The sequence below is a fragment of the Esox lucius genome, chromosome 2 (genome assembly GCF_011004845.1).
Source record: "Esox lucius isolate fEsoLuc1 chromosome 2, fEsoLuc1.pri, whole genome shotgun sequence".
Taxonomy (NCBI): Eukaryota; Metazoa; Chordata; class Actinopteri; order Esociformes; family Esocidae; genus Esox; species Esox lucius.
In genome coordinates this window covers 14,903,803-15,047,981 of record NC_047570.1, presented here as the reverse complement: position 1 = coordinate 15,047,981, position 144,179 = coordinate 14,903,803, and the positions used below count along the sequence as shown (strand labels likewise).

The following is a 144,179-nucleotide window of genomic DNA, read 5'->3' as shown; positions in this document are numbered from 1 at the left end:
TGCACATCCTTGGTTCAATCGAATTTGAACTCAAGCTGTTTCAAAGGTGCCGTCTTCAATGCTCATTATACTGTTTGGACTCAAAGAAATAATTTGCATTCAAATATCCCCCTGACTCTCTGCCGTGATGACTGTATTAGTCGACTCTCCACAAAACGTCTTCGCTTAAGACAGCTGCTTTCAAGGAGAATGGAGCACAGACATGTCCTTTTTGCATTTTATACCAGCTGTTGTGGAGCTCTGGCTTGTGGCCCATGTCCTGCTTTTATCTCTACCAACTCCAACCCATCCAGCTGTGAGCCTCCTCCCTACCCCATTTCACCATCTGCCCCACCTGTACAGACAAGCCTCATCATTCCATACATGCAAGTCAGTGGTCTGTTGATATTTGAGGAAGAACCTCCTATTTGACTAGTACTGAGCACTTTTAGTGGTCAGAGGAATAACACAAACAGAGAACTGTACTGTTGGGGTTTGGAGAAGGATCTGGACTTGGAAATGGTTGTATTTAATTTCCTGATGCTGTTATATGTATTAACTTGGGATATACCGTACATGTAATTCAGTGTCTCCCAAACTTACAGTATTTTTGAATATTGTCACTGGCCATTGAATGTGATACATTACTTGCTTTACATGGTGCAGTCATGAAAACATTTTAAGATTAAAATGTGTGGCCTTGGGTGGTCGGGCAGTCTAAGACTCTTCTTCTGGCACACATACTGCTGCAGTCAATCTTTTCACATTGTCTCAATCAATAAATCATGAAATGCCTGAAAAATATATCTTAAATAAAATAACAATGGAGTCAGGAGCCCAAATATTTGTGATTCATGTTACCTCGTCCACAGGCTATTGCACACAGCATATATGAGCCTGGCACAACAACCATTAGAAATTGGCTTTAGTGGAAGTGACCATATCATTCTATGTGAGTATCCTTACTGAGTAAAATATTTGTCATCTTCTGATTTTAACTAATCAAAATACTGATGCGACACGTCAAGTGGAGGGTGAGATAATGTAAACTTTCTTATGATTAATAGTAAAAAAGACACTAATCAGCAAATAGCCTACAAAACGAAGTGCAATGTTCCTTCAGTAACACCATTTTATCACACTGGATAAGATTTAGTCGAGCGGTAATTGTCTTGTTCTGCTCCAAATCAGCACAGTACTGAGACAGCTCAGCTGCACTGTACACTCTGTCCCACAACAATGTTACAGTTTGGCTGATTGGTGTTTTGCAGCAGAAGGCTTCAAGGAGGTGTTTTGGCTGTAGACTAAGCTGATTAAACCCATATGCCTGTCTTTCTTATTGGCTAATGAAGACCAAGTTTAACGTATTCTTCAACTAGATTTTCTGGGAATTGGGCCAGGGAGTGTATGCGAACAAGATTAACTGAACATGTAACAAATATGACTTAGAACGTATTTGTTACATGTTCATAGAACTCCAGAGAATATCAACGGTGACTACTCCTCACAAAAACATGCAAGACCTCAGCCATGACAGCAGTAAACACCACAGTTTACCCACAAACTCCATGAACACACCGCAGTAAATCAACCTCTGACCTACACTGTAAAGCAATGGCATATGGAAGTCATATGGAAGAGTGACATATTTCAGCTGAAAAGGCTAACAAAAATTCAGCTGAAAAGGCAATCTACTTTTCTAAATGAGTATGCATTTTTTAAACTGAAATTCACACTCAAAGCAATACATTTATTGCATTTTTCATTTCAATGATTGGGTATGTATTATATTGGCCAATTTGAAAAAGAAAGGGGCTGATATATTCTAACACTCTGAATAAAATGTACCCAGATTGTTGGACAGAGATTCAAAGAAACTACTGTTTGGACAAGTGGAAGCCAGTCTGTAGTGACCAAAACTTGAGAAAGTATAAATTAATAGACAAATTACAAAATATAAATATAAACAAACACATAAGTTCTACTAGTAGTATATTGTTGTTTTATCCTCCTATGCCTATAAATCAATACATACAGGCACCTGTTCCTGATTAGCAAATGTCATATTTAACTGATGCGTTGTGCCTAAGAACAGTTCTTATCTGTGGTTTATTGGTCAAATACTACAGCCCCTCATGCCATATTGCATAAGTATGTTGTGTTAATTGCAATCGACATTTCATTTCTGACGTCTATGTCATTATTTCATTAATTTAGGCAATAATTGATTATTTGATGGGAGCAATATACATGACTGTTTATACAAAAAACTAGGACATCATTTGGCACCGCCTCTCGTACATAGCCAATCAGGAGCTGCAACTGATTTAAACTGAAGAATAATTTTTCACAGGCCAAGGGTACGGTAAAGTGTATTCTTAATAAAATAAGTGATGGTTAAATGTGTATGTCTTAGATTTTTCAGTCCATGTGAAAAAATGTATATATGTAGTTATAGCTATGGCTTGCACAATCAACTCAGTGTCCTTCTGTTTATTGTCCCCCCAGAGATTAAGGTTAGACAGTTCAGTCACTGACAGATTTACTCAAAAAAAAGGCCCGGCAATAGACATGCTTCAAGTCCAGATGGTATACTTATTCATGAAGCAGACTCAAACTACAGAAACCCTGCTCCTATTCGGCACTCTGCATCGCTAAGGTTTGTAAAAAGCTAAATTAATCACACACTGACAGTGTAGAAACTTTAACAAATCCCTTTAGTCTGCATTTGATAAAAGTGTACTAAAACCCTAGTTAAAAGTTATTTTCTATCATTATTTGGAGCCATCCTAAAGATAAGTCTACTAAACTTCTTAGGGGATTAATTTCTATAAAAATTCAATAAGAAAAGCCTAAAAGAATCCTATCACATTGAATACTATATAAATGTTTTAGGGGGAAAAAACACATTGAAAACCAATAAGGATCCGATAGGATGGTTCCATTTCATGATAGAAAATCCCACCACTCTCAAAAAACATCTACCAGTCAAAGGAAAGCCAAAGATAGCAGTGAAATAGAACAATATCATAAGCTAAATATGGATTTTCTTTCTTCAGTTACTGTTTGAATACCACAACTGGGAAAAACACGGGGAATGGACACACAAGTGTTCAGGACCCCAGAGCTCTTTTTTGAACAGAAAAAGTAGTGAAGGTGAGGTGACAATTAAAACTGAAAGATAAACCTGTCTCCAGGGATTGCTGCTGTGTCTATGGATTGTCCTCTTCATGGTGGTTTTCAGGATTGTGCACAGACCTTTCGATGGGCATATGCCAAAAGGGCGAAAATGGTCGTCGCTGCAAGAGGAATGGACTTGGGGCAATGCGTGCCCGTCAGAGCAGGTGCAAGTGGTCTACATCTGGAAAGACTGCACACTTTGTCTCCAGGTTGTCATTCACTGTTTCCCACGTATCCTGCATCACTGGGGCACAGCGCCATGAAGGGCGGCAGGTAGCAGTGTCGTGGACATGTTCATTTTAGCTGGTGCATCAGCTGCATCTTCCGCATTATCTTCTTTTTCTGCCTTCCACCGAATTGCTCGCATGGAGCAATTAAGCACCTGCCCTTCTGGGAATCTGATGGGGGGCAGCTGGTCAGGGGATGTGCTGGCCCTGCTACCTGTCTCTGGAATGTTCAAGAACCAGCAAGCATTTTGTCTTGGAGGTGTTGGTGTGATGCTAGTTACAAATCGGCATCTTCATCTATGGTGTTGCTATTGCTGCCCTGAAACCATTGTATGGCTCCAATGGCAGGTTCAAACGCTTTTCAGATTTTTACATTAATTTCTTTCAAATATGGATTCTGTCATTGTTTATTGTATTAGAAAAACACAATAAGACCTCCAGGGTATAGAATATCCAACTAAAGGATTACTACAAATGCTCACTGAGTGTAACCTTAGGAATTCATTGTTTACTGTATGTTTCATCCATAATATAGATATACCGATGATATGTTACATTTGTTTTGGTATGACAAATAAGATTTCTGAGTGGATTCAGTCTGAGAGGGGAAAATGAAATTGAACTGGAATATACCTCTGGTGCCTTGCAGGCCACCTACAGTAGTCTGTGTCAAAGTTAATAACGTAAGAGCATCCAGAGCTCATTATACAATTAACCTATGGACCTCTGTATACCTCTCTATTAGCAAAGCTCTGAGACAGCATTGTTAGCTCAACACTTCTTCTCCAGCAATTTACACGTAAATACAGTACTGTGTAAAAGTCATAGGCAACCTGAAATAATTGTTAAGCAATTTATCTGGGCTGTAATGTATATTTGTTAGTAAAATCGCTATGTAATATTATAATCGATACAAATAAACAAGAAAAGGTTATAATAATTTGTTGTTTGCAAATACAAACCCGATTCCAAAAAAGTTGGGACACTGTACAAATTGTGAGTAAAAAAGTAATGGAATGATTAACAAATCTCATAAACCTATATTTAATTCACAATAGAATATAGATAACATATCGAATGTTGAAAGTGAGACATTTTGTAATGTCATGCCAAATATTAGCTCATTTTGGATTTCATGAGAGCTACACATTCCAAAAAAGTTGGGACAGGTAGCAATAAGAGGCCAGAAAAGTTAAATGTACAGATAAGGAACAGCTGGAGGACCAATTTGCTACTTATTATGTCAATTGGCAACATGATTGGGTAAAAAAAGATCCTCTCAGAGTGGCAGTGTCTCTCAGAAGTCAAGATGGGCAGAGGATCACCAATTCCCCCAATGCTGCGGCGAAAAATAGTGGAGCAATATCAGAAAGGAGTCTCTCAGAGAAAAATTGCAAAGAGTTTGAAGTTATCATCATCTACAGTGCATAATATCATCCAAAGATTCAGAGAATCTGGAACAACCTCTGTGCATAAGGGTCAAGGCCGGAAAACCATACTGGATGCCCGTGATCTTCGGGCCCTCAGTTGGCACTGCATCACATACAGGAATGATACTGTACTGGAAATCCCAACATGGGCTCAGGAATACTTCCAGAAAACATTGTCGGTGAACACAATCCACGTTATAGAGTTGCCGGCTAAAACTCTATAGGTCAAAAAAGAAGTCGTATCTGCACAGGATCCAGAAGCGCAGGCGTTTTCTTTGGGCCAAGGATAATTTAAAATGGACTGTGTCAAAGTGGAAAAGTGTTCTGTGGTCAGACAAATCAAAATTTGAAGTTAATTTTGGAAAACTGGGACGCCATGTCATCCGGACTAAAGAGGACAAGGACAACCCAAGTTGTTATCAGCGCTCAGTTCAGAAGCCTGCATCTTTGATGGTATGGGGTTGCATGAGTGCTTGTGGCATGGGCAGCCTACACATCTGGAAAGGCACCATCAATGCTGACAGTTATATCCAAGTTCTAGAACAATATATGCTCCCATCCAGACATCGTCTCTTTCAGGGAAGACCTTGCATTTTCCAACATGACAATGCCAGACCACATACTGCATCAATTACAATGTCATGGCTGCATAGAAGAAGGATCCGGGTACTGAAATGGCCAGCCTGCAGTCCAGATCTTTTACCCATAGAAAACATTTGGCGCATCATAAAGAGGAAGGTGCGACAAAGAAGACCTAAGACAGTTGAGCAACTAGAAGCCTGTATTAGACAAGAATGGGACAACATTCCTATTAATAAACTTGAGCAACTTGTCTCCTCAGTCCCCAGACTTTGCAATCTGTTATAAAAAGAAGAAGGGATGCCACACAGTGGTAAACATGGCCTTGTCCCAACTTTTTTGAGATGTGTTGATGCCATGACATTTTAAATCAACTTCGTTTTCCCTTAAAGTGATACATTTTCTCAGTTTAAACATTTGATATGTCATCTATGTTGTATTCTGAATAAAATATTGACATTTGAAACTTCCACATCATTGCATTCTTTTTTTATTCACAATTGTACAGTGTCCCAACTTTCTTGGAATTGGGTTTGTAATTATTTATTTTGACATGACTCAAAGAATTTCATGAAGCAATAAAGAAAATGGGAAGTTGAAAAACCAAAAACCTGTCTGTATCTGATGAACAGTACATTAAGATCACTTCCTTGAGTGACAAAAGTAAATCCAATGAAGTGCTTCCTTAGTGATCTGGCACCAACATAGTTGGGGAGTAATGGATTACAGAAAAACAGTAACTGTAATCCGTCACATTACCAACTAATATATTGTCATCAGATTACAGATACCTTTGTAAAAATAATATGATTACTTTTGGATTACGTAAATTACACCTTGCATGTTAGATTTTTTCATTTAATGTTTTAAAAAAGTACCATCCTGCGCCTCAGTTGTGTGCGATATCATCATGCGCGCAAAGGTGGGCGCGCAGAAACAGATTAGTGACGGATGAAGCGCTAGTTCAATAATATTAGCCGACCCATATAAAATGTGATCCAGTTATCTACTCGACGCATCTTTCTCAGAACAATGATAGGCCTGGTGTTAAGTTTCAAGGTTTATTTGTCAAATGCACCGAACAACACAGCCAGGAAGAGTTGCACTGAACAACTCAGACAGGAATTGTTTAGAAGATTAGGCAACTATTAGATAGCTGTAACATTGCGCTGCCTTCAAGATAAAAAATTCTAACGAATTTATCACGATATTTGCGGAGAAAAGGTGTGTTGGGAAGCACTCTGCCAAAGGGTGATGATTTGCATTTCACGCTGCCACCTCAACTCCGTCCATACAGGTAGGCCATGTGATTCTGCTTGCTTTGCATCTCAATTATTTTTTTTATTAGTTACCATTGGCTGCTGACAACATTGAATTTAAGATAAGAGTGCAGGTTTCTAATCACAGTTTATTTCTTTCATTAGCTTTTTGAAAATCCATCGCTGGTTGCCCTATTAATCGTAGGTTATCTTCGCGCGGTTAAATCTTATTTGTGTGCAAAACATCAGACCACTGTAGATTGAGTGTACGCGCGAAAAGCTACGGATATCCAGATTTTATATACAATAATGACAATACCCTTTATGTGAAATTGCCATTTATTTACAACAATGTTTTGAAGCAATAGAAAACATGAATACAACACAAACACGAAACCAGGTAAGCTTCAGCCGGCCCGCAATAAAATTGGGCATTTGTTGAATCGAAACCAAACCAACCAATATCCCACCAACCTGCATAGATGCCACCCATTAGTAAAGCCATTTCACAGTAATTATTTTCACTAATTAACATCACGCCAAGTTTGAATATTTTGTTAGACACAATTGACCAGCGTTAAACTGAGTAACGTTTCTTATTAAGATGGCCTTTATTTTGAAAAATAAAATCAGAGTTAGCACTGCTAGCATAATATCCTGCCGCTAGAAGAACAGTAATAAAGCCCAGACGGCCGTCACTAACGAAAATACGAGAGAATCGTGAAGCCTGCGAAGTGTTTGTCTATCCTAAACAAATCCTAATATCAACCAGAAACATTTAATTTTAGGCTTCCTATTACGTAGATGGGTGATTCTTTAACTATGGTACTTTTCTTGTCCCTGGATGAAATAATAAAACAAAAAAACATTTCTTCTTTTTTGTTTTTGTCATACTTACTTCACCCTAAGGGGAACTTGTAAAAAATGGATCATGGCTCAATCATTATTTTTATTATATAATATGAGGCGTTTTATGCATGCTTTTTTTTTACTGTTTTACCTCTGTCCCTAAGCCAGACTTTGTATCTTCAACCTCGCTTAATTCTAAATGTGATATTTAAATAATGTAGATTTCAAGTACAAATGATAAAATACAGTTTATTTCAATTCTACATATTATATATTGCGATATTTATTAACATTTTCCTATATTTTTCACAAGTAGAACCCTTGTCCCTTGGGTTTTCTGTCATTTCCACCATGCTGTACAAAATAGAATCCTGGGATCATTGTTTTAGGTTTGTATACTTAGTAACCATAGCAACATAAACTCCACAGTGGAACACATGGCTGGATGAAATGGTGTCCTCTACAGGGGGTAATGAAAAGAAGAAAAATCAAGGTAAATATGAATAAACTGAGAGTATGTTTATTGGTCGTCATTTCCAAACAGCTCATATTTCACATGGATGTAAAAATAACAGAATAAATGTTATTTAATAATGTGTAATTTGTGTATATTTAATGCTAAATCTAAAACTAATATTAGCAGGCTAACATAACATGAGATTTTAGAGGGAAAGGGAGGAAATGTCTTTTCCACCACAGTCATTTCCATCACGGTGTTCATTGTGGTGGTAAAGACGGGTTGTGGTGGAAAAGACATTGTTCGTGCTCAACAGCAAATTGTTTGGGCTGTAATACTAAAACTTTAATGTAAAAAAACCCATTTAAAATCAAAAACAGTTTTAACAATATTACAGTATCACAATATTCAGATCCACTTAAATATGCAGAGTCCCTCAAGAAGGACAGAGCAAGATACCTGAAGAAAAAACAACAAGGTGTTGTTAAATCTGTTACAGAAATGCCAAAAAGAGAACAACGAAAAATGAGAAGACAGTGGCGAATTTCTCAACGAAACAGACATAGGAAATTGAAAATGGTCTCAGCAGTGAATAGTTTCATGGCACATACAACACCACCACAATCATCAGACAGCATGAGTGTTAATGCAGAAGACATTCCTGAAACACCTCAGCTGTGTGAGCCTACACCAGAGAGAACTCCACAGAGGAAAAGAGGGAGAAAAAAGGTTGTGAAGGCAAGAGCAAAGGTGTACAGAGATCTTAATGACATTAAACAAAAGCTTGAAGATGCCCTCAGAAAAGCAGAATAATACAAAAAAAGAAGTAATCGACTTAAGAAGAACCTTGGGACCCTAGAATCACCTAAATTGAAAACAAAGCAACAGATGCAGCAAGGAAGCAAGCAATTAAAGAAGACACTCCTATTCCATAACACCATTATGTCAGAAATAAGAAAAAAGTATCAGAATGTTGACAGTCGTAAAGCTCTGCAACTGATCTCCAAACTTGTTGATGGCAAGATCTTAAAAAAATACCGCCTGGTCACCATGGCCAAGAACGAGTTTGGATTCTCTACAAAACTAATCAGGACGAACATGAAAAGGGACGACAAACTCAAATACACCCGCAAAACACAACAAAACAGAGTCAGCCAAGAAGTGAAGGAAAAGATAACGTTTTTAGAATGCGACGATAACAGTAGGGCCACTACTGGAAAGAAAGGGACAATTACAAAGATGAAAAATTAAATGCAAAAGCGCTTCCTGGTGGATTCTATGCAGACACTGCACCTGAAGTTTAGACACGAGAATCTCGACGTCAGACTCTCCTATGCAGAGTTTTGCAGAAACCAACCCTTTTGGATTGTAACACCAACGATCAATGACAGAGACACATGTCTGTGTAAGCTACACTCAAACATACAGTTCATGGCAAACAAACTGTTCTTTCACAAAGTCATTAAAACTTCCAAAATCACCGATCTCATGTATTCAATTGCGTGCAAAAATGTGACAAAAGAATGCATGTACAGGGAGTGTCTGGATTGTAAAGACCATGAGCTCCAAATCTCTGCCTTCGATGCTGGGGAGCAAACCTGGTGGTTTGAATGGAGAAGCTCTGTGGAACACAGAGAAAAAAAGAAAAAAGACGTCTCCAAAGAAATGATTAAAGTTCACCACACAACGAAAAAGAAAAAGTAAATGGGACTTTGAAGACACTTTTGGATGACTTTTCGGACCAACTGAAAAAAAAGATGGGAAAGCCCATTCACAACATAAAACACCAATATCTGTCTTTGAGAGCACTTACAGAAAGATTGGCGAAGACAATATTGTTCTACAAATTGACTTCGCAGAAAATTACAAATTTTACAATGAAATCCAAGCAGTCCATTTTGGCGATTCCCACCTGCAGGTAAGCCTCCATAAGGGTGTTGCTCACACTAAGAATGGTGTTGTGTCTGTTTGCACCATTAGTTCCTCAATGCGCCATGACCGATCTGCAATCTGGGCTCACCTCAAAAAAGTGCTTCCCTACCTCAAACAACTAAACACAGCTGCAACCACCCTGCATGTCATAAGTGATGGCCCAACCACTCAGTATAGGTAAAAAAATAACTTTTTTGACCTATACCATATGAGCTGGGATTCCAAAAGGTGACCTGGAATTTTCTAGATATGGGAAGGGCCCAGCTGATGGAATTGGTGCGGCTGTTAAGCGCCAAGCAGACTCGCCTGTGGCCAAGGGCATTGACCTTCCTACAGGAAAAGTGTTGTATGAACAACTGCTTAACCAGCCATCGACTGTCAAGGAGAGGGAAATTGTCATTTCCGCCACACACACTGTCTCTTCCACCACGCCATGTCATTTCCACCACAACACATATTTTTAAGTAAAACATATAAAAAACATACAATCAAACCAACTATATTCAGTGGTGTTGATAATTGTGCAGTTAGGGCTAAGATATGTGTATACACATTTTGAGCTATGATAAGAAAATGAAATGTTCCAGTGACCTAGTTTTAGGTGTTTTTTTGTGTAAACATTCTAAAATCTTTACAGTTACATTTCTGAAAAAATAACAAATTACAAATTTGAACAGAGATGTGTGTGCTATTTAATCAAATATATTTATAACAGAAGATATTTAATAATTTTCTCTTAAAAACACATGTTTTGTTATGTGATGGAAATGACAATTTTCTTGGCTGTCAGATAAAAATGGCAAAAAATATATATTATTCAATACAAATCATCACAGCCAACTTCAGGGAAGGTTTCTAGACAGATTGAGAAACCAACTGATACTAAAAAACTTTTTGTAGAATTGTTTTTATTTTCTGAAACTGTCTAGCTCAAAGAGTACCATAGTTGAAGAATTACACAGATATGTTAAGATGTAGCCAGTGATGTTTTTTCTTTCCTGAAACTCAAGCATAACACGTTTAGAAGGTTACGGGAAGCGAACGCAGGACCTGTTGTTCCAGCACCCATGTCTCTAACCACGCTATTTAACAAGGGGTGGTCAGTCAGGGACAGACTCAATAAGAGACATTCACTATTCTAGGCCGGCTCCGCTTACGTGGTCCGGCAATAACAGAATAGGTTAACACATCATTACATTTTGGGTTATGTTCAGATTAAAAAATATCTGGAAGAACAAGGGTTATTGGATTAATTGGAATGATTGAATATCTGACAGACCTTATGTGTGTAATGTATGGATGTAGCCCAATCATATTGAAGTAGAATGCAATGGTTTAGAAACCCTTTCCAAAGACACTGTACATAACCCATAAGGTAAAATGCAAATTCCATTTTTGGCCAGCTATGTAAACTCTAACATTGATTGATCCTGCAAAGGGTGTTCAATTGGTTATAGGCTATTCCTATTTGTTTTATAATGCCTCTTAATATGAAAGTAATCTAAAAGTAATTCAGAGTAATCAGATTAAGTTACTGAGTTTGAGTAATCAAAAAGTTACGTTACTGATTACAAATGTAGACAGGTAACTTGTAACTGTAACAGATTACATTTAAAAAGTCACCTACCCAACCCTGGGCATTAAACATATACATGCTTGGACCGTAAGATGTTTTACAAGAAATGACGTGTTGTAGCTAAGGAAACAGTCTGGCGGAAAAGTATGAAGCAGAAGAGTTTTCTGACAGTGAAAGGCTGAAAAAATGGAGCGACAAGCAGTGCATAATGTCTTATGACTCCTAATGTTAGATTTCTTATTTCTCCAAACATGTTATTTGCATCAGAATTGCTAACAGGCTAGTTATTGTTATAAACATTTACATAATTATATTTTCTGTCAATTTGCCATATCATTGTTTTGTCTTAAACTTATTATTCAGCAGTAATTGCAATCGACATTCCATTGTTGACATCTATGTTAAATGTAAACAGATTTGGGTTTTTCATTTTACTTCAGGAAAATTATTGGTATTTGTATTTTTTTCAGCCCGATAATGACGCCAAAAACTGCAAACGTGACTAACACCTACTGTACTTAAAGCAGAGGTCTGCTAACAGAACACTCACAATATTAGATTGCCGTCCTCCGAGCCCCAGCAACAAGACTTGGAGCAGCAAAAGTGAAGAGAAATGCCAAATTCTACAAGAAGCTTGGAGGAATGTACAGTACCAATAGGCAAGTAGTAAATAGTTTAGGGCAGTCTTCTAACGCAGACCACACAAAATACTGACTGCTTTAAAAAATGAAAATATATCAGTGGAAATGGCGGGGTCCTTTCATTCCAGGACCACCATGGCACCCATTTATTCTCATTTCATTGTCATTCATTCCCCACTGACCTCCATTCATTACCCATTGACATCTATGCGTTCCCCATACACTCCCATTGAATCACCATTGACTTCCATTCATTCCTCGTTGACATCCATTCATTCCCCATTGACCTCCATTCCTTCCCCATTGACTTCTATGCGTTCCGCATAGACTCCCATTGAAGTACCACTGACTCCCATTTATTCCCCATTGACCTCCATTCATTCCACATTTATTTCCATGCATGTACCATAGACTCCCATTGACTCACCATTGACTCCCATTCATTCTCCATTGCACCCCATTCATTCTCCGTAGACTTGCATTTATTCCCCATTGACATCCATTAATTTCCTATGGAGCCCCATGCATTTATTGATTATAGCACCACCATCAGGCAGATCAGCTTGAAACGTTGTGGCCAGGACCCCTAATAATCCTAACAAAAAGAATAGGGGCTTCTGAGTCCCTTTGGGACCCCTAATAATAATAATAATAACCCTCACAAAAAAAATAGGGCTCCTGAGCCCCTTTGGGCCCCCTAATAATAATAATAATCCAAACAAAAATAATAGGGCTCCTGAGCCCCTTAGGCACCAGGACCCCTAATAAGTTTTTGTTGCTTATTATTGTATTAATATTTCTTTGGTGTTTACTCCATTGTTGTTTGTTACTTTTTAACAAATAAACTCTCACTTACTCCTCAGATAAATTACTTTAAATTGAATTTTTCAGTGGGCTGTGATGTTGGCACAGTACTGTACTTCTGTGTGGTGTTAGCATGACATTATGCATTATGGCAAATAAACATCAGAACTTGCTCATGTGGAAGCATTACCTCACATATAGTGAGGTGGTTTTGAGGGGGGCCGTTATTTTACAAATTGCGCTGCTCTGCTACGTCAAATGTTTTATGTTGTGTCGAATTTGTTAGCAAATTTGTGTTATTCTTGGGGTTATGAGTAATGCATCCACATATTAAAATAGAACAGCTGATAAAGGATGAGGACATGCTAGTGGGATGTTTTTGTGCATTACTGTCTGTTTAGATTATAAAGGATGTTTTGTAAAAACAAGAATGAAATGTGTGTGTGTGTGTGTGAGAGAGAGAGAGAGAGAGGCAACTGCACTGGACCCTGGGCTTCATCTTCATCTGGTGATTACGTTTTCAGAATGAGCTGGGGGAAAGAAACTATGCATCAGCAAGAAAAGTCATTATTTTTCCATTTAATTTTAGGAGATAAGGAAATTATCCTCTCTGTTTCTGTATCATGACTGAGTAGAGTGAAAAATCCTCTCTTAGTCACATTGCTCACACATAATTCACACTCTTATGTATCTAGGTAACACAATTAAACATTGCAATCTTAACATGATCATTAGTCACAAAGGGAAACTGTACTAAATTAAGTGAATTCTAAATGTTCCTTTGTTGCACTCACAAGGAGGGGAGTGCAGAGTAATCCCCCTGTTAGATATCTCATTAAGGTAAACTGTAATGCTCAGAAATCATTCAACACATTCATAATAGGCTAGAGGGCAGTACATAAGAGAATGCATGACTGCTAGCTGTCATGACCACTATTCCGGTCTTACCTGCAATGAATATGCTTTATATAGTTATGCTGCTGTGGAACCAGACTCTGCAGGGCAGTCCTCTATGCAGGGCAGAACATGGTTTTCTAGGATTACAAAAGGTGTGTGTAATTTTAACATAACCTGCTCTATTAAATAAAACCTGTGCTATTGTCACGTCCTGGCGCAGTGGGTTTTCTGGGCCAGTGGAATTCAACGCCCTCCCACTCTCTTGTTTCTCATCATCATTGCCCTCATTAGTGTTCTTGATCACCGTTCCTGTTTAAATTCCTTCTTCCCTCATGTGTTTGCTAGTCATTGTTTGTATCATGTTCATTCCTGTGTTGTTTTGTTCCTTATGAGTTTCATTAGCAAAGTCCTCCGTTTACCCTGCCCCTGTGTCCTGTCTCTTTTCCCTACACGTTACAGCTTTATAATGTGTGCCATAATCATCGCTTCAACATGCATTCTGGGATCTTAAGCGTATCAAATTCATAAGGTAGGATACAAATTGGATTTGAATGTAACACACAAAATAGAGGATGTTGTATACAATTGTGTACTACACAATCAACTCACCCCCATTTTGGCCCAATTGCCCCTATTTAATAATTACAACTGCAAATGTTCAAAAACTCTGGAGTGCATTTTTAATAATAGCTTTTCTAAAACATGCAATTGTGGTTTCACAAAAGCATTGCATTAAAATGCCAGTAAAGCGGTTTAGAATCTTGGGACCACCCATGTGTTACTGTGGGGGTTATGCCATCTGCTAAATGGCATTTCAGTATATTAAAATAACTTTTAAATTAGTCTAAAACATTTCTAGGATGACTAAACCTAGTTCCCTTTTTGGTATATACCACAAATTGGCCTTGAGCTCAACAATTCCCCAAAATGCTGTCTGATAACATATGCGCTAAAGGGCAATGAATACAAAAAGGTGGAAATAAAGATTAGCCACTGTGATTAAAAAGGGGGATGAATAATCAGGAAAATGTAGAATAGTGCTGTTTGATAGGTAGGTGTACATTCAAGAGTTTTGAAAACTTTGTCACACTTGTCTGGCTCATATATAAATATGAGGTCACGCACATGTAAAATCCCTTACAGTCATCCAATACCATGGGTAAAACCAAAGCCAAACCAAACAGAACCTTACAGTCATCCAGTACAATGGGTAAAACCAAAGCCAAACCAAACAGAACAGAACCTTACAGTCATCCAATACCATGGGTAAAACCAAAGCCAAACCAAACAGAACAGAACCTTACAGTCATCCAATACCATGGGTAAAACCAAAGCCAAACCGAACAGAACAGAACCTTACAGTCATCCAACACCATGGGTAAAACCAAAGCCAAACCAAACAGAACAGAACCTTACAGTCATCCAATACCATGGGTAAAACCAAAGCCAAACCGAACAGAACCTTACAGTCATCCAATACCATGGGTAAAACCAAAGGACAAAGGACTCAGCTGGAAGAAGACAGATCAGGTAAAGGATATAAAAAGAATACATATACCATTGATAATACGCATAAGCACAGTCAGGACAATACTCAAAAGGTTTCAGTTGAGACTTGGTGTGGACAATAACCCCCAAACAAATAAATTGTTGCTGGACCACAAAATCTATAAAATGGCCATCTCAGCCTACAGACCTGAATCCAATTGAAAACCTGTGGTCTGAATTGAATAGGACAGTCAAACAAGCACAAACCTAAGATTATCAAGGATCTTGAAATATGCTTCATGGAGGAATGGTCCAAGATCCTTCCAAAAGTATGTACAACCCGATTCCAAAAAAGTTGGGACACTGGACAAATTGTGAGTAAAAAAGGAATGGAATAATTTACATATCTCAAACTTATATTTAATTCACAATAGAATATAGATAACATATCGAATGTTGAAAGTGAGCCATTTTGTAATGTCATGCCAAATATTGGCTCATTTTGGATTTCATGAGAGCTACACATTCCAAAAGAGTTGGGACAGGTAGCAATAAGAGGCCAGAAAAAAGTTAAATGTACAGATAAGGAACAGCTGGAGGACCAATTTGCAACTTATTATGTCAATTAGCAACATGATTGGGTATAAAAAGAGCCTCTCAGAGTGGCAGGGTCTCTCAGAAGTCAAGATGGATCACCAATTCCCCCAATGCTGCTGCAAAAAATTGTGGAGCTCTCATGAAAATTGCAAAGAATTTGAAGTTATCATCATCTACAGTGCATAATATCATCCAAAGATTCAGAGAATCTGGAACAATCTCTGTGCGTAAGGGTCAAGGCCGGAAAACCATACTGGAGGCCCGTGATCTTCGGGCCCTCAGACGGCACTGCATCACAAACAGGAATGATACTGTAATGGAAATCACAACATGGGCTCAGGAGTACTTCCAGAAAACTTGTAGGTGAACACAATCCACCGTGTCATTTGCCGTTGCTGGCTAAAACTCTATAGGTCAAAAAAGAAGCCGTATCTGAACTTGATCCAGAAGCGCAGGCGTTTTCTCTGGGCCAAGGATCATTTAAAATGGACTGTGGCAAAGTGAAAGTGTTCTGTGGTCAGGCAAATCAAAGTTTGAAGTTGGGGTACCAACAGCTATGAAACCAGATTTTTTTAATTAAATGTTTTGTTTAAGAAATTACACAGATCCCCATTATGTTTGAACTCAAACTATGATGCATGTTTGTGTTGTTCATTTTATTATTGAGTTCACAGTACCTTAATGAACATTTTCAAACTATCTGTGTTTGTGTTATTTCTTGCATAAACTGACACTGCAACCATGAAAGGAAATCAGAGAAAGTCTTCATATACAATAAGTGTTCACCCTTGTGGAATAGGAAACACTTGATGTTTGGTATTGTAACTAACTCATCATTCACAAAATACCAAAGACACAGAAAATGCTTGCTTAAATTGCATTTATTTATTTTTTAATCTATTTAGAAATAAAAATGCATTTGTTATTTATAGATTTTATAAGTTGGTGTTCATGGGTGGGTGCTAGTTTGGTATAAAACATTTAGATCTTGTGTTTAATATGTAGATGAAATCAATCATGAATAATAATGCGTCTCGGGGAAAAAGTAATGGTTAAAGTTAACAGGAGATTAGACAAGGGAGCTGTTAAACATTATCACTGGGACAGTACCTTCAGTTATGAAATTATATTCATATTTACAGTACCCTCCAGCAAAATATGCATATCATAAACAACAAAGGTAATTAGTTATTGTTTCAATGGAATCCTTCAAACTTATATTTTATATCCTTCAAACTTATAAAATATATATGTAGTCTGCAAAACATTTAGTCAAAATTATAGGCACCCTTATTTCCAGTAATCTATGCATACTCCCCTTGCATGGATAATGACACTGAGCCTTTTCCTATGTTTCTTTTAGACTGGAGAACACATTGAAAATAATCTCATACCATTCCTTCAGCGGTCTGCACTTATGGACCACCCTCTTTAATCAATTCAAATTACCGGATTTCCATCAGATTCAAGTCCGCAGACATAGATGGCCATTCCAAAATGTGGATTCTGTGGTCAATTAATAATTTAATTGTGGATTTCAGTGTGTGCTTGGGGTCATTGTCTTCTTAGAAGAACCAACCAAGATCCAGCTGCAGCAGGTATACAGTAGGTATCTGGTTCTTTTTTACAGAAACGTCCTTCTTTTGACTGAACTCAATGCGGGTTTCAATGCCCATAGAGCTCTATTTCAGTTTCATCTGAACATACCATATTTTAGACAAGCCAAGTAAGATAGAAATAATTAAATCATAACTCTTAAAAAAGCTTCACTGGAGCATTCCATGCAACTCTTCTGTGGTAGATACAGTATATTACATGCATGGCAAGGACAAGTTACTTTATTACTGGCTCAGGTATTACATTAGGCTTCTTTTCAGTGGGTGGTCCTTAAAAAATGTGTGGTGGAGAGCTGCCACTTTAAATAGAAATGTGCTGTTTGTCAGTAGAATGCACATAGGTCACAATTAAATTATTAACACATTTAGTACATTTAATTCATCTTTACTAGAACATAATATAACTTTTACATTCAGAAATAAATAATCAGTTCCGCCAAAGGCCCTAGCCTTTGGGAACACACCATTACATTACTCAAAGGGAACACACCATTACATTACTCAAAAGATTTCCCTCTTGCTAGACTTATAAATTCAATAGATAGATATAAACATAGTTGATCCAAATTGAAACAATGAATTACATATAAAACCCAATAGCCCTATTAGCTGGTCAGCCAACAACAGGAGGACCTATTGGGTAATCAAATAATGAGCAAGCTGATGGATGATGTACATGAAATGCAAATCAAATCAATGTCCATTCTCAGTTGAAGCCAGCTTGACCAATAAAAACGATATAACATTTGCAGAAAGGGAATTGTCCACACCAGTGCACCGGAAAGGAAGATATAAAATAGCAGTTGTTGTCTAAGTAGCCAGCCCTTGGTCCTCTTTTTTCGGCAAAGTTGTACCTGTCGGTGGCTGAGCAAGAAACAAAAAGCTTCTCACTTAGTTGAGATCATAGGAAAAATCCTCTTTTTAGGCAGTACTACACTCAAGGATTCCTCAGTCTAGTAGATCTCCCAGCAGCCCCTTCTGTCATGGGATGTTGATTCCTTCCATGTTGGATGCTCTTCCTGGCAGGGCCAATCCATCTCTAGAGGATGCCAGCAGGCAGATTTTCTTATTATCGATGAATAAACACAACAAAGGAAACCAACTCACAACAACAACTCACAGGTCCATCTAATCATTTAATTCATAATAATAGATCTACCCACAATTATCCACATGAAAAGCAAAAAGAATTTCAAACAGTGGACCACTAAACAGACCACAGGCAACAACTATTTCTAGACTACGCTTTTTTAAGATATTGAAGCAGAAGCATGGTGCAGTCTACACTCATTGAATTGGTTGAAAAAAAGTTCTGTTTTGACAAGTAGGTGGGTGAAAACATTTGACAAAAATAGAACTGTCTTGCCTGTTTTTGATATACTTACTAAATAGACTGTGTATATCTTGCTTATGTTTGCAATAGCCTATTGTTCCAGTTCATAGCAGAGATGTGTTATGTGCAACATATTCAAATGTGTACATACCTAGACTAGGCTGCTCCAGATAAAGACAAGGATGCCATCCATTCAGCAGTCTAAAGAAGGAGGTGTTGGCTAATCACCATGACTTGAGAATCGTCTTTTATACACCTGTGGATTTTGTATGGCCTATTTACTTGAAATAGGTCTGCACTTGCTTCAGACGAAATCTCACCATACCTATTAAAATGAGCAAGCATACCTCAAAGTTTGTTCAAAAACATACATTAACATTTTTTGACAAAATGTCAGTCAGAACAGCAACTTATAAAATGCTCAAGCAAACTAAAGGCCGTTCTTGTTTTTGACATGGAACTGCATGCAGAACTTGTCATGACCGCCAGAAAATTGATCTTTTGAAGTTGGGACTGACCCCAGGCAGTCCATTCAGAGGTTCAAAAATAGGGGTTAATAAATCTTTTTCTAGAAGATACAAGTTTGCCTTGCATCTAAATTCATTGCACCAAGGGCACTAACCCTGTGAGGGTTCTATTTGAATATCAGAACTAAATCTCAACCATTAAATTGCAACTCCGCTGAAAGAGGTAAACCTAAAAGCAATGGCAGATGGGCTGTCAAGCTCTGATTTATACAGCAGGTTATTGAAGCAGTAGATGTCAGTTCCTCTGCTGCCGACAGAGAAATAAGCCTGAATATTCCATCTTCCTGTATTTGACTTCTGGATCATTATAGAGAGGCAGAGGGTACCCTGATAAATCATAAGGCTCATTTCCTGAGCCACACTTCCACTACCCGAGATCTTATTGGTTCTAACTTGTTCTATGTGCTGTGGGATTGCAGTATAGTATGTTGGATTATATGGCCCTTTGTGCAGGGGTTGAATTGGGATTTTCTACTTTCCAGTTATTTCTATAATGCTAAACTGTTGGCCAGTAGTAGTACGGGAACTCAGCTCCCACTAAGCCTTATTTTGACCATATGTGGTCCCGTACAATTTAACCCCTACCCTTTGTGCAATTATTATAAAAAACATAATACATGAGCACAGCAGTGCTTAATTAATTATTGTTCTACCAATGTCTCCCAGCACAGAGTACTGACCTAGTACTGACAGTGGGTACATTATGTTGGTCTAATGTAGTTAAAACAATTTGTAGGCAGGTTGCTTATGATTCAAACCCTCTCTAACAAGCTTGTTTTGTATGGTTTTCATATCAGAAAGGGATTTTCTGCTTCACAAAAAATTTCCATGCAATGATTATGTCTTTAAACCCATTGCCTTGCCGGATGGAACTAGGTATGACACTGTAGGGAAAACGATGCCTTTGTGTACCAATATAAATAAATTAAATCACTGTTTTCAAGGCCAATATTGACTCAGGTCCACTCTTCAATATGATTGGATGGCAGGGAACCCTTTAAGTGTGGTACTTCATTCCCTCCCACAGGAAACCAAGGTTACAGACAAAAGCTAAGATTTGCATGTGCAACATTTTGTATAACAGAGAAAATCAACCATACAAATAAAATAATCTTAAGTAACCAGCACAAACACATGAAAATATATGTATATATGTATTCAGTGTGATTCATTTAAATGTAAAAAAAATAATAATAATTTAAGACATAACTTGAAGTTCCCATTCAGTCTGTCACTTGGAATGACAATATGTGGACTAATGCAATCATGCCTGTAGTCTGGAGAGGTGATATTTTGAATGTGGCGGGCTAAGGCAGTCAACCTAAGGAAGACGTGCGGTTGGCACATACGGTGCATTCTATGTCAATATAGGCTTAATCTTAGACTTTAGTATAGTCTTCATTTATTTATGTTTCCCATCAAGTTATAAACAATACCACTTAATGACGGAGCGAAAATACATGTTTTTTAAATGATGCCAATTAATTGAAAACATTCTTTGTCACTGACAAGATTAAGCTCAGATGCATCCTGTGTCCTTATCATCCATGAGCTGTCTTCTAAACATGTGGCAATTAAATGTAATTGAATGTATGTGATTTAGAAAGGCACACACATGTCTATACAATGTCCCACACATAACAGGCATATCAGACCAAAAACCAAGCCATGAAGTCCAAAGAACTCTTCGTGGACCTCCGAGATTGAATTGCATGAAGACATTGATCCGCAGAAGGTCTTTGTGGTATATTGACTTAGATGTAAGCCACTCCCAAGTAAAAGGCATGCGAGATGCTACCTGAAGGACACTGAGAGCGTGAAGATAAAAATGATCTCATTTGATGAGACCAAAAGCGATCATACGACGGACGGACAAAGTATGCATCGGTGGAGGGCAGAATCAAGAATTTCGTCGCTGGGTTCTAACCCTGCGGCAGAGGCCTTAGCACCACCACTGGGTAGCCTAAGCTCCCTTACGTCCCACGACTATGGATGAAGCCATCCAGATCATCTGAAAAGGAGAGCTGACACTGTCAAGGGTGACGACGGCGCCAGTGAAAACAAAACACTGAATTTGGGCAGTTCATGCTGAGGGTGAGATAATGGGGAATTTTACAGGTCTGCCCAAAAATGTTCACTGCTTTGGCAGCAAACACCCTGTAATGTATCAGCAGGGAATGCCAAGACTGCATCACAACAAATGTGGATGACCCAGAGGAAAACCCAACAGCTGCAAGATTCACAACACCCTGGATGAAACAACTCCAAGATACCAGCCCCTTTCCTGTATGCCTTGCCAGTAACACCTGACATAGATTAAGCCAAAGGTATGTTGGTTTACAACTGTCACAGTAACACAACGCCTGACGCAGAAATCAAACGGTTCCCCTTGAATGTGCTTGGGAGGCACTGCTCTTACTGGTATGTTTATGCAACTCTGCCCTGCTTTAAAGTGTATGCTCAGCCATTTTGTTTCAATAAACAATGATCCTGAAGTGTCATCAGGCTATTACTTGTTGTTTTTCAATCTTACTCGTTTTAAGTATGTTACAAATAGCTTTTACTGAAGCCAGAATCTCCCCTTGAAACACACTGGTCGAATGGAATGGGTAAGGGGATAATGTTATAAATATTAATGTTTTTTAGTTCTGTTATTATGCAGCATTGATAATGCATATAGCTAGCTAGCTAAACCAACATTTAAAAATTAATTCCATTACAAATCATAAAAACACCACATAGAGGTGCTGGTCATAAAATTGGAATATCATCAAAAGGTTGATTTATTTCATTAATTCCATTCAAAAAGTGAAGCTTGTATATTATATTCATTCATTACACACAGACTGATATATTTCAAATGTTTATTTCTTTTAATTGTGATGATTATAACTGACAACTAATGAAAATCCCAAATTCAGTATCTCCGAAAATTAGAATATTACTTAAGACCAATACAAAAAAAGGATTTTTAGAAATGTTGGCCAACTGAAAAGTATGAACATGAAAAGTATGAGCATGTACAGCACTCAATACTTAGTTGGGTCTCCTTTTGCCTGAATTACTGCAGCAGTGCGGTGTGGCATGGAGTCGATCAGTCTGTGGCACTGCTCAGGTGTTATGAGAGCCCAGGTTGCTCTGATAGTGGCCTTCAGCTCTTCTGCATTGTTGGGTCTGGCGTATCGTATCTTCCTCTTCACAATACCCCATAGATTTTCTATAGGGTTAAGGTCAGGCGAGTTTGATGGCCAATTAAGAACAGGGATACCATAGTCCTTAAACCAGGTACTGGTAGCTATGGCATTGTGTGCAGGTGCCAAGTGCTGTTGGAAAATGAAATCTGCATCTCCATAAAGTTGGTCAGCAGAAGGAAGCATGAAATGCTCTAAAACTTCCTGGTAGACGGCTGCGTTGACCTTGGACCTCAGAAAACACAGTGGACCAACACCAGCATAAGACATGGCACCCCAAACCATCCCTGACTGTGGAAACTTTACACTGGACCTCAAGCAACGTGGATTCTGTGCCTCTCTTCTCTTCCTCCAGACTCTGGGACCTTGATTTCCAAAGGAAATGCAAAATTTACTTTCATCAGAGAACATAACTTTGGACCACTCAGCAGCAGTCCAGTACTTTTTTTCTTTAGCCCAGGCGAGACGCTTCTGACGCTGTGTCTTGTTCAAGAGTGGCTTGACACAAGGAATGCGACAGCTGAAACCCATGTCTTGCATACAGCTGCAGTCCACTCTTTGTGAATCTCCCCCTCATTTTTGAATGGGTTTTGTTTCACAATCCTCTCCAGGGTGCGGTTATCCCTATTGCTTGTACACTTTTTTCTACCACATATTTTCCTTCCCTTAGCCTCTCTATTAATGTGCTTGGACACAGAGCCTCTTTAGCTATGACCTTTTGTGTCTTGGTGTCAATGGTCGTGTTTTGGACAGCTGTCAAGTCAGCAGTCTTCCCCATGATTGTGTTGCCTACAGAACTAGACTGTGAGACCATTTAAAGGCCTTTGCAGGTGTTTTGGGTTAATTAGCTGATTAGAGTGTGGCACCAGGTGTCTTCAATATTGAACCTTTTCACAATATTCTAATTTTCTGAGATACTGAATTTGGGGTTTTCATTAGTTGTCAGTTATAATCATAAAAATTAAAAGATATAAACACTTGAAATATATCAGTCTGTGTGGAATGAATGTATACATTATACAAGTTTTATTTTTTGAATGGAATTACTGAAATAAATCAACTTTTTTAAGATATTCAAATTGTATGACCAGCACCTGTATTTTGACCATCAAATAACTAGCTAGCTTTAGTAGCTAGACAGGCTCACCCTACTTACTGGTACAGTGATCCTCACTTGCTGCCAGGACTGTCAGTGGCAACTCAAGTGTTGGAACTGCATCTGGCTCCAAGGAACTTTGCATACTCCTTTTGTTTTTGCATCATTGTTCTGAAACCGCTCATCTTCAAAATGTGCACTCATCCACAACTGTATCTTTGATTCAATGTCTGTGCAGCCCCACACTACAGACTTCTTCTCAGGAAAAAGTGTCACATTCATCTCTCGTAGGGGTTGGAAGAAACTTTAAGCTCTTATTGGGCCTATGAATATTTAATGGAAAAGGCCCTTTAATAAAAGAATGTGAACAGACCAGCCAAAGAGACCCTGTACCAAAGATAGCCTTTCGGGAGATGCTGCCACCTTTCTAACAGAGAAAAATGATCATCCACTGAATGATAAAAGAGGACAATAAAACCAGCAGATAGAAAAGAGGAAAAGAGGCTGGAGAGCCACAGAGGTGGATTCTCTAGAGCTCTGTAAATGCATGTCACAATGGCAGAGTTGAAGTATTGTGAAGATGCTGTCAGGCTCTGTATAACCTGTCTTGACAACCAATTTTAGAATGTGTTTAAGCAAATAGATCAGATTGTTACATTTTAAAATGATCCTACTCAGTAGTAGCTATAGAACGCAACTAGAATGTACACAAATATTAGCATAGTGTACAAGTTACATAGCACTGCCAATGATAGTATATTTTGGTTGCAAGAAATGAATGTAGTTATCCTTCATTCATGCAAAAAAATAAGCTACAAATGTAATTCAAGCTGCAAATGCCATTCCTAACAACTTATTGACAAATATCATTACACCATTTTTTTCTGAAAAATGTGTCTTTACATTTATCAATACTCTGGTTGCCCTATTTGAATGCACAAATAGTTTTTCTGGGTGAGGTGAAGAAAACGTTTGCCTTTTTTAAAATGCTTTCAAGGGATTGTTTGTCCTGGTGTGTTATAGCACATTCAAATATATTAATAAATCATTAAGATATTTAATAAGGCTTACATAGAGATGTATATAGTACATATCAGAAATATATAAGATTTATATAGTATCTACATATAATATATACTACTCTCTTGATAAGCTTAATGAAAACATTTGAGTGCTGGCCAACAGTCAATATTAAAATTAAATTAAACAGAAGTAGAAAATGTGTCAAGTTTTGCATTTATAGTGGTTGATGAATAAACGAAAGGAGTGGCAAATTGTATATGTGTGGTTGTTTTAAATACATATCTACCTCTATCCTGTGAGTCACATCAGCAGAGATATTCTGAGAATTCTCATCTTCTATCTACACTATTAATGTATGCTGTTGTTAAATATGTTTCCTGTTTAATTTCTGCTAACTTTGTTGTGGAATCCAAATCTCTCTATTCAGTCCTTGGCATAGCAGGAGTAGTATATAAACAGTCTCTCTGGGGCTATGTAAGTATATTTTTGGGCTGTACTCTACAGCTAGTCATCACATATATAATTATGATGGATTAACTAACATTGGGAAAGTTACAGCGCATGAGAGGGCAAAAATCAATGACACAGTAAATTGTTTTCCGAAGGCAAACACACTGATCAAAATTAATTATAGCTAAGAACTACCCACGCTTCTTCCCATGAATTTCATTTGTGGTCTTACCATTGTGCCAATCATGGTAAACAATTTAGAAGGAAAATCAATACACAGTGCAAAAACCATAGCAGGCGCAACAGTGAGAGAAGGAACATCACGTTTTAAATACTTTTTCCCAAACAAAACCTTACCTAGCAGATCAAGAAGTCCCTATCTGCTTTTTACAAAATGTTGATGTGCAGTAACAAAAGAGAAAGTTGTAATGGACTGTATTCATTTTTGCAATACAACTTTTGAGTTGCAGTTTGAATTGCAGGGAATGGTTTTGACAGAAGCGTGCCAAACACAGACTTGAGAGGCTAACGCTAGCACTCAAGTAGATGGGAGCCTTGGTAAGTAGGTGACAGAGATCTTGGGTACTGCGGAGCTGTGCTGACTCTGAATCATTATATGCTGTACATTTGACATAATTCATGTCCTAGACCAGAAATTCTAATTCCTGTTCCACCTCCAAAGACTGACGCAGTTTGCTAATACATATTTACAAACTAGGGGTGGGAATGTTTTGGTGCCTACATGGATAAATAACAACAAACAACGTTGCTTGCCTGGGGCAACACGGCATGCAAAATTAATTTGCCTGTTACGTTAGTGGTAAAAAACTTTAATCTTTTGGCAAAGGGGGAGCCGTGTTCTTAAATACAAACTTAATTTATTGTTTTATATATTAATTATTTATTTAGATTTTACCCCTTTCCTCATCTTCCTATGTTGTGGTGTCCAACTTGTGAATACGGCCAAGATTTATCATACAAACTTTCACAGGGATTGAGAGTCGATCAGGACATTTCCGGAGTTTTCTGGGTCCTTGGTAAGGCAGCCCATCCCAACACCATTAACACCCACTCTGGTTGGTGCATGGCCGAACGTTCCAGGCACTGTCAGTATGCAGCAAACAGGGTTGCAAAATAAATAAGAAGATAACAAGATAACACGAACTATCAATAATAACACTATACAAAAAACATGCATCAATAATAATAACTATACAACTGTACAACCGTAGTGCCACCGTAAAAGTGACAGGTGTGCATAATATGATAGGCAGATGAGCATGATATAAAGTGACAGGTGTGCATGGGACTATGGATGGACGGGAGGAGGGGTTCTTGAATTGAGCGGCCTTACGGCCTGAGGAAAGAAACTGTCCCGTAGCCTGTTAGTTTTGGACGGAATACTGCTGTACCTTCTGCCTGATGGCAGCTTGGTAAACAGTCTGTGGCATGGGTGGCTGGGATCTGTAATGATTTGTTTGCTCCTCATCCTACACCTCTCTGTGTAGAGATCCTGCAGGGATGGTAGGTCAGACCTAGTGATGCGCTTTGCTGTTTTAATCACCCTCTGAAATGCTTTAGGGTCGAGGGTGGTAAGCTCTGGTCATTGTTTTTCTGGTGGAAATTAAGTGAGATGTACATTCTAAAACATTCACAATTTTGGCAGAAAAAGGCCTAGTTTTAGGTAGAAGAATGCACAACACTACATTTGAATATTTTTGCAGCATTCACTCACATCCAGAACAATTTAAATAAGCTAATTTAAAAGTTTTGCTGGCTGTACTCTAGGTGTACTCTAATTATAAACAACACAGACACTGTATTTTCCTCAAATGATACCCCTCTTATGTAGGAGGCATGAATGTTGGCAATTATAGAATTGCCTGGATGGTTAGGAGTGAAGTAAGTGATTATGCTGTCATTTCATAATTTGCTACTTTATTTATGTAATACCTCTTGCCAATCATCAGTGTTTGAGTGGGCTCATAAGATTTCAGTGAAAGGCAGGTAATCATTTCCATGTCCTTGACACAAAAAACTATAAACTTCAGCACAATGAATGAATTTCAATGGTCAGAGAAGACATGAACATTCAACTTCACAAGCAAAATTTACACTGAGAATTCCCACAAAAGCCAAAAGAAGGCAATGACCCCATTGCAAATTCTGTTCTGATTCTCATGGGTGACAACTGAAGTTTGTATTTATACTCACGCTACCCTTTACCTCCTTTCAGTGAGACTACATGACTATTAGCTTGTCAAACTGAAATTGCCCTTAATGGACCAGGATGACTACCTTGGCCATAGCTACACTTCTGTGAGAATGACAAGCTGAGAGAATAGGGGCAAGTTTGTTCCACTCCTTGAAAAACTTGACTTCATTCAGGGTTGTCCATTACAACCTTTCAGCCTTCTGACATTATGGAATTGATCAAAAGCATAATGACATGTTTCTTTCACATTGAGAACATTATCAGCATTTTCACCATTTCAGAGTGTTATTTTGAACTTGTGTTGTAGAAATATTAGCCCATACATCCATGCATTTGTGGTTAATTGACCATAAAATCTCTTTATATTCCTGCCATAACATGTCTGTTGGGTTTAGGTCTGAACATTGACTAGGAAAATTGTATTTTGTATTTGTTTTTCAGTCATTCTGATATAGACCTGCTTGTAAGTTTTGGGCCATTTTCTTGCTGATTGACCCAGGTGTGCTTCAGCTTCATTTCACACACGGATGACCTGACATTCTCCTTTGAAATTCATTGATACAAATGTCGGCAGGGAATGAAGGCAAGTTTTGCAGATCCTGAGGCAGTAAAGCATCCTCAAAACATCATAAAAACACTGCACAATTTTCCAGTAATATGGAGTTAATACTGTGGAATGCAGATAATTTTTTGTTCAATCATAATGGAACTCAGAACTCATTTTTCAAGCTTTCTATAAACATATGAAAGCAAGCTTACATTTGTTGCATTAAAAAAACTTCATGATTGCTTGATTGAGATAGCTGTTTTGTATATAGTGATATGGTGATTGCCTGTATTTTCTTACACCGTTATTTCAAAGAAAGTAATATATTACAGTACATGCATAACATAGCAGGTGGTGGTGTGCAGGACAGAGTCACTATATGTAGATATACAGGTCTATTGCCTGTCTGCACTCCTGATTCCTGTTTTCAAGTAGCTGATCTATGTATGCTCAGAATCACCCTTTTTCTTTTGCAAACATGTTGCAGTTAATGAGTTGCTATGCTGATCAGTGTTCCGTTCATTACCGTTCATCAACATGTAGAATCAAATTATGTATTTGTGTTTACACATGGTGACACTACAGCAATTAACATTTGCCGTAGACAGGTATGTAAAAATACATACAGCCTTTATATATTTTAATAGCAGGACACTGAAAAGTTCATTATCCTATTTGATATTCAGTATATTAATTTTGATTCAAAACAAGGTCAAGTAAAATTGGCCAATTCCAAATTGTACCCTGATATATAAACATTAGCATTTCCTTCTTGGCCTCTTTGCCCAGATCTTTCTACACTCCTGAATACCATACAGTTCCTTGCTGACAACATACTGACACTGAGGACTTAGGGATGCTCACTGACATGCAAGCATAAACACAAAAAGACTTCACATAGTTGTATACAGACATAGTCTGAGTCAGTAGGGGCACCTTTAAAATACAATAACACAACAGTACCAAGATATACTGTATTATTCACAATTCTCACATGTAATGTCTCAAGCACAGTTGTTTGCTGTTGGGAAAAATAACTCTGGAGAAAATGCTTGAAGCTGTGATAAATGCTCTGTTCTGGAGGTGTTGCTGCTGCAGTACAAATATCTCACAGATCTTGTGAGTTAAACTGCTGATATGGAAAGTGGATGATATGGAAAAACAAAATTGATGTAAGACAGTCAATACTTTAAGATTAATCAAATTTGCCAATGCTACAATGTTTACATATTGTCTCTGAGGATTCTAAGCACATACAGCCATGGAAACAACATGTCAAGGATGCAATGCATCTAAAAGATCTCTTGAAAGCCCACTTTAAATTCTGCCTTTGCTACATGCTGCAAATCTCTGAGCTGACAGCTTTGACATTTCATTCATAACGAGCCACATGGGAACTGAGTGTAAACTTTCTACCAACTTTTTAGAACTGATAGAGACACCCAGAATTGTCTGGAGCTGTTTTTCATGAAAACCATCACAATCACACACACACACAAGCATTTCATTTACATTCTGTGCTTCGTGTACCTACTCCCTTCTTACCGCAGACAATGCCTCACTAAAACTCAACAACCCTTTTATAATCCATCCAAGGTCACATATTGAAATCCCCATAACTCTCTGCAGTCAGGATATCTACGATATCACTGTGGACTTAAAACTGTGTCTATTGTCTTCATTCAAAAATGTGCAAATGACTCCACGTCACATGATATATACGGAGCATCCTGTAGAGAGCGCAGAGAGAAAATATTATAAAAGAGTATATACAATGCCCTCAATAATGTTAGGTTCCGGTGAAACGTAACATAGGTTTCTCCAGAGGCTCCCTGGACAAGGGGCCAAGAGTGGACTTTATGCTTAATGAATATATTAACATGATCATATAAGTATCCTAAAGGTAATAAAGACTGATATAATTATACTTTGTATTGTAGGAGGTATGATCATGAATGTATAATGAAAGTTATTCAAGTCATGTACTGTCTGACCAGTCATTGAGCATTTAATGTCATAGGGGAAAGGGAGTTGGAATCTTATGGCCTTCACAAGGTTATGTGGAATCAGAATGTAACTAATCTGCATTTTGGTTTTACAGGTGCATCTAAAGAAAATCTAATATTGTGGAAAGGTTCATTTTCTCTGTAATTTAAATCAAAAGGTGACACCTTCATATATTCTAGATGCATTACAAATAAAGGGAAAACCTTCAAGCCTTTTTTGTTTAAGTCTTAATTGATTACAGCTTACTGCTCTTGAAAATCAAAAATCCAGTGTCTCAAAATATTTGAATAATAAATGTTGAATACAGAAAGTCGACCTGAGAAGAGCTCTAATCACGGAATTAACTCAAAACACCAACAAAGGTTCGCTAAGTATGTTAATTTATGCACTCAATACTTAATCCTCTCAAGGCTGCGTTCATTCCTGTTGCATGTGCACATTTTCCTACCACACTTTTCCCTTCTAGTCAACTTTCCATGAATATGCTTTGATACAATGCAAACAGCCAGCCCTTTCAGCAATGACCTTCTGTGGCTTACCCTCCTCGTGGAGGGTGTTAATGTATGTCTTCTGGAAGTCAGCAATCTTCCCCATGATTGTGGTTGTGTGTACTGAAGGTTCAGGGAGATTATCCTGTATTGTAAATTTTATATTCTAATATTTTGAGATACTGACAAGCTGCAAGCCATAATCATCAAGATTGAAACAAAAAAGGCTTGACATTTTTCACTTTCTGTGTAATGGATCTAGATTCTAGAATATGTGGTGTCACTTTTTGATTTGAATTACAGAAAGAAACTAACTTTTCCACAATATTCGATTTTGTTTAAATGCACCTGTGCATGTAGCCCCTATTGTGCTGAAGACTATATAAGACTGTTTTGACGCATATGTCACATAACTGTTGACTGGTATGATAGTGATCAGTGGAATGATTCTTATATTAAATTACCTTATAGTTTGATTGTTGAACAAAGACTTCATGTATATTATTACTAACCAAGAAACAGTGCAAATAAACAATTGGGAAAGTGGGGAAAAAAACATAATTTGACTCAACATTTGAATTCAAAAAAAGAATATTCATCCACACTTTCTTTAGTTTGGTACATATTCATCTTTGCCTCATTTGTACACAATACCGAAACTTGGCACTCTGTTTTTAGCACTGTAACCTGACTGTGCTGTTTTTAAAAATAACTAGTGGTTGGCACCTTGCAGTAAATGATGGCTACAGCAATGTGGGGTAAGGACAAATGTGACGTAAGCAAACCGTCTTTTTTAAAAACAATGACCCTTTAACCCAACTATGACACTTAACTAAACTAAAAATATGAATTGAAACTGATCTTTGCAGACGCTAAGGAGAATGGGTACATTGCAGATGTACAGTGAGGGAAAAAAGTATTTGATCCCCGCTGATTTTGTACGTTTGCCCACTGACAAAGAAATTATCTGTCTATAATTTTAATGGTCGGTTTATTTGAACCGTGAGAAAACGAATAACGACAAAAAAATCCTGAAAAATGCATGTAAACAATTTTATAAATTGATTAGCATTTTAATGAGTGAAATAAGTATTTGACCCCTCTGCAAAACATGACAGTACAAATGTTGTTTGCTCCTTGGGGTTTAAGGCCAGGTGTTTTGTAAAATGTAAAAAGGGCTTTATAAATACATTTGATTGATTGAGTACTTGGTGGCAAAACCCTTGTTGGCAATCACAGAGGTCAGACGTTTCTTGTAGTTGGCCACCAGGTTTGCACACATCTCAGGAGGGATTTTGTCCCACTCCTCTTTGCAGATCTTCTCCAAGTCATTAAGGTTTAGGGGCTGACGTTTGGCAACTCGAACCTTCAGCTTGCTCCACAGAATTTCTATGGGATTAAGGTCTGGAGACTGGCTAGGCCACTCCAGGACCTTAATGTGCTTCTTCTTGAGCCACTCCTTTGTTGCCTTGGCCATGTGTTTTGGGTCATTGTCATGCTGGAATACCCATCCACGACCCATTTTCAATGCCCTGGCTGAGGGAAGGAGGTTCTCACCCAAGAATTGACGGCCCTGTCCATCGTCCCTTTGATGCAGTAAGGTTGTCCTGTCCCCTTAGCAGAAAAATACCCCCAAAGCATAATGTTTCCACCTCCTTGTTTGATAGTGGGGATGGTGTTCTTGGGGTCATAGGCAGCATTCCTCCTCCTCCAAACACGGCGAGTTGAGTTGTTGCCAAAGAGCTCGATTTTGGTCTCATCAACACTTTCATCCAGTTCTCCTCTGAATCATTCAGATGTTCATTGGCAAACCTCAGACGGGCCTGTACATGTGCTTTCTTGAGCAGGGGGACTTTGCGGGCGCTGCAGGATTTCAGTCCTTCACATCGTAGTGTGTTACCAATTGTTTTCTTGGTGACTATGGTCCCAGATGCCTTGAGATCATTGCCAAGCTTTTCCCGTGTAGTTCTGGCCTGAACTCCCTTTTTAAGTGTCCTCCTAATCTCAGCTCGTTATCTGTATAAAAGACACCTGGGAGCCAGAAATCTTTCTGATTGAGAGGGGATCAAATACTTATTTCACTCATTAAAATGCAAATCTATTTATAATATTTTTGACATTGGATTTTTTTGTTATTCTGTCTCTCACTGTTGAAATAAACCTACCATTAAAATTAAAGACTGATAATTTCTTTGTCAGTGGGCAAACGTACAAAATCAGCAGGGGATCAAATAATTTTTCCTCACTATATCTTCAATGACAGTGGTATCTTGTACCATCTTCCAAGGGACCACAAGAATCTTGAGAGGCAGACCAGTGATTCATGGAAATGAAAGCCTGACAGAACCCATCTCCAAAAACACTGATTACTTCATTTAAAATAAATGCAGTCAGTCCCAGCCTATATTCAAGATACCACTGATATGTTGAACGAAGTCAAAGATATGAATAAAAAAGTCCCCACTTAATTTATAGTCACCATGTGTGAGCAGTCTTAATACACCACCACGACTACATGAACAACATTAACAACATGATTGGCAGCTGTTCACCATTTCTAGAGCACTCGGCCTGAGTCTGAGATGCAAGCCACTGCATTCTTTTACCCACTGAATGCAATCATACTAATAACAACTTCATTTTCCACGACTGATTTTTGAAACAAAGAAGAGTGATGTACCACGGGATCTTGCTTCTGTCCTTCCTATGCAAGAATGTACTTAGGTAAATGGGTGAATTTATTTTCAAACATTTCTTGTGTTGTGTGGGCACTATATTGATGAGGTCTGTTCTAGCACAGAGGATTAACTTAATTACTTGTACCAATATATTAACCACATTAAACCTATCATCTAACTAATGAAACAAACAATTGAGTACTGCAAGTTTAACATTTATTTGGGGCATTTTTAAATGTTTTGATAGATGGGGAATACCACTCTCAGGGTATTATTTCATTCTAAAAGGCTTAATGGGAATATTCTTCATAGCCTGTGCCAAAGAGTCTGCAGAATTCTCAATCAGGAAACAGAGTCTTGAACCGGGGTTACAGCAGTCAGGTTCCTAATGATCCAGGGACCGGACTACTTGACAGAGAGGACATGTTGTGGAGGGGAGCTCCTCTGGGTGCACTAGAGAGAGTGTATGTTGTTACAAAATGCAGCACTGAAGCAGAGAATGTTAAAAGCATCATCCAAAAGAATACCATCCAAAGCATCTGAAGTGACACGTTACTACACAGTAGATCAGGTAGTAATAATTTAAATGATGGCTTTTCCCCAAAGTATAGATATATACATCTATATATATAATCTCTTCTATAAATTTGAAATGGGATGAGTAATTAAACATACTTCTTTATTTTAATGTCATTAATTTAATTGGGCCTTACAAAGCAACATTTTAGCAACACTAGTATGTATGGGATGTCGCGTGTCTTGGTGACGCTGATGAAATAGAGGGAGAGTGCAGCTTTTCTATTTGGAACAATACAAATTCTCTATCGTAAGATGTATTTTTATACACCCCAAAACATTTCTGGTGAATAAATGTTGAAAAACATTATTATTAGACAAGCCTACAATGTGGACATTTTTGGTTATTACAATGCAATACATTAAATGTTAAACACAAAATAAATCTGACCATTGCTGGGTTGGTTGGATTTTATTTCAAACAGGGAACCTGTGGAAAAAGGATGGTGAATCCTTGTCTAATGGTCCCTTTAGCCCTTTACTGCCATCTAGTGGACATATTGTCCTATTGCCTTCTACATTGGTGGCACATCCAATAGACTTAGTTCTAAAATAACTCCTATCTATGTGGACAATCTTAAAATCAGTCAGAAAAGACACAGTACAAAGCACAATTTGGCCACGAAATATTTAGGTTACCATCGAGAGCCACCATTGTTACAAGGATACCTGAGTTTTATGAAAATTAGAGGCCCAAATATGCAATATCTATTCAAACAGCCATATTAATCAAAGAATTACTTAGCGTGTGAGAGAGAAAGAAAAAGAGAGTGGTAGTGTGCGTGCGTGTTCAAACTTAACGAACACCTCTCAGAGGAAGTAGGCCTTTCTTAACATGGGAAGCACGACAAGCTTTACTTTTGTGAACTTTTGTGATAAATCTGTACATGCTGATGTTATCCAGTGTGCCTCAGTCTGCCTCAGTCTATATGTTATTACATGTCCCATCCATTATTATAACATTTAGGTTAGTTAACTACACGTAAAATATATAATGCTACAACAATTGGTGCTTCGTTTTTTGAAGAATTCACATCAGATGGAACCACAGCGTTTCTAATTTGTGAGTACAGTCAAATCTACACAAAAATAATGTTTACTTCACATACATTACTATTCACAGACAATCGATCATTTCAGTATTTGCAGCAATTCACACAGAATTGTCATGACAACCTCATAGGCTATTAATCACAAATATTGGGATGAGTGGAATTTCCACAGATGAATAACTTTAGGGGGATGGAAGGATAATGAGACTGTGGGAAGGTGGGTCCCTTTATCAGGTGTCTGACAGGCCATTACTGTAGAGACTGGACCTTCATCTCTCAAAGTGAAACATGTCAAGCCGGCCTGCCAATCATTATCCAGTGTGCCTCAGTCTTTTAAACAGGAGTCCCTATTCAGCAACACTCAAACACTCCATCCCCAACAAACCAGGCTAAGTTGTGATAAGACCACTTCACAGAAGGATTTTTAACTGACCATTTGATAAATTAGATGGCAAGTGTCATTTCACTAAGAACGGATGAAAAACTGATTGCTTTATTTATCAGTAATCTACTTATTCCCTCAAGCAGTTATAGGCTAGATTTTTGGCACATAATTCAGCTTCAAAGCACTAGTTTCTATGAGCAACATGCATCCATACGAAATTAGAAAAGAAGACTGATATCATGAAGAGCACATTATCACCATCTTCTGGTCATTCTTAATATCACAAGTCAAAAAATGTAAAGTACATGACCATATCATTGATCAGCCTAAGAGTGTCATTGTAACAGACCAAAAAGCTTGAATAATTATGAGCTTAGATAAATATCTTCTGAGATAAATATGTTCTGAGACAGAGTAAGATATGATACGATCCACTAACATTTGGTTTCCAAACTCGCACCATGAAGGTACAGTATACATAGTTGCGAATATGTAAGCACTGTAAGAAACATCTGCTAAATTACTAAAATGTCCACTTTAAAAAAGAAATACCATCAGGGCGGTGATCAAAAAGGGTGTTTGAATCCTGGAAGCAAATTTGTTGATAGCAGGGAGTTATTTGTAATAATCCCACATTGAATAGGAATGATATCTGATAATAATAATTGCGTAGGTATGATGATGCACATCCAGTGTCCTACAGCCTAGACAGGCCATTCATAAACTAATGAGACCCACGCAAGCATTGGTGCAGTAATTTTTAAACATGGATGTGTTTCATAGCAGCATGTGTTCTGTAAAAGGCTCAGAAAGAATAACACTAGAGTCTGGCCTAGGATGGTCCACCAGTCTAAGTTGCTGCCTGCAGTGGACAAGTACTGTTGCAAAATGAGTCCAGCCCACTGCTCTTTCAGACAACATTTTATTACTAAGTTGCAGTCTCTACACATACATTTGCACAACTCCTTGACAATGATAGAGTGCATCCCTATACAGTTCCCATTATGGCATCAGTTAGCACACATGCAGCACAATTGAGGCAATATCCATTTTTAAATAGTCAATTATCTTTCTCACAGTAAGCTGATCAATCCTAGTGACCCAGTTGGACATGACTCAAACAGGGATACCAAGAGAGTCAGCTAATGAAGTTGGAACTCCCACCTCGTTGAATACATTAAAATGCAGGAATTACTTACAGTTTAAGTAATTACAGATGGTTACAGACGCTAAAAGGCCACTAGAGTCGACTGTCATTCTCTATGGTACTAGTCCATAAAGAATTCAATAATGTAACACAACACTTATCAGAATGATACATGTAACATTCTAACAGACCTATCATCCTATTGGATGCAGCCTGGGACTTGTAGTTTACAATGGAGGATGTGCAGGACAACTGGTATTGGGAGATGGCAAAAGTGTTAGGCAATGTGATTGACTTTAACACAATGTAAAGGACTAGCGGAGAGTATTGCAGAAAAATAAGGAGGGAGGTAAAATGAGGGGGAAAATTATTTGATCCCCTGCTGATTTTGTACATTTGCCCACTGACAAAGAAATCATCAGTCTATAATTTTAATGGTAGGTTCATTTGAACAGTGAGAGACAGAATAACAACAACAAAATCCAGAAAAACACATGTTAAAAATGTTATAAATTGATTTGCATTTTGACGAGTGAAATAAGTATTTGACCCCTCTGTAAAACATGACTTAGTACTTAGTGGCAAAACCCTTGTTGGCCATTACAGGGGTCAGACATTTCTTGTAGTTGGCCACCAGGTTTGCACACATCTCAGGAGGGATTTTGTCCCACTCCTCTTTGCAGATCTTCTCCAAGTCATAAAGGTTTCGAGGCTGACGTTTGACAACTCGAACCTTCAGCTCCCTCCACAGATTTTCAATGGGATTAAGGTCTGGAGACTGGCTAGGCCACTCCAGGACCTTAATGTGCTTCTTCTTGAGCGACTCCTTTGTTGCCTTGGCCATGTGTTTTGGGTCATTGTCATGCTGGAATACCCATCCACGACCCATTTTCAATGCCCTGGCTGAGGGAAGGAGGTTCTCACCCAAGAATTGACGGCCCTGTCCATCGTCCCTTTGATGCAGTGAAGTTGTCCTGTCCCCTTAGTCCCCTCTTTCAAACACGGCGAGTTGAGTTGATGCCAAAGAGCTCGATTTTGACCACATCTGACCACAACACTTTCACCCAGTTCTCCTCTGAATTATTCAGATGTTAATTGGCAAACTTTTGACAGGCCTGTACATGTGCTGTCTTGAGCAGGGGGACCTTGCGGGCGCTGCAGAATTTTTTTTTCTTCTTTTTTTTTTCTTATCTTTATTTAACCAGGAAAATACTTGTTGAGATGAAAAATCGATTTTTCAAGAGTGTCCTGGCCAAGACAGACAGCAGTACAACCATACATACAACACAGAATACACAAGAACATAAAACAACTAAATTTGCAAATCCATCAACCACAAATACTTAAGAATTCATGCAGAACAACTACAGCCAGATGTGGCTTCTTCTAAGTCAATTTGCCTTGAGATCATTGAAAAGCTCCTCCCGTGTAGTTCTGGGCTGAGCTCCCTTTAAGAGTGTGCTCCTAATCTCAGCTCGTTACCTGTATAAAAGACACCTGGGAGACAGAAATCTTTCTGATTGAGAGGGGATCAAATATTTATTTCACTAATTAAAATGCAAATCAATTTATAAATGTTTTACATGTGTTTTTCTGGATTTTTTTGTTTTTATTTTGTCTCTCACTGTTCAGATAAACCTACCATTAAAATGATGGACTGATCATTTCTTTGTCAGTGGGCAAACATACAAAATCAGCAGGGGATCAAATATTTTTTTACCACACTGTATTTCATGTAGATAAACACTCAGCCTAAAGGCCTAAAAACCAAAGCCCACACCAATTGGAGGACAGAAATTATCTAATCAACCAATCACATGACAGTTGCTTCAATGCATTTAGGGGTGTGGTCCTGGTCAAGACAATCTCCTGAACTCCAAACTGAATGTCAGAATTGGAAAGAAAGGTGATTTAAGCAATTTTGAGCGTGGCATGGTTGTTGGTGCCAGACGGGCCGGTCTGAGTATTTCACAATCTGCTCAGTTACTGGGATTTTCAAGCACAACCATTTCTAGGGTTTACAAAGAATGGTGTGAAAAGGGAAAAACATCCAGTATGCGGCAGTCCTGTGGGCGAAAATGCCTTGTTGATGCTAGAGGTCAGAGGAGAATGGGCCGACTTATTCAAGCTGATAGAAGAGCAACTTTGATTGAAATAACAACTCGTTACAACCGAGGTATGCAGCAAAGCATTTGTGAAGCCACAACACGCACAACCTTGAGGCGGATGGGCTACAACAGCAGAAGACCCCACCGGGTACCACTCATCTCCACTACAAATAGGAAAAAGAGGCTACAATTTGCACGAGCTCACCAAAATTGGACAGTTGAAGACTGGAAGAATTTTGCCTGGTCTGATGAGTCTCGATTTCTGTTGAGACATGCAGATGGTAGAGTCAGAATTTGGCGTAAACAGAATGAGAACATGGATCCATCATGCCTTGTTACCACTGTGCAGGCTGGTGGTGGTGGTGTAATGGTGTGGGGGATGTTTTCTTGGCACACTTTAGGCCCCTTAGTGCCAATTGGGCATCGTTTAAATGCCACGGCCTACCTGTTTCTGACCATGTCCATCTCTTTATGACCACCATGTACCCATCCTCTGATGGCTACTTCCAGCAGGATAATGCACCATGTCACAAAGCTCGAATAATTTCAAATTGGTTTCTTAAACATGACAATGAGTTCACTGTACTGAAATGGCCCCCACAGTCACCAGATCTCAACCCAGTAGAGCATCTTTGGGATGTGGTGGAACCGGAGCTTCGTGCCCTGGATGTGCATCCCACAAATCTCCATCAACTGCAAGATGCTATCCTATCAATATGGGCCAACATTTCTAAAGAATGCTTTCAGCACCTTGTTGAATCAATGCCACGTAGAATTAAGGCAGTTCTGAAGGCAAAAGGGGGTCAAACACAGTATTAGTATGGTGTTCCTAATAATCCTTTAGGTGAGTGTATATAGTATGTCAGATTATTATGTCTCAAACCATAATACGCTGAAAATAGTGTGCCAAATGGTCCCAGAGGGTTTACTATTTCTGGTGGATTTCTGGTGGATGCATTCGTGCATGCTTTTTGGGGTAATATACAGGGGATATAAAAAGTCTACACACCCCTGTTAAAATGCTAGGTTCTTGTGATGTAAAAGAATGAGACAAAGATAAATCATGTCAGAACGTGTTCCACCTTTATTGTGACCTATAACGTGAACAATTCAATTTGAAAAACAAACTGAAATCTTTGAGGGGGAAAAATAAAAAACTCAATAACCTGGTTGCATAAGTGTGCACACCCTTAATCTAATACTTTGTTGAAGCACCTTTTGATTTTATTACAGCACTCAGTCTTTTTGGGTAGGAGTCTATTAGCATGGCACATTTGACTTGGCAATATTTGCCCACTCTTCTTTGTAAAAGCGCTCCAAATCTGTCAGATTGCAAGGACATCTCCTGTGCACAGCCCTCTTCAGATCACCCCACAATTGGATTCAGGTCTGGGCTCTGGCTGGGCCATTCCAAAACGTTAATCTTCTTCTGTTGAAGCCATGCTTTTGTGGATATGGATGTGTGCTTTGGGTCGTTGTCGTGCTGAAAGGTGAACTTCATCTTCAGCTTTCTAACAGACGTCTGAAGGTTTTGTGCCAAAATTGCCTGGTATTTGGAACTGTTCATAATTCCCCCCACCTTGACTAAGGCCCCAGTTCCAGCTGAATAAAAACCGCCCAAAAGCATGATGCTGACACCACCATGCTTCACTGTGGGTATGGTGTTCTTTGGGTGATGTGGATGTGTTTTTGTGCCAAACATATCTTTTGGAATTATGGCCAAAAGGTTCAACCTTGGTTTCCTCAGACCATAACACATTTTCCCATGTGCTTTTGGGGGTATTGATGTTTGTTTTTGCAAACTTTAGCCGGGTTTGTATGTTTTTCTTTGTAAGAAAAGGGTTCCGTCTTGCCACCCTACCCCATAGCCCATTCATATGAAGAATACGGGAGATTGTTGTCACATGTAGCACACAGCCAGTACTTGCCAGAAATTCCTGCAGTTCCTTTAATGTTGCTGTAGGCCTCTTGGGAGCCTCCCTGACTGGTTTTCTTCTTGTCTTTTCATCAATTTTGGAGGGACGTCCAGTTCTTGGTAATGTCTCTGTTGTGCCATAATTTCTCCACTTGATGATGACTGGCCTCACTGTCTTCAATGGTATATCTAATGCTTTGGAAATTATTTTGTACCATTCTCCTGACTGATATCTTTCAACAATGAGATCCCGCTGATGCTTTGGAAGCTCTCTGCAGACCATGGCTTTTGCTCTGAGATGCAACAAAGAAAATGACAGGAATCCTACAAGAACAGCTGAACTTTATTTTTGATTAATCAGTCATTTTAAATGATGGCAGGTGTGTAATGACTTCTGTTTAACATGATTGTTTTTTCATGTGATTGGTTAATTCTGAACACAGCCACCTCCACAGTTATTAGATGGTGTGCACACTTATGCAACCAGGTTATTGTAAGGTTTTTATTTTTCATTTTTCCCCCTTGAAGATTTCAGTTTGTTTTTCAACTGAATTGTTCACATTATAGGTCAAATTAAAAGTGGAAACATTTCTGACATGATTTATCTTTGTCTCATTCTTTTACATCACAAAAAACTGGCATTTTCATGTGTAGACTTTTTATATCCACTGTTGACCACAACCCCTTGCACAGTAAAAAAGAGGGGTTTCAACGATTTTCACAAAACATCCCCCATATTGACAGTTATTGCATCAATGTCATTTATTGTCAAAGTTGTTGCACCATGAAATGAAATAGCTTTGGCAATGCAAAGTTCTTCTTCAGTCTCGCTACCATGGTCTCAATTCTAGTAACATATTACTCTTACTGGCTTGTAAGCTATTAAAACGGGCAGTGGCGAAAGCCATTCAGTTCACAGCTGCTATTTGTGGTGGAAGTAAACTTCATAAGAAACGTGAGTTTAACACAATGCTTAATGGTGTCTAGCTAAATGTTCAAACATGGCAGTCTGTTTAGGTGTAACGTGCCTATAAAAACAGGCCTAGAATGTGGCTAGACTTGGGAAATACCTAATGGATTTTTGTTGCACACCAAAACATCTCTATTTTCAGAACAGCATATATCAGAGAAGTTGTAACGGCTTTATCGACTCAATCTTATTAACCGAGCACTACGGAGCCCTGGAGCTGACATTGAATGATTTAAAAAAATAAAATAAAAAAAAGGTTCTTGTGTTTTAAAGTGTGCTCTCGTTTTTTCAAACGTGCTCTCTTCTTTTAGAAAAACGAGAGCACGTTTAAAGAAAAACGAGAGCATGCTTTAAAAAGGAGAGCACGTTTTAGAAATAAAAAAAAAAACATTCAATGTCACCTCCAAGGCTCCATAGAGCACAATTCTTCCATAATTCGTCCAAAAAAGATGTCCTCCATCTTTGCTTCTTTTCTGATATGTTGCAATCTAGGTAGGAACTAAAAACTTACAGGAAATGTGCTCTATCAAGTTCGAAGAAATAATGAAAACGCTACGCCCGCCTTCAACAAGCCTGTGAGTGGAGGTTGATCTGAAAACTAACATCCAATAGAAAACTTTCTAAGCAAGTTTCCAGACCTCCAAGGAGGCCAGACGAGATTGGAGGTGTGACTTCGCGAGACTAAGGTGCGACAAAATGATCTAACGTTGAGACGCAATTTTATGACGACGGGTACGTCCCAATCTGTCTCAGTACTGGCATAACACCTTCCCATATTGATTCACACAGACCTCGATAAGAATAATTTTCTTTGGCTTTATCCTATACAAATATGCCCTGAATCCACTAGTTTTAAACAATTGCAGAACTTCCGGTGGGCATTTATTTTGAAGGCGAAACGTATACGGTGGCTAGCTTCACATATGCTTGGTACTCCCGACAAATAAAATTCCTTCAACGCATGACGTAGATTGCAGTCAGCATTCTTCTCACCGGTACGAGGTCTGCTCCTGGAACGCACTGCTGTTTATTTTAGAGTTTCCCTTTAATCACGACCAAACAGGGTTTTCCCTTTTTTCTTTTCATTTCTCCTATTTGGAAACCACACAGCCAGCAAAACTGACGTTCCTTTGGTGAAGGTATGATCATATGAAATCCTCTATGTCTTTAACTTTAGGGTTGCTAGCTAGCCGGTTAACGTAACGTAAGCCGTTCTAAAATGGCTTCTGATTGTTAGCCTGGCTAGCACTCCAATGTGGCATTTTCTGCGTATGCTAGCTAACAGGCTATAAGCTAACTAGCTTCTTTTTTTTTTTTTTTAGCTAGGGCTTATCACGACACATTACAAGAAAATGGCGTCTTGGGGATAAGCATTTGCCACTCAGAGCCAATATGTTGTCATTTTTATTTGTCAGCAGTTATGTAGCTTCGTAAAGGATGTTGATATGGTAAAACGAGACAACTGACACAGTGACAAAATGTTGAAAGTGATTACTGCTACCTAACAAGCAAGCTACAATAGTCCACTACCAAGTGAGGAAATGAGCTAGTTAAAGCTTAAGCGTTACAGTATTTACTAGTATAACTTAACTCACAGGCAGTACTAATAGATTACAAATTTCAGAATACAGAGACAACGTTATATTTTACTAAACATTATGCCATGTCTTGAATTCGGAAACTCAAAATCGAAATTTCCTTGCGATGTTAGCGAGACAGACACCTACTATGCTAGTTGTACTTGTAGCTAACCTAGCTGCTAGCTAGGCATGTAAGACAAAGGATGTGTATCTGCGAGTGGAACAAGCTACCTAGCGCTCTGATTTCTTGTTAAGCCGGAAGTGTATGCCATGCCTCAGTGTACTATTCATTTACCTTGTACATAAAGGTATTTCTTTCATCAGGTCGCTTTTGCCTACCCCACCCCTTTGAATATTATTCTTTTCGGGAATTCATCGTTGTCAAGCCGCCAAAGTGGAGAGTGTGATTGCAGAAGGGGGTGCTTCTCGTTTCAGGTTACTTGATTTACCTTGTTTCAGTCAACCAAAATGTAACTTAGTTCTTATAGGCTGTTGTTTAGCTTCCTATTGATATACTTTACATGTTAATAGTCCTTATAGGCTGTTTTTCAGCCTCCTATAAATTTACCTCACATGTTAATAGTCCTTATATACTGTTGTTAAGCTTCCTATTGATATACTTTACATGTTAATAGTTCTTATAGACTGTTGTTCAGCTTCCTATTGAAATACTTATTAATAGGTGTTGAAGTGACATTGTTACATTTCCATAGTGCTTCTTCGGGCGGGGGAGGAGGTAGGGGTGCCTCTCAGCACCATCCCAAGACTGTCGGCAACAGGTACTGTTTAAGCTGTTTTACCAGAACGCATTGTTACTCAAAATAATCGTTCTTCTCTAATGCTGTTGCGTTAATTGCAGCGAGTTCCTGGGGAAAACCCCAGGATCTAGCGTTCAGAGATGGGTTCCTTCACGAAGCACTAGACGAGATGCCAACGCCTCCAATGAGAAAGAGCGACATGATGCAATCTTCAGGAAAGTGAGAGGGTATGTATCCCCAGCACACTCACACAGTTACCTTTAATGTCGACTGCTTGGCACGTTCAACCTACCGACACCACAATCCGCTTATGTGTCCACTACTTTTAAACAAGTGTGTCAATTCATGAATCGCTTGAAGTAATTTTTGGTCAGTCAAAGCACTCACTCAAGGGAGAGCCTGGTCAGGTTAGCGTGAGAGCAGTGTCAGAGGGTTACAATAAAAGTAAATTTAAGCACTGTTGGTGGGTTTCCCCTCACCCAACAATAGTGCATAAATGAACTTTGCAAAATAACAATTATCTATGTAAAAAAAGAATGTTCTGTCACAGCAGTAACACAACATTGGGGAACCTTAATCGATCATGGTACATGTACCACTTTAAGTGATGAATGTCAAAGTTTTCGCTGTGATAGCAAATTTTTTATGTAGATAAATTATTTCACAAAGGTCTATCAAGTACTTTAGTGCAGAGAGCAATATTTTAGAGACAATAATGCAATAATTATATCAAATGATGTGAACATAGATCATTTTTTTATATTTGCCATTTTTCCTGTTTTAAGTGAGTAGTAGAGAATTTGTACATTCGTGTTTGAAAAGTTTATTTTTTTAATATATTGTGAGAAATTATGGTTGAAATATCTTACGTTCTGTCGTCCTCCCACTACAACTCAGAATATTGTGTAATTTATTAGGCTGCTGATGAAATGAGTTGTGAGCTTCACAGGGTAGTGGAACTGCACCGTGCTTACGGATAGTCTTGCTCTAAATCTCCATATAGGGTAGTCTATTGCTAGCTGTTGGCTAGTGGAAAAATGGAAAGACGAATCATCTACATGAGCTTTTATCACAAAATCAGTAGCTGAAAAGTGGCAACGTGTGTTGTCGTGAATTAAATAAATAACCTGAAACGGTATGTTTTTGTCGTTATCACTCAAATTATGTTTTTGATGGCAATGTCCCGTTTGGTCAAAGTGTATAGTGTCTATATGACATTGTAGCAAGAGGTGCTGCTAGTTTGGCTGTTCGTTTCGTGTTTGATGGTTGACTGCACATCAATTATAGGTGCTACCTTCTTTCTGAGAGTCACAATTAAGCAAAATACAGAAAGTCATTTTCTGTTAAATGGCTAAACTGAATAAGTGCTCTCCTATGTCCGTTTGCCATTAATAAATTAAATGTCCATGTAATCCAATCAGTTCAAATTTGCTAAGAAATTAAGTCCATATCTGCCCTTGTAACAGGATGATGAAATAACTCATTAGTATAGACTACCAAATCACAACTCTGTTATTTGTTTGACTTACTAATGAGGCTTGATATGGGCTTTTTATGTTTGAAAAATTAGATTATTTATTATTTCTGCTAGAACTCTAGTGGAGTGGTACAGTAGCCTCATATTGGTTCTTACATGGTCAAAGAACACTGACTGTATTGTTATAAAGGCACATGGTGATGATTGAAATATATTTGTAGCCCAGCTATCTATTTAATTGTAATGGAAAACGACATTCAAGCAAAATGAACTTATAATAGGTAGTATTGAATCTAACGTAAGATTGTCTTCTGAATGCAGTATTTCTCCTTCTATAATATTTATTCTTTCCACCCTCAGCATACTTAATAAACTGACCCCTGAGAAGTTTGACAAGCTATGCCTTGAGCTCCTGAATGTGGGCGTAGATTCAAAACTCGTCCTTAAAGGAATCATCTTGCTGGTAAGTTTTATTTTATAATCTTCGCTCTGTTTTTGGTGAATTAAATAAGCAACCAGTGAAGTTTTTTCTGTCCTGAACCTCAGGCATAATGCGTTTAGACTGTTATGGGAAGCGAACGCAGGACCTGTTGTTCCAGAGGCTGAGTCTTTAACCACTACGCTATTTAACAAGAGTCAGTCAGTCAAAAATGCTAAAAATATATTAGACTTTTTTTCTTTTTAAAAGGACATTCCACCCTAAGTGAAACTACAGAGACACAATCTAGAATAATAATCTCCACCACCCCCCAACATTTGCCTGATTGGGCTATTAATGTACTTACACATATTTTCAAGTACTGTGTGGTAAGGGCAAGTGACCCCAGGTGGCCTTAGGAGCCTGTTTAGGAAACAGAGTATTACAATTTACATGTATGATCCATATTAGCAATAAGCATGGACACGTAGTAAAACTGATGCAGCATTAAGGCTTTATGTAAACAGATTGATGTGTTAGTTTGCCTATCTTCACTATTTACCTAATAAGATCCCAAGATCCCAGTTTTTTTCCCCAAATGAACTCGAAGCCATGAAAAAAAAAGAATTGTTTGTGCATTGACTGCTTGTCAGAAGTTATAGTCATGTCAGAATCTTAGAACACACAACTCTTCTGCCTTTTCTATGGCTTGGACTTTAACCAGTATTGGATGGCTGTGGTCTTCGGGGCCGTAGGCGGCACTGCATTAAAAACAGACAATTCTGTAGTGTAAATCACTGCAAGGGCTCAGGAACACTTGTGAAAACCATTGTCTGTGAACCCAGTTTGTCACTGCATCCACAAATGCAAGTTAAAACTCTACCATGGAACAAAGAAACCCTATATAAGCAAGATCCCAAAACACTGCTGCGTTCACAGCCCGAGCTCATTTATGTGAAAAACTATCCTGTGGTCTGAGAAAATTAATTATTTTATAAAATGAATTACATTATTTTTGTGAATCATGTATGCCGCATCCTCAGCTCTAAAGGAAAGGGAACATCAAGCTTCTTATCAGTGCACAGTTAAAAAAAAAAAAAGCAAAAGTTTTGTATAACTAATCGACAAATTGAATTATCGATTAGTTGGGTCTAAGTAGAATGTAGCGAAAAACTGTTTCACACAGCTATTAGCCAGTCTGAAATTTTCAAGTAGTTCAGAGCACATGATGGCATGCAACTGGTCTTTACCACTCCACAGTTGGTAAGTTCCCATCTTCCACATGGTCATGTAGTGTCAGTGGGGACTTGAGGCATATATGAAAATCCTGTCACAACAGACAATGCTGTATTGTATCGTGACCCAAAATCCACTATGCATACAAACCGTTTAACGTACTGTTATTGAATATTACTGAATATTATACTGAGGATATTTCTAAATGCTGGAGTACTGCCCAAGCTTTGAATTCCTGTTTACCTTTCCTTAATTGGAAAGCAGCTATTATTTTAGTTAACCACTTTTTTTTTTTTTTAAACAGATTGTTGACAAAGCCCTCGAAGAGCCCAAGTATAGCTCGCTGTATGCACAGCTATGTCTGCGCTTGGCAGAGGATGCACCGAACTTTGACGGCCCATCACCAGAGATACAAACATCACAAAAGCAAAGCACCGTAAGTATCTGTAATCCTCATTGATTACAGCCATTCCAAACCATGTAATGTTTAAAACTTGTGAGTACCAATGTTATTTCTTGTTTTTATTTATTATTGGTGAACCATGTTTGTTTTGCAGACATTCAGGAGACTTTTGATTTCTAAGCTTCAAGATGAATTTGAGAACCGTGCCAGAAATGTTGAAAGTAAGTGAACAATTGAAAGACTATTCTTCTCTTCCCTGAGTGCTAGATTATTTTTGGTTAACTTTGGCGTTTCTATTCCTTCAGTCTATGACAAACATGACAACCCTCTTACTTCTGAGGAAGAGGAGCAGCATGCCATTGCCAAGTTCAAAATGCTGGGCAATATCAAATTCATTGGGGAACTTGGCAAACTCGATCTTATCCACGAATCTATCCTTCATAAGTGCATCAAAACAGTAAGTCTAGTACATCTGTACTGTTTTCACATTGTTAAACCATTTTAAATGCATGCCATTTAAACTTTCTTTATTTCAGCTTTTGGAAAAGAAGAAGAGAGTCCAACTTAAGGATATGGGGGAAGATTTGGAGTGCCTCTGTCAGATAATGCGAACAGTGGGGCCTAGACTTGATCATGAAAAGGCTAGGGTAAGCATTTATTCGTTTTAGTTTTTGTTGCAGTGCTGTCTTTTGCCAATGCAAACATTTGAAATACTTGCATTGCTTAAATGTTTTAATCCATCAATTAACACTAATATCATGTATGTGGAGTCTTAATTTTGATGGATTGTTTTCACTACCATTAATGTGTATTTAATGGTAGTAATTGCATAAAGCAATAGGATGAGTGGTATTTCACCTGAGGTTAAAATGATCTTGGTCCCAAGTGGCAACGGGTGGTTCCCTCGCAGCTGTGTTTGCCAAAGACCTCCCAGTAAGGTGGGCTGGAGGATGCCCCCAGTCATCAACCACCTACAGAATTTTGTACTTTCTTAGATGGGGATCTAGTGAAATTAAAGGATTTGCTAAATGTCAGATTTTGTTAGTTCACTGCAACGTCATGTTTTGGCTTAGTCAAATGATCTCTTTTAGTGCTCTTTTATCTACTTAAAATCTTGTTTGTCTTTGCTAAAATGCTCCCATCCCAGGGCTGTAAACCTCCTGCTTTTACTAAACATTCTCCAGTTCAGTTTGAGGATGAATCACTTCTCTCTTGCAGTCTTTAATGGATCAGTACTTTGGCCGTATGAAATCCTTAATGAACAACAAGGACTTGCCAGCAAGGATTCGTTTCCTGGTTCAGGATTCAGTGGAGTTGCGAGAGAACAACTGGGTGCCTCGCAAAGCTTTTATCGATAATGGACCAAAGACGATTAACCAGATTCGTCAGGAAGCAGTAAAAGTGAGTTAACACGAAATAAAATAGTTAATTTCAGTCTACTGTTTTATTAGTTTTTAATTTATTTTGCATAAATTGTTTGCATTAACAGGCCAGAACAAATTCCTTGTTTGTTGTGGAACTTACTTGGTGATAAAGCACTTTCTGATTAAGCGCGCCCACGTTTTCTCAATATGTAATGCCATGGTCTGTGCTAATACATAACTGTCTTGCAGGATTTGGGTGTTTTTATTCCACCGATGGCCCAGGGAATGAGGACTGACTTCTTTCTGGAAGGCCCCTTCATGCCTAGGATGAAACTTGACAGAGAAACTCTTGGAGGGTTGGCGGATATGTTTGGACAGATGCCAGGCACGTCTGGAAACCATTTCATGGAGTGTATTGCGGTCTCCAGTCCTGTGGCCATTTACAATGTTAACATATGCATCCTATCTACTAGGGAGTGGTATTGGTACTGGCCCTGGAGTGATTCAGGACCGATATTCGCCCACCATGGGGCGTCACCGCACCAACCCGCTCTTCAATGGCCACAGTGGGCACACAGCCCCAGCTCCCCCGTCTCAGTTTGAGATGGGAAACAAGCCCTTTATTAAATCTAACCAGGTAAACATTGCATCCTTTTTCACTATTTGTATATATATATATATATATATTTATTTATTTTTTTACTGTTAATAACTTGATGGATGCCGATTCCAAACATTTCTCAGGGGCCGAATCTTATTTTCCACAACCAAAACCAGAATCACTCTCAGCCTCAACAGACTCCGTCTAAGGACATGGCACCGCGTTTCATCAAAAAAGGATCACTCAACGCTGATGAGGTACAACACCTGGTAGATACCCACTCTTCTAAACCACTGTTTGCACTGGCAAGTATCCCACAGCCTTTCATACAGATGAGAACAAAGCATAAATGCTCCTTTCCTATTCTCAGATCAGTCTAAGGCCGGCACAGTCCTTCCTTCTCAACAAAAACCAAGTGCCAAAGTTGCAGCCGCAGATACCAACCATGATTCCTCCCAGCGCTCAGCCTCCACGCACCCTTACACCGCCACTGGGACAGGTAACCACTAACATGGGTTCTGTCTGGAGTCCTTTGTTGTCCAGAGTCTGCCTGCTCTCAGCTCTCTGCTTTGTCCTTTTCAGCCTTCGCTACTTGGTTTGAAAACCAACCCTCCTCCAATTCAGGAAAAACCTCCAAAGACCAACAAGAAACCGCCTCCTGCAAAGGAAGAGTTGCTTAAGATGACTGTATGTTATGCTTTATTTTTTCAGCCTCTAAGTTCTACATTTCTAAAAGTCCTTAAAGCTAACAATCTGTCCATGTTATGTCCTCTTAGGAGACCATAGTGATTGATTACCTGAACAACAAAAACATTGATGAAGCTGTGAACAGTGTAAGAGAGATGAAGGCTCCCAAACACTTCTTGCCTGAAATGTTGAGCAAGATCGTGATCTGTTCTCTTGACTGCCCAGACGAAGACAAGGAACATGCCAGCACCTTGATCCACACCCTCCGTACTGAGGGCCTTGTCACTGGGGAGAACTTCATGCAGGTCAGTCGTCCAGTCATAACAAGTGATTTTGTTGCAAGAGATCAGTTTCTACTGTTCACTGATCCACATTTTCATGATTACTCACCACATGCCTTTCAACTTTTGCAGGCTTTCCTCAGTGTTCTGGACCAGTGTCCAAAGATTGAAGTGGACATTCCTCTGGTGAAATCTTACTTGGCCCAGTTTGCTGCCCGAGCCATCATTGCAGAGCTGGTGAGTGTTGCTGAGCTGGCCCACCCTCTGGAGAATGGCACCCACTTCCCCCTCTTCCTGCTCTGTCTGCAGCAGACTGCCAAGCTTAAGGACCGCGAGTGGCTTACGGATCTATTCCAGCAAAGCAAGGTCAACATGCAGAAAATGCTACCTGGTATGTCCATCTACTTAACCTGTAGCCTAGAAATCTAGTTTTCGCATATTTATTTGTAGTTGACATTTGCTAAAACTTTCATCTGCAGAAATTGACCAAAACAAAGATCGTATGCTGGAGATCTTGGAGGGCAAAGGCCTGAGCTTCTTATTCCCACTTATGAAGCTTGAAAAGGAGCTGCTAAAGCAAATCAAGGCTGACCCCTCCCCACAGTCAATATACAAGTGGATCAAGGACAACATCTCCCCTAAGCTCCATACCGACAAGGGCTTTGTCAACATCCTAATGACCAGGTATGGGGTGAAGGGCCTACATATTGCGGAACTGTATATGTGTGCTTTTGTCTTAAGGCCTGAATTGTGATGAATTCTCCCCACCCCTCCCTTCCCCAGTTTCTTGCAGTACATTGCCCAAGAGATAAATGCCAGTGAGGAAGAAGACCAGTTATCAGCCCCGACTAAAGAACAGCTGGACCAGGAAAAGCTGCTGCTGCTGGCCTTTAAGCCGGTGATGCAGAAGTTCCTGCATGATCACCAGGACCTACAAGTCAGTGCCCTGTATGCACTGCAGGTCCATTGCAACGCTAACGCTTTCCCTAAAGGTATCCTGAGTACGGGTTATTAGTTTGGTTAGGCTGAATGCACAAGTTTCCCCTCTACAGGTCTGGTTTATGTTCCGTGTTTTTAATGTACTGTACATTTGTTTACCTCCAGGCATGTTACTGCGCTACTTTGTCCACTTTTATGATATGGAAATCATTGAAGAAGAAGCCTTCCTTGCATGGAAAGAAGACATAACTCAAGAGTTTCCTGGAAAGGGAAAAGCATTATTCCAGGTAATTAAATTCCTGAACATGTTCCACTTGAAATCGGAAATCAAGCAAAATTGTTTGTGTAATTGCATGTCATTTTAATTATTCCTGGAGTACTTCATTACATCAGTCTTGCGAGCCTATATGGTTGGGGCATTTTAAGGATGTATACTGCTAATAATTCAATCAACTATTGCTGGTGCACACAACCATCTTCTTGAGACAAAACACTTGACTTGCTGTGTGAAATCTGTTTTGGGCTCATGATGTGTTTGCTTCCTTTGAAGGTGAACCAGTGGCTTACCTGGCTGGAGACGGCTGAGGAAGAGGAGTCTGAGGAGGAAGCTGATTAAAGAACCAGCCAAAAGCCTTACGATGCTATTGATATAATACAGCTTTTTTTTTTTTTTACTGATGCCCCCACGTGCCCGTAACCTTCCCCATCTCACTTCCCATTATGCTATGCATACCTAACCACTGCAACATTTCATTCCACTATTATGTGTTTTTGCCATGTTAAGCCAATGCATGTTTTTTTTTTTTTCTAGCTCATGGTCTTAAATGTATAATGGTTCACCAACGGTTTTTAAGAGCCTGTTTGAGATCAATGGTATTAGCGGCTTTGAATCTAGACCTTTGCTTTGCTTCCGTACAAATGACTTACAAGGGCCTTTCTCCTGCTGCTGTATTGTGCTTTTTTTTTGTTAACCGATTAGCAACACTGTAGAGATGCACTTTGCTCAACATCGTACATGAGTCGTTGCAATATCCACTCATCCCTGTATTGTTACAAAGAATCCTAAACTGTTATCACTGATTACCATAACATTAATAGTTATATTTGCTTGTGTTTCTACCTCCTCATTATGGGCTTCACGTGCTGGGTTTGAACTACTTCATATCCCTTTTCAAATTAAAATGCTTAGTCTGGACTAATGCACAAGTCTGTAATTAAAACAAACTGGTTTACTTGCACAATAATAACTGATTGTAAGAATCAAATTCAGCCCTTTTAAGTGCTTTTTCAGTATGTATGGAACATCATTTGGGAGGGATGAAATAATGCGGCTGTTAATTTCTCAACCTTCTGCTGTATACCTCTGTATTTGTCAAACATTGTGATACTTGAATTCCTCATTTCCTTATAGGGAACAACCAAGCATGGTCTGTTCTCATGCAAAAAATCTAGTGAAATAAGTGGAGGTGTAACAGTATTTTTAACATGTCTTTTAATTGGTGAATAAAGTTATCAGAAAAAATGAATTTGGTTTTGTTACACTTAACCCCTACCCCCCTCGTGAAAATTTGAAGCCTGTTTGCCATAATGTCTGATCTAGATATTTATTGATAGTTTTTATCATGAGAAAAAAATCAAACTTATGATCTGATGAAATCACGAGGTATAGATCTGTACAATACTTTCTATTTAAAAGTGTTACTGTAAGGTTCTGTAAGTGCTAAGAATGTTATTGTGTACCACTATTGCTTAACTTTCAAATAAAGTTAAACACTGAGTTCACTTAAACTTGTCTTGTGTGTAATATTTGATCAGTATTCAGGTTTAGGGTTAGGAGCCCAAGCAAGTGAAGGGTTTATAGAAGACTAACTTTCAGTGGTCTTGTTTGCTTTGTGGAACTCCCCAGTGATCATGGCAGGCTCATTCAAAACACTTCCTCTGAGTAATGCCCAACAATTACAGCAATTCCTGTTCCCCGAGGTTTCCATGGAAGTTAACTTTGTTTACATTTTTTTTCTACGAGCCCCTAGGGAATGCTTTAATTGCCATGGATTCATCATTTTGGAAAACACTACAACAGTCATCGTGCCCAAATAAATTTACAAAAAATGATCAGAACAACTTTTACTTTGTCAGTTGTAAAGGATAATTGTTGATACTTCGATGCTGTGTAAAGCTCATCTCTAAGATGCTTGGGTTGAATACTGGGGTCTGCACAGGCTACTGAAGTAAACAACTCACTGTCCCATGCGTTTTAATTCTGCCTTGTATGAAGGTTCAGCTGAAGCCAGGAAGGGATGCACCTGGTCAGCAATACTGTTCAGATACACTGTGTTCAAACATTAGTGGTATCAAGGGACGTGTTCCAGAAAAACAAACATTTCCCACACTATTACACTCCCGCCATCTGCCTGTACCATGGCAGGATGGGTCCATGGACTCATGCTGGTTACAGTAAATGACTGCCGTCAGTATTCATGACTGGAAACGGAATGAATCCAACCTGGCAATGATCGCGTGTCCACTGGAGCTGCTGCTTCTTAGCTTAAGTTGATAGGAGTGGAACGTGGTATGGTCCCCCACATAATAACACTGCAAAAAATATTAAATACCACCCCAATATCAAACTCACTTATATGCCTCTGTATGCACACCGCTGTTGAACTGCAGAGCTTTGTCTTTCTGGGCCTCCAGTTAGATTGCAAAATTCTTCTCATTAATATCCCCCAAAAAGGAACTTGACGTTCTTCAATGCACTCTTCTCTGTAAACCCTAGACAGTGATTGTGTGGCAAGACCCGAGGAGGACGGTGGTTTCTGAGAGCCTTTGAGCAGGCGTGCCTGGCACCGACTGACGAGCGTACCACACAAAAAGCAGCTTAGGTCACTGGAGTTGTTCATTCTTACATTCATCCAAACAGTAACCTAATACTTTGTTGCATGTCTGCCAGCTTTATATAGCAAGACACGATTTAGCAACACACCTGCACCTTTAACAAAATGACCATGTGTAGACTACCAACTCAGTGACGTTTCTGATGAAACCTACATACACTGCTCAAAACAACACTTAAATCCCACATCAGGTCAGGTCTCGATGAATTAAATATATAAAAGTTCAAATTCTTTACTGTACATTGTGTAATTCGTTGTGAACAAGATGACGAAACAACGGTCAACGGAAACCAAAATCAACTGATTGAGGGCTGGATTGTTTCCAAAATCAAATGCATCGTTGCGATTGACTGGGGAATGAGGGCCAGTCAATGGCATCGATACATTTGTCCTCCAGGAACTGGCTACACACTCTGGACATGAGGCCGGAGTCTCCCTGCTCTTGAGACTGTATTGGGATACACAGCAAAACCTTCTTGTGACGGCACGTGTGGACGTGCCATCCTGGAGGAGCTGGACTACCTGTGCAACCTGAATGGGCTGCAGGTACCACCTCATACTACCAGTTGCGACAAGGAAACTATAAAAAATGCAAAACTAGAGAAGAATCAGTCAGGAAGGATAAGGAGAAAGCTATTGTCTGTGGCTACCATTTGCAAAACCATTCCCCTTTTGGGGGTTGTCTTTGCTGTCGCCTCTCCAGTGCACCTGTTGTCACTTCAATCGCTTATGCATCCTAACTGGACGTTTTTATATCCCTCAAGTTTAACTGACTTGGTGTTATACTTTGATGATTACACGTTCCCTGTAATGGAATGTCTGGGGGGGTCCCCAGGAGAGGATTAAGAACCACTGAGCTAACGTATTCCTAGCCTGTGGATGATGATAACTATGAATACATTTACAATGGCACCACCTAGGCTTGCTGCTAAATCATTTAGTAATTTCTGTACATTTATTGGAACTCAATTAAAAATGATGGATAATATATTATTTACACTCTGAGAAAAGCTTAACTGATTATGTTGATTCATAGGAATGTCTTAAGCCATTTTAGGGGGAATGCAGCCCAAAACTAATGCAAAACCCTTAACCCCATGTTCAAATGTTCTTACAGACAGCTTCTTCAGAAACAGAAAAAAACTGTATTTAATATGTTTATTATCTACATATTCCGTTACACCATCTCTGGTGTAATTAACTAGTCTGTCCAATCACCTCATCCAATCATTTTAAGATAAAAAACAAGATTACAGCTGTCAGACATGACTTAATAGTTAAATGTTCCATCCATCATCAACAAAAAGGACATGAGGTACAGCATAATACACGTCTTTAACAGTCTGATGAACAAAAGCTATTAAGACAACCCACATTATGAGCTACAAAGCTGTACTGTATGTGCTCATGTCAGGGGACAAACAAAGACCGAACCAAAGAAACTACATTTCAGAGCCTCTACAAAAAAATCTAAGTCAAAGTAACTTTTTCTTGCAGTAGGAAAAAAGTCTTAAGTGTTTGAAGCCTCAGTCGCTGTCAGAGCCAGAGCCATGGTTGGAGGCCTCATTTGCAGAACCATCAGGTTCTGATCCATTATCAGAGTGTCGTGGGGAACCCACGGGGGAGCCTGCCGGAGAGCCCGCTTCAGAGCCAGAAGCGGCGACCGCTGAGCCTGGTCGGGACTCGTCCTCCGACCCAGAGCGGCTCCTCTTGCTCTCGTTATCAGACTGCTCTGAGTCAGACTGCTGCTGCACTCTCCTCCTCTTTACGGGACGGTCGCTGCCTGGGTCGCTGCCAGAGTCGCTACCGGAGTTCCCAGATCGATGGAGGCTTCCGGCCTCGCTGCCAGAGCGTTTCCTTCCCCCATCAGACTCACTGTCCGAAGCGATGCGTTTCTTATGACCACCCTCGTCATCAGAGCCAGAACCACTGTCTCTGGGGTTTCTGCGCAGTGAACAGATGAAGACCCATGATGTATTAGTGTGTTACATAAACCTTACTTTGGGGTGTTCTTTTTGCCTGACCGCGTAAGCAGAGCCGGCCTAGAAGAGCGAATGTCTCTTACTGACCGAGTTACTGACTGACTGCCTGAGTACCCCTTGTTAAACAGCTTAGTGGTCATTTCAATGATGGCTTTTATTGTGATAAAGAAAATCTGAGTGCTGCCAGCATAATATCCTGCTGCTGAAATAACGCATATGAAGCCTCGATTGGCCATCACTAGTTATTGTCACCTATATTGATAGTGTATCTATGTCATTGATAAATGGCTAATTAGCTGTTAAAATGGCCAGTGGCTAAAGAGGATTTGTTCAGTATAGACAAAAACCTGGCTAGCTACAACATTCAGTAGCTACGTTATGGGAAGCCTAAAATCAAACTGTTTACTGTTATATTGTGACTATTTCTGGTGGATTTTCAAATTATGTCTTTTCAAATTTCTTCAGGATAGACAAACACTTTGCTGGCTACACGATTCTCCCGTCTTTTAACTTGACAAAAAAGTCAGTTATCGTCACCTATATCGATACAGTAGTTATTGTATCAATGTCATTCACATATGGCTAATTAGCTGTTAAAATGTCCAGTGGCAAAGGCCATAAAGGTAATAGATGACATTTTTGGTGGAGGTACACGTAATAAAAATAATTTCCCAGTAAACACAATAGTTAATGGTATCTAACAAAATATTCAAACCACCAGCAAATGAGCAAATCTGTGGCAGAGTGGTTAAGGACCCTGCCTTTCATGTGGGCGACCCGGGTTCGATTCTCAAGAGGGCATACACGACCAACACATTCTATTGTGGGCCAGCTGAACTAGGCTTGCTTGGTTTATTGTTTTCTGTAGCATTTAATGTACAAATGAGTTTGTCCTCACCGGTCTTCAGCGATTTTCAGTCCATCCTCGTCTGATGAGGAGTCGGAAGATGAGATAATGGCTTTCGACTTGATCTTGCCTTTGAGAGAAGGTGGCACAGGCTCGGCCTGTACAAGAACAGAAATACTGTTATGCGGTCGGGCCGATTAGGTACAAAAGGAAAAACTCATGACAGTGACGTACAACATGACTGACCCGTTGGATCTTCTTGCCACCCATTCGGGGTTTGCGTTGCTTTTTGCCCCGGGAGCCACCCTCCTCCTCATCACTGCCATCGCCTCCCCGTTTGGTGGGTCTGAAACACAGTCACAGTGTTCTCAACAATCTCACTGTTCAGAATGACGCTGTTATTGGCTGCGTCAGATCAATTTAAGAGACACTTTGACAGTGCCGCTCAGACCGGGCCGTTCTCCAACCAGCCACTGCAAATGAAACCGAAAGCTTCAACATCAGGCTCACCTCCTCCTCTTCTTGCGGGACTTCTTTTCTCCATCCTCGCCCTCCTCCTCACTTCCGCTTCCAGCCTTTCGCTTCTTCTTCCGCCTCACTGGCAGATCCTCATCAGACCCGTCATTAACAAACTCATCAAAGTCACCCCCCTTCTTGCGCTGGGGACAAAGACAGAACGTATACCTACTGCACCCAAGGTTCTTAACTTTTCTTTGAGATTCAGATCCATTGCCACGTCAACCATGGTGCATCAGTTGGTACTTACCCGGCCGCCTCCTTTCTTCTTCTCTTTCCTTTCCTCCTTCATTCCGTCGGCGAAGGACAGCAGATTCTTGGTCTTCTCCACATACATGGCTCTCTGCTCCAGCAGCTTCTTCTGATCCTCTTCCTGCTTGGTTCTCTTCTCCTCCTATTGGGCCAGATTTGGTCAGTGAGTTAGAACAGCGTTGCCAAAAAACATTCTCTTGCACACTGTTGAAATGTGTTTATCGCGTGAGGGATAGTGGAGTTCATTTTGATTATTTTTATTCCGAGTAGGGTTTCAAAAGTTTCTGAAAATGTGCAGAGATTGCGGTCAGAACATCAAGTGGAAAGTAGTTCCAACAGAGGTGCAAGAACAGAAAGGAGATTAAATAGTGCTGAGCGGGAGCCGGTAGAATGTTTCCAGAACATCCTTTATCTTTAAATCTGAAAAAAATATGCAATTCAGCCCATCCTAGTCACTGATCAGGATGCGTAAACCCCTTATTAATTTATCTTACGTATTTCAATATAGTAGGGAACCAAAGTACTTTTTTTTTTGCTTTCTGTGTAAAGGGATCATTTAAAGAATATTCTCCACTGGTTGTAAAAATAGCACTGCTGAACTAAACAAGTCCCAGGAAACCATTTGACATCTTCACACAAGTCTCTTTAAAACTCAATTGGAATATTGTATTGATGTTTGCACACCATGAAGGGGGGTCATAGTGATGAGGTTGAAGAACCACAGAGACGTTTGTGTAAAAAAAAAAAATATATATATAGAACCAACTCTGCCTATTGCAACTATGTGTAGCAGTTAACAGATCTGACTTAACCTCAGTTCTACAAATTAAGAGAACATTTTCTCACGACCCCACTTTGACCTCACCAGTTTAGGAAACCCTAAACTAGGTTAAAGACACACTGCCAGAAACAAAGACATTTTACCAGAGGCCAAAGAAACCTGTTATTCAAGGATAATGTTAAGTCTGCTGACTTCAATGGCTATACATTATGGTTTACTAGAACACACAAGGGACGATGGTCGTGGAGACCAGCCCACAGACAGACCTGTTCTTTCTGCATCTGTTGACGCAGGAAGTCCCTCTCCTGATCCTGCTTGGCCCGGAGCTCCTTCTCCTCCTCGTCCTGCTTCCGGGCACGAGCCACATGATATTGGGCCTGACTGAGCAGGTCAGAGCATTGCCTGCAATGACCCGACAAAAAAAAAAAAAAACAGCTCATCATCCAGGTTCACGCTAACATCTGATCACTGTGCCCCCACCTCCCTTAAACCTTCAGATCGCTCCCGGCCCAAATTATTAATTTATAAGATATTTGTTTAAACTGACCTGGCCTCAGTAGAGGCAAGCGCCAGGTCGAACCTCATCTTGTCCCCTGCCTTGCTGAGGTAGCTAAAATAACTGAGGTAAAAGAGACAGGGTTAGGTTGAGAAATGAGCTTGATGAAACGATGGGAGTGGTGTTAAAGTGAGTCTACAGGGTACCGGTGGGCCAGCTCCAGCTCTTTGACTGCACTGAGGACAGCCTTAAGGTTGCTCTTCTCGTCCTTCAGCACCAGAGTGGCCAGCCTCTGCAGTACCAAGGCCACGTTGAACATCAGCACTGTGTCACTGGGGGCCACGTGGCGCGCCTGGGGACACAGCCGGCCACAGCGCACTGAGTAACACACCAATCACGTTCACTTCAGAGCGCTCAGCCAGACCCAGTCAAAGGGCTACCACACAACACACACCTTCAGAAGAGTCTGTTTGCAGTCCTGCAGTTTCCCGCATTTGAAGAGGGCCCGAGCCAGGTACAGCAGAACCTCTGTGTTCTGGTGCTTGTAGAATTTCTTCAGACAGTTCTCGTACTAACGCCACAGAGAGCGGAGAAGACATTTGAATAAATCATCTCTTGTATACAGGAATGGAAAAATGCCAGTGGGTGTGGACATCACCACGGAGCCGTACCATCTGAACAGCACTGATGTACTGTTTCTGCTCCACGTAAATGTGGGCCAGGTTGAGCCAGACGTCGCTGATGTCAGCTGTGGCCTCCCTCACCTGGGCGAACACATCACGGGCCTCACGGTAATAGCCCTTATGGGCCAGTACAGCACCTGGAAAGACGAGACCGCTAAACAAGGTAAATACAAGCTAACAGTTTGGCAGTGTTTGAGTGTTGAGCATGCGTGTGGAAACTGAGTGACAGAAGGCCAACTAACCTATGCCGTTGGCAGCGTAGAGGTTCTTCGAGTCGTTTCGGAGGACCTGTTTGTAAATGGCCAGCGCTCGGTCTTGATGCCTCTTTTCCTGCAGGACACAACCGCCATTAGAAAGAAATGGGAGGCACTGCATTCTACAGTGATTATTCCCACGCCTCTAAGTCTGAACAGTCAGTGTTCTGCCATACCTTCTCGCGGTCCCTGGTGGGCTGGTGAAGGGTCTGTAGCCACACATTGCCCAGGGCCAACATGGAATACGTGTCATTCTGAGTGGACGGCTGCTTCAGGATACGCTCAAACTTCTTCTGACCCGGACCCCACTCCTGTTTGGCCAAGTGGAGGTTCCCAATCAGGGACCAGGCGTCTGGGTGGTCCTGATTAATCTGCAGAGCCTCTTTGAACCAATCGGAAGCTTCATAGAAGTTGCCTTTATCGCGTGCCATTGCCCCAAGACGCAGGTAACCTGCAAGTAGCAACACAGGACCATATTACACACAATGAAGGAGACAGACCATCAATGACAAACGAGAGTATCTTAAGTGCTTACAGTCGACGTAGTTGGGATGTTCCCTCAGGATGTTCTTGTAGAGTTTCTCGGCCTCATGGAACTCACACATGGCCTCGTAGAGTCGGGCCAGGTTGTAGGAGGTGGTGACGGAGATGGCGTTGTAGTAATGCTCGTCATGCTCACCCTCAGCTTTAGCTCTCTCCAAAGAGGCCAGGAAGTATTTCTGAACATGATCAGACAGAACAACACTTTGACATCCCTCCGACCATGTTTAGCGCGGTTGTATTTACCAGGTTTGGGCATGCCTAGATTGACACGTCGTCCCCATTGACCTGTCCAAACACTGCTGATGGTTGGCAGGAAAAACACAATATGAAGGACTGCAGTTAAAAGTGTATTCATTTCCTTGTTATTTTACCAGGTACATATGCTAAGAACATTTTCTTATTTACAGCAATGACCTGGAAGCAATTAAGGTTAACTGTCTTGCTTAATGTTTTTCACCTTGTTGCCTCGGGGACTAGAACCAGCAACATATCGATTATTGGCACAATGGTCTTGACCACTTGGCGACCCTGCAGCCCAATCTCCTCAGCTTACATATTAAATAAATGTACCCTTTTAAAACAAATGAGCATTTGTAGTGTCAAATGTGATGTTAAATCTTAAAATTGCCATTGCACTCCGAAGTCTTCTAAAACCAGGAAGATAAAACATGATATTTCTTGCCAGTTAGGCCAAAAATATTCTATTACATCTTACCATAGCTAAAAGGATTCACATTTCCTTTCAAGCATTACAAAGAATTCACGAATAGCCAAATTGCTATAAAAGGTAGCTGGCTAGGTAAGTCAACCAACACAGTTGGTCTCACTCATCTTTGTTGAAACCGAAATGTAGATGATGTCATCACTGTGTGCTTAGGTGATTGGCTGGGAGTCACCAAGAAATTCTACTAAATTAATAACAACAATAATTTTATACAAATGCTTTTTTAGAAATGTGAGTTAGGTAGGGTTTGTGGATAGTGACTTACAATAGCGATTTTTTTTTATTTTGTGAGTTTAATTTGTTTAATGCTGTGTATATATGAATCATGGTTTATGTGTGGATTGTATGCTGTGTGTTTACGAACCATAGCTCACATTCATGAGTTATATGCCGTAAATACAAACATTTTGGCAGTATTCTCTCTCCACACTGTTAAAGGAGAATTTCTTGAGGTAACATTAACTGCAAAGTATTATCCCTAAACTAATGTAGAGCAGACACATAACCAGTTTGATTACACTTCCCATTTGATTAGAAGAGGCCTAACTGTATGCTGCCCTGCTAGTCGCTCTCTGCACTGCATGGTTGTGTGCAGCCAGGATCCGGCCAGGCGGATATAGTCAGGCAGCTCTGCCAAATTCCTGGGCCCTACCTTGGCCTCTCCCAGGTTCCCCAGTCTGAAGTGGAGAGCCCCCAGGTTATTGAGGATCTCAGGTGGGACGTCGGCCTGGACCTTCTCCTGAAGGATGCGGGTTGCCGTGCCGTAGGCAGAGAGGGCACCCTGGATGTCAGTCTGCTCCAGGATCTGGGCCAGCTCGATCCAGGCCTCCACATCATCAGGGTACTGCTCCGTCACTTTTTTCAGGTGGCCCTGGGGAACACAAACAGCATGTTATTTATTTTGGATATAGTACTGATCAAGATCTATAAAGCATTACGACTGTAGGGAAAATGCCAGAGACAAAAATATATATATAATGTGTTGTCCATTTGCGTAGATTTACTTTGGCGATGTCTCTCTTTTCCTGGTCATCTGAAGTAGCATAGAGAGAGCCAAGGATCTTCATGGTTTCATAGTTGTTGGGGTAGGCCTTAAGGACCTTCTCAAAGCACTGAGCTGCATTCTCCTTGTCTCTCCGGTACACATACATCTGACCCAGCCCGAAAAAAGGCAACACAAACGTAGACGAGGCAAACTGGGTGGCTTGGTAGTAGTATTGGAAGGCCTGGTCATAGTCCTCCTAGAATGTGAGAGAAGAGAGATACATAAAAACCCATTCAGTTTGGGGGAATAAACACATATCTCCAGGGGTCTACACTTACCTGAACATGAAAGGAGCGGGCCAACTGGTAGCAGCTCTCAGCCTGCATTGCTTCCACCTCTGTGTTGTGAAAGGCATGTAGAGCCAAGTGCTGCACTTTACTGTAGTCCTGAGAATGATTAAACACAAAAGTGTAAATGAAAGGAATTAACTCTAGACACACATTTTTTTAACACCCAAAAATGAGGGCAATAATCACAGAAATTGCATGATAGTAATTAAGCACAGGATATTTAGAACACATTTTATTAAGTAAAAACACACAAACTATAATTTTTGCGAATGCCATTAGGGTCCACTTCACCCCACCCAGACTCGTGTGCCATAGAGAAAGGTTGTACTGACAATAACTCTGCATTCACAATGCGGGTTCTCGCTTATTACCGTTTATATTGTTTTTATTTTTGTTCCTGCTGCACTGTCCCTCATACAGTATGATCGACTAGCACTTCTGGAAGTTCACTTTTCACTGACTAGACTTGTACTCTACTTACTGGAGCGCTTGCTGTGATTCCTTTGTCCTGCCGCCAATTTGCTTCCCAAAACACAGACGGGGGAAAAAAGAAGAGAGGCAAACGTGCTGGTACCCTAAGTAGACCTATGTAAATCTGCCGTTACTGAGCAAATGTTCAATCCCTGGACAATAAAATGTATGAACTACATGCTCGGATTAACTTCCAGCGGGACATGGCGAACTGCTGTGTGCTGGTGTTTTTTGAGACCTGGCTAGACACTAGTGTGCCAGACTCGGCGATTACCCCAGCTGGTTTTTCCATCTACCGGCAGGACAGAACTTCGGAGACAGGTAAACGTAAAGGCGGAGGGTTCTGTGGTTAACTCTCACTGGTGTTGGGATGTTGCAGCACTTTCAAAATACTGTTTTCCAGACCTTGAGCTACGGTAAATGTATGGACTTTCTACCTTCTTTGGGAATTTAGCTCCACTACAATCACGGCAGTCTATATACCCCGCAGGCAGATGAAACGCGAGCGCTGTAGGACCAATGCGGAGTAATTAATGGACTAGGGGACACTCACCCTGAGGCAGCTTTTATTGTTGTTGGCGACATCAATAGGGCAAATATGAGGAATGTATACCACCAGCACATTAACTTTCCTACCCGTGGGGATCAGACTCTTAACCATTGTTATTCATAAACACGTAACAGCTACAAACTCATCCCCCGCCCGGCCTTTGGTAAGGTGGATCACACCTCCATTCTTCTCCCAACATCTAAAACAGGATGTAAAATGTTTTCAGGCAGTTCACCGCTTGAATGAAGAATCCACTACCACTGTCCAGGACTGCTTTGAAACAACAGATTGGCAGATGTTCTGTGCTGCAGCCGATGAGGACATTGCTGAATACACAGACTCTGTCTCAGCATGCATCTCCAAGTGCATTGATGATGTCGTACCCAGGGGAAATGTTCAGACTTTCCCCAACCAAAAGCCCTGGGTTAATGGTAATGTCCGTGCAATGCTCAGAGCACGGTCCTCTGTCTATTGTTCCAGGGACCTAAAGGCAGATATGATCTACAGAAGGCCATCAGAGATGCAAAAAGTCTTAATACCACAGCTCTGATCCGAGACGATGTGGGGTGGACTACGACACATCACAGACTATAGAGGGAGAAACAGCAATGATGCCCAGCCTGCCGCCTCTCTCCCCGACGAACTCAACTCCTATGCTCGGTTTGAGGTGACCAACAACATTCCTTTTGGAAGGCTTGCTGAGGACCAGGGTGGCTGCACTCTGTCCCTAGCCACGGCCGACGTGAGGAGAGTGAACCCACGGAAATCACCAGGGCCAGATGGCATTCCAGGCCGCGTTCTCAAGGGGTGCTCTGATCAGCTAGCTGAGGTTTTCACCTCTATATACAAACTCTGTCTGCAGTCCTCTCCTGCTTTAAACAGACCTCCATTGTCCCTGTATCAAAGAAACCTTCCATCACCTGTCTGAATGACCACCCTGTAGCCCTGACCTCAATCATCATGAAGTGCTTCGAGTGGCTGGTCAAAACCCATATCTGCTCCAACCTTCCTGAACCCTTGGACCCCTTTCAATTTGCATACCGCCCCCATAGATCTACGGACGATGCCATCACACAGACGACACACACCGCCCTCTCCAACCTGGAAAGAGTCAACACATACGTGAGGATAATGTTCGTGGACTACAGCTCAGCATTCAACACTACTGTGCCTACTAAGATGGTTCCAATGCTCAGCTCCCCTAGGACTTAACTCCTCCCTCTGCAACTGGATCCTGGACTTCCTGACAAGCAGACCCCAGGTGGTGAGAAAGTGCGGAGGAGGTGATGTTGCCCAGTCTCTGAGCACCAGAGAACATTGTGACTTTTGGATTTCCTCCACTACTGAAAAGAAATCTCAAGGAAACAATACTACATCACTTGTCCTGTACTCATCTTCCTTTAAGTGAACTGAAAATAGCATCTCTCTAATTCAGTCTCTTTTCTGTTGAATTCTGCATATCTTAACAGACATCATTAAAGACAGACTACTGCACTACTCTGTTTGTTTACAAAGCCCCTCTCCATAGACTTCCAACTTACTTGTCATCTCTGTTGTAGCTCATAGTTTCAAATTATAACATCAGGTCAAAGGGTTGGTTAACATTACTGATCCCTTTGGTAAACAATGAGTTTGATAGTTCAGCTTTTTCATACTTAGCCCCAATGTTTGGAATAGCATCCAGTCGGTACTTCATTGGGATGCCATAGTGCCCTTGGGGAAGTTTTTTTTTAATGGCTAATGATTTTTTATTTTGACAAATGTGCATGTTTTATGGATTTTTGCATGTTTTATATGTATTTCTATTTATGTGGCATTTGTTTGGTTGTGTTTCCAGGGCACGCTTGTGTTGAAGTGTATGTTCAGTTTACAACAGAAAATCTGTTTATCCGTAGACAGGAAGTCACGTACAGTCAAAGCGCAACAGTAATTAGCCAATGGCTATACAGTACTGTGATGTGTATTCTGGGTGGCATTGTCTATAAAGTATAGGTACGGCCGGAAGCCCTTTGAGATAGAGTTAGATGAGATCGAGTTTGTAAGACCAAGTAAGATCAAATCCGTAACATCATGAACAATAGACTATCAAATGCTGCAATAAATAATTGAATTACTCTTTCCCTTGACGACCGGGTACGCAATCATTATTTCAACCACTAAACGAAACGGCTGATTTCTAACACTGGTGAATGAGACACAGGGCTCAATGTGTCCCCACTGGTAAAATACAAATAAAAAAATTCCCTTATTCCCTTAAGGTCGTTAGCTACCCACCAGTAGCTTTTAAAGTTGAAAGATTTACTGGCTGGGGTTGTGTGTTCATTTTCTTCCCTGCTAGGACATTATCCACCCACTTACCTTTTTGAAGAAAAAGTGGTTAGCAAGATGGTTGAGCACCATGGGGTTGCTGGGGTCAATGGTGTATGCTCTGGAGAGGAGCTGCACTCCGTTCTTGATGGAGTCAGGCTCCTTGCTGTTTAACTCCAACACAGCCAAGCCCACAAGGGCTCCCACACATTTGGAGTTGAGCTCCAGGGCCCGGCCAAAAGCAAGACGAGCCTTCTCCAGCTTATTCAGCTTAACAAAACAATGGCCCATCCCCAGTCTCACCTCAGCTGGTAAGAGAAAGTGAAATGTTAGGATAGACCTGGGATATTGTTCATCTGAATGTGATAGGTTACACTGAAATGCTTACCAGGGCATCCAGGGTTTGTGCGTAAAGCTTTCTTGTAGTAGGCCAACGCTCCCCTGTAATCCTTCTTATTAAAGGAGATGCAAGCCTTACCTGTTGAAATTAACGGTCCAATGTTATGTCCATATTTGGAAAGACACCTTGCTTGTTTTAGATGGTAGATCATTTTCTATGTTTTACTAACCAAGAAGAGCAGGGATGTTATTGGTAGACTGGTTCAATACAAAGTGGAACTGAGCATCGGCCTGGTCCATTTTATCCCCCTCCAGCAGGCAGAAACATGCTCTTCCCAACAAGTGGTTCTGTTACAAACAAACACATTGGCCACAAAAATAAGTTATGAAATGTATTTTGCTTCTTAATCATTAATGAACTGTCTAATTAACGTTTGACCTTGTTTTCTTACCTGGTCGTACATGATGATCTTGTCTGCCATGGTGTAGAGCAGGGTGGCTTGGGTGATGAGCTCCTTCTTGGCATCTTTGTTCTTCTCTTTGCGTGCCTGCTGGACATAATAGGCTGCCAGGGTGTCCAGACAGGTCATCTGGTCCTTCTCATGGTCCCTGTAGTCCAGGTTTCCATCGATACGGGCTGCCTCTAGCAACTTGACAAAGTCCTCTGTCTTTGTCTGTTTGTAATACTCCAGCTAAAAGTAAAATCCATAAACAAAATCAGTCAGTCAGAGGAAATGAAATTAAGCATAAGTGATTAGGGAGTTTCAAGTACAGGAAGACTGGCAGGAGGCATTACAGTTGAACTAACAAATAAATTTAAACCATCAATTCACTCATCTTAACTATTTCACTAAGGCTTAACTGTATTACCATAATAGCCACTGAATTTGTACTCACAGCAAGAGCAATCCATATATGCAACTGTGTATGCTCCTGTTTCAGGATACTGATGACCTCATCTCCTTCTGGCAGCTGGTCAAAATCAAGCTCAATAACCTGCAGAACACAATGAATTCAATGTAACAGGGAATGTCAAGACATGTTTACATGAACACCAATTTGTACACATTCAAGATTAAATGCAATCTCGAATGAATAGCTGAAGCATAGACGAACTTCCCTTACTATCTGCACAGTACAGTAAAGATTGACAGCCTTAGTTTTGTTTTGCTTCCTAGGTGCAGCATTAACTGTATCTCCAAGCTAATTGAATAACGTTAGCGTTATCGCCTGTATAAAGTCGGTACACAAACACTATTGGGTAATGAGCCAACATTTGCTATACATAACGAAAGAAAACATCTGTGACAAGTGAGAAGTTGTTGGCTAATGTTAGCGAGGTGGCTAATCAACACCAAAACACTACAAGGCAATGGGCTAGCTAACGATAGCCTAGCTCTATCAATCCACGGTCAAACAAAGCAGGGTAGCTAGCTAGTCCTTACCTCATCTGTGTCCCGTAAGGGGATTTCAATTGAACCCCGAGACATCTTCGCTGATGGAAATACAAGTCCCTACTACACAAATATTTTCCTAAATGTTTCTCAGCGGTCCCCGTGGTCTCGAGGATCTGGTGCCACTTCCGCTCTAGAACAAATACGGGTGTCTACAAAATAATGTCCGGGTTGTACAGCAACTGATGTGATAACGTTACCCACCGGTGGCCACGTTCAGTTGGAAAAACTTCCTCGAGTTGCAATAAACACAATGAATAGAACATACACGATACTAATTCTAAATGTCCTATAGGCATGTTTATTTTGCATAAACTTTCCAGAAAGAGCAAACAGTCCTGAACGCGGCTCAGACAGCACATACAATTCTTGTATCCTGATTGTCTAAACGAGCTCCGTTTAGATGCGTTAAAAAAAGGCTGTGCTAAACAACCAGTTCAAAAACCTGGATGTTGTGTGTTGAGGATCTCGACAGCATGGGACCAATGTAATTTGACATGTCAGTTATTAAACATGTGAAGTGCTTCAGTCGACTAAACCTACGGAAGAAGAAGTAACACAGGGGTTTTATGGACGCGTTTTGAAAACGTGTGGTTTATTTTTTGGACTCAAGAAAATAAACATTTAGTGTCACATTAGGGGGCTGTCTCTTGTATTCTTTAAAGCAGGTGACCTATTTGTTGTTTTGAAGTGTATGATACTTTTTGTTGTGTTCTCTGTTTTTTTGTAGAAAGTATAGAATGTGGCGAGGGCACTAGGACCTTGAATAGCATTCACATGTTATTGGTTCCTCAATGTCATAAACATGGTAGACTGCCATGGTAGCCTATCACTTTTCAAAATTCAAGCAATACACTTGCATTTATCTGGTATACATAGCCATACTTGGTTCTCTACTGCTGTCCTGTCCCTGTGGATACTGTGACGCTGAAAGTGAAATGTTAATGTGTTTTTGATGTGAATGGCACCACAAATTGGAATAACAAGTAAATACCAAAATAACCTCTTCCTCTTTGCCCTCTGATCACCATTTGCATGTTCACACATGCCCCCACCATTTCCACTAGTGCCAAGCTGAGTAACTAATTGTTACTGAGGTTTATTTATTCATCAAGGTTTATTTGATTTAGAGGTTCATCTGTGGTCCAGTGGTAAGACTCCTGACTACTGGCACAAGCCTAACTCCCTACCAACAAACTACTTTTGTAAAACACATTTTGCGCTGTATACATGTGTGTGCTGTTTGTGTATATGTGCATACTCTACAAGTAGAATCACTATCATACTTCAATAAGCCATGAAATCCCAAGCTTAAAAGTGTGTGGTTTTGATGACATGGGGCAGATAACGGCACAGAGGCTATATAACATACAGTATCTCACAAAAGTGAGTACACCCCTTACATTTTAGCAAATATTTGATTATATCTTTTCATGTGACAACACTGAAGAAATTACACTTTGCTACAATGTAAAATAGAGACTGTACAGTTTGTATAACAGTGTAAATTTGCTGTCCCCTCAAAATAACTCAACACACAGCCATTAATGTCTAAACTGCTAGTAACAAAAGTGAGTACACCCCTAAATGAAAATGTTATATTATGATGGACGAACTGCACCGACAAGGAACATTCCGATTTACATAGCATATTTCACATAGCGTAGTGGTTGGCTGTCTTTCTTCTCTAAAAAACCAGCCATGGAGTGATTGGAGAAATTGTTTCCAATATTGGTACTGTACAGCTATTAGCAAGCCATCTACAATCATCTCTTTCTAATTTAACATGTTGAATGTAGCTTTGTGATCCTGTTTTATCGGTTGTTGGTTTGGATGTTAATAGGTAATGTAGGGAACTAGTTTCGACTTCCGTGGAGTTTCGACTAATTGGTTTGATAATGAAGAAAGTAAACAGACACCACATCTCTACATACGTATCACGTGCAACAAATCCCGCTGTTTAAACAGTGTAGTGGTTAAAAACACAGGCTGTCACATAGGAAACTGCAGATTGAATCCAGCCAGGGAAACAACATTCATCCCTTCTAATCAAGGCCTGGCAGAACTAGGCTTGCCTGGTTAATTTGATTGTTTTTTACGCAAACCTCAAATATTCCTGAACATTTATTTTAGCACAGTTACATTCATTTTTGTTTTTAATGAATACCTACAGAATTGTTTCATATGGAGGACCAATGGGGTCAAAATTAAATAATGAAATATATAATTAATTAATAAAATATATTATTTTAAGAGGCACATTAGTAGGAAATATTTTTATAATGCCACTTTTTTAAATAATGGTATGATATTTCATAATAATACACTGTATTTCCTAATCTTTATATTTTCATCAAAACATGTTTTTCATTAAATCATAGCTTCTTACATAATATCATCAAACTTGATGATATACACCATTAAATGATGAAATACACCAGGAAATTATAAAAGGTCACTATATTATCAAAAAGGCCATGATATTATGAAATACAGTACATCTTACAATGAAAAAAAGATAGGGAAATTCAATAAATTATTATGAAATATCATACTATTAGTTTTAAAAGGAGCATTATAAAACATAGTTCACAATAATGTGCCACTTAAAAGTATATATTTATTTAAATAATTAGTTCTCTTATACAATTATTTAATTTTGACCCCTTTGGTCCCCCGTAGTTTTAGAGCCTAGACCGCGAAATAAAGCGCGGTCTGGCCGCTGTCAAATATAATTGGGGCATTCCTATGTTGTCTATGCGTTGGATATCAATGAAATAAATGAAGGCAGAGATTTGACATTAAACTGAAACACCGAAGCTAACTACACCTAGGACGGGTAAAATGTTGATACATTAGAGCACAGGTGTCAAACCGGTTCCACAAAGGGCCGAGTGTCTGCAGGTTTTTGGTTTTTCCTATAAATTGGTTCCTAGTTCATACCTACACAACCAGGTGAGGGTAGAAACTAACCAATCAGTGACCTAATTAACCAATCAAGTACAAGGAGAGAGCAAAAACCTGCAGACACTCGGCCCTCCGTGGAACCGGTTTGACACCTCTGCATTAGAGCATTCGAATAAACATTGCTGTCAAACTTCTGCTGAATTCTGATTAGGCGACTCAACATTTAAACGACGCATGCGTTGCATGTTTCCCATCATGCACCTCGGGACACATTTTAGTTGTTATAATATATTTGAAAACGACAATATACTTGGTAATTTCCAATACTCTGTAATACATCTGTAAACTGATGTACATGTTGAGCAGGGCATGATATTTCCTCTGGGTAATGAGATAAGTATCACCACACCAGAAAATGTCATGTCCGTGAATGCCATCGTTACTTTACTCTAACTGTGTCAAAAAACTCTGGTTTCTCTTCAGATCGTATAAATCTTTCGCCTTTTACTAAAGATTTCCGTGGAGAGGAGCATTATGAGTATCAACCAATTTTTTGATGCCATGCCTTACGGCGTGGCTTCCTTCTGTTGTCAAAATAAATTAATGTGAATTTGTGTTCATAATATATCTGCAAGCGTAAGACGGTGTAAACGAGGTTGGTTCAGTATTACTCCATCGCGATTTCCATTTGCTGTCCCAGTATGTATGTGTATATATATACACACATACAAATCGCGGGTAAAATGTTGATACATATGTTGATATATATATATATATCTATCTATATATATATATATATATATATATATATATATATATATATATATATATATATATATATATATATATACATACGTCTTATGCCTACTCACTGCAGATAACAAGTACTACAATTTATATATATGCTAATTGATATACCAGAAGTTAATTCATTTCAAATGAATGGCTAGCATCAGTGCAGAAGCAGTTGCAGAACGTTTGGTTTTGAGAATCGCCTGGATCACACCTAAGGTGTCAAAGCAGAAAGCTTGCAGAACATTGTGTGCAGCTATATGCAACTACTCAGAACGCATTGATTCTCCACAGATGTTGCATGCTGCTTTTTATAAAATGAAGAGAATAATTCTCGCTGAGCATATTTTTGTGTCAAGTAGCTACCTATGTAGGCTACCAATTATTGGCTAGTTAGCAGCTTGCTAATATAATCATATGGTTTTTAGACTTCATAGACTTTTCATCCCTCTATCAGTCCCATTTCTCATGAAAACTCAACTATATAACATGGGCTTTATTACAAGCCCTTTACTTTTAATTGTTTAGTTCCTAATTCCAGTTACGGTATTAAACACTACAAATCAACTAAATTGTTCCTACCGGTGACAAAAGAACAGGCGTTCAACTTGACAAATTAAATTGCGATACTTGGGTTACTTTCGCAACCCCAGTTCTATGAGTGGAGCGTCACCCAGGCAAAAGGGGGCTATCAGTATGAGCGACAACCCCTCCGAACGCACCCGAGACATGACAGGTAGAATGCACTGTAAAGGGGGAAATGCGTAGAACAGCACTCTCGGCCACGGCCGGTGAGCCAACGTGTCCACGCCCAACAGGGGCCTGTCTTGTGCTCGAAGAGAATACCACAGGGGGCAGTGCACGTCCTCCCGGGAAGCGAACAGATCCACCTGCGCCTTCCCGAAGCGTCTCCGGATCTCGGCCACAATGTCGGGATGAAGACGCCACTCGTCGTCCCGAGGACCACCCTGGGACAGCAAGTCCGCGCCCACATTGAGTTCTCCGGGAATGTGAAGGGCCCTCAGAGACCTGAGGTGCACGTGCGCCCATTCCCAAATCTGCACCGCCAACAGGTGGAGGGGCAGAGACCTGACCCCGCCCTGCCTGTTCACGTAAGTGACCGCCGTGCGGTTGTCTGACCACACCAACACGTCCCGACCCCACAGGGCCGGTGCGAAGTGTAGCCGGATCGTGTCCAACTCCAGCCAGTTGATGTGGCGCTCCGAAGGGGGCTCACTCACAGGTAAATAAGGTGAACACACAACTTTATTTACCGAAACAGAGGAGCTCCCCACCAAACGCACACAGGGTGGGGAAGCGTCCGAGGGACACTCCCCCCCAAAGAGTCAGGTACGCCTTACGGCCCCCATCGTTCTGTCGGCAGGGAGGAGGAGGAGTAGACAACCTCTGGGGGCGAGGTTCTCGCACCTCACGCTGCGTCGGGCGTGCCGCGTCCGGTTCAGCTTGACCCACCGCCTTAGCGCGGCAATGTTGCGCCCGGTGACGTAGACGACCCCCAGGCCTCCGCGAGGCCTCAGGAGGAGCAGAGGAAGCCGCAGATGAAGAAGGGACTGTCAAAAGGGGACCCAAATGGAGACGCTCCTCCCTGTCCTTCTTCTGACGCACCAGGGCCTCTGTGACCGCAGCGCCGAACAGCGCGTCCTCCTGAAGTGGAGCGTTCAAGAATGGAACCTTCTCCGGCTCCTTCAGGGAGGTCAACACCAACCACAGGTGACGAACCTGCACCACTGACGTCACCATCACCCGACCAACCGAGAGGGAATTGGCCTGGGTCAGCTTCAAAATGGCCGCCGAGGCACGCGCCAACTCACACACCTCAGCCGGAGTCAACGAGGTGCGACCCTCCACAGCTGCAGCCAAGAGGCCCACATTGTTGCAGGCCGCGAGAGACTGCACTGAAAGGGCGTATTGTTTCTCCACCAGGCTGGGCGGGGCGCTTGTCGGACCAGGTACTCAGGCCCGGAACCAGGGAGGACGCCAGTGCTGTTTCCAGGGGCGGAATGCCCCTGCTCAGCGTCTCCAACCTCCCCTCCACAGTAGTGAAGGCGAGATGCGACTTCACAGTCCCCCGGGTCATGAATGGAGCGCCCCACGCCTCCTCTGCGTATTTATGCAGAGAGGGGACATCTGGCGCCGGCGGGCAGCCTCAAACAAATCTTCCCCGTCCTCTAGCGCAGGCACCAGCATGGGGATGCGCAGGCGCCGGGCAGCGGCATAGATGGCAGCAAAGACCTCCTCCTTTCTTGCCGGGGGGTCGACAGCCCTGTCCCTGGGAGTAGCGACAGCCTACTCACAGCCTCTTCTTCCGAAGAGGAAGAACTGGAACGGCGCCGCACCCGCTCAGCCGAGTGGGGGGGACCAGTTCCTGAGGTGAGTGGAGCCAACACCAGGCCGGTCTCCTCATCCTCCGCCCCCGACTCCTGAAAGGAGTTAAATGTTATTAAAATGTTCAGTGCCTGCCTATTGGCAGAGGGGTAAACCAATAGGAGCGAAAGCCCCTATGGGCAAAGCTTCATGATAAAGAAACAGATTGTGTAGGCCATGGTCCAGGCCAAAGTACATTACATCCCCCTGTATCTGCAAGGGATCGGTTCTGCGAACCCTCGCGGATGTGGAAAACCGTGGATAAGTGACACAAATCGCGGATAAGTATTAATTCAACACAATCGCATCTAGGAAAACAAATTTTTTTTGCAGATATTTGAGTTCGCGAATGTGGAACTGCGGATAGCTGGGGGTTTACTGTAGCTAAGAAATTATTAGCACAGCTTAATGGATTAGCTCTTCAATCAGTCAAGTCCCAACCCCGTTTTTGCGATCTCGTCAGTTGGTCTCATTGTTAAATAAAAAATAAATATTAAATAATTTTAGTAGATTTCCTATCTATGTTGCTTAATCTTTCTTACACTGATCTTAGTGTCTGCATTTTAAAGCTATCTCCACCAAAATCTTCCTTCAAGAGCAATGGGCCATTCTTAAATGCTAGATGTAATGTTTGTAAAAAAAAAAACACCACTGCAACACCATGTGCTTTACACCTTATTCAAACTACTGTGTGTGTCAGAAATGCTTCCATGACAGATATTAATACATAAGCATATGCCTAACACCATAACTCCAGCACAGTAAACAGAAACTTCTATAGAGGTTTTTCATAAGAATATTTCTGAACTCTGCCACTGCACAAACTTAAGTAATGTATTATGTTAATCACAAACGTTAGCAATCAATATGGTAAACTGCATAATCATTATCAAATGATGTATAAGTCTTGTATTGGAATAATCAAATGACAATTAATGTATAAGCAAGGTACAATCAAATGCATTAAACTAAGGACCCTAATGGCTCTATAATTTGTATTGAATTTTCTAAAGCTTACAGCACAAATATTTAACAAAGAACAGATTTTGGAAGGTTGTGAAACAAGGGTGGCAGATCAGGACAAGATCCGCCCAGGGATTAGCATAAAGGGTTTGCCAGGGGCTATAATGCAAGATACCACTGTATGAATTTGTGTGTCCGAGGTTGACAAGACAGTTGTTTCTGCAGATCAACTTAGCTTTTATGATCTTCATTAAAGTCTTATTTGAATCCAGAAACTCCTGAGTTATTTCTTATTTTTGGCGGGAAAGGAAGAACATTTTTCACAACACTTCACTTTGATGCGCAGCAATTTGAGCGTCCGGGAGTGCAGTGTAACACAGCCAAAGATCTGTATCTGATGTTACGGGATTCAGCCCGTTATGGCAAAGACGACACACTTTTTTCTCCCAAAAAAATTTACTCAAGATATTGTCCACATGATAAAGAATGTTCCAAAAATGACAATAACAAATAAAATAAAATAAATTAAGTTACGGCCTTTAGCCTTTGCACGGCAGTAGTAGCACTTATCACGTGAAACACTACCTGCTGTTTAAATAGCATAATAGTTAAAGACAGTCTGGCACATAGAAAATCACAGCTCAAAACTAGCCAGGGACAATAACATTCATTCCTTCCAGTTGCAGTCCAGCAGAACTAGGCTTGCCTGGCTTCTTTTCTGTTTTTTTCAATCTCTATGTTTTTTTTTCTTGCCAGAAGTCTGGACAGGGATGACTAACACTATTAAAAGCTATTATAATTGTGACAATCCTGTGTGGTGTGTTTCTGTGGCCAGGGCTGATTTCAGATATGATCTTCATTGACTAAGCCACATCCTAAAGAAACTTGAATGTTAAAAGTATAATATAGTATTCTTAGTCTTTTCTGTGCATTCAAAATAAAACATGATGATTTTCCACTTGGTCATACATGAGATGTTTTACAGATGATCTAGAATCATTTGATATGTTAAACTGACAAATGTTAATTAAAAAAGTCCATTAAGTGAATGATTGTTTTTTGGTCTGAGCCAACCATCAGTAGAGCTGAAGGGAGGGGGTAGGCGTGTCAGCTGGTTTTGATGTGTATCAGTGAATAATCAAAACAGGCAAAGGCTAAGCTAGCTGAAGAGCATCTTGAGGTTTTCCTTTTGCAAATTGCCAGCAACAGTCTAATTTTATTTTTGTTGCATTGTTGACCAGCAACCTTTTCATATGAGCATTTCATGCAGCATTTTATATAATATTACTAAATGGGAGGTAAGACAATATTTCTTGTATTCTCACATTTATTCACAATGTCTAATGTGCTTAAATACTGTATAACTTCATAAAGCAATGTTGATTAATAAATAACTGTCAGATGTACTTGATATCAAGTAAGCTAATACAAGCACCTTCTATTTTGTTCTGTGACAGGTTTCTAATGTATTTTTTGCTTTGTATGCTACTGACTGATTGACTTAATTGGCAAATGTGGCCCATAATCAAACTTAAAGTTTTGAGGTGTACATTCTTTTAATTTTGACCTAAATATATATATAAAAACAAATTGTCTGTAGGCCCCTAAATATAATGAAAGAAAAAATAAATAATTCTAACTGGAACTGAAGCATATAATACCCTTCTTCAATTAGCTCATAACAAGTCTTAAAACAGCTAATTCTGATGTTTTTGGCTATTTTGTAAAACAGTGTTACAAATCCTTTTCTTATACACAGATATGTCATGGCATCTAGGAACTTAGTTGATGGAGGTCAGAATTTCCCAGATGAGTGTAATCAGATCAGCCACAGTGAAAACCATAAAAATAGCGGTCCATCATCTCTGACCATGTCACTGCAAGAGGACAGAAGGGGACCTATAGCACCAGCTCTCTCCAGGGACTCTGGAGTCAGCTCCATAGAGCATCACCAGATGTTGGAAATCGATGAAAGTGAGAGTGATTTCTCTTTACTTATTCCCAATGGGATTGTCATTAACCCTTGTGTTATGTTAACATTTTGGTTACACCAATTATGTTAGCTGGTCAAATTGACTCACTATTGATATTTTAGCGACAAATGTGTTTGAGATCCATAACCAACTCATTACTCATATAAATCATAACGTTTACTAGTTTTTTTAGACCACATTTACCTTATGATACTTGTTTTACATCATAAAAACCTACATTTATCTATATTTGCTATGATGGACAAAATTAACCATGACCTTTTCATGTTCTAGAGTCTAGACATTGTTCTGCTAAATAATATGTCCAGATATTTCTATAATAGTGACAACTTTTTTGTTTTGGGTCAAAACATGTTACATACAAATCAAAAGTTGGGGAATCAGATGGAGCAGGGCTGGTCATCTCTGCACAATAAGCCATGACTATGCTTTCAGGAGCTTCCTAGGTTCCTGGGAACGCTCTCACGCCACGCGCGGTTAGTCTCTCACATGATGTGCTGGTCTTGTGTCGTCGAAGTGTACTACTCTGGAGAATATTAAATTGTTTAAGTGATATGTTTGCACGGAAAAGCATAGTTTGTGTGTACAATATGTGTTTTTGGGTGGGTATATATGTGTGTGTTTGTGTTGTGTGTGTGTATAAGTGTTTTGAGGTTTTGTGACACAGATTCCACTATATACCTGCACTCAGGATTTTCAACAAACATTTTCATCTATTTTCCACAACTGGATCATTTTGACCCTAAGAATACAAATGTAATTTTTATGTGTTCATATACACAATGTTTAGGATATCATGAATTTTCATGGAGATAAAAAAAGAAGGTATTTCAGACAAATCAAAGTAATTAAACATGACTATTTGACCCTAACATAACTAAGGGTTTAATCCTGGCTTTTTGGGGTTTTAGTAAACAGAGAACGCTTTCAAACACTTTGATTTTATAATGACAACATTTCTGTTTAAAACTAAAACCACTGTACTTTCCCTTTGGAATTTGCTTATTTGAAGTTGTATATGACACAGCTTAATGGATGTTTTAGTGTGGAGTGGCTGTGGACCAGAAGATTCTGCTGTGGACAAAAATATATTCTCTGAGGATGAGCTTCTTGATATTACATTTGAGGCATGTAATACCACTGGCACAGGTAAAAATAATCTCTTGTAATAACAGAGGTAAATTATTTTGTTCTGTATATTCTAGCATGCTTCCAAGTCTTTGTTCCCAGTAGGTGAGGTTCTGGCCTCCACTATCATGCAGTACCTACAGACTATGACTGGCCAGAGCCCAGAACAGGGCAAGCTGAATGCTTTGCGGCGCATGCTTGACCCTGAGGGTCTGGACCCTGCTATGAGTAGGGCCACGTTTCGATCCACCATGTCTGAGTGGATTGCCCAGTGCAGCCAGGATGGGTGAGAAAGGAACATTCAGACAGATAACTGCAGCAGCCTAATAATCATAAACAGGCCTCAGAATTTACATGATGAATGAAATGTATTACCAGTATCAGTAAGCCTGCTCACTGCTGATCTGATTTGCACCTGTATTTGGAAACTAATGATTGATTGGATTTTTCAGCAAGCACGAGGACAACAAACATGATTCACTGACAGACTCACGCAAAGTCTCTATAAATGGTAAGGTTTAACTTTTGTAGGCGGCCTGGGAATCTGTCAGAATTCAGTTTAATGCACTCACACAATGATTGTGTTGTACTTTCAGGGATGGATTTATCAGGTCGTAAAATAAAAACTAACTTTTTCGAAGAAGAGCAGTGTTCTTGGTAACTTTTCAGCTTTCTCAGCCATACATAATCCAAGAGTATACTGTACTTTTTCTCTGTTGTCACATCATGTATTAATGCTGACTACTCCTTTGGCTCCAGTGACTCCAGGGAGCTGCAGGTCAGTGTGGCTGAGTTGAAGCATGCCCTCCATAGGATGAGTAAGCAGAACAGCAGCCTGTGGATGACAGTATCTCAGTGTGAGGACATCAATCTGCAGCTCACAGCTGAGATCACGGAACTAAGTGCCAAGCTAGTCAGGTACTGTCTGAAGACAAGCCATATGATGTGTTGACATAGATATACAACATTACATGGATCTATTATTACAAGGCATCATATTTCAAAAGATTTATTGTTGCCAACCTGTTTGTGTAATGTGCCTAGTGCCCAGCATTCAGTGGGGAGATCCAGGTCCCTGGTGGAGGAGCTGGAAGAGGCCAGGAGAGCCTTGAGGGATGCACAGGAGAGGGCCAGTCGAGCCCAGGCCAGCAGCTGCAAACTGGTACCCGCACATTATGCCCTGAGTTGGCTTTAGACCAGCTACTGTAGAGGAAATGAATGAAGAAAATGTCATTCAGATTGCTTCAATTTAATCAAATAGAGAGCACTTTACTGAAATTCCTGTATGCATTTGCAAAATTCTATTTTCAATTCAGAGCAAAGAATCTGACTGCCTGAAAGCACATATTAAAGTGCTTGAAGACAAGGTAATTAACATATAAAAAAAAAAAAAACGTTCTCATGTCATCTGGATCCTATGTGTGTGACAGAAAGATGTATTCTGCAGAATGAACAACTTCTCCACGATAGGACTTTTTCTGAAGATTGTCTCAACATATTGAGGAAGGTTAATGCTGAGATGAGGGTAAGAACTGCTGGCAAAATTATTCTTGTTTGTCACTGAGATGGGAATCGAGTAATGCAGATCCTCTAATGTGTTTTGCAGGAGGAACTTGAAGAGACTATTGTCATGCTGGCTGTAAGAGATAGGGAACTCATTGAGGTCAGTATACCATATCTTCACATTAAGTGACTGCATCCTCTGCTTTACAATGATTACATAGGTCATCTTTTCCTACCCTTTTCCAGAAAGACATACTAATGAATAAGCTGAAGAATTCTCATCTGGAGAACCATAGAATTATTGAGGTATCTTCATAATAATAATCAGGATTACGAGTGTCTGAATTACATATGTGCACTAGTAGAAAGTATCTTTATTTTTCTTAAAACAAGAAATAGAAAAGTAACAACTTTTTTTTATTGAAGGGGCTACAATCAGAGGTAATGCATTTGTTCGACCATTCCCAGCGAGCTCTTTTGTGGTAAGTGATGGTGCTTCTATTTCTATGTCTGTGTGTTAAACATAACTTTACCAAAAACCCACCTAAACACCCGTTCAGATGACATGTGTGTTTGGGCTCTCTTGCTACTGAAAATGTATGTGAATGACATCATCGCAATGGGACGTAATGTTGTTATTCACAGGTCTGACAGACACTGTAGCAGTCCACCTGGTTTCCATGGAAGTAGAGGAGTTGTTCCAAATTGCCACTCTCTGCATGCTGAGATGGAGGACATTCAGCAGGTAACACAGGCTTTGAGCTCAGCAGCGGGTTATCACAACATACCATATAACTGTAGAGTTCTAATCAGTCCGTATCTCCCTCAGCATCAGTGGGATCTGGAAGAAAGGGCTGGCCCAATATGTGGGCTCCCGAACCCCACTGCTCACAGGGATGATATCCAAAACATCATTCACAAAATCAAATCAGCTGAGCTGTCACAACTTCTCCACGCATACTGCCCAGAGAGGGTGAGTGTGAAATATACATACACACACACACACACTGGCAGCCACAAACACACAAACACACCCAAACATACTCACAAACACACACAGTCTGATGTCTGTCCAATCAAGCAGGATTCTGTTGCTTGTGCCGTTGAGACCTTCAGCAGCCAATATCCCCTCACCCAGCCACCGCAGTCTAGCATCAAGCAGCAGCTGGTTAATGTGTATGTGAGTTTCTACCCCCTTTTCTCATTTGTTGTAATCGCTCACATCGTAGAAGCATGAGAACTGATTTATTTACTGACGACGTTTGCCAATGAAAAAGAAAGCGTGGTGTTTCTAAAGCAAGAGCAATCCCGAGAAGTAACATTATGCTGTCAACAGTAGTTACTAGATTTCTCCATGTTACTTCAGTGACACAGTGTGAGTGAGTTGTTTATGAAGTTCTTTCAGACTGAAAGAACTGGAGCTGCAGATGTCTCTCCGGGAGAAGATGGAGGAGAAGGATCAGAGCAGAAGGCTCTTCGGGAGAAGACGGAGGAAAAGGCACCAGTACACAGGAGGCTACCAGAGCAACCGGCCCAGAGGAAGAATCCCCAGGCCAAGAGGGCGGCCATGTTGAACTGGTGGAGAGGCCTTAAGATGGAGGGGAGCAGGACCGAGGCCAGGCTGGAGGACAGCCGGACGCAGCCTAGCCAGGCCCTGATTGAGACACGGGTCAACCTCCAGCAGGCAGAGCACACAATCACACAGATGAGGGCCCAGTTGCACCACCTCGAGGCGGCTCTGAGGACAGCCCAGGGGGGTGTCACCGAGCACCAAGACACTCAGGACAGAAGGACCGTTCTCACCAAAGACAAAGAGACCTGCGTGGTGAGAGAGGGACCTGGTTGGACTGAAGACAAGGCCACAGAGGAGCGCGAAGACATGGCTGTGGCTGCAGACCCTCAGGGGGAGCCAGGTGGATCGGGGAGTGTAGCGGCCCAGCCCGTAAGCACTGAGAGTCTGCTGGAGACCCTCAGGAAGTTGGAGGCCATGGTTGAAGGTGCCCTGGAGGCAGATGAGCTAGTCAGGGAGGGTCAGAGGAGGGTCAGTCTGGTCAAGAAGAGAATGGAGAGAATCATTAAGAAGGTGGGGGAGGCTTTAACAAGAGCAGCAGAAACCGACAGTCAACTCAATGCCCTTGAGACCAGAGTCACAGCCAAGCCCCAAGTGAGTGTGTGTACTGTAGTCTTTTCTGTGTAAGAGTCAAGTATGTCCTAAAAACAAAACTTCTGTTAAAAACAACATTTTCAGAACAGTTTACTATTTTTATTTTAACTAAGTAGCCCCAAACGCTCATAATCCATCTTTATGAAAGATGATTAATTATTTTATCTATTTTAGTATGCTGTGTTTGTTCTCTGAAGTCTAAACCTAAAGTCATTGCAATTAATTGTCCTCTCTCTCTCTACTTTTCCAAAGTTCCATTGTCCTACAGGGCAAAAAGCCCCTCATGATGTTGAGGGTACAGCCAGAGACAGAAGCATGAACCCCTCTGCACCAGAGCATGTGTTGGAAGGCCACAACCCATATCAGTGCCTCCTTTTAAGTGGTATGATTATATTACTACATCTGAAATATAGAAAGCTCAGCTTTTGTATATCAAGACGATAACAGAAATTGGGACATTAAGGTTTACCACTTCAGTTGTATTTTCAGTCCATAATGATGCTGGTAATAAACCCAGCAGATTTTACCATATTCAAAGCAGCTGGCAAAGAGAGACTGAGGGCCCCTTCATGAGTGTCACTCATCGCGAAGTGTTTGTGAATGTCATGACCAGAGTACAGCACGCAAAGCGATTGTTTATTAGTCCCTTGGCTTCGTCCGTGGTCGACCTGAGGAGTCTGGCTGGAGAACAGTGGAAGTCATGTTGGTATGAACCAGCCTTTTAGTTGTTGCATTTAGAGAGTTGATGATCCGTGCAGTACTGTACTGCACAGTGTGATATATCATCTGACCCTTACACCTGTTCAGGGCATTTTGTCTTGTATTTGCTTAACAAATGAAGCAGCAGCCGTGAGAACAGCAATATGTCAGAAGCATCTTCTCATGCTCAGATCACATCATTACACTTCAAGCATTCTGACAGGCTTTTCTAAGACATTCACGCTAGAACAATTCATACTAAATGAAGCTACTGCAGGAACTGTTGTTTGACATTGTCATTTGATATGCGGGATCATGGAGGAGGCATGTTGTAATACACCTAGGTGTGGGCTGTGTGTAATCTAGCCCATTTAATGTGGCTTCTGGCAGCATTCATCCTAGCTGCATTTCTCTTTTAAAAGAGCTGTAGATACTGAAATCAGCTTAAGGCTGTTATGAAATTGACATCAATACAGCAAGAGCTTGATTGTTTCAACTGTTACATACAAGTTAAATTCATAGCCCTATTTGTCTGTAAATTAAAATACTATAACTCCTTAATGACCTATTAAGGGGATGGTTAATATGGGGACATATGAAACTTAATCCAAGAATGTTGTTTAAATGTTTTATACGTTATTAGTTTGGTAAACTAAAGCAATATTGTACATGCAATTCAGCATGCACTCTGTTGATGCCTATGAATCATCAATTGTAGTCTTTACTTGAGCAACCGGTCACAATATTATTTTTTCTTTTAAAGCAGTTGCCTTGACATTTAGTTCATAAAAGCAAAAAAGGCCATTATTACCTTTTGTGGTTGAGAGCTCTTGGTGGTGAAATTGTGAAAGAAATGCTTCCGAGATGTTCTGTGGACATTTTCTCACACCCCTGCTTCTGACTCCAGTATGAATGAGTTGTCGATCCTTGTGATCACTGTATTTCCCTCTAATTAGATCTATAAGCTAGAAGGACTTTTTCCATGGCATGGATGCTTCAGGTGGCACTTTCATTAATGTCACTTTGATTCTTGTTGGTTTTCATGGAACGAGATCTTTCGGGAGATGTTCAAAGAATATGGCACACAATAGCCGTGTCATGGGCCAAGTTCTTTCAACCAAAGGATCAATTGTCCTATGAAACTGGTTGCCAGGTTATTGTTGCCCCTAGAAATAAGGTAAGGTGTGAGGTTGAGTGCTTCTTGAAATACTGTTTGGCCCACCAATCAGACAGACGGCTCAGTCAGTGCGTCATTCTAAGAGGAATACTATCCAATTTGTCTATTTTAATGGAATTCATTTGCATGACATAAAGTAACTGTTACATGCAAATTGAGGCCCCCTCACTTTCTCTGGTTTGTTTCAAACAGGTGCCATTTATTCACCATCTGGAGGATACAGCCACAATGTTAGCAAGGTAAGAAAATATGTACATACACACACACACACACATATATATATATATACATACATACATTGGTCAATTCGGTGTTGTATAGGATAACAATAATGACAGAAAAATATTTTCATCCAGTTCATATGAAATGTTTTCCCCTTTTCATACAATTCGGATGCTTTTATAGTGATTTCTGATGTTATGAGTTTACTGTCTGCATCTGTAATGATGTCTGTAATGTAATGTTTTATCTTATAACCTAGAAGACTAAGCTCTTTGTTCTCTAACAGTTCAGTAGCAATAAAACACATGCCTACAGGCTTGTGCCTCTGAATCTAGCTTCCCGTTTGATCTAAATTAGTTAAATATGAAGGGAATATCTGGAATGTTTTTTTTTACAGCAGTTTCTTGTTTTAGCTCTAATCTTTTCTGGGCTTCAAACACTCAACCCTAAGATAAACCATTCTGCCCACACTATAGCAGAGACATGTCAGCCCATATTAAAACATTCTGTATGGTCACACCACACCCTAGGAGATACAGGCTAGTTAGAAGGTCATTACTGGATTGTTTTATAATAACAAAATGAAACAAGGCATTGTTTCCCTTTTTTATTCTGATTAAACATTTCAACAGGTTCCGTACAGTGGTAGTTGTTACTTGTTGATTCTACATCCACTTACGTTTTCTGATATGTTGTATGAGGTTTTTGTTCTCATAGTGTATTCATGATCTGTACAGAACAATACAACCTCACAATTTAGTATTTACCTTTCAGTATCACTGGGGCTTTTCATATCTGTCTTCGTCTATCTATAAGTAGGGACCAGAGGATGTGAATTAGTGGATGTGCATCAGATTTGTATGTGTTTGTATATGTGTCTAGGCTCTAAAGGAGCTTGCCATTCACCCTTCTTTCTTGAGATAGAGACTCTTTTAACCCTGAGCAGAAGTCAGAAACAGATGGCCTGCATGCAGAATGCATCAAGCAACTTAATTTATTTTGCTTGTATGGGGTAATACAAACTGAAATTAGTTTTTATGAAGGAAATATGTTACCAAGCTTCCACAAATAAATTTAGAGAAATCCTGCGACCGTATCTTAATATAATGAAGTTATGAAATATTTTGTTATTTTCAAATAAAATATTTTTATGGTTGATATGGAATGTTCAAATTACATTTTCTAATTATTGTAATTATTCTCTGGCCATCGACCATCCACTCCAGAAGAAATCCACCAGTGACTGGTGCTGTTGCCTACCTCTACACCAAATTTTGTTTTAACCTCTGCTCGGGTGGTGTTAAAATGATGACAGTTTGAATTATAGTGTTTTATCAAACACAACCCTGCCTTGTAAATCCCCCATCCCATCGGAATGACAACAGACAGACTAAGCCATTTGGCGCTTGCAGGCTGAGTATAAGCTTTCGAGTTGGAGCTCAGAGTACGAGCGTAGTTCAGGGGATGTGATCAGTCAGGGCTGAGTGCAGAGCTGCACACATATAGCAGCAGCCCAGAAAGGCACAAGGAGCCTTCTCCTTAAATGGTCAAAGCTCCCAGGAGTGAAAGAGAGGCTGGCGCTGAACAAAAAAAAAAAGACAGGGAACGGAGGGGAAAGGAAAAGACGGCCAGGGATAGCTGGGTTTTTCTTTGAAAGAATCTAGGAATGACAGTTTGACTGAGGGAAGGTCCTGCCGGTTTTATGTGGAGTTGCTAAGCAGTGGTGGTGGTATCTCTCACAGAGAACAACAGGTACAGCTATATCTATTCTATACTGTGTGGACAGGTGGGGATGGTGTGTTGTATATGTGTTGTATTTGTTCAGAGACAGAAAAGTTTATAGCTACATGATGTGCACTTTATGGTTGGTATTTGTAGGTATGTGTGCACCAATTTGAAAGCCATGTCAAACCTTTATATTGTTCATCATCCTTTTTTCAGATTTGGTTTGAAATAACTATACTTATTGTGAAGGTCCAATAGGCTGTAACATCTTAGGAAGCAATGGCTTGCTTAGGGAATGGAACTTGAAAGAATTGTCTCCAAGTTGCACATATACTTACTTTGGGATTTGATCTAGCAATGTTTTGATGACTGTTCTGATACTGTAACTGCTAATTCATCCACTGCCATTGGTCAGCTACATCTAATGGTTAATTTGTTTGTTGCTATATATTGCCAGTTGAATCGTCTTCCTACATGACAGCTAATCTTGAACAAGCTCACCTGCTTCCCCCCCTCTATCACTATCCCCATGTCCATCTCCTTTCTCACACTCCCTACATATCCTTCTCTCGGGATGATGGCTGTATAACCACAACTTCCTCTGCCGGTCCAGTACTGCTTGTGCTTCACACAACCAAATTTTAAACAAATCTGGCAACAGGCAGAGGGCTTACATAACAGAAGAGGGGGGGGTTGGGTGAATGCTCTGCTCAGCTCACTTTCTCATGAGGAACAGTAAAGCCAGCCCATTGCCTTTCCATGTGGTAAATGTGGCCCTTAAGGACCTATTTAGGGTCTGTGTCGTTTCCCAACAATTTTTTTGCTTCATAATTCAATCTGTGGTCAACGAAGACAGACTATGTTCCCTGAAATAGCTTGCATCAGGAGATAAACCCTGTGCGTCCAGTGGACAGAGCCTTGCAGGCATACATGTACTCCCATGTCTGGCAGGAAATAATCAGAGGGATTCAATTCCACTGCAATATTCTTCTCATTGTCATAGTCTGCCATGGGAATCTCTATTAAGACTTCTAAAGCTGAGCATGGCCACCTAGACTGTTTGCTTTGGAGTTTTTTCTCACTGCAGATTTCTTGAAACGGTCTTGACTCCGGACAAAACATAGCTTCTACTGTAGAATGCGATGTTGTCAAACATCTGCATTGAAGCCTTTTAAATTCAGACCACTTCTGTGTTACTGTGGGAAATTTGCTAATATTATGGTTTTGTCAGTAATGGAACTTTGAACAAGCTCTCTCTGCCTTATCTCCGTCATCATGTACAGATATAGAACTGTGTAGGAGTAAATGCTCAGGCATGATGATGAGAAGGAGACCTTTGGCTCTATGCATGACCTCACTACACCCTCCAACTCGTGGATGTAGTCAAAATGTCCAGAACGTCTAGAATCGTACACTTAACAAATCATATGAATGTAACTGTAATGAGTGACAGTTGTCCATTTAAAATATACGTAACCCTTTATTTGGATAGCTAATCTGTAGATGCTTTACAAACTATCTACAGAATATCAATAACATTTTCAATTAACTATCTACTAACAATAAGCCTAACCTTAAACCTCATCCTATCCCTAACTTTAACCGTAACCATTTCTATACCTCTTACACTAACACTTATTTTAAACCAAACCTTAACAATAACCTTAGCAAGCATGTACTTTGTTTTTTTTTTAATCATTTGTTAATAGTATAAACATCTGTTGAGCACTTACAGATGGTGATTTTTACTATCCAATTAAAGTGTAACACTGGCACCCTTAGAAAACCGTACGAAGAAATTATAATATTCCAAATTACAACCCTGTTTCCAAAATAGTTCCAAAATAGCTGTGTAAAATGTACAGAATGCAATGATGTGCAAATCATTCAAACCCTATATTCAATAGAAAATAGTACCAAGACAACATATCAAATGTTGAAACTGAGAAATGTTACTGTTTCCTGGAAAATACATGCTCACTTTGAATTTCATGCCAGCAATACACTTAAAAAAACCTGGGATAGATGCATCAAAACACTGGAAATTTTGTGAAATGCTAAAAAACTAAACCCGGTGGAATATCAAACAACTCATTAGGTCAATTGGCAACAGGTCGTTAACATGATTGTTTTTTAAAGGATCATCCCAGAGAGGATGGGTCTGCCAGAAGTCAGGATGGGTATGGGTTCACCCCTCTGTGAAAGTCTGCGTGGGCCAATATTGCCACAATTCAAAAATAACATATCACAACATGAAATTGCGAAGAGTTTGGGGATCACATCATCTACAGTACACAATATCCTTAAAAGATTCAGAGAATCCAGAGTAATCTCTATACGCAAGGGACAAGGGTGAAAACCAATATTGGATGGCTGTGATCTTCAAGCCATCAGACGGCAATGCATTGAAAACAGACATGATTGTGGTGTGGAAATCACTGCATGGGTTCAGGAATGCATCCAAAAACCATTGTCTGTGAACACAATACATCACTGCATACACAAATGCAAGTTTTAACTCTACCATGCAAATAAGAAACCATGCATAAACAACATCCAGAAATGCCAACGCCTTCTCTGGCCCCAAGCTCATTTCAGATGGACTGAGGTGAAGTGGAAAACTGTCATATGGTCTTACGAATCAACATTTTGTTTTCGGGAATCATGGATGCTGTCATCAAACTCAAAATTGCCATGTATTTTTGCAAAAACAATAACATTTCTGGTTCAACATTTGACATGTTGTCTTTGTGCTATTTTCAGTTAAATATAGGTATTAAATGATTTGCACATCGGCGTCCCAACTTTTTTGGAAACCGGTCATAACATTTTAAAATGTAAAGTTCATGTGAGTTTTTGAGAACTCTTCAGGGTTCATCCATGACATTATGTCTCAGTGAGGTGACACAGAGGCTGAACTTCCTTAGTCATCTATTAAGAAGTAAAAGGCAAAAGAACACTAATAAAATTGGACAAAAAAGTTGTTGACCTTCACAAATCAGTTACATCCCTACATGCCTGAAAATATTCATTATCACTATTGCGGCAATAACAGAAAGATTTAAACAACTGGCTCTGTGATGAACCTGCCAGGAAGAGGACATGTATTTTGAATGAAATTTGGAGAATTACAGAAGTTTGTTTTATCCTGGTCTCTGAAACTATGATTAGACACCACCTCCATGACAACAGGTTTTTTGGAAGTGTTGCCAGAAGAAAGCCATTGCTGTCACCAAACCCAATTAAGCTACTGGAGTTAGCTAAATCCTACTCAAACTCTTTCAGATGGGTAGTCTGGTAAACTGCAAGCTTCAGGTGTCCCGACAGATGTTCAATGAGGTTTATGTCCTGGCTTTAGCCGAGTCACTCCCAAGGACATTGTCAAGCTTGTACCATAGCTACTCCACTTTTATACTGAAAGGTGAATCCTCATGAACCCCAGTCTGAGTTCTTGTGCACTTTGGATCAGGTTTTCTTGAAGGACCTCCCTGTGATTTGCCCTGTTCATCTTTTTTAAATCCTGACTAGAACCCAGTCCCTGCTGCTGAGAAGCATCCCCATAGCATGATGCTCCCACCACTGGGCACCACCGTAGGGATTGTCTTTGCCAGTTTATGAGAGGTGCCTTGTTTTCGCTAGAGGCAGGACTTGGCATTTGGGCCTAAGATTTTTCTCTCAGCAGATCGGAGGCATGTCATATCTATTTTACTTAGGAGTGGCTTCCATCTAGCATAAAGGACTAATTGGTGGAGTGCTTTAGAGATGATTGTCCTTGTTGCAGGTTCTCCTATCTTTGCATAGAAACTCTGAAGTTATTTTAGAATGACTATTGGTTTCTCCTCCTTAATTAAAGCCCTTCTTGCCCAGTTATTTAGTTTGGCAAGACAGCCAGCTCTGGGATAGGTTTTGGTGATTTCAGACTTCACAATGACTGAGCCCACTGTGGTCCAGAGAACCTTTATGGCTATTGCAGTTTTGTTTAACCTTCCTCAGATCTACGCCTCTACATAATTCTATCTTGGAGGTCTACTTCTATCTTGGAGGTTCATTGAATGTCATGGCTTGATTTCTGCTCTGACATGCCCTGTTAAGTGTGGGACCTTATATAGACGTGTGTGCCTGTCTAAATCATGTCCAAAGATAATTTAAGGATGATCAAAGTATAGATGATGCATGTGAGCTAAATTTGGAGTAAAACGACCTAGGTTCTGAATACTTACGTACAAGATATTTCGGTTCCTCATTTTTAGAAATTGTCATGGACTTGTTTTCACTCTGTCCTTATTTTATTTTGTACATAGATTGATGGCAAAACATATTTTTAAATAAACATAAGAAATCTAAAACACAACAAAATGTGGAGAGATTCTGAATACTTTCCAAAGGCACTGTAATCTTTGTGTAAGCTGGACAGTGAGTTCTCTGAAGGAACAGCGATTTCATTTATGTAAAAAGTAATTTTTGGTTCAAAATGTTTAATATAAAAACAAAATTTTCAAGCTATTGAATCTGTACGCATTTGGTGGACTTGTTTAACTCAGTAAGAATAATCATATTATATAAACATCATTTTTTTCATTTAGATTTTTCCTTTTCATTTGTGTGGAGACTGCTTAACAGTGTATATCCTCTCTTCTGAGACATAGGGCCATTAGGTTCAAGTCCCAGCATCCTCTAGCCATATCTCCATGTTGGTCATGACATTTACCAGCATACACTCTCCCTGTAATGTGTCCAAACTCAGTAAGACATTCTTCAATGAAATATGTACTCAGGATTAATAATGTCTAAAGATAAGGGTTGATGGTTTTGAATATTTTCTGTTCTACAGCTTATTGTTCTTTCTCTTATGTTTAGTGCATACCAAACATATAACGCTAAATCACTAATCTCTGGGATTGATACTAACTGCCCCATAAAACATTTCACATTGGTAGGGACTAGGAGATGATGAGTGAGTATGACACAGCATAGTTTATTCATGTGTAATGGAAGATGTTGGCTTCTCTATTTCAGAGCTGTGACGACCCCAAGGCGCCCTCCACTGATGACCACATACCAAGCCAAGTCCAATATTCAGACTTTATCCCAGATCGAGATCACAACAGCACTAGTTGTGATGGTCCTGCAACTGTATTTTTAGGTAATACAACAAGTGTAATTTGAATCACTTCCACTTCTTGGCAGGTCAAACGGCTACCATTCATCAGCCTGTAACTTTTACTCATTAGCGCTTTTAGCAGATACTCCAATCCAGAGTGACTTTTATTTCTGCCTGTATCTACTTTCCGTCTGCTTGTTTAGTGTTTCTTTTTTTCACACGTCTGCTACTCTGTCCCCAAACTGTGGTCTCTGTGACTGCCTGAGACCTCCCTGTCTGACCCTACTGTTCCTCCCTCTGGTAGGTTCCATCCCGCCCCCATCCCTCGTCCACGACGCGTATGCCCCTCCTCTCACCATCCCATTGGAAACAGTCCCTCGGTTTGGCTGTGAGAATCCAGCTCCTGCTCTCACCGACGAGGATGTAGCAGGGTTAGTGTTTATATTCTCCATCTTTTACAGGAAAGGGTATTGCATGTGTTTAGATGAACATCCCCCCACACTGAAGAGCTAGGCTTAGGTGAGACTGTACAGAGATTGTCAGTGTTTACATGGTCACACACCAGAGCCCCAATAACTTACAGGGGCACTCAGTACATTCCTTGGAGGAAGCTAGAAAATGTCAGAGAATTGCCTAGTGTTTTAGAAAAGGCCCCCTTGTCAGGGTTTAGCAGGAGGAGTTGCTGCCATTTCACAGAGCAGAAAGCTGTGGAAGTTAACTCAAATGTTTAGGCTGATATGTGGTTTATAATTGTGTTGGATATGATTTTGGTTATTGTGGATAAATAACAATGTGCTGACGGATTCCACCAGTCTCAGATCGGAGCATCCTAGTTCCCGTGACTATTGCCGGTCAGATGCCAAAGACTGTGGTAGTGGATTAACCTCATCACCTGAAGACTGTGGGAATCAGCCATCAGACCCAGGAGGCAATGCTGGTAGCAAAGCATCTGAGCCAGAAGATAGTGGGAGGACCAACACATTAAAACCAACTCTTGGGTGTGATCAAGAACACTGTGGGAGTTTCCATTCTCAAGAGTTTCCGACTGTTGTAAAAATAGGCGCAAATAAGGTGAGTCCAGATCAGGGGTATTTAAATCACCTTTTTCTGAACGCTGAAATGTTTTATGTTTTGGTGTAACCCTGTTCTATTCTACCAGATTAACTATTCTAGCGGTTTGATAATTAGTTGACAATGTGAATGAGCATTTAGCCAACAGAACGCTGGTGTCCCTGGGTGACAATATAGCAGGTCACAAAATTCTGCGGCGCTCCTCATATTAAAGGTCCCCTGACATTAAATTTTCATTTTGTGAGGTTTTTTAACATTAATATGAGTTCACCTAGCCTATTTTCTAAAAATTCCATTTGGTGTAAATTGAGCATTTTCTATCTTTCTCTGACTTGGAGAAAACGGAGAATCAAACAGGCTGATCTGGACCCGTCTCTTTGTGACGTCGCAAGGAGAAATTGTTAACTCCCATGGTAACTCCCCTTTTTCTGCTTTGCCCGCCCAGAGAAAGAATTTAAATAGAGCCAGGTGTGAGGCACACGTGTGTGAGCGCGACTTCAATTTGTCTATGCGACGAGGAGGGGCATCATGGCTTTTGAGCGAAGGAAACACAATAATTGCTCAGTAATAGGATGTAGAGATGAGCAACGAAGCCTTTTTTTACTTCCTTCGTACATGCCACAGAAGAACCAGTGGAATGATTTCATTTTCTCCGGAAAAGCGCCGACACAGCTTCCCAAAGTTTTGCATGTCTGTGGCAAACATTTCACCGACGACTATGTACATAATGTTACACAACAAAGCATGGGAACGATGGCATTGCCACCCCTTCCCCACGCCTTTGTCTCATTGTGTTTGATTACCTTTGCTTTAAGTGACTTTGTTACTGTTCACCCCTAGTGGGTTCTTAACAATATGTGATCTTCTCAGATATAGACATTCTTAAGACTCTGTTTGATCCGGATCTGCTGTTGATTATCCTGTGTGATTTAGAAGACCTGAAGTGTTTATCCCCATCCAAAAATGAATTTCTTACAGTCCAATTTCAGCAAAAAAATTATTTAGTAAATTGCTGTCTTCCAAAGGAATCCATCAAGAAAATGATTGCCCTTTTCAGACATACAATGCTGCTAAAGTAACATGTCAAAAGGTTGTGCATCAGAAGTGGCCTCATACCCTTTCAGACAAGAGAATTCTGCTCCAAAACAGAATGTTCCCTACAGTTTCCTGACAACTCTAAACGTTGCACAATGATGTTGTATGTGTTGTTATTCAATTTGGTTCATTTGGTGGCAAGCTGCATTTTATTTCTACCATGACGTCAAGTCATACCACTGTCTTGTAACCACAATGTTTTTAGACTGATTACTTTTTCATAGCATGTATAAAGAAGAAATGACGTTATTATTATTAAAACATTACAGTATTACAGTGATTTGTAGGTGCTAAAATGACCATAGTTCAAAATAAACACACACTCATGCATACTCTTCTGAACTGAGGGATGCAAAATCATAAATATGTTATCCATTTAAGGAGTACACATCCTTCCCGGTATATGGCTTCCCACACAAACACCCTCTAACATACCCAGGAACAGAATAAGTGTTGCTTGAGGGCTGACTCTGGGGGGCTCAGAGGGTGGCTGAAGACAGTTGGAGAGGGGGGTGGGCAGGATGAGGGAGGACAGTCTCAGTTGGGTGGGGTTGGAGTAGAGGCACAGGGACATGCAGTGAGCCCTGGCAGAGAGATATACCCAGAGATAGAGACTCCAGACGGCGCTCTGGCTGATGGCATGTCAGATTTGGATATTTCTGACTGCTGCATGATTCTTTCCAAGGGAAATATTTCCATAGACATATTTTGATGCTGATATGTGGAAGTGTTGATGTTTTCCATTTAGAATGATTTGGCAGTTAAAGCTAACACTGTCCTATACTGATTTAATTCATCATGATTATGATTACCCTAACAACCTTTTAACATACATCGCCATTGTTTCTACCTCCCTGCCCACCCTGCTTTATTTGCCGTACAAAACTGTTTAGATTTGTTTCAAGACATTGCTTTTCTTTGTTCATTCTTAGAATGAAACAAGTCTAACTTTATTAGCTGGAAGAATGCATTCCTCTGGGATTCCTGTTGTCCCAGATTAACTTGTCTAATTCACCCCCACCACTGGAGGCAGTAAGGTCACATTTGTTTATTCAGAGTTCTGGAGGCAGGGCTTGCTGGTCAGGTTTAGCAATAAAAAAGATGCAGCTGATATGTGTGACGCATTTGTCTGTTGCACGATTACATTAATAAGATGCTAGAGATTAAATTATGCTCGGTCTGGAATACTGCAACATTAATGAATTGCATCATGAACCGGTTATTGGATAGAATAGTGCAACTGCAATACTATTCCTTTCTTATCCTGTTCACTCCATTGTTTTTGTCAGCCGAAATCAAAGTTCAAACAGACATAACCACCAATTTACACTCCAACTCTTAAGGAAATGTAGAAGTACACTTGTCGTGTAGGAGGAAGTGTAATGTCTTTTTGTGGTTTCCCTTGCAGTAACACGCCATTAGTGTTTGCATGTTCTCACACACCCTTGCTTCTGTGTGACATTATGTGTTCCAGGAAGGAGGGAACCACAAGTTGTACTGCTTTCCCTGGGTTCAGACTCAACAGTCATTTGAGGACTCCCCAACACAAACCAATCCAGCCGAGAGCCCGTTTGTTTCCACCCGGACACGGCATCGTGCACCGCAATCCCTGATCATGCCTGTCCTCCCTGAAGAAGATGAGGATTCTCCCGAGGAAATTGACAGTTCTTCCAGCTCACCTAGCACAGTTAGTACCAATGCGTTACTCTAAATCTTCACTCAGTAAAGCTATGGTACATTGTGATTGGCTCGTTCCACTAGCTTGGAAATGTGCAACCTTAAAAGCTGAGCATTGGTATTGACAATATGAGCATACACTGCAGTGGGAAACACATTTGTATCATCATTTAAGGTATTATAAACAATCAAACACTTTAACACTCGCAATGTACTGCAGCATACTGTAGATGATGTGTACTGTGTGAAAAACACATTGTATTTCAAATGGCACTGAAGATACGGTAAGGTTATATATTCCACTCCAATGAATGTAGAACACAACCATATCTTCAGAGTACCTGAAACCTTCTGTACACTTGTGGTGTTGTTTTTTCTGGCATTCATGAAGATATTTTCAGATACTAGGATGGAATCTTGTTGCAACACTGAATGGGAATGCTGTAGCAATTGTTCTCGTATGTGGTTTTGGTGACCCATTAGTTTACACAGTGATTGCTTTAATACCATATTTGTATTGCAGCCGGAGTTCTGGAATACATATTTTACCTTGCTACCGAGCTGCCTGTTAGCTACTGTCTAATTCAAATGAATATTATTACATGGTTGAAAGGATCCAAGGGTTTAATCGTTTGCTCATGTTGGTGCTAAAATCTTCATTACTAATATTTTTTGTGCTCTGAATGTGTGTATATTTAGTAATAATTAGTAGTAATTAATCTCTCACAGCACTTCAAGATGTCAGTTAGGGATTTCTTTCCAAAAAAGGTGGCCTTCCTGTTCTATTTTTGACTCAGGAACAAAGCTGTTTTTCAACAGTGAAGATATTTTATTAATCCCAGCAAAATCATAAGCATGATGTTCTCTCTTCTTTTGTCCAGATCACTATTTTAATTCTTCAGTTTCTATTATTAATCTGCTCTTTGGTTTAAGTAATTTAGGTGGCATTTGTGGTCAAGACAAGTCAGCACAGTGTGTCCTGATCACTCCAGATCTTGGCTGTACTCTAAAGGCTAAATGACCTTTCATGGTTTTGTTCTGTCATTGATTCGGATCCTGTGTAGTTGTCTACCCTAATGTTCACTGAGTTAAGCTGACATCAACCTAGCAATGGATCTTAGATGTTTCACAGTATGAGTCTCTAATTGTGCCTTTTTCCCCGTCCAGTATGTCCCCCAAAGCACAAGGTAGTAAAATTCTCTAAGTCACTGAGATTAATCTGTATACACATCTCCCTATACACGCGAGAGCTGTATGCAGCTATTTGGCTTACATATCGTACATATCACATTTCACATTTGTTGAGCAGATGACGGTTTCCCCAAAACCACTGAGTTACTTCCAGAAGTAAACTGTCTTCCAGTCCAGTCAGTCATAAACACATCTTAGATAAGACTTCTCAGTGGAATGCAACAATTCTCTTTAATCTAATCTGGGAGCATGGCAACCGTATAAAACTATCCTTTTTATTAAACAATAGCTCTTGGCTTTCAGCAGGTTCATACTGTTTTAGGGATATAATTTATTAGCAAGGTCTTGGTAAAGCTATTAGTGAATAAGCAATTCATGTTATCTTGTTTATTTGCGTGTTTTGTTTGCTCTGGAGATATCAAAAATGAAAGAGGGATATAAGCCTGACTTTTATCATTGCTGCAGATCATATTATTCAAGTGAGTGTTAATTCTGTCCTTCATCCTCTTGGGATGCTGAGGCACAGTGAATTCATGACTTTTTTGTTCAGAAGGGACATAGTAAAGAGGTTTCGATGTACAGGGTTTCAGATTGTTGATATTGTGCAGCTGAGCTACAAATGGTGCTGCCTCTGGAACCAAGGACCACCTACTAATCAACTTAGCTAAGTGCCTCCATGAAATACCCACAGATATACACTGAACAAAATTATAAACACAACACTATTGTTTTTGCCCCCATTTATCATGAGCTGAACTCAAAGATCTAAGACTTTCTCTTTGTACACAAAAGGCCTATTTCTCTCAAATATTGTTCAAAAATCTGTCTAAATTTGTGTTAGTGAGCACTTCTCCTTTGCCGAGATAATCCATCCACCTCACATCCACTCACATTACCAAGCATCAACCAAAGGGACACCAACTAACCAAAACCACCCGAAAATGAGGGTAGAGTATTGCCAGCAGATTTCACTCCAATTGCACAATGCACGCAACGTAGAAACAACAAGCCATTTACTCCACCTCCGAATGGCATTGGAGAGAGGGCATCCCAGTGATGATGGAAGCCCACCTGGCAAGACAGCAAGGGTGGACAGTAAGCTTTTTTAATCACCTTCATACCCCTGCGCCAGACTGCACTTAATCATAGACCATGCTGAAGACATGAGTCTTTAGCAGACACTTGTAAATTTGCGCCTGAGTCTGCATTTCTAACCGTAATTGGCAGATCATTCCACAGTAGTGGAGCTCTATGAGATAAAGCCCTGCATCCAGCTGTTTGTTTAGAAATTCTAGGTATAATTAAAAGGCCTGCATCTTGCGATCTTAGGTTACGTATAGGTATATATGGCTGGATCATTTCAGCGAGGTAAGGAGCAAGTCCATGTATTGCTTTATAGGTTAACAATAAAACCTTAAAATCAGCCCAAGCCCTAACAGGCAGCCAGTGTAAAGAGGCTAGTACAGGAGTTATGTGTCCAAATTTTTTTGTTCTAGTTAGAGTTCTAGCAGCTGTGTTCAGCACTAATTGAAGTTTCTTTTTTTATTTATCAGGGTAACCAGAGAGAAGAGCATTGCAGTAATCTAATCTAGAAGTAACAAAAGCATGGGTTAGGTTTTCAGCATTTTTAATAATAAGTTTCAGATTTTTGCAATGTTCCGAAGATGGAAAAAAGCAGCTCTTGAGAAATGTTTTCTATGTTCATCAAAGGAGAGGTCAGGGTCGAGGGTAATGCCAAGGTTTCTCAGTTTTTTGGGATGTGACCGTACAACTGTCGGGATTCACTGGGAGATCTGCCAACAAAACTCAGTTTCTTAGGTCCTAAAATGAGCATTTCTGTTTTTCCTGAGGATAAAAGCGAGAGGTTCTCCGTCATTCACTTCCTAATATCTGAAATGCATGCTTCCGAACTAGCTAATTTTGGGGCTTCTCCATGTTTCATCGAAATATACAACTGTGTGTCATCAGCTTAGCAGTTTCAATAATGAATGATATTACCCAGAGGCAGCATACAGGTGCTGGTCATAAAATTAGAATATCAAAAAAAGTTGATTTATTTCAGTAATTCCATTCAAAAAGTGAAACTTGTGTATTGTATACATTCATTCCACACAGACTGATATATTTCGAGTGTTTATTTATTTTATGATGATTATAACTGACAACGAATGAAAATCCCAAATTCAGTATGAACAACTGAAAAGTATGAACATGAAAAGTATGAGCATATATAGCACTCAATACTTAGTTGGGGCTCCTTTTGCCTGAATTACTGCAGCAATGCGGCGTGGCATGGAGTCGATCAGTTTGTGGCACTGCTCAGGTGTTATGAGAGCCCAGGTTGCTCTGATAGTGGCCTTTAGCTCTTCTGCATTGTTGAGTCTGGCGTATCGCATCTTCCTGTTCACAATACCCCATAGATGTTCTATAGGGTTAAGGTCAGGTGTGTTTGCTGGCCAATTAAGAACAGGGATACCATGGTCCTTAAACCAGGTACTGGTAGCTTTGGCACTGTGTGCATGTGCCAAGTCCTGTTGGAAAATGAAATCTGCATCTCCATAATGTTGGTCAGCAGCAGGAAACATGAAGTGCTCTAAAACGTCCGGGTAGACGGCTGCGTTGACCTTGGACCTCAGAAAACAAAGTGGACCAACACCAGCAGATGACATGGCACCCCAAACCATCACTGACTGTGGAAACTTTACACAGGACTTCAAGCAACGTGGATTCTGTGCCTCTCCTCTCTTCCTCCAGACATGGGACCTTGATTTCCAAAGGAAATGCAAAATTTACTTTCATCAGAGAACATAACTTTGGACCACTCAGCAGCAGTCCAGTCCTTTTTGTCTTTAGACCAGGCAAGAGGCTTCTGACGCTGTGTCTTGTTCAAGAGTGGCTTGACACAAGGAATGTGACAGCTGAAACCCATGTATTGCATACATCTGTGTGTGATGGTTCTTGAAGCACTGACTCCAGCTGCAGTCCACTCTTTGTGAATCTACCCCACATTTTTGAATGGGTTTTGTTTCACATTCCTCTCCAGGGTGCGGTTATCCCTATTGATTGTACACTTTTTTCTACCACATCTTTTCCTTCCCTTCGCCTATCTATTAGCTCTGTGAACAGCCAGCCTCTTAAGCAATGACCTTTTGTGTCTTGCCCTCCTTGTGCAAGGTGTCAATGGTCGTCTTTTGGACAGCTGTCAAGTCAGCAGTCTTCCCCATGATTGTGTTGCCTACAGAACTAGACTGAGAGACCATTTAAAGGCCTTTGCAGGTGTTTTGAGTTAATTAGCTGATTAGAGTGTGGCACCAGGTGTCTTCAATATTGAACCTTTTCACAATATTCTAATTTTCTGAGATACTGAATTTGGGGTTTTCATTAGTTGTCAGTTGTCATCATCAAAATTAAAAGACATAAACCCTCGAAATATATCAGTCTGTGTGGAATGAATGTATACATTATACAAGTTTCACTTTTTGAATGGAATTACTGAAATAAATAAACTTTTTGATGATATTCAAATGTTATGACCAGCACCTGTATATAGTGAAAACAATAATGGCCCCAAAATCGAGTGTTGAGGAACACCAAAACATACCTTTGATTTGTTAGAGGACATGCTATCTACACATATGAACTCATATCTTTCAGATAAGATTTAAACCAGGTTAGAATGTGTCTAACATGGGTTTCCAGTCTCTAAGAGAAGGGAGTGATCAATAGTGTCAAAGGCAGCACTAAGATCAAGAAGCAACAGGACGGATGCGGCACCTTTTTTCTGAGGCCATTAGAGGGCCATTTGTTACCTTCACCAGTGCAGTCTCAGTGCTATGAGGTGGTCTGAAACTGGATTGGAGCATTTCATAAATGTTATTTGTCCTCAGGAATGTATTCAGTTGTTCGATATTGGCCTATAATTGTTTAATATATCTGGATCCAGATTAGATTTTTTCAGAAGAGGCTTTATTTCTGCTATTTTCAATGAGATGGGTACACATCCGGAGGAAAGGGAGCAATTAATTATGTTAAACATTGTCAGACCTAGCACAGGAAGTAGCTCCTAAAGTAGTTATAATGGAATCAGGTCTAGTTGACAATTTGTGTGTTTAGAACTCATTACTAATTTAGTGAACGTGTTGAGGAATACAGGTTCAAAAAATTGTGTGTCCCCATTGATACCCGGTCAGAAAAGTTCTGGGCATTCTCAGGACAACTGAGATTTTCAGGACTATACCGATTTAAGGAGGAGTCACAGTTATTTGTTTTCTAATGGTGATGATCTTTTCATCAAAGAAGTTCATGTAAACCTTACTAACCCTAACCACTTCACTGGTTGAGCATTGCTATTTTGTTGCAACTGTATCACAGAGAAATGTTTGATTGTTTTTGTTCACCTCAATCAGGTTGAAGAAATAAGCTGATTGAGCAGATGTTAGTGATTTTCGGTATTATAGTATACTGTCTATCCAGGCTAGTCTGAATACTTCCAACTTGGTGGAGCTCCACTTTCGCTCCAATTTTCTGAAGGCTTGCTTGAGTGCTCTAGTATTGTCTGTGTACCCGAGAGTGAGTTTGTTGTTGCGTATTTCTTTCGTTTTTAGTGGCGCCATCATTTCTAAAGTATTTCGCAGTGTTAAGTTTAGATCCTCAATTAGATTGTTTGCAGATTTATTTAATCTGTTATCGATGAGCGAGCTTGGAAGCATATCAAGAAATCAATTTGTAGTCATTATTTGGGGCGCAAGTGGTTTTTCTTGCTTTAACTGTAAATGTGATCTGATATTCCAGGATTATGGGGAAAAAATATTGGACTTTTCCATATAAATATTGAATTTGCCAAAAATGTGAATACTATATGCCCTGACTACAAGGTTAGACAGGAATTCTGAAAACTCACAGAGGAACATTGTGTATGGCCCGGGGGGCCTGTTAATAGTGGCTATGAGAAACAATTTATCAGCCTGGTTAGCTCTCATAAGTAAAACTTCAAAAGAATGAAAACCAGTGATGTGTTTAAGTGTAGAATTATATTTACTGTCACAAATATTAGCAACCCCCCCCCCTTTTTTTTTTAGGGATGCGCAGGCGATATGATCACTAGAGTAGCCCGGAGGAGAGACCTCATTTAGGGCAGTAAATTCATTAGGCTTTAGCCATGTTTCAAAGAGGCCAATAACATCCAGTTTATGATCAGTGATTAATTAATTTACTGCAATTACCTTTAAAGCAAGAGATCTAACATTAAGGAGTCCCATTTTGAGATGCAAGATAATAGAGTCATGTTTATTTGTGACCGAGGTGGAGGAAGGCTTTATCTTAATAAGGTTGCTATTGTTAGCACTTCCTTGTTTAACTTTTCTCAGCCTGGAACGAGTCACAGCCTCAATAGGCAAAACTATGCTAACTGCTCTGGCCATGTCTCTGGCTGAGTCATAGACAGAGACCATGAAGATGAGCTTGTTCTGTTGAATTCCATTCTGAATATGTCCTGTATTCCTTTCTAACTCACAATCCAGGTACTGTCTTTTAATGACTTTTGTCTTTTCCTGTTTTGCTCTGAATAAACACTGCATTTATCAAGCTTCATGCAATGCAATTCATTAATGCCTTATATCAATAGATTATCAAGAGTCAAACGAACACTATAACTATGAAGTCTCTTCAGCAAACATATTTAGAGCTTTGTATAACAGAATCTGATGATGTCCGGCCATGTTGAAGAAAAGACAAACAACTTCCCTTTTCTTTTCTCCAGGTCCTTCAACATTCCCCTCAAAGTGCACTGCATCACTAAAGACAAACCTCTATTTACTCGCAGTGTTTTGTTTTTCCATGTAGTATACACCATTGGAAAGTAGAGCCGTCACTATGACCATGCCTGCTCCCACCATTGTCTTCCCAAAGCAAACGACTGTGACCGTGGTTCAAACGGACAGCCGTCCTCTGGAACAAACCAGGTAAACAGTTCTTATTTGAGCACTGTTCATGTAAAACAAATCTTATGAGCATTGCACCTCTTGAAAATGACCCACTTAAGCTGAAAAAGAAAGAAAAACATCCTTGTTCAAAAGTGTTTTCAGTAGCTGAATGTAAATAAAGCCTGCATTGTAAGAATATGGCATCAGGTGCTTTTAAACACGTCTCTTTCCCAGACCACACAGTCCCAGACCCCGCCTGTCCCGGATCTCCATCGGAGGACCAATTACTACAGTGGGTGGGTACAGTTAAATACATCAATACCATAGGTTATCCTAACAAACCTTTTCCTGTAGGGGCTTCTGCAGAAAGGTTGTTTTGTTTTCATCTTTAACCTGACTTCCTTTTCACCTGAACACCAGATCTAGGGATTCCGCTCAGGTGTTTCTTTTATGCCTGCTATGTTAGATTAACCATTGTTCACAATTCGGGTTTTATTGTGATTTGCTTCTGATAACAATTCATAGATAAAAGGGCTTTATGTAAGATTGTTAGTCATAAATCACCAGAAGTCATCTGCAACTAATGTTTCAAGTTAATGTTTCCAATAAAGTTTTCCTAATTTATAATTTCTCGCCCATCTGGCTATTTGTTTGCATTCTTGTATAGTCTCCTCATACTCACTTTAGACACTCAGTACTACCCCCCACCCTAAACCATCCTTGACTAGCTAATACAACTCCGTTACGGGAAGAGGACAAGGAGACAAGTTGTGTTATTGTTTGAATTCAATCTTAGTTAGAGGCTGGATTCTACACAGTGCCTTAGAAAAGCAGAGCCATAGCTCTCAGCACTGAAATGTTTTGATTACTGTTGAAAATGATTAGTTGCCCTTCTTATCCCTTCACATTTTGATTGCGTGTGCGAGTGTTTGTTTGTTTGTGACCATCCATTTTGGTCCTACACAGACAGTACAGGCAATGTGATAGATCTGGTGAAAGACCCTCTGCCTGAGCTGCAGCTCTCTGAAGAAGACCGCCAGAAGAACCTAGAGCTACTGGAGGAAGCCAAGAAAGTCAGCGACCGCTTTCTGACCCGCAGGGGCCGAAGGTCCACGTGCAGCCTCTCAGAGTCCCCCACAGGTGAGACGCACCAGACTCTTTGTAATGGTACATTTTGTACTAGTCCTCCCTTGAATAAACATAATGCATAATACATGTTTTTAGTGCATTTAAATAATTAGTATTTTATTCCTAGGTCTCTCACCCAATCAAACGCCGTCGTCTTCACCGGTGCCGTCCAGAAGTAGCTCTCTTACCACCGCCCCTCAAATACGTACGTCCACTTTCCTGTCTGTGGCTGATAATATTCATGTTTACAAAAACCTGACGGCTGATAATGCAACCCTTTTTGTAATCATTTTTCCTTCAGCCGTAGGCACTGATGTGAACCACTCCCCCTCATCGCCTGTTAGCCAGGTGAGGCTAGCGTGCAATGCATCTTATTATCCTGATCTGCTCTGAATGATGCTGAAACGACGTGGCCATGTCCTGATGTTTTGTGTTTCTCTCTGGTAGCGACTGGAGGTTCCATCTGCGGGGGACCAGGCTAGTACCAGTACACCGGACCAGGAGGTCAGCATGGCCCTCTCATAGCCCTTTTTAATTTTATTGAAAGGCCGCCTGCCAATTTGACTTTTAAAGTGATATCATGTCATTGTTGTTTTTAGAGCTCCAGAAGGCTGGTGGACTGGAAGCCCAATGAGAAGCGCAAGGTGTCCTCAGGCACTCTGGTTCCCCGTCACACTGGTCCACCATCACCCAGGGAGCCTATCGGGGGCCAAAAAGAGAACTGTGACCCGAAAGTATCAGCTAAGAAAAGCCCAGTAGAGGGTCTGGTCAGAGCCCCAAGCCAGGCCCCTGCCACTGGAGTGGCCAAGCCTGTCCCTCGGCCCCAAACACAACAGGCTCCCTGCACGGCAGAGATCAAGACCATCGGAGCCTTTCCTCCGCTCATGAGAGCAGTCTCCTGGGACACTGTCGGAACCCTCAACGCCCGCAACGAGGCACCAAGCCTTCCCCCTACAAGTGAAGAAAACTTCTCCTTCCAAGACAAGACCCGGGATGTCCTGCTCAATTCTTCTGGGTACAAGGACTTCCCTGTACAACCTGTGAACGTGCAAAAACTGTCCAAAATAAGAGAGGTACAGCTGAAACCTTTCAACTGCTGGGGCTCAGCCCCTTGAATTTCAAGCTATGGCATTTATGTGACTTTCATTGCTCGTTTTGGGAGATTTAAGAGCATTTTGCAAAAGCTGAAATAAAGAGAGAGCATGTTTTGTTGGCGTGGGTTTTACAGTCCAACTAAATGAAAACTTCTGCAAGATCTTAAAACACTCTTCTCTTCTGTGTACAGGAGCACAAGCTCATGCGGAACCAAAGTATCGTCGGGTCAATGTTGCCTGACTTGAGTGAAACAGCTGAACAGGAACGAGGTACTGTGAATAACCCTGTCTGACCTGCAGATGAGGCATTGATATGTAATGTAGATAGTAGGCTTTTATCTAGTCAGGGGGGAATCATGGGTTACATCACAGGATGTGAATCCTTAGATCAGGAGGGAGACAGGAAATATATCGCTTTGAACTGATGAACTATTATTTTGGCACAGTTTCATTTTTTATGAAACTGAATTGTTATTTTAAGTTTGCACCAGAAGATGGTGTGAGTGCTAACGGAAGCTAATATAGTTTTTTTTCCAGAACTATGTTGCTGTAGATATTGCTTTTCTCAGGCCTCTTACTTAAAAGTTTGTCTGGCAGGATGGATCTGAAGCTTCGCATGTGTGGATCACATTCGGCATATGTGCTTTTTAAACTTACTTAAGTGGAGCTTGAATCAGCTGGCAGTAGATATCACAAAAAATGTGTGTGGATTTGGGAAATTGACTTGTTTTAGTAAATACGCCATCGTTGCTCGCAAATCTGAGCAAATTTGTTTGGCATGGCACAGGGCATCTGTTCTTAACATTTTCTAATGTTAAAGAACCTGAAATCTCTATTTGTACTGCTTGTCTGTGTCTTGCATATGTTTGATATGTAGCCTAAATAGATTGCCTGTTTGTGTCCTGCTTATTTATTTCATAGCCTATTGGTACAAGTTACAGCATTTTATCGAAAGCATAGAGTGCGAAAGAAAGGGGCAGTTTAAAGTTTTTGTCCAAATAGCTCCAGCGTGTTTATTTCTCCGAAATATGAGGCAGAGATACAGTCAACATTATATCAGTCAAATCATGAGTAAAGATAAAAACGTGAAGCAGATCATAATGACAACAGTTTAAGGAGGGCGGACAGTAAACACATGCGCAGAAGCTTCCGTATCCGTAACGCGGAGTTAAGATCCGAGAAAACTGAATCTGCAGCAGCTCTGTGTTTCAAGATTTGAAAGGACATTGGTTAAAATGATAATGGAATTAAATAGATGCCAGATCCATGTTGTGAGAGTACAACAGCCCTCTGTCTGGTTGTGTGGTTGTGTGTGTGCTGGCCAGGTCCTTCTCCGTTGCCCTCTCCAGGGTCTCCTACAGATGAGGAGGCTAAGGAGAAGTCAGATGCCATGCCCAATATCTCAGACATCATGCTGAGGAAACTCAAACTGCACAGAGGGCTTCCAGGCTGGTGGGTATCACCTTATTTGGACTGAAATGAAGTGACCTTTGACCCGCTTTTCTTTGTGAAAACATCTATCAACATACTTCACTTCTATTTTCTCTTTGATTCTACTGCAGTGCACCTCCACTCACGGAAAAAGAAGTTGAGGTTAGTATCTACTATAGAAAGTCCAGTATTCACTGTAAAAATGTAAAGGTTAAAAGAAATTGAAATGTAGGAGTGCTCTGAAAATTGTAGGATAGGGCTTCCCAAACATCCTTCTCCTGGACCCTCTTTTTCACATGAAATCATTTAAATGCGACCATTTGAAGAAATAATTCAGATTGAAACTGTGAGGAACACCTTTTAAGAAGAACCTTTTGGAGTAAATTGTTTTATGTATTTAGGCTAATATACAGGAAGCCCCTTGTCTCTATGATGAGGACTGATGGGGGCATTGGTGATTTCCTGTCTCTAAGGAGAAAACACAAACATGGCTGTTGTGTGAGTGCAGATAGACGATCTCTCCCAGGGGGCTACATGCTGTGTATGATCGAGTTCACAGATTGCCTCTGTATTCTGGGATGGTGTTTTCAATGTCGCTGCAGTGACTCTGTCATCTATGTGCCTGTGTGTTATGGGTTTATCTAGCATGGTTGCTAGTAATGACATGGCACCCTACAGGCTAGGTGATACTCTATATAGTAGTTTGCTAGCCTACTGGGGTATTTCTTGCCTTATATTGTCAGTTACGTGAATGTACAAGTGTTTACTCAACTCAATACTGATTACTAGGGATTTTTGGGGGGACCAGACATAGTTGAACTTGGTGTGTCTCAGTTGTTAATAACGGTATCCAACATGTCCCTGGTGAATTATAAATGAGAATTAAAATCAATCATATCCTCGCCACAGAATGCATTTGTTCAGCTGTCACTGGCGTTCCGGAATGACAACTACACCCTGGAGACACGGCTGAAGCAGGCGGAGCGAGAGCGGACGCTGACCGAGGAAAACACAGAGAAGGAACTGGAAGAATTCAAAAACTCTCTCAAGGTCAGCCCAAAAGTAGTTAACAAAGATTCGAGCTCCACTTGCGCTCATCAACACCGGTTGTTTTGACATCTTCGGTGTCTTCCCAGTGCACAGCACCACAGTGGAGTAACATGGAGCAGCGGGAGTCCTATCAGAGGCTCATAGAGACCGTGGCCGTACTGCACCGGCTGGCCACCAGGCTCTCCAGCAGGGCAGAGATGGTTGGAGCAGTGAGACAGGTACTGGAACGCAAACTTAGGGCATCGGATGGGCCACCCACAGGTCACGCCAACGATCTGCCCAATAGAGAGTGGAAACCCCTAGATGAGAGAAAAGAAAACAGGGCAGAAATGAAAAGAATAACTTGTCATTGTTCCTGTCATGAGAAAAACACTGCCTTCTGTTGGACGATCAGGCCATTGCAATTTTAGTTTTTAGACAAATAAGAGATGTTTGTGAAAGATTAAGCCTGATGTTACATTTGCCCTCTGGTTATCGTGAATGCCAAAGCAAACTTCAGTAAATGACTAGGGAATGACTAAGGGGTATGTCCGGTGTCCCCTGTGGATGGCTGTATAGACTATATCATTGCTCAAAGATGCATTCCAGGTCTGTTGCAAATAACAAACATGTTTTTAAAACTCAGTTTTAGGCAGGATGTGTAATTTATTATCAGTAGAATGATTATCATACCTCAGTTGGTGAAGCGAGATGCAACACTGCACAATTAAAACGGAGTTAGCGCTATGAAAAGATTGGCTCTTGTTGTATGCGTTTCTTACCACCATTTCAACTGCGTTATGTCAGCTCACAAAATTAGCAGGCATTTTCATTTTTGGAATTGGATCAAAAGACCTGGGGCTATTTTAGGACTGAAGCCCCCGAAGCCAAGACCTAATGACTCCATTGAAACATGAAATGCATCTTAAGTATTACCAATCACAGACTTTCTGCAGGAAGGGACTTGACCTAACCTAAGAGTACCACTCGAAATGCATATTTCTTGCTCTCACTCTGTCTCTCTCTCTTTGGTTACTGTATGACTCACGTGGACGGCAATTGCCGCGTTGTCGCTGTGTGTGTCAGGAGAAACGTATGAACAAGGCCACGGAGGTGATGATGCAGTATGTGGAGAACCTGAAGAGGACCTATGAGAAGGACCATGCTGAGCTGACGGAGTTTAAGAAACTAGCCAACCAGAACTCCAACCGCTGTTATGGCGGATCCATAGACACTGGAGGTAGAAACGCACAAACCCTTCGTCCTCAGTGCGTGACAGCTGCCACGAAATGGTGCACACGTGTCGAATGACATGAACTGCAATTTCCTGTCTTCTCTGAATAGATGACGGAGTTCCACGACCGTCCAGATCCATGTCTCTAACCCTGGGAAAGGTATTGTGCAATAGTGGGTCCAGTAAACGGAGTGTATCTCGTGGCTGTATTGTTGGGATTATGCACAGGGTGACAGATGTCAAGTTGGTCTTCCATCGACTGGACTCCCTCTCTTTTCTCCTTGCCATTTCTGTCATATTCTCGCTCTCTCGTGTATTCCTTATCAGGCTTTGCCCAGACGTAGGGTCAGTGTTGCAGTTGTCCCGAAGTTTAATCTACTAAACGTCCCTGGTCAGACCCCGGTCATGGCAGGGCCCGGTCCCAGCGTTGCCATGGGACCCAGCCCCCAACCCGCCATGGGCCCCGCACTTCCTGTCCTGGTATGTACTCTACCCAATCACAGCCTTCTCAGCCTGTCTCCCTGATCACTTGATTAAGTGGTAATATCCTGTCTTTGCAAAGTTTTGTCACACTGCTTTGTCTACATGCGTGACCTTTGTGATTGTTAATTACAGTGTGAAGGAAACAGTATGAAAAGCAATCTGTCCACTGAGCCCACACAGCCAGCTATAGCTGAGAGGTATGTACCTCCATCCTCTGCCACAAGGATAAAATAATGCATATCTACAGTGGTGTGTACTCAGCAGAATCTTACTGCTCGCCTGTATTGTCTGGTTTCGAATGTCAGGTCACTGATCATTGAAACAGTGGCTGAAGGTGATTCATGTAAACCCTTATCAGAAGACTTATCCGGGAGCTGCATCAGGATGTTTTCCCAGTATACCTGACCTCCAGGAAATGTTCCCTGGGGATGGCCAACCGAATACCATGGTCCATCCAAATACAGAAGATGAATGCCTTATGCAACTTGCAGATTATCTGTGTACCAAAATAATTTAACAAACATTCCATAATACCCTAAATGGCTGAGACGTAGTCCAAACAATCAGGCTTGGGGGTTTGACAAAAGCCAGGCCAGAGGCTCCTTCCCTGGCCTGGTAATAAGATGAGTCTGCGAGTCCACATGGCTGAGCACACTCAAACTGTCTTAGTTTATCTCATGCCAAAATGTCAGGCTCGCTGGGAGCACGAGAGACAATAACAATCATGTCAGGTATCGGCTCAGTAAAAGCCAGGGACATTTTAAGAGTCCCTGTGTACACATTCTGCCTTTGTACTTGGGGTTTTTAATTGAGCTCGCCTGTCAGTGATGGTACTAGCCACGTACACTGTCTTTCAACTGCATTCCAGCTTGTCCATTAGAACAAGGCCGCAGTGTTATGGAAAGCATTTTGCCCATGATGCACTCCTCTCTCATCGCAATGTCTGTTGTTAAAATATGCTTTGTTTTCTTTCCTTTATGAAACAATGCAGCTTGGCAGAGCAGGAAGCTGAGCCATCGGCCCTAGCCAGGCCTGCCTTCAACCTAGAGGAGATCAGATCAGAGATCAAGGCACAGATCGAGGAGGAATCCTACAATAAAGGGTGAGGCATTTGCACTGACCTCCACCCCCCCCCCACTGTCACATACGCTGGTACTCAGCACTGATAATAATGTATTGACATCATGCTATAAAGACTCATCGAAGTAGCCTACACAGTATTACACATTCAGCATTACAATAAAGTATAGTAGTTCATACCTCATATGCAGTAGTGTGGTATACTCTGGTAAAATAAGATCTTGAGTTACAGTAAAAAAAAAAAAAAAAAAACTTAAGAGGTTAAGGGGTTCTTTAAGGAACTTTAATGTAGCAATAGGTTCCTGGAAGATCTCCAGATTAGAGGCATGGTTTAGTTGGAGAATGGCTTAAAATTGTTAGTTTTTTTTACCACCTGTTAATGTAAATGTCATTCCTTTAATCGGTGTGGTTGTATTGTCCTAACATTTGAAGGCTGAGTACTTGCTTATAAAACTCCAGTGAAGTTAAAAGAGGTATTTGAACAATCAACCACTTAATTATTATACACTTTATTTCTATACTATTATTAGTATAATATATAATGTGCATGACTTGTATGTAAAATATTTGCTGGTTACAATCTTAACCCAATGAACATGAATGACATTTACACTAACATGTGGTGAAAAAGTACTATATTAAAGCCAAGCCTCTAATAAGCCACACCTCCAATCTGACAAGCTGACACACATACACAAATACAATATTTTTACGCATTTGTTTACTTACATTTACCCCACTCTACAACAATAGTGTTATACCACTGCTAAATTATATACTTCCTCTATGTTCAACTCATGCACTTTAATTGGTGAAAGTTATTCATTTTGTAATACAGCTACCTTGAAGGAATGAAGAGAAATAAAGAACTCAAAGAAGTGAAGGATGAGGAGAAAGTAGAGGAAAAGCCACTGGAGTTAAAAAAGAAGGAAGAACAAAGAGAAATTACCAGAAAAGAAAAGACAAGCAGGTGATTTTCACTGTATGTAGATAGATACATTGTATATATGATTACATGATTATGTAGCATTACACTAATAACTTTATAATACTGATTTGTAACATGTGAATTGTTCTGAATCCCCTCTCAATGTTGCTTTTACAGTAAGGTTGAAGAGGTCTTAGTTGTCCTTGATTGGCTTTGGCCCAAGATTTTCCGTCGTAACCGACTCTGGATTGTTCTTACACTGTTCCTGGCCACATTTCTGGCTGTCGCTGTTTTCACATACTTTAATGATCGCTATAACAACCATGGGGACATGTCAGCTGAAAAATCCATGGTCCAGGGCAAGAAGAAGATCTTTGGACTGAATGTAGGAGTACAGCCAAAAAATCCTGCTGCAGAATAACAAAAATCCTGTCCCATCCTTCTCACCATCCATAGACTATTTTTCCACACAGGAATTCAACTTGAATATAGGGTTATAAAGATCTAGGGTTTTGGAATTTAGCTTTGGGAGCATTCATAGCATTTCTCTTTCATGGTTACAGAGGATAAACCTTCTAATGATCCTGAACTTTATAAAGGTATATTTATGTTGTGTTAGGACAGCTGCCAGAGTGCTTGTGATGGTGAAATATGTATGATTGTTGCTTAGGGACCAAGTATAATAGTGTGATGAGCTATTTTCTTATCTATATTCTAAACACAGGATTGTTATCATATCTTGGCCTACTCTAAGTGTCCTCCTGGAGGAGTGAATGTGGACCCTTAAGAGAAAATGTGTGATTAATGATGACTTTCCTAAGACCAACGCCACAGTATACCTGTCAGAAAAATGTACGTGTCCATCTCTCTACTGTTGCTGTGTGTTCATTCTCTCAGGTCCAGTAAGATGATGTCCCCTGGTGATATTTACAGACATATTTAAAGAGATTTAAAAAAAAAAAATCTGTAGTCAAATCTATATCTATATTTGTGGTATTTAAGCAGAGACTTTGTGAAAATCTATAATACAAGCACATTCCAAAGTAGTTAATCAAGTGCAATATTTTGCAGTTGATTGTTCTTGTTTGTGTTGTTTTTGTGTTGGTTTGTATCTACTGAGCACTGAAAGATTTCCTCCCCCTACAATAACACGTTTAGACAGCATGAGATGTTTTTTTATCTTCTTTGCACATGTGTGTCAGTGTTGTATGGTTGGTTTTCTGTTGTGTCACCTTTGCCATTAAATAAAGGTGCCTTGAAATTTGCAGCATTCATTTCCATGTGAATAATGAATAATTCAGACAGGTACAGTTTAGATAAAGCTTTTTTTGCTGAGTTTTACCACAAACCTGCCAAATCAGTAGTTTCCTTTGTGTAATGAATGACAGAGTAATTGCATTTTTCACTACATTGCTTGTTCCCTTCCTCCCTGCACTTATAAAAAGGAAAAATCTAACAATCCTTTTATATCTCTCAGGAAACAAATTAGGTAATCTAATTGCTTCCATTAAGCTATAGCTCTGCTGTGTTGAAGGTGCTTGAGTGATTCTCTCTATTTTCATAAATCATGCAGGTTGGTGAAATATAAATGTCACCGTCTTCTCATTCGGCAAAAAAATAAATAAAATAACTTTGCTTATTTTTCCTGCGTCATTTCCTGCTGTACTGGGTTGAATGAGATGTTGGAAATAGGATGTCACAGTCAGAGGTACATCAGAGGACGGCAGAGCTCATGAGGTGGTCAGTAATGAGCCAAAGGAGGAAATCATTCTGTGTGGTGCCAAATAATAAAAAAAAGGTGTCCAAAATCGCTTTGAAGAAAGACAAGATACAAATATATGCTTGTTTGTTTCATACTTATTCTGAATGAACGTAACTTAATAGCAGACTCAGATTGACATGCTTTTCTAATGGAATTGGTTTGCATTAGAGACCTCCGTTTAAATGTTTAAATTAGGGTTGTGAAAATGTACGCGCTCACGTACGTGTGCGGTTAATTTAAAATGCATGGTTAACACTGAAATACATTTGTCACCGTTAATGCATTTTTCTATTTTGAGCCTCAGAACTTTCCATAGTTAGTGCTTGGCTTGAACAGTAGTTGGTGCGTTACCGTCACTGTTTTCATGCAATAGCGTACTGTTTTTATTTAGTAATTTTATTTATTATTATTAACTTTATTGTCACTTCACTTGGGCAAAGGGTGTCCGGAGCATTTTAAAGTTAGCCTACTTTTTTTCAATATCGCAATGGAGAGTAGATATGTTGTGAATCGAGTTTACTCGCCACTTGTTTGTGAATCCTGCCAAACACATCATTCAGTAGCTAAACTGGGGGCTCTGGAGTATCTCTCCTTGTGTCCCCATCTCTGTCGCCGCTCAAAACCCCAGCGAACGAGAAAGCCAGCGGTGTCTTCACTCTGACCCTCTTCTCCTAGTGTTCCGCTGTGTGCGTGGGTATCCACCTGCTAACAACTTGCTTGTATGGTAAGTTATCATAATTTTGTTTTGGCTTGTCTAAGCTAAGAATTAATGTTGTTAACAGTTGCTATTCCACAAATAAAATTGTAATAGTGGAACTGACAAACCACATTCAGTTACACATCTCCCCTGATTCATTGTTTGTAGCCATCTTACCTACCTTATGCATTTGGCTATTATTCAAGTTCCCTATCTAATGCATTACAGTAACATTTGGTAATGTTAGGTATTTGGTGGTGTCCAGTCATCCATCAGGAAAGCTACTGTTTACAGGCCCCCACCTGAAACCCATTGTAGTGACATTGCAATCTAAACATCAAATGACAATACCTTCAAAAGTTTAAGTGAGATTCTGGGTTGGATCAAAGGTCTGCACACCCAACAGTTCTCCAGATACGTTTTTATACAGTGCTTAGCAGTTATTAGTTGTATGTGGTAGAGCTATGGGATTAGGGAAAAGTAACCTTCTTTTGAGACCCAGGTCTAATGGACCAACTTGGAAAAGCTCCCACACTAATTCTATTACAAGTGAAGCACTATCCATAGATTACAATTAAACATAGAATGCCTTTCACACAATGCATTGCTTTTCAAACCTAAAAGTGTGTAATTTATGGTGAAATTGGAAAACATTGTAAAATTGTGATTAATCGCAATTATGCTTTTGATTATTTGACAGCATTAGTTGAGATTTGTTTGTTGATTTTGAACACAGGATGGAATCCTCCTTCAGTCTTCCAGTTGTGTAATTACACAATTATTAATTCATGGTCATGTAATTCTCACTTCGCCTCTTTTTGAAAATGTTAGCTATACTTATATTTTGTGTCGTACTCTTTGAAGCTTCTAAAGCTTTTGTTAAAGTTTATTTTATGTTGGACCATTTTGATTCCTAAAGTGCTTGTACTGAACGATTTGTACACTGCTCTTCCTGTTTCCTGTTCCCGATGGTTCCATGGCCTTGTCACCTCTTCATATGACCAGTCATTTATGCCGCAGCGTGGTCTACTCTATTAACCCATCCTTCAGTTCCAAATTGAATCACCTCTCACTAACCCCTTCATTTGCTACACAGACACACAGTGGACCACTTGTCCCTCAGTTCTCTGTTTCTGACAGCTCAAAACAGCTCATAACCATGATACAGGTTTGGATCCTTTCTCTGCTCCTGAATCTGTCTCTGGCCTTCTCAAAGCTACATGTTGATCCTAGCAAATTCCATGGTAAGATAATTTTTTTTTTTTTTACGTTATTTGTGTCTCAATGCTCAGAGATGTTGCTTTCTTTCACTAATCAATATTGTTTGTTAAGTAGGCATTGTGATTTTAGAGAATTATTTTTATAATTATTGTTATAATTATTATAAGTCATTTTCTTCATTTAAATATAATATATATAATGCTGATCACCATGGATATTACAATATTAATTAGTTATTGTCAGTTGATACAATTATTTATTATGTTTTATATATAGATACATAAATATTATTAGAAAAAAAATACAAGAACAATAATTATTTATAACATTGAAAACCAAAAATGTCCTTCTCAGCATTCCCAAAGGACCACATTGCTGGGGTGTTTCAGGTCCACTACAAAAATCAAATCAACCAGCTTACCTATGCCTTTAATGCCTCTGAGGCCAGGGATGTGTGCTCATTTCTTGGTGTAACCTTGGCCTCGATTGCTCAGGTTGAAGAGGCTCAAAAACAAGGATTGGAAACATGCAGGTAAGAGGCTTTTGGATTAAAATCCTTTTTTTCATAATAATGATTTTTATAATAGATTACCTCTAAGAATTAATTAATGGACAAACAATATTTGGGTCTCTAGGTTTGGATGGATTGATGAACATTTTGCAGTGATCCCTCGGATTTTGCCCAGTTTAAGCTGTGGTAAAAACCAGACTGGTGTCATCAAATGGAGAGCCCCTGTCACCACACTGTTTGATGTCTTCTGCTTCAATATTTCAGGTACAGTAATGGGTTTTTATGTTAAGGCCAGGCACCACAGTGCATCCATCTGTCAGTTTTCAGATTTTGGGATATTTTGCAATTATAACTAATCTACTTTCATGAAATAACTGATTTATATCATTTTATCCCAACTCTGCATAAATAAATGTTGTTATTGTTAGCATGTTTCATCTAGACATTGAACCACTATGTTGAATCATATATCATTCAAAAGCTTGTTTTCCGGAGCATATTGCTAGCTATTCCGTACATGTCTATATCCTTTGTAGACGTGCTGTTTTGTGTTGAAATATGCATCACTCTTATTTCTGGAAAGTACATTCTAATTGCATTAGCCTATCTTTATCTGGCATTTACACAAAATGAGATGTCTTCCATGTGCCAATCCATTTTTCTCAGTTTTCAGAGGAAATTCATTATATTCCACACACAGGTTCTTAGGTCTTATAGCCAGACGTATACAGAGGCTTTTTTAATATCTTGTGTCATGTAGATTTTAAATGTCATTTTGCCTGTAAATATAGGCAAAATATGCATCCATCATACATAATATGGAAATTGTTTTTAAAATAATAAACTGTTCTGTACAAATCTGATCATTGGGTGTCTTACCACAAAAAACAAAACATTCTGCCTTGAAGTAATGTGTTGAAAAATGTATTCTCATAATATGCAAATGGCAGATATTTAAGGACATTTAGCCTCATTTGCATATTTGAATAGTTGGAATAAAACAATATCTTGTATTTCTGAATACTTGAAACTGGTAAAGTTTCAGTCTGATAAGAGTAAAGTTAAAAAAAAAAAAAAACTATTAGAGTGTGGTGCCAGGACTTAACCTCCATGCAGTCAATAGATCAAAGTAAAAGGTTAAAGCCCAGTCATTCAGGGATAGGAGTTCTGCTCAGTGCCTTTACACTGACCCTAAACGGGGAGGTGTTTGGTATTTTTCCAGAAAATCCACTCATCAAACTTTCATTTCCTTTGTGAGGTCAACAACAGTATGAATGTGAAAGGAAAAGGGAACATTGGATGGTGAAAAACATCCTACACTAACTTCCTGAACTGTCCCTGTGTGTGGTGTGTTCAAGTTTCTGGAATTTAGTGAAATGAAAATAAATGCAAAACTGTCACTGTAATATCAATGACGCACACCAATTTGACACATTTTTGTATTCGACTGAATGTGATTAAAGATGACAATTGAGTAATTTTCCTACCACAGCGATACATTTGGAGGATACCACAGCTGATAGCCTTTTGACTACACAGGAGCAACTGGAGGGACCACGTCCTCCTTCTTCAGGAGTGACCTCATCCCCCCCTACCTCCATCTCTACAACAATCAGTCATCTTCCCCGATCTACACACTCTGCTCAGCCCACGTCTCCTTCCTCCCTTTTCCCTCTCAGTGTCTCTCCCTCTGCCTCTATCCATCACTCTGATAACCCAGAGGAGGTACACCCGTCCTTGAGCAACAAAAGGTTTTTAATTGGAGGTTTGAGACATTTAACTACGGTACCAGCATTGCTGTTGTCCATCAAACCACTCATATGATCTCTGATCACTATTTTGATCAATATTGAAAAGGCCTATTTTGTAGTAATTTCTTTCCTCTCTGGTACTTTTTTAGCGGTACCAACAGTGTTACTTATCACCTTTGCTTTTGTTATTCTTCTGACTGCAATGGCCATTCTCTGGTACTTCAGAAAGTAAGTAAAAAATATTAAATTTGTGAGACCCTTTGACTTGGAAGCCATTGTTTTATCTAGGGTTGATTACTTTGCACATTTACTATACTATTACTATACTATTACTGTACTATTACTGTACTATTTTACAATGTCACTTTTGGAATATAATTTGATGTTAAATTGACTGGTAATATGTCTGAAGGTCACATTTAAAAGTTTTCCCTTTTAAAATAAGAACAATTGCCTTAAGACTATTCTCCCCTGCTTGTATAGGGGGCAGAAGAAAGACTACACTGAGACTGAGGATTGGAAACACACCTGTATGAAAGAAACTAAGAATCAGCAGAATGAATCTGCAACAGAGCCTGATGACGAAGTGTGCAAAGAGATTGCCAAGGATGTCAGAGTGAACATCCGTGATGACACCAACACAAAATACACATCAGAGATAGAGCCTTGATGCATTAGAAAAGGCCAAAGATATGTGCTTGCTGCTTTCTCTACAGTTATGCTTGTGAGTTTCAAAGTTTGTTATTGTTTAGCAGTTTGTACATAATGTGCATAGTTTTTTTTTAAATATCTTTATAGAATAAGCGATCCTTAAAACTATCCTCCAAAAAGTACTTATTTTCTCTTTTTTTGTTGGTCACATCAATACAGATTGTTTGAGATTTTTCATTTTATATTCTAGCCACTACATAGGATGTCAACAAGATGTCAACATAGGATTGTCGCTGTGTTATGTAGCTGTGTACATATTTTCTGCCATGCAGATCATTGACTTTAGATAGACAGCATGCCAGAGCCACTACTAATAAATTATGTTTAAATCCTAACTCCAATCTTGAACTGCTATAATGCAGTTTATTTGTTTTGTATCCTTGCTTTAAATTTATGTCTTAGCCTTTTTTGAAAGGCTGTTGCTACATGTTTTGGGTTAGTATTTTACTATTGTTAATGTTCTACTACACAAAATATTCCATAATCTCACAGTGTTAAACTGCTTGACTATAAAACAATATCATTCCATGTTTAAATATATTTATTGATAACAAAATAAAAATAGCAAATTTTATAGCATTCTGCAAGCCATTGACTAACCAGAAGAGAAATAAAGCTGATAGGACATCTTTAAACAGTTTATATACAATACTGTGTACCATCCATATCACAGTGCAACAGAAAGAAATGGGTCATTTTTGAATTCCAGATTTGGGCATCTATGAAATATGTGACATTCAAGGAAGTAATACCAATGAGATAAAACAAAGAGACACATTACAATAAGAAAGGTAGATATTGTAACACCTTTTTGTGATTTTATTCACCTAGATAATAATAAAAATATTTTTCTTATAATATAATTCACTGTGTTGAATTGTAAATAGATAAGTAGATAATTAGCAGTGGATATGTCTAAAATAACATCACCAGTAGGACTGACTAGTAATTCCCAGTAGTTTCTATAATTAAAATACATATGTTGTATGCTTTGCAGTATAAATTGCATGTTTCCATATTAAAGAATAAAAAAAAACATATATTTGCAATATTTAGTCATCTTGAAATGTTTCTATATGGTGTTAATGGACAGTATTTCCCACCACAATTCAAGAATGACCCACATGCCTTCAAATGTTCCTCTTGTCCAAACACATGTGTTTTAATAAAAACGTAAAAGCATACCCCTAAAATCTTTCAAGCAAATATATTAGTATCCTCCATGTAATCAACTGTTTCAAACCCCTTAACAACAAGCACACATGGAAACAAGAAGTGCAAATGCAGTGGATATAAAAAGTCTACACAACCCTGTTAAAATTCCAGGTTCTTGTGATGTAAAAGAATGAGACAAAGATAAATAATGTCAGAACTTTTTCCACCTTTAATGTGACCTATAACATGAACAATTCAATTGAAAAACAAACTGACATTTTGAGGGAGAAAAATTAAAAACTCTCAATAACCTGGTTGCATAAGTGTGCACACCCTTAAACTAATACTTTGTTGAAGCCCATTAAAATTTTATTACAGCACTCAGTCTTTTTGGGTTGGAGTCTATTAGCATGGCACATCTTGACGTGGCAATATTTGCCCACTCTGCTTTGCAAAAACACTCCAAATCTGTCATATTGCGAGGACGTCTCCTCTGCACAGCCCTCGTCAGATCACCCCACAGATGTTCAATTGGATTCAGGTCTGGGCTCTGGCTGGGCCATTCCAAAATGTTAATCTTCTTCTGTTTTTGTGGATTTGGATGTGTGCTTGACAGATGAGGAGGAGATGCAGTTTGACAGATCGTCAGATCCTCCAATCATCACGCGGAATCCCGTAGTCCGGGCCAGCCCACTCCTCATTCACCCCTCATTCACTCATTCTTTCAACAATGAGATCCATCTGATGCTTTGGAAGCTCTCTGCGGGCCATGGCTTTTGCTCAGAGATGCAACTAAGAAAATGTCAGGAAAATCTTACTAGAACAGCTGAACTTTATTTGTGATTAATCACTTTAAATGATGGAAGGTGTGTAATGACTTCTATTTAACATGAGTTTGAATGTGATTGGTTAATTCTGAACAAAGCCACATCCCCAGTTATAAGAGGGTGTGCACATATATGCAACCAGGTTGTTGTAAGGTTTTTATTTTTCATTTTTCCCCCTCGAAGATTTCCGTTTATTTTTCAATTGAATTGTTCACATTATAGGTCACATTAAAAGTGGAAGAAGTTCTGACATGATTTATCTTTGTCTCATTCTTTTATAATCACAAAAACCTGGCATTTTCACAGGGGTGTGTAGACTTTTTATATCCACTGTACCTTCCTATACCAGATGTTATTCATCTCACCTGAAGTAATGTTTCATCTCCAGAGATAAACACTCTGTCAGGTTTTTATCAACATCACGGATTGCCCCTTCACTAGGGCTTGATACATTGAGTGTTGGACATGAGAAAAAAAGTGTCCAGACCTTGAAGCTATTCTGTAACATTAGTGAACTGTAAGTGCTGTGCTGCTTTTGTCCACAGTGTGTCAGCCTTACTACAGAGGTTGTTTCTGCATTGCAGTGTCAGACAGCAACATTAACATCAGTACTATGGACATAAATAAATTAGTTCCTAACCCTACGTGCACACTGTCTGCTCGCTACAGGTAAAGAGCCACACTCTCTTTTCAAGTGAGAGACCGCAAATCACGGCAACAGTGGGCGGAGGTACTGTCGGAGACTAAATCTCCCAGCGACGGCGGCAGTTGAGAGTTGAGAAATGTTCAACTTAATGCTAATTTCCAGCGAGCGGGCAGTGACGGAGTTCGGCGACTACCAATGGGAGGGCAGATGTTCTCTGCATCTTGAAGTCCCTTCTCTTTTTTTACCCGATAGCTAAAAACTCACTTGCTAGCTAAACAAAATTGACTAGATACTTAGAATTGCGGTGTCTGTTTTCCCAATTATTTATGATGCTTCTCTGGCTTCATACAAAGATTGAATTCTAGAAATGGATGCATGGAAGGTTTCAGATATTGTTGGGATCACGGGTGAATGATACATGCATATATCATTGACTTGGCATCATCGTAATACATTTTTAGTAGTGGAGTCATGCAAATACTAAATACGTATTAATATTTGCAGAGACGGATGTTTCTCCTATTTGGAAGATACGCCCCCAATGTGCACGCTTGGGAAGCGACAGCTAGCCAAAGATTGTGCAATTTGCCAGTTGAGCGAGTGGACAGTCTGCACGTAGCATATTGGTGTAGTTCTCTCATAGTGCTGCCGCTCCAAAGATTATGTATGTTATTTGCAATGGCAATCCATTGTTAACTGGTTCCACTTTAGCCTGCATGCAGCCAGTGATACACACTTATCCATTCAAACCATTGGTTACACTTTATTTTGAGAGTCCCAATTACCATCTGTAGATGTTCTATAGATAGTAATTCAACAGTATCAACAAACTTTAAACAAACCATTGGTTTAAAAAACTGTTTGCTAAGGTCAATGTTAGGGTTAGGTTTAGAATTAGGTATAAGGTAAGGGTTAAGGCCCAAATATACTCCACGCTAAGTACGTGTACGCGTATGCAGAATGGCTGCCACCTCATGCATAATTTTGGTCCGTACTTTGTGCATGTCTCCCTAGGCCTTGAGTGTATGCAGCTGCCATACCAACAGAAATCGTGGGGCAGTACACCCAAGATCCTCTGAGGTTCTGTGAGACTGAAACATCGAAGTAGTAGTACACAATTAATACATTTAATGTTCTAATGCACTACCCTCGTTGGCGTCGCTGACACTCCTTTTTGTTGATTTCTTAAGACATATGTTAATAACTGTACTCCTCAGTCGCCATGTTTATTGTGGTTTACAAAATGAGCAGTTGTCAACGTATTTCCGGGAAGGTCGAAAATGTTTTCTCTCAGACTGCCTCCTTGTAGGTTTTAAATATCTGTTTAGACCTAAAATACACAGTAGAGTATGTTAGCAATAAAATTTGCATAGCATTCGCGTACGTACATACGTACACCTCAAAACCTGGAGTATATGGAGAACTTTAAGGTTAGGGATAGAATAAAGGTTGGGGTTAGGATATAGGTAAGGGTTAGGGTTAGTAAATAATTAGTTAAAATGTAGACAATCTGTAGAGCATCTATAGGCACACTTTTGGGACTCTCAAAATTAAGTGTTACCAAACCATTGTTTTTTCCTCTCATGATGCCATACATATTGTGATATTTGAGAACCTGCATGCGTTGATTGAGCCAAGTCCAGTCTTGATGTTGTCACTGTGGTTGTGCACCAATGACCTCCTCATTCTTCACCGCGTCCACCAGGAAGCTGAGCTCGTTACACAGGGTCTCGTGGCGGTAGGCCATGCGGATTTGAGCTACGTTGGTCCGTCGAATGTCGTTGCCCTCAGGTCCGTCTTTCAAATAGTTGGCCCCTATGAAGTGCTTCTTCTCCTGTATGAGAGGAAGTCAGTCATATGGTATTGCCAGAGATTGAAAATCATGGAAGACACTTATCTTGGTATTACCAGTTCATTCGACAGGGAACAGGGGCATTACATTTTATTTTACAATTAGTATAAATACATGAAGTTTAATGCGAGACAGACCTCATAGCGCCCTACCTGGTGAGACAGACCACTCTGTAGCACACTGTTCCTGGCTATCTCACACACGTCACAGGTGCTGAGCTTCCACAGCTGGGCCGCTATGGCATACTCCTCCATCAGTGCCTCCTACAGACGTAAAAACACGTTCAGCAAAATACCGTCTGTACGACAACACGACTACAGAAACATTTCTTCGTCCATTTACCTTGGTATAGTGGAATTGCATAGGATCATCTGTGGATAGGGACACACACAGACCCTTGTGTAGGAACTCCCTGAGAGGGTTTTTGGAATACTCCAGGAACAGGCTGTTGTTGCTTAGAGGAGACATGGCAATGGGCACCTGGGCCAAGTAGTACAGGTACTGGAGGACAGGGCTCTGTAGCAGAGAGAGACACACACGCACACTCAGTCCACACACACACGCTGTCACCTGCCCCCGAACAGAGTCTGCTTTTCGTTTCAGCCGACACGGCGGATGTTAAATGCATCGACATCAGACAACAGCTAGTGTAGCACATGGATTTCTGAACGATGAAACTCAGCCTCAGGTGTCCTTGTTTGTGTCACTCAACAGGCAGCGTTTGAGCGGTGCTACCGTTAACATAGGACACTTGAAGAAGAGTGGTCACGTGTAGCTGTGAACCAGAGCACCACTGTTTTAAGCTTGGGGTGGTCAAACAGTGGTGGAAGAGTCACTTGCTAAGCAGCATCTAAGCATGATGGCGTCCGTTACGCTCACTAGATCTTGTCCCTGCACCCGGTGATCTTTTGGCTGTATTTGCCCATTAGACAAGCCATCGGTGTGTGGGAAATGAGGTATAACAGTGAGGCCTGTAGGGCTGAACACTGTAACTGTTCCAATGACTTGCTGTTGGTGTGATTCTGGTGAGAACGTGGAATCAATCTCTTTAGGCTCACCTCCAGACAACTGTGATGCATGTGAGTAGCACCTGCTTTATCACTTGGAGGAACAGCATGAGCAGTTCCATTCACACGTTCTAGGGAGATGAGACGGTCAAATTTTCCTTAAATGGCAAATAAGTGTGTGTAGACTGGAGTGTGTTGAGGACATGCAGGGTTGTAATACAGTAGTACCTTCTTCAGGTTGAGGCCATGGGAGATGTTGTCAGCGGTGAGAAAAGCGGAGACCAGGTGTGTGATGGAGCCCGCCTCCCCGCAGTGTGGACGAAACTGGAAGGTGCTCAAGCCTCGCTCTCTGGAAGACACTCAGAGAAATGTTAAATTGTCATATTCCTACATGGACACAAGAACACGTCTAATCTAAATTGGGTCACCAAAGTTGTTCTCTTTTTTGTACTAATCATAACCATAATGCTAACCCTAAGCATTACACTGACCTTAACATTAACAACCCTAACCTCAGTAACCTACCTTTCATGGCAAAAATGTACTTCCACGTTGACTAGCCAAAATAATGTTCTGAAACGCCTTAGATTCTTAGAACAATAGCATCTCAACCAGGGATGGAACGCCTGTTATTAGTAGGCCAGTGGGTACACTCTGATACCGTGAAGGAGATGTAGTGGTTTGCGTCCTGTGGCAGACATTGTACTTATCTAGCCTTTCAATTAGAATCCTTTCTATATGTTAAATGTCTAGCATAGAAGCCTCTCTTGAATAATGAGATAAGCAGGCCAAGGTGTCACAGGTCCGTTGTTTCTGCTGCCCCCAATGTCACGTAACTCTGTGACTCCCTTTCTGAACCTGCTCCCCTCTTGATCTCTTAAAGATATTAATCTTGACCATGTGTTCCCTCCTGTACCTCCATTTGCACTTGGAAGAATCGGTGGCTTGTTGTCTAAAGCTTATTTGGGCCACAGGAAGTAAGACAGTGGTGGTGTATTTGTCCTAACCTCCATGAGTTAAGATTACAATAGTAGATTCTATATAAGCGGTTGGATTCAGGTCATTCGAGAGAGATTCCTTGCATGCAGTCTCTCTCCATGCATGTTAAAACTTTTTAAATGACTCAGCTATGCTTTGTAAATTAAGGTGTTTGTGTGTTAGGCTATTAATCTATAAATATCTATTTAAAATTCCACAACAGTTCATTGCCAGAGGCATTTGAGGTGCAAATAGAAAAACCCCTTACTTCCTCAGATTGTTGAGCACCATGATGTTGGCATACATGTGGAAGAGGTAGTAGCTGTAAGGAGGATTTTCATCTGCTGTCCACTGCTCAGGTTTGGGGCTTTTGTATGAAAACATGTGGTCGCTGTGTTTGGACTCGTCATCCACACTGTCAAAACCTGTCACCTGCACAGAAAAAAAGGGCTTCAACAACAAGTGTGGATGACACGAAGAGGATAGTTTGTGCATGAAAATGTGAAATAAATACACTTACATATTTAAGAAATACATGGAGCTCTTTGTGCTTCTGTGGACTCACAGTGGCCTCAAACAGAGGAAGGAATATATTCTCCAACATCTTGGCAAAGTTATGGATCAACTTTTTGGACTTGAAAATATCACTGAAAAGTGTTTAGAACATATATTAACTATAGACTGAGTCATAATACCCAAAAATCCTTGCGGCATAACTGGAAAAGCATCTATTTCAGTTATTATGCCATACATTTCTTCAATAGGGGATAATTAGATCCACTTCAAATCTGTTGTTTTGTGTAGGCTTACACCTCATCACTATTTTGAGAACTGTGTAAATATTTATAGGACCAGGTGATTGTAATCAATTTCTTTACCTAGGTTTAACTATGGAATGCTAATTAGCCACTTATGTCCCACAAAACTACTCTTTCCATTTGACGTCATCACTAAGTGCAGCATGCGGTAGCAGGAAAATCCTCCACATTTTCTTCCAAGCAAAATCTGATCAGCAAGTAATGTAGCAAGAATATAGTATATATCACAAATGTAAAGAAATAATAGGATTGTGTAGCTTTTTTTCTAATAAGCCATTATGGTTTCTTGTTTTAATATTTATATTGTGTGTTTCTTCTATATTTTGTTCAGCATCTTTCAGTTTTTTTTTATTGACTCTTTGTCAATATAAATTAAAGATGTCATATGCTATGCAGTGGGCTAAGCGCATGTGTATGTTTTATCTTTTTCCTTCCTCAGCTTGGGAGATGCTTTGCTGGAACCATGTACCAAGGTACTATAAAAACACGTTAATGTTAGCTATAAGCATCATTTTGTATGATTTGTGTAAAAACGTAAGCTAAAACATTAGCTAACGTTTTGTGTCACCTGATACCACATTGACTGCACATTGTTGCAAGTGGCTGGCATTTTCCTTTCACACTCCTGTCTGTACAGCTGATGTTGTGCACTGCAAAAATAGTTTATGCAGCTGCATGGCTACACCTATGGGCATGCACAGTCAGTGGAAAGAATCCCCTGGTCACCCATAGTGACCTAGAAAGGATTTGCCACGTGTCTTTAGGTGTAAGAATTCCTAAAAATACCTTATGAACAGCATACTTTCCAAATGAGGACAATTGTTTTTCCATAAACAAATTAATGAATTTGTAATTTAACACTTGACTTCAATAAAATATGTGTCTAAATCAAGACTGTGAATACATGTTGCTATATCAAAAATGTCTGCTAATAATATCTGGTCATACAATACAGGTTAGATGTTTAAACAGAACATTATATAAAACATTTTAATCCATTTTCAATGACAGCATTAGAAATGAGTTGTATTCATGGTAGTGTCCAGGGTAGTATCCCGGATAATGTGGTTTTTGATTATATGTAATGGAGAAGACAACTATGTTGTAGACTAGCTAAGACCGGGAAAGGGGACAGAAGAAAACCAACACTATTCATTTCAAAACAACAGCACATGGATTTGGAATGATTGCGTTGGTCAAAGTTGGCTTCCGTGTCTCGGTTAGAAATAACATAGGGAGGTTCACCTGAGAGAATGGTAGTCTCATCATTAGGTATTCAATGTTGCTAATTAGCATGAACACTTTTGTAGAGGTATTAGAAGCCAATATGCTGACAATCATCACCTTGTCCTATTAAGATTGATAAAGTTACCTTTAATGCCGAGCCAAGTTAAGCCTAAAAGAAACACAGGCTTTTTTTTTTTATTCCTTATGGGAAAAATGAATGGTGAAATGCAAAAAGAACCAGTATCACCTTTTACTGCTATTTTTCTTGGGGATTATGACGCGTTGACTATTTCAGTCAGTAACGAACATTTCTTAGAAAGAGTACTATATTTTATGTCAGCCATGTTACATACTTTCTCCAGTTGAAAGTTAGATGTAACTCTGACTTCAGGTCTCAGTCAGGCAGCAGCACTCACTAGATCCGGGGTACTTGGATGATCCACTGCATGTTCGTAGAGTGCACTTTCTGTTGGATGAACCACTTGGAGAGGCTGGCCCATTCATCTGCAGACCGTCCATAGATAGAGAGGCGTGGCTCAGCATGCTGATACTTACTCTCCTCTAGGTCATTGGAAACTTCCTGTCAAGGGAGGATGTGGTAGGAAGATTCAAGACATATCAAGTACTTTCCAAATGACGCCATTGGTCTGTGTCTATGTGATGTAATACACACACTTTCAACATCTGCAAATGTGTCACTGCGTAATGGTGTTGTGGAAAAATAATAGTATCTTATATAACATAACCTTTTTAATATTAATTTGACGAGGAGCTGACATTCTATATGTACATAGGGATATTATACCTTGATAATGCGTGCAAAGTATTCTCCATCTATGAGGTTGTCTGTTTTCAGGTAGATCTCTCTGAGTTCACTGGCCCCCACTGGATTGTACTTGGAGTTGAACTTATCAAACCGGTGAAAGGTTTGTCTGCCCTTTGGGATGGTACACAACCAGAAACAACATTAACTCATGAATTCTGATAGATTTACACTATCACAGACAACTGACACACTTCTCTGGTAACAAATAAGGCAACTCGTTTCTTTTTTTCCTGTACAGTTGTGAGGATATTCAGTATAATACATGAGTACTTAAACAGTGTTTTCATGTTTTGGCTCTGTAGTCCACCGCTTTGGATTTGAAATGATACAATGATGATGAGGTTAAAGTACAGGCAGTCAGCTTTAATATATTGTATTTTCATCTATTTCAGATGAAGCATTTAAAAATAAATATATGTTTTGTACATAGTCCCGTTTGAGTCGCCATTTGAGGATACCAGAAGTATTCAGACAACTGGCTTCATAGCTGTCTCTTATTAGTCAAGTATGTTTTTTGCATCAATAGTGCATTCTCAAGAGATCTGTCAATGTTTTGGCTTTGTATTTTCATTTGGAGTCTGTTGCAGGTGTCTGACAACACGAGTACCAAAAAAGTATCATTGCAAGTCAAGTTGACCTTCATTATGCAAATAAATCTGAAAAACATTGATCCATGAACATAAAATATTAGATGTGCCAAAAGAAAACCCTGCTAAGCTCAGCATTAGCAAATGACCTGGCAGACTATAGGGGATTATCAAAATATGCTCATCATAATGAAGAAAAAACAACAAAGAACTGTCTGATAGATCAAGAGCACTCTCCAGAAGGTAGCCGTGGATGTGTTAGCCACTACAATTCATAGGATTTCTCCAGCCGAGGCTGGACTGCAAGGTGGAAAACACTAGCCTCAGAAACAGGATGGCACAGTGTTCTGGAAATAAGTATTGTGGACAGATAAGATAAATCTTCACATGTACCAGAGTGATTGCGAGAGGGAAGTGTGGAGAAACAAGAAACCAGGCAAGCCTTGTTCAGCCGCCCCGCAATAAAATGTGTTACTTGTGGCTGCCCTCTCGAGCATCAAAACTGGGTCGCCCATGTGAAAGGCATTGTTGTTAACCACTACGCCACCAAACTGCACACATACCAGGTATTAGTATAGCCTCTTCGCATTTTATTATTTTCACTCAGTAACATCACGGCAAGTTTTAATATTTTGAATATTTGAATATTTTTTACACCATTAACTAGCGTTAAACTGAGTAACGTTTCTTATTAAGTTTACCTCCACTACAAATAGCATCTATGAACTTTATGGCTTTTGCCACTGGCTGTTTTAGCAGCTTACTAGCCATTCGGGAATGACATTGATACAATAACTACTGTATCAATATAGGTGATGATAACGGACTTTTTTGTCAAGTGAAAAGAGAATCATGTAGTTAGTGAAGTGTTTGTCAATCCTGAACAAATCCTGAGACACAATTCCAAAATCCACCAGAAATAGTTGCAATATAGTAAACACATTCATTTTAGGCTTCCCATAATGTATCCACTCAAGGTTGTAGCCAGCAAGGTTTTTGTCTATCCTGAACAAATCCTATTTTGCCACTGGCCATTTTAACAGCTAATTAGCCATTCGTGAATGACATTGATACAGTATCTATCAATATAGGTCACGATAACTAGTGATGGCCATTCAAGGCTTCATTAGCGTCATTTTATCAACAGGATGTTATGCTGGCAGCACTCAGATTTTCTTTATCACAATAAAAGCCATCATTGAAATGTATAAGGCAATATAGTTTACAGTCTAGTCTGTGAAAAAGAACAGACAAGAATAACATTGGAATGGACATTAAACATAAAAAGTACAGACAAGATTGTTAACAATATTAACTTATATAGTTCAATGATGGCTTTTATTTTGAAAAAGAAAATCTGAATTAGCACTGTTAGCATATTATCAGTAACGAAGCCTCGAATGGCCATCACTAACGATAACTGACTTTTTTGTCAAATGAAAAGACGAGAGAATTGTGAAGCCTGCAAAGTGTCTATCCTGAACAAATCCAAATATCCACCAGAACCGTTTTATTTCAGGTTTCCTATTACGTAGCTACGTAAAGTTGCAGTGAAGTTTTTTCAGTCCTGAACCTCTGTTATGGGAAGCGAACGCAGGACCTGTTGTTCCGGAGCCTGCGTCTCTAACCACTACGCTATTTAACAAGGGGTAGTCAGTCACTCAGTCAGTCAGTCAGGGACGGACTCAGTAACAGACGTTCACTCTTCTAGGCCGACTCCGCTTACGCAGTCCGGCAAAAAAGGATCTGGCATACCAACTGATCTGTGAAATTAGCTGGAGTGGTGTTATGCTTTAGGCATGTATGGCTGCCATTGCAACTCACTTTCAGTTAGTTCACTCTCATTGACGTAACTGCAGACAGCAGTAGGATGAATTCTGAAGCTTAAAGAACTGTCTAGTCCACTCAATTACAGCCAAATGCCTAAAACTCATTCACCTTGCAGCAGGATAATGGCAACCAAGGAATTTTATTTCAGGGCAAAAAAAAAAGTGGGATGTTCTTGATTGGCCAAGTCAATGACCTGACCTGAATCCAATTGAGAATGAATTTCAGGCACAGAAACTCTCTGCAATACAAGCCTAGCAGAGCATCACCAGGGAAGATACCCAGTATATGGTAATGTCTATGGGTCACAGAGGTAGTCATACTATATATGATCATTTTATTATGTTACAAATTATGTTAATTTGTCCAGGTACTTTTGGTCACCAAAATGAGGGGGACATTATGTTAAAAGGGCTGTAATTCCTACATTGTTTATGGATTTAAATATAATACATTTAAAGCTGACAGTCTGCATTTCAACCTCTCACTTTACTCTGACAATGTGCCGGTAAAGAGCCAAAACAACACAAGTTGTGTCACCGTACAAGTACATATGGACGGCGCTACACATTTAACATGACGGCAGGAGAGCCACCGGGAGAGCGACAGTCTTACAGCGTGTACATCTAGGGAGTCCACAGTGAGGTCGTAAGGGTCCATGTTGAGGTGTTCAAACACCTCTCTGAGCGTCAGCTTCCGCCCGCCCTTCTCCAGCACCACACGGTCCGCCTCTGTCTTGTAGGTGGTTTGGATGAAGTTCAGAAGGTGCTTCTGGGACATGCAGGCGGCTGCGTGAATGTGTGTGTCCACCTTGGGAAAGAGAGGTCACAATTGCAATGTGAATTTTCATCGCAGACTTTTTACTTTTCACAAGCAAAGTAAGTTCAGTCTAAACGGTGGACTTTCACTTCTAACATAAATATCTTGCTTTCACATTTAAGTGTTAGAACGTGCCTTTCTGACATTGTAGAAGTCTCTGTGTGGAATGCCCTTCAGTTCCTTTAGCTCAGCCATCTCATTGAGCATCTCATGCAGGTAGAATTTGGAGCCCAGGAAGTTCAGGCGTCTGTGACAGTATGTCTTCCTATAAAGCCGATAACTAATAAGATCATATATACTCCATATTCAGACGTTATGCATTATGGTACAAGAAAAAGCTCTGTTGCACTGGTCATGAAGTGGTGGTCTCTTACGTGGGTCCGTCAATGATCATGGCCAGGACGTGGCTGAGGTCAATGGCAAACGTCTCAAGGTCAGGGTAGGGCAGGTCACGGGGCCTGTTCTGATTGAGCGCCTCGGCGTTCTCGTACACATACACGATGCCATCTTTCATCTGCAGCTCATAGCTCAGGTTATCTGGGATATTCTCCATGCTGTAAGGGTCCCCCCCCTCCCGAGGGCAAGGGCAGACATCTGTGGGAAGACCAGTATGGCTGAGATACTGTAGACCCAAATGGACCTTAATGCGATGGATCCAGAATCTGAACCTCTCTTAAGTGTTCAGTAAATAGACATGTACTGAGAACTATACACGGTGTAGTTGTGCTGTTAGTGGTAGACAACATGCAGGGCCAGTACCCAGAAAATGTACCCCAAAAACCAGTGGGTGTATATAATGGCATATGTGTGGTAATTTGCCTTCAGAATGTATCCTGACCCCTTCACTTTCTCCACATTTTGTTGTTATAGACATAATCTAGAAACTGATTAAACATATTTGCAATCAGTCCACACACATAACGACAAAGTCAAAAAACACATATAAGTAACATTCATAACACTGTGGCTGCCTCATCTGGCACCAACATCTTAGGAAGTTTGGAAAACGTTATGCGCTAGTTTAATGACAATTTACGGGCACTGATGGAGCATGTACCTGGAAGAACCTCATCCTCCTCCATCCACTTCTTGTTCTCTGCACTACGGAGGAACTGGGCGACCGTCCGGGGGAAGCGATGGTAGGCCAGTCTCGAGTACTTCTCCCTAATAAACAGGGCTTTCATCAGAGTTTTGGCTGCCTGTTCATAGTCCTCCACTGTGATCTAGGGAAAGGCAACAGCTTTTATTACTAGTCTTACCTTTGATCCACACAAGAGCGTTTCTAACCACCTGGGATTAAACCCACACCAAAGTGTGTCTTTTGTAACTCTTCTATTATGCCGTGTATGTCAGTACACTCTTCTGTATAAACTGTCACCTGCTGGGAGCACTTACGCCAGCGCAGTAGTCTCCACTGATGGTGACCCTTTGGTATTCTGGGCAGCTCTCAGGGAGCGAAGAGCAGGTGGAGGAGGGTGAGAGGAATGGGGTCACCACAGAACGGACCCATTCTGTGGTTACAGGGATCTGCAGGCCCTGTAAGGACGCTGATTGGGAACGGATAATTTTCAAACTTTTCTTCCTGGAAACCAAACCAAAACGTTACAGAAATACCTGACACTCCAGAACTGAATAAATTAGCTGATTTGGATTCCATGACGTACTGTCTCACCTCTTGGCGCTCTCTTCCGAATGCTGCTCGGCGAGCTCTTTAAGCAGCTCCCTCTCTTTGGCCTGGTTCAGGCCGATGGGACAGTCCTCAGTGACTGTGAACATGGAGAGGGCATCCTTAGTGTCCTCCTGCAGAGCTGACCCGTATACCTTCTCAGCCAGCAGACGTGTCTCCTCATCCACCTCACTTAGCGTAATTCTGGGGAACTGTCGTGGCATGTCTGTAAAAAGAACGGTCATAGTGTAGCAGCCTTTTTTGAAAAGCCTGATAGTGTTCACAATGTTTATTCGCACAGAAATGATTTCGGGTAAAACCACATGAACAAAGATCATGCTTTTTAGTGGACAACAGAAATTGGACTGGCTTCTGTTTTAGGCCAATGTTATTTCTACGTTAAGCTAAAGGCCCACTAAATAATTGAATGTGTGTTTGTGTGTCATTTGAATGTGTGTTTAATCTCAGATTACACACAAACAGCGATTGAATCAGAAGACTTGATTGGGAATGACCCATCTGGGTTAAAAGCAATGCAGAACAAAACCCACTGTCAAACTCAGATAATCTGCCATGGTTCGGCTGCCCAGTGGTGAACCTCCAGCAAATGCCAACTATGTACTATCAATTTGGGCCAACACTGTAAATTAGCCTACAAAACACAAGCCACAGGCTCTATAGTATTAATATGAAGCCGAGACGTGGGCTTATTTAGTGGGTCAATCAAATCAGGGCAGTGTATGAGAAATGTGATAGCAGGGAGTATTTCAATTGCAGATAAGTAAGAAAAGTTGGGTAGGTGAACAAGCTAAAGCTAGCTTACTCCAAAAGAGAATAAGTGCACATACCATGGATGTCCACACATGCGCAGAGGCATCTGGATAGTAAGTAGACTAAAAGTGATAGTGTCTTTCTAAAGGTCAGCGATCCACATCCACGGCTTATTTAAACACTTTACAATGCTGCATTCAGATATCAAACAACACTATAGCTAGCTCGAGGCAAGGCTAACCCACCAACATTTGTAATTGGGACCAACGTAAGTAGTGACAGATGATCACGCTACATTCAACATGCGTACTGTATTTGCCTCTGAAACAAAGTGTTATTTAAATGTATGACCTTTAGGGTAGGGTGACCACATTTTCAACCCCCCAAACCAGATCCCTTGTGTAACCGCACGATAATGTATGCGCTTATGCATGCATGTTGGTCATCATGCGTGCTTGTGGTTGGAGCGGGGGGCGCTTTGAGCTTTGATGAGAATTGTTGCTTTGCTACGCTGTTCTATGCAGATGTTTGTTTAGCTCCGACTCGTATGTGGAAACATTTCAGTATTATTATTAGCCTATTTCTATTATATTTTTTTATTTCAAGCTTGGGACACCAAGCTTGAAACAACAATCCCGGGCAAACCGGGACATCTGGTCACCCTACTTTAGGGTCAACACCAGAATTAATTCTATTCTATTTGGGGACAACATTGAGACTGGGTCGAGAATGAAACCAGGTTACTGTTTCACTGGCTCAGAGCCTGTCTACTCAGACAATCTAATGTCAAATGTCACTGCATTACTCTTGTGATTAAATGAACTTTCAATTCACAGCTGTTTCCTCATTATCTACAGCCTATTCCTCTGAACACCTGGTTATCTGCAGTCATATGTCAACAATGTATGAAGACATTTGTCACATATCAAGATGGGACAAAGGACTATGATTGTATCATATGTATGAGTTTTAATTCTTCCATAGTTTCATTATCCCCTCTGTAACGTGACAGTTTGGGTTATAGTGTATATTTAAAGCCTAAACACTGTGGCTTTAAACAACCCTTTACAGGCCCCTCTGTATCTCCATCCTCAGTTCTCCATGTGTCTGATTGCTGTTCACTGGTCCAGTAAAAACATTGTTGTCCCATTTAGAGATATGTCTGCCCCCACAGATCAAGTGACCTCCAATAACATTAAACACGACACACCCAGGAATTACTGTTGACATATAGACTAACCCTAGGCCCCTAGGGACAGGCTGTAGTGTCATCTGTGAGAGAGAAATGCTAATGCCTTCTGCCAAGCCTTTCCAGGCTAGGAGGGCTCCCATTCCTGACACAACTCTTTACCACACACAGCCCCAACCCAGCCCACACCACTTCCAAAAACATTTAGGTGGTTCAAGCTCCTACCTGCCTTCTACTGGCCACTGCACTGCAGACAAACAGAGAGCAGCACAGCACATTACAACAAACACTGGGCGTGCATTACGAAAGCTGAGAGCGCTTCTATAGAGCAGCGTTATTGATTTAGAGTTTCTCATGAATAATTTATCACTGCTTTCTTCCAGTGAATTACAGTGATGCCTCAGTGACACACGCACAGGCATGGCGCCGTCTACACACACACACACACACGAACGCACACACCTACACACACAAATACACACTAACAAACAAACACACCCCAACCCACACACACACGTTCCTCCACTTACACTGCCGACTCAGCATCAGTTCATTCTAATTCCCCTAATTCTCTCAGAGCAATCAAATAGAATTTAAAAAATGACATCCAGCAACACACCGTTAACATTAACTCTCTCTCTCAAACAGCAGCACAACCGTTTCTGAGACTGATGGTGCTGCAAGAGCATTCATTTGAACCGGTTTGCGCCTTACCTTCTGGTCTGTTCACAGCCATCTCTCTCTGCACGGTCTCCACTAGGAATGGGAATCTCAGCTACAATCCCAATGTCTCGGTACAGGCTCTCTGAATGGAGAGTGGCGAACAGGCTGGCTGGGTATCTGACTCTGACGGGCTGGCTGTGATGTGGGTCAATCCCACTCTGAGGTTGTGGCGGCACACCATCGGGGTTTTGTTTTCCTGGATGTCCTTCTCTCTCTATTTTAAGAACTCAATGGCATCATGTCGACAGAACCACTAAGCCTTAGGATATGTCACAACAGGCTGTCAACAAAAAGAACCAACAGAGAGAAGTGACCAACAGTCCCACAGCTGGGCTTACACAAGTTTTTAACGTGTAATGTTATACACGTACACACTCCCCACATGCTCCTCTCTGGGAAAATGAAGATATCCCCAAACTGTTTGCCGCAAGCTGGCTCTTTAAGAAACCAGTCGTCTGAGGTACTGTCAATATTATCCTAGCTGTCCTGAGTGAGCCAACCGCTGTTGTTCTGCTGAGAGCGTCAACAGAGCCGCCTGCACTCATTACTTCAGGTCTGACCTTGGTATCGGTGCATAGAGTTACAGCAGTAGTCCTCTGGCATTGTGACAGTCAGGGAATGTGTAAATGCCCTCAGTACAGGATCAGATTACCTCATCCACTAACATTAGAATAGGTGATGACAAAAAAAAGTGGCTGTTTACATCTTCGCACAAGCCCATGTTTACCCGTGCACACGCTCTCCTTTACATGCATGCTCAGAACAGCCAGTTCGAAACCATATATGTCACGCTGCTCTGTGAGTTCACTGTTGTTTACAGTCGACACAACCCAGGCCCATCCAATCCATCACAGACTGCGGCAGGCACCCTCACACCCATAGCTTGTGGGTTATGCTGAAAATGCATGACATAGGACTCCTTTCTCCACCTGGTATTGGAGTTCAGCTTTCCAAGTAGGATTCCAAAAAGAGAGATGTAGGGCAGATTCCAATTCAGTGTTGTCAATAAGGGCATGGTATGTTACCCCAAAATAACTGATGCAATTCTGATTACCCCCACTTGACTACACCTACCAGCTATACCTCTCCAACTCCGTCTATACAGTCACACACATGTACAGGTTGACAGAGGAATGATCACACTTTAAAGGGGTCATCTGCAGTTGCTTACATACATACAGTGGAGAGTATTTGATACACTGCTGACTTTGCAGGTTTTCCTACTTACAAAGCATGTAGAGGTCTGTCATTTTTATCATAGGTACACTTCAACTGTAAGAGACGGAATCTAAAACAAAAATACAGAAAATCACATTGTATGATTTTTAAATAAGTAATTTGCATTTTATTGCATGACATAAGTATTTGATCACCTACCAACCAGTAAGAATTCCGGCTCTCACAGAACTGTTAGTTTTTCTTTTAGAAGCCCTCCTGTTCTCCACTCATTACCTGGATTAACTGCACCTGTTTGAACTCGTTACCTGTATAAAAGACACCTGTCCACGCACTCAATCAAACAGACTCCAACCTCTCCACAATGGCCAAGACCAGAGAGCTGTGTAAGGACAGCTTTATCAGGGATAAAATGGTAGACCAGCACAAGGCTGGGATGGGCTGCAGGACAATAGGCTAGTAGGTTGGTGAGAAGGCAACAACTGTTGGCGCAAGTATTAGAAAATGGAAGACATTCAAGATGACGGTCAATCTCCCTCGGTCTGGGGCTCCATGCAAGATCTCACCTCGTGGGGCATCAATGATCATGAGGAAGGTGAGGGATCAGCCCAGAACTACACAGCAGGACCTGGTCAATGACCTGAAGAGAGCTGGGACCACAGTCTCAAAGAAAACCATTAGTAACATACTACGCCATCATGGACTAAAATCCTGCAGCACACACAAGGTCCCACTGCTCAAGCCAGCGCATGTCCAGGCCCGTCTGAAGTTTGCCAATGACCATTTGGATGATCCAGAGGAGGAATGGGAGAAGGTCATGTGGTCTGATGAGACAAAAATTGAGCTTTTTGGTCTAAACTCCACTCGCTGTGTTTGGAGGAAGAAGAAGGATGAGTACAACCCCAAGAACACCATCCTAACCGTGAAGCATGGAGGTGGAAACATCATTCTTTGGGGATGCTTTTCTGCAAAGGGGACAGGACGACTGCACCGTATTGAGGGGAGGACAGATGGGGCCATGTATCCCGAGATCTTAGCCAACAACCTCCTTCCCTCAGTAAGAGCATTGAAGATGGGTCGTGGCTGGGTCTTCCAGCAGGACAACAATCCGAAACACACAGCCAGGGCAACTAAGGAGTGGCTCCGTAAGAAGCATCTCAAGGTCCTGGAGTGAACTAGCCAGTCTCCAGACCTGAACCCAATAGAAAATCTTTGGAGGGAGCTGAAAGTCCGTATTGCCCAGTGACAGCCCCGAAACCTGAAGGATCTGGAGAAGGTCTGTATGGAGGAGTGGGCCAAAATCCCTACTTCAGTGTGTGCAAACATGATCAATAACTACAGGAAACGTATGATCTCTGTAATTGCAAACAAAGGTTTTGTGTACCAAATATTAAGTTCTGCTTTTCTGAGGTATCAAATACTTATGTCATGCAATAAAATGCAAATTAATGACTTAGAAATCATACAAGGAGGCCTTCAGAATGTTTCCCGGCTTCTCGGACTCATAGCTCGGAAATCGTAGGGTGGCCAGAAGTGTAGAGGTCTCCTTGGATAGAAGAGATCCAGCAGTTACCCAGGCTTTGAATGGTGTAAATCGGATACTGACAGTCTGAGCCTTGGCCTCTGGAGTGAATTCTTTGCATTTTTGATTGGGCGCCCCTGGAATTTTGCCAGCATCTCTGACTCATAGAAACATTCTGGAGGCCCACAGAATGTTTCCCGGCTTTCTGGACTCATTGCGGCAAACTTAGGGCAGCAAGAGGTTTCTTTGGATAGAGGAGATCCAGGAGAGCTCCCCCAGTTTTGAAAGCTCTAAATCGCATACTCCTAGACCTGAACGGGGTCCCCCGGAATTTTCCTGGCATCCTGGACTCATGAAAACATTCTGGAGGCCCACAGAATGTATCCCGGTATCCCCGACTCATAGCCCGGCAACCGTAGAGTGGCCAGAGATGGGGTGGTCTTACTGGATAGCTAACCCCCGAATGTATTGTGATCCTAGTGACGCCTCTGCTCTGGGTTAATGGTAATGTCCGTGCTAAGCTCAGAGCTCGGTTTTCCGCCTATAGCTCTGGGGACCTGGAAGCTTTGAGGAGATCTAGATATGACCAACGGAAGGCTATCAGAGATGGGAAAAGAGAATACAGGGATAAGTTGGAGTCTAACTGCCACAGCTCTGATCCCAGATGCATTTAGGGGGGACTGCAACACATCACAGAATACAAAGGGAGAAATAGCAATGATGCTCGTCCCACCTTCTCTCTCCCTGACAAGCTCGACACATTCTCTGAACGGTTTGAGGCAACCAACACAATTTCTTCAGAGCGGCTTTGCTGAGGATCAGAATGACTACACTCTGTCCCTAACCACGGCTGATGTGAGAAGAGTTTTTTAAAAAGTGAACCCTCTGAAGTCACCAGGGCCAGATGGCATTCCACTGCGGTGACTGACTAGCGGAGATCTTCACCTCCATATTCAACCTCTCCCTGTCTGTAGTCCTCACCTGCTTCAAACAGACCACCATCATCCCTGTATGACTACTGCCCTGTAGCACTGACCTCCACCATTATGAAGTGCTTAGAGTGTCTGATAAGAACTCTCATCTGTTCCACCCTTCCTGACACCTTGGACCCCTTACAATTTGCATACTGATCTACAGAAGATGCCATCGCCCTGACGACACACACCGGCCTCTCCAACCTGGAAAGAGTGAACACATACATGAGGATGCTATTCGTGGACTAGGGCTCTGCTCTCAACACCATTGTGCCCGCCAACTTGTTCCTTTGCTCAGGATCTCGGGACTTGACACCTCTGTTTGCAGTTGGATCATGGATTTCCTGAAGGGCAGACCCCAGGTGGTGAGAATGGGCAAATTCAACTCCTCTGCACTGACCCTTAGCACTGGAACACAGAGCTCTGCATACTCAGTCCCCTCCTGTACTCCCTGTTCATGCATGACTGCATTGCAACACACAGCTTCAACATCATCCTCAGATTACAAAACTTGTAATTATACTTAACAGTACAGGTGCTGGTCATAAAATTAGAATATCATTAAAAAGTTGATTAATTTCAGTAATTCCATTCAAAAAGTGAAACTTCTATAATGTATACATTCATTCCACACAGACTGATATATTTCAAGTGTTTTATTTCCTTTAATTTTGATGATTATAACTGACAACTAATGAAAACCCCAAATTCAATATCTCAGAAAATTAGAATATTGTGAAAAGGTTCAGCCGAGTGTGAAGCGGTGGGGATGAGAATCAGTACCTCCAAATCCGAGGCCATGGTCCTCAGTCGGAAAAGGGTGGCTTGCCCACTTCAGGTTGGTGGAGAGTGCCTGCCTCAAGTGGAGGAGTTTAAGTATCTAGGGGTCTTGTTCACGAGTGAGGGAAGGATGGAACGGGAGATTGACAGACGGATCGGTGCAGCTTCTGCAGTAATGCGGTCGATGTATCGGTCTGTCGTGGTGAAGAAAGAGCTGAGCCGCAAGGCGAAGCTCTCGATTTACCGGTCAATCTATGTTCCTACTCTCACCTATGGTCATGAGCTTTGGGACAAGATCCCAGATACAGGCGAAAGGACAAGATCCCAGATACAGGCGGCCGAAATGAGCTTTCTTCACAGGGTGGCTGGGTGATCCCTTAGAGATAGGGTGAGAAGCTTGGTCACCTGGGAGGAGCTCAGAGTAGAGCCGCTGCTCCTCCACATCGAGAGGGGTCAGCTGAGGTGGCTTGGGCATCTGTTTCAGATGCCTCCGGAACGCCTTCCTGGGAAGGTGTTCCGGTCCCGTCCCACCGCTGGAGGGACTATGTCTCCCGGCTGGCCTGGGAACGCCTCGGTGTCCCCCCGGAAGAGCTGGAGGAAGTGTCTGGGGAGAGGGAAGTCTGGGCATCTCTGCTTAGACTGCTGCCCCCGCGACCCGGCCCTGGATGAAGTGGAAGAAGATGAAGATGATGATGATGATGAAAAGGTTCAATATTGAAGACACCTGGTGCCACACTCTAATCAGCTAATTAACCCAAAACACCTGCAAATGCCTTTAAATGGTCTCTCACTCTAGTTCTGTAGGCAACACAATCATGGGGAAGACTGCTGACTTGACAGCTGTTCAAAAGACGACCATTGACACCTTGCACAAGGAGGGCAAGACACAAAAGGTCATAGCTAAAGAGGCTTGCTGCTCACAGGGCTCTGTGTCCAAGCACATTAATAGAGAGGCGAAGAGAAGTAAAAGATGTGGTGGAGAAAAGTGATAAGCAATAGGGATAACCGCACCCTGGAGAGGATTGTGAAACAAGCCACACTCAAGCCACTCTTGAACAAGACGCAGCGTCAGAAGCGTCTCGGCTGGGCTAAAGACAAAAAGGACTGGACTGCTGCTGAGTGGTCCAAAGTTATGTTCTCTGATGAAAGTAAATTTTGCATTTCCTTTGGAAATCAAGGTCCCAGAGTCTGGAGGAAGAGAGGAGAGGCACATAATCCACGTTGCTTGAAGTCCAGTGTAAAGTTTCCACAGTCAGTGATGGTTTGGGGTGCCATGTCATCTGCTGGTGTTGGTCCACTGTGTTTTCTGAGGTCCAAGGTCAACGCTGCCATCTACCAGGAAGTTTTAGAGCACTTCAAGGCTTTAATTATGTAAAGATGGCATTAATAGTTCCCTAGTGACAATCCCATGATTAATAGTATTCTGTATAGAGTATTTTTTGGATAATCAATGCTGTACGGCTATATTAAGTGTGAAATCACTACTGCAATAATATTTGAGTTAATTTGGCGAAATGGAGGAAGCACAAAATACAACAAGATCCGCGTTGTGGGAACATTTTCAAGTTGTTTAAAGTAACCTTGTGAAATGCGCGATTTGTGAGCAACAACTGGGCTAGAATTTGCATTCACGACTTTCATATAAACATATAAATGTCCCCTAATGTATCGAAGTCTGCCAATACAACATCAGTATTTTATACGGCCTATAGGCTACTTTTGGCACACATATGCAACTTCATACACACATTACAATTATTAAATGTAACCATATACATGTACTGTTATATACTTTAATAGTCAAGCATCTAAGGACATCATCCGTAACATCCTTGACATTGTCATAATGTTGCATAGTCGGTTTTCCATAATGTCTTTGGAAACACTGCTCGCATGAAAACGCTGCATTTCCAGATTCAGGAACCTTTGCGTGTCTCTTCCACCGCGCACACGTGCGCTTAAGATGTTACTTCTCTTTTATTAACATTGTAAGATAAACATTTGTGATATGTTACATGAGTAGATATCGCGTCTGGCCCAACTTAACTGTTAATTTATCAATTTATTATTCAGTGTTTTGGCCTATACGCAAGGCCAGCGTATGCACCACTCAATTTGTTTTCTGAGTCTTCCAGATCCATTACACGTGTTTGGCCAGTAGATGTCGCCAGCATGCGATGTTTCAAGTGTTTCCTTTTTCGATGCAATTATTTCAATTGGCTCAAAGTTCAACTGGAAGAAAGCTTTGTTTCTTCCATCACTGGGCAGGACACAAGACGCAGAGCTGGAGTAAGCCATTCATTTAATTTGGTTTACAAAAGCAACAAACAAAAGAAGCAGCAGCAACCACTGCCTAAATGCATATGGCATAAACAATAATCCACAGTGTGGAAACGACTGAACTAAGGATCCCAAAATAGATACAATGCAGGGCAGCTGCCTCTAATTTGGGACCAACCAAACTCAACACAGGGATGCCTATAGGTCAGGTCTTGTCTATTGCCCCCAGACCAACAGAGATTGCTACGGTCATCCCTATAGCCAGGACCCGACAGAAAGATTTCTGTGTCTGGCAGAATTTGTGCCCCCTATGTACTCCATATCTACTCCATAAATGTCTTGCAGAATCCGCATTGACTTAGTAGCTCAGTGTGTAGAAGTTTTTTCTTTTAGTGCCTGATGTTGCTGGTTTAAATACTGCTGGAGTCACTATAAGTTTAGTTATTTTACGAAAAATCCCTTTTCGATAAATATGAGGGCAAAGGTTTTCCCTGTGGCTGACAGAAATCATGTCTCAGCGTAAGCGGAGTCGGCCAAGAAGAGCGATTGTCTCTTACTGAGTGACTGACTGACTGACTAACTACCCTCCCCTTGGTAAATAGCATAGTGGTTAGAGACTCAGACTGCCATGTGGATGACTGGTGTTTGATCCTTCAGTATCTACTTTATAGTAAGCCTAAAATAAAACAGTTTTCAGTTATATTGTGAGTATTTCTGGTGGATTTTTGAAGTACGCATCTGTGCATGCCTTTTGGGGTAATATAGACCACAACCCCTTGCACAGTAAAAGAGGGTTTTCCACGATTCTCTCGTCTCTTCACTTGACAAGAAAGTAAGTTATTGTCACCTATATCGATTTGAGTTAGCATTGAGATTCAGCCAATGCTTTTGATCTCCTTGTAGTTCACATAGCGTAGTGGTTAGCTATTCAACCATCTACATTAATCTTTGTACAAAAGTTGCATTTTGAGACTATATGGAGGTAGCCTGTCTACCAGCAATCCTTGTGAGAACATCCCTGGCCTTCAATATTTTGACCCTGGTTCAGTTACCCTCTCAGATGTTCCAATTTTCTCTCTCAGTAATATTTATCCACTTGGTACTTTTCAGCCGTTGCACAACTATATATTCACTCTGTTTTACCATGAATCTCATCTCATCTTCATCCGCTTATCCGGTATCAGGTCGCGGGGACAGCAGCTCCAGCAGGGGACCCCAAACTTCCCTTTCCCGAGCCACATTTACCAGCTCTGACTGGGGGATCCCGAGGCGTTCCCAGGCCAGTGTCGAAATATAATCTCTCCACCTAGTCCTGGACCTACCCCGAGGTCTCCTTCCAGCTGGACGTGCCTGGAACACCTCTCTAGGGAGACGTCCCGGGGGCATCCTTACCAGATGCCCGAACCACCTCAACTGGCCCCTTTCGATGAAAAGGAGCAGTGGCTCTACTCCGAGTTCCTCACGGATGGCCATGCTTCTCACCCTATCCCTAAGGGAGAAGCCAGCCACCCTTCTGAGAAAACCCATTTCAGCCTCTTGCACTTGCAATCTAGTTCTTTTGGTCATGACCCAGCCTTCATGACCATAGGTGAGGGTAGGAACGAAGATTGACCGGTATATCGAGAGCTTTGCCTTCCGGCTCAGCTCTCTTTTCGTCACAACGGTGCGGTAAAGCAAATGCTATGCCGCCCCCACTGCTCCGATTCTCCGGCCAATCTCCCGCTCCATCGTCCCCTCACTCGCGAACAAGACCCTGAGATACTTGAACTCCTTAACTTGGGGTAACGCCTCATTCCCTACCCGGAGGAGGCACTCCATCGGTTTCTTGCTGAATCTCATACATTAAAAATAATAATTGTATTACCTGACACTTTTATATTGTTATTGTTTTCTAAATAAACGAAGCAGCCATGGAGTGATTGGAGTTATTGTTTTCATTATAGGTACTAAATAGCTAATAGCTAGCCATCTACAGTAATATTTGTACTAGAGTACACTTAAGATCCATTCTGATGTCCACGTTGTTTCAGGGTAAAATGTAATGGCTGAGGTAAAAGTCGCATTCCCGCAAAACAGCGAATCAAAACAAGCCAGGGAAAAGAAAAACTTAACCCTTCTAATCATGGGCCAGCTGAACTAGGCTTGCCTGGTTCCTTTTCTGGTTTATTGAACTCGAACTTGAATTTTTTGGTCAATAGCGTCCAGCTTTTTTGACATACTAGCTCAGTTTATACATCTTTTACAGACCTTGGTCTATACAACAATAAATATTAAAAAAATATGAAGATCAGACATTTGGTGCTATAGGAGTATCGTTGTAAGCATTTTTCACTAAATCCAAAATGGAGGAAAATCCTATTTAGCTGACTGTTTGAGTCCCATTGGCAAACGTGAAAAGATGGACACATGGAACATGAATCCAGGACACATGACGTGGGCATGTTTAAGCTTGCAACTTTGGTCACCTTGGAAGCATATTTATATTTATTCACCATTTTATTCATCAGTGTAGGCCTACATATGATTCTTAGTTACCAATGTTTATGTTCAATATTCTCCCCTCTGATTGGTTTAAGGCAGAACATTTTAATGTGCAGTGATTTTCTACCTGGTGTAGCTTTAAACAATAACTACCCCAGGTAAGCAGCTACTGAGGCTTGCATACTCTACCTGTGGCAAATGGCTCGCTTCGTGAAGTTGTAAACATACTGCCCCAAAATAAGTTCATGGCAACTAGCCCTGCTACATTGTTAGCTAGCAAACTAATGAAATGCCATCAGGGCCGTTGCTAACGCAAAGAAAGGTGCATATGATTTGGCAGGATTCATGGCTTGGCAGGGCCCATTGAGCCCAATATTATTGTAATCTATAAGTGAGGGGGCCCATGCATATTTTTTCAGGGGCCCCGGATTCCTAGCGATGGCTCTGAATCCAGGACACTGAACGTCTGGGGAGAATCTGTCAGACATAACGACCACCACCCTATACTATTTTCTGCTGGTTTAAAACTATTTAAAACCACAAACTATTTCTATTTTGGGAGCTTCAAGAGCCCTGTCAAAGGCTGTTTTGATTGTGAATAAGCAAATGTCCAGGTAAACTGTGGATTTGATCACAGCTCTGGTACAACAGGATCAAGCCCACAACATTTCACTATTCTTTTGTGATTTTAGTCAAATTATTTTATAGCAGAATTTATCTGCAGAACAGATTATTTGGAGAGTGAATAGGTGTCATACTATTTTATCTTTGTGCTTTTTGTAGGCGTTTTAAGTCACTAGATGGCAGTACAGCCCAAACAATATAGTTTAACGTGTCTGCTGTCAGATAAATATAATAGTTATGATAATAACTTGCATTGCAATTACTTTGGCGCCTATTAATGACATTTACCAGAGAATATTCATTACTTCTTTCTGTCCTAGTGGGCTTTCTAATGAGTAAAACAGAAAGGAGGTGCAATGGCCTCTTGACCATGAATTCATCCACATGTATCTTGCATACCAATCAAATTGAGTATGGTCAGCAAGGAAATTCTTAAAGGTAATGTAGAGCACATACAGTTGATGATTTCTTAAATGTTGGAAATAGCCACATTTAATTTTTGCACATTTGTTTAAGAGCATGATCTGGGACACAGTCTGCACCTTAATAACTGTTTCTGACTTAATGGGCATAGTTACTAAAAGAGAGATTGTTCTACACAGGCTTTGATTCTTAAAGCATTCATGGACTGAATTTAACCATTTTGTTTTTGTGGTTCTTCCTGTGGTTGATTTATAGCAAAGACACACTTGTAGTTACAACTGTTTAACCATAGAAAGTTATGTCAAAGCCACATTGGTAATGAATAGCAGATGCAGGTAGAAGGACCTTGAGCCCAGGTTAAATAATCAAACCTTTAGCTTTACATTCCCTACATTATCTTTTGATCATTATAGTCTACCAAGGGACATGGATTGTTGTAACCTAGGTTTCTACATGCAGGTAACACCAACGCAACTACAAGACAACAACCTTGTCGGCATTATTTCACCTCTGGATTCTCGAATGAATGAATATCACTTTGGAATTTCTACTTTAAAAAGAAAAATGATGGTCATTCAATTTTCTGAGTTTCACTTAGCCTGTGGCTGTAAGGAGGTGATAATGTGTTAAGGAAAAAGGTCAGCAGCCTCTGTCCTTTCTGATTCAGTGTGTCTGCACAGCTTATGAATACGCTTGGGCTGTTTTTACAATGTTTTCTGCGTGCCTCTCAGGAATGTTACACAGAGCCCACTCCATCCTCCTTGTAGACTGTTTTCACGTCCGGACTGTTTACCATTGTGTTCAGACGAAGCTGGGTCTCTCAGCCTCACGTAAT

The 144,179-nt window shown here is 40.6% G+C and overlaps 5 protein-coding genes and 1 non-coding gene across 9 annotated transcripts; 4 read left to right on the top strand and 2 right to left on the bottom strand.

The window, feature by feature from the left end:
* Positions 1–42,656: 42,656 nt before the first annotated feature.
* On the top strand, positions 42,657–52,489 carry eif4g2a (eukaryotic translation initiation factor 4, gamma 2a). The gene is given in 21 exon segments (XM_034287352.1): positions 42,657–42,667; positions 43,124–43,234; positions 43,513–43,578; positions 43,659–43,784; positions 45,395–45,497; positions 46,993–47,124; positions 47,246–47,312; positions 47,397–47,548; positions 47,628–47,738; positions 48,310–48,492; positions 48,705–48,840; positions 48,929–49,092; positions 49,200–49,313; positions 49,427–49,555; positions 49,639–49,743; positions 49,833–50,048; positions 50,157–50,415; positions 50,504–50,708; positions 50,808–51,016; positions 51,129–51,250; positions 51,514–52,489. Coding segments are annotated over 21 exon segments (2,787 nt in total). The 3' UTR covers positions 51,580–52,489.
* Positions 52,490–54,998: 2,509 nt separating this feature from the next.
* On the bottom strand, positions 54,999–67,750 carry ctr9 (CTR9 homolog, Paf1/RNA polymerase II complex component). Its single transcript, XM_010881135.3, has 22 exons — positions 67,383–67,750; positions 66,835–66,933; positions 66,390–66,629; positions 66,168–66,285; positions 65,987–66,076; positions 65,650–65,906; positions 62,259–62,366; positions 61,940–62,176; positions 61,588–61,806; positions 60,204–60,387; positions 59,845–60,119; positions 59,657–59,744; positions 59,403–59,551; positions 59,186–59,302; positions 58,938–59,083; positions 58,783–58,854; positions 58,502–58,637; positions 57,453–57,596; positions 57,197–57,345; positions 56,933–57,032; positions 56,738–56,844; positions 54,999–55,801 (listed from the first exon to the last, which is right to left on the bottom strand). The coding sequence occupies exons 1-22, from the start codon at positions 67,425–67,427 to the stop codon at positions 55,384–55,386; spliced, it is 3,498 nt and encodes a 1,165-aa protein (XP_010879437.1). The 5' UTR covers positions 67,428–67,750; the 3' UTR covers positions 54,999–55,383.
* Positions 67,751–70,761: 3,011 nt separating this feature from the next.
* On the top strand, positions 70,762–70,877 carry LOC114829544. Its single transcript, XR_003777457.1, has one exon. It is a non-coding gene; the product is annotated as a U5 spliceosomal RNA (small nuclear RNA).
* A 10,717-nt stretch (positions 70,878–81,594) lies between these two features.
* mrvi1 (murine retrovirus integration site 1 homolog) lies at positions 81,595–110,783 on the top strand. Of its 3 annotated transcripts, XM_010881148.3 has the most exons (25): positions 81,595–81,609; positions 83,296–83,342; positions 90,067–90,193; positions 90,456–90,582; positions 90,964–91,222; positions 93,792–94,004; positions 101,027–101,145; positions 101,341–101,402; positions 102,073–102,246; positions 102,362–102,439; positions 102,536–102,582; positions 102,682–102,738; positions 102,834–103,307; positions 103,520–103,598; positions 104,654–104,780; positions 104,891–104,921; positions 105,669–105,809; positions 105,896–106,027; positions 106,875–107,028; positions 107,133–107,182; positions 107,350–107,502; positions 107,638–107,702; positions 108,497–108,607; positions 109,424–109,555; positions 109,691–110,783. In XM_010881148.3, the coding sequence occupies exons 6-25, from the start codon at positions 93,933–93,935 to the stop codon at positions 109,932–109,934; spliced, it is 2,502 nt and encodes an 833-aa protein (XP_010879450.1). In that variant the 5' UTR covers positions 81,595–81,609; positions 83,296–83,342; positions 90,067–90,193; positions 90,456–90,582; positions 90,964–91,222; positions 93,792–93,932; the 3' UTR covers positions 109,935–110,783. The 3 variants fall into 3 exon arrangements, with proteins under 3 accessions (XP_010879450.1, XP_010879467.1, XP_010879458.1); XM_010881165.5 differs by lacking the exons at positions 81,595–81,609; positions 83,296–83,342 and adding an exon at positions 84,757–85,077 and having other exon boundaries at positions 101,007–101,145; XM_010881156.5 differs by lacking the exons at positions 81,595–81,609; positions 83,296–83,342 and adding an exon at positions 84,758–85,077.
* Positions 110,784–111,838: 1,055 nt separating this feature from the next.
* On the top strand, positions 111,839–116,694 carry lyve1a (lymphatic vessel endothelial hyaluronic receptor 1a). The gene is made up of 7 exons (XM_010881177.4): positions 111,839–111,999; positions 113,069–113,216; positions 113,548–113,725; positions 113,829–113,968; positions 115,197–115,469; positions 115,605–115,683; positions 115,939–116,694. Exons 1-7 carry the CDS (start codon positions 111,997–111,999, stop codon positions 116,123–116,125), a joined length of 1,008 nt encoding a protein of 335 aa, XP_010879479.1. The 5' UTR covers positions 111,839–111,996; the 3' UTR covers positions 116,126–116,694.
* A 1,716-nt stretch (positions 116,695–118,410) lies between these two features.
* ampd3a (adenosine monophosphate deaminase 3a) lies at positions 118,411–133,662 on the bottom strand. 2 transcript variants are annotated; one of them, XM_010881190.4, is made up of 15 exons: positions 133,076–133,658; positions 130,408–130,627; positions 130,131–130,317; positions 129,793–129,958; positions 129,110–129,329; positions 128,871–129,000; positions 128,532–128,726; positions 125,482–125,613; positions 125,093–125,256; positions 123,152–123,278; positions 122,900–123,063; positions 121,882–122,002; positions 120,989–121,162; positions 120,799–120,909; positions 118,411–120,628 (listed from the first exon to the last, which is right to left on the bottom strand). In XM_010881190.4, exons 1-15 carry the CDS (start codon positions 133,095–133,097, stop codon positions 120,449–120,451), a joined length of 2,313 nt encoding a protein of 770 aa, XP_010879492.1. In that variant the 5' UTR covers positions 133,098–133,658; the 3' UTR covers positions 118,411–120,448. The 2 variants fall into 2 exon arrangements, with proteins under 2 accessions (XP_010879492.1, XP_019907032.1); XM_020051473.3 differs by lacking the exons at positions 118,411–120,628; positions 120,799–120,909; positions 120,989–121,162 and adding an exon at positions 121,705–121,784 and having other exon boundaries at positions 133,076–133,662.
* Positions 133,663–144,179: the final 10,517 nt, after the last annotated feature.

Coding starts and splice junctions, on each gene's coding strand:
- lyve1a (XM_010881177.4), top strand. Junction 113,217..113,547: donor TGATCCTAGCAAATTCCATG/GTAAGATAATTT, acceptor TGTCCTTCTCAG/CATTCCCAAAGGACCACATT. Junction 115,470..115,604: donor CAAAAGGTTTTTAATTGGAG/GTTTGAGACATT, acceptor GTACTTTTTTAG/CGGTACCAACAGTGTTACTT.
- ampd3a (XM_010881190.4), bottom strand. CDS start 133,097: ATGGCTGTGAACAGACCAGAAG. Junction 128,727..128,870: donor ACTTCTACAATGTCAGAAAG/GCACGTTCTAAC, acceptor CTCTTTCCCAAG/GTGGACACACACATTCACGC. Junction 123,279..125,092: donor ATCCAAGTACCCCGGATCTA/GTGAGTGCTGCT, acceptor AACACTTTTCAG/TGATATTTTCAAGTCCAAAA.
- mrvi1 (XM_010881148.3), top strand. CDS start 93,933: ATGCCTGTCCTCCCTGAAGAAGATGAGGATTCTCCCGAGGAAATTGAC. Junction 101,146..101,340: donor CGTCCTCTGGAACAAACCAG/GTAAACAGTTCT, acceptor TCTCTTTCCCAG/ACCACACAGTCCCAGACCCC. Junction 101,403..102,072: donor AGGACCAATTACTACAGTGG/GTGGGTACAGTT, acceptor GGTCCTACACAG/ACAGTACAGGCAATGTGATA.
- ctr9 (XM_010881135.3), bottom strand. CDS start 67,427: ATGTCTCGGGGTTCAATTGAAATCCCCTTACGGGACACAGATGAG. Junction 59,745..59,844: donor CCACCAGGGACCGCGAGAAG/GTATGGCAGAAC, acceptor TGTGTCCTGCAG/GAAAAGAGGCATCAAGACCG. Junction 58,855..58,937: donor GAGCTGGAGCTGGCCCACCG/GTACCCTGTAGA, acceptor CTTTTACCTCAG/TTATTTTAGCTACCTCAGCA.